This window comes from Dryobates pubescens, chromosome 23, assembly GCF_014839835.1.
Source record: "Dryobates pubescens isolate bDryPub1 chromosome 23, bDryPub1.pri, whole genome shotgun sequence".
Taxonomy (NCBI): domain Eukaryota; kingdom Metazoa; phylum Chordata; class Aves; order Piciformes; family Picidae; genus Dryobates; species Dryobates pubescens.
This window is the reverse complement of record NC_071634.1, coordinates 7,304,796-7,447,515: the sequence shown is the minus strand read 5'-3', so window position 1 is coordinate 7,447,515 and position 142,720 is coordinate 7,304,796. Positions and strand designations below refer to the sequence as shown.

The 142,720-nt window shown below is 44.2% G+C and overlaps 2 protein-coding genes across 4 annotated transcripts; both read left to right on the top strand.

Annotated features, from left to right (window-relative positions):
* The first annotated feature begins 17,599 nt into the window (after positions 1 to 17,599).
* MSANTD1 (Myb/SANT DNA binding domain containing 1) lies at positions 17,600 to 35,157 on the top strand. Its single transcript, XM_009910080.2, has 3 exons — positions 17,600 to 18,033; positions 28,011 to 28,295; positions 34,163 to 35,157. Exons 1-3 carry the CDS (start codon positions 17,780 to 17,782, stop codon positions 34,401 to 34,403), a joined length of 780 nt encoding a protein of 259 aa, XP_009908382.2. The 5' UTR covers positions 17,600 to 17,779; the 3' UTR covers positions 34,404 to 35,157.
* A 10,629-nt stretch (positions 35,158 to 45,786) lies between these two features.
* RGS12 (regulator of G protein signaling 12) lies at positions 45,787 to 136,054 on the top strand. 3 transcript variants are annotated; one of them, XM_054172131.1, is made up of 18 exons: positions 45,787 to 45,868; positions 48,905 to 50,849; positions 65,442 to 65,561; positions 86,757 to 86,778; positions 96,403 to 96,572; positions 99,919 to 100,011; positions 102,229 to 102,372; positions 103,811 to 103,990; positions 106,683 to 106,836; positions 108,039 to 108,115; positions 109,803 to 110,003; positions 111,701 to 111,774; positions 113,544 to 113,670; positions 114,545 to 114,641; positions 116,440 to 116,516; positions 117,036 to 117,189; positions 120,012 to 120,638; positions 135,672 to 136,054. In XM_054172131.1, exons 2-18 carry the CDS (start codon positions 48,939 to 48,941, stop codon positions 136,037 to 136,039), a joined length of 4,596 nt encoding a protein of 1,531 aa, XP_054028106.1. In that variant the 5' UTR covers positions 45,787 to 45,868; positions 48,905 to 48,938; the 3' UTR covers positions 136,040 to 136,054. The 3 variants fall into 3 exon arrangements, with proteins under 3 accessions (XP_054028106.1, XP_054028104.1, XP_054028103.1); XM_054172129.1 differs by lacking the exons at positions 45,787 to 45,868; positions 48,905 to 50,849; positions 65,442 to 65,561; positions 135,672 to 136,054 and adding an exon at positions 74,675 to 74,802 and having other exon boundaries at positions 120,012 to 120,726; XM_054172128.1 differs by lacking the exons at positions 45,787 to 45,868; positions 48,905 to 50,849; positions 65,442 to 65,561; positions 135,672 to 136,054 and adding an exon at positions 78,777 to 79,525 and having other exon boundaries at positions 120,012 to 120,726.
* Positions 136,055 to 142,720: the final 6,666 nt, after the last annotated feature.

Genomic DNA, 142,720 nt, shown 5'->3' with positions numbered 1-142,720 from the left:
GTTGGAGGTGCTTGTTACCAGGAGTGTTCTGTGAAGTACAAGGGAAGAAAGGGACTTTCCCTGCAGTAGTACAGGGAGAAATGCCAATGGCAATAAATGAAGCATCAGAAAAGGAGGAGAAAGACCCTGATGGGAGAGACAACAGGGAAAACGGTGTACAGATGTCGGACAAATTAATGTTGTAAGAGGCAACAGTGGTTTTGACCCCAAGCCATGTGCAATGACCAGGACAAACTCAGTTTTCTTGTCCCTGTGCAAACACAAAAGTCTCTAAGAGATGGAATAAGATACAAGGGTAATGTTTACAATTTTCTGGTTCAAAGGAACAGTTGAAAGAGTCAGGTAGTTGCAGAGAACATGCAGCAGGTGAGAAGACACCATCATAGGGGGGCTCAAGGAACAGTGTATCACTCTTCTGCTAATAAACCTTTAGCAGAACTCTGCACAGCTGCTGTTGTTCAGTGGAAGAGCAGGGAGATGTTGGAAGTAAAAAGACATCTTTCAGAAAGTGGAGGTTGTGTTTGAGCAGAGAAAATAGGAAAGAGCAATGGTTTAAGTTAAATAAGTCAAGTTAAACAAGGCAGGTAAAATCAATTTTGAGGGACGACTTGCTGAACTCATGGAAACAATGAGAAAATCCCTTCAAAGGGCTTTTGAAGAGTAGGAAGCCTGTCCATCAGCAGGCTTGACAGCATAATAGGAACACTCAAAGTACACAGGGCTGATACAGCAAGGCTAAATAAATCTTTGCTTTGCTGTTCCCGCTAAAGGATCTCTGGGAGCTTTTTCTTCTGGAGATTTTGAGATCTGCAAAGTGTCTAAAAGAGTATTTGAAACTGAAGTGTCAGCAGAACAGGTTTAGAACAATTGGTTAAAAATAGGTGGTAGCCATGGTAGCCACCCAAGAGCCCCAAATGTGGAATTGTTTAATTAATGGGTTTGTTTGATGTGAGTTAAATAATTGCTGTGGCAAGCGAAGGTGGCAAATGGGATCGATGCTGCGAGGGTTGCGTGTGCTGGGTAAAGGGAGGCAGCCTTGGGCAGACCTGTTGGAACTGAAATGAAGACTTGAATTTGCAAAGTAAATCTGATTTATTGGGGAAAGGTCACCATGGATTCTTGTAGAAGGAAGCTGTCACAAAGCTGTGTGCTTTGAAGCCTGGGAGCCCTTGGGTAGAGCTGATTCATCTGCTAAGGTATAGCTGGACTTCAAAGCTCCTTTTCCAATAGGTATCAAACCCTCTACTTTCTCCAGAAATAAAAGGGAAGTGCTCCTGTAGTTTTGAAGCTGTTATGGTCCAAATTAGTTAAAGGTAATAAAATAGAGGGTAGGAATTCAATCATCCATTTTCCAGGAAAGTCATAGAATCATTAAGGTTGGGAAAGACCTCCAAGATCATTGAGTCCAAACATCAACCACCATGGCCACTAAACCATGTCCCCAAGTGCCATGTCCACACATTTCTTGAACACCTGCAGGGATGGGGACTCCACTGTCTCACTGGACACTCCATTTCAATGCCTGACCACTCTTGCTGCAAATAATTTTTTCCTGGTATCTAAACCTCCTGTGGCACAGCTTGAGGCCATTCCCCTTCTATAGAATAGAATAGAATTAACCAGGTTGGAAGAGACCTTAACGATCATCAAGTCCAACCTATCACCCAACACTATCTAATCAACTAAACCATGGCACCAAGCACCCCATCCAGTCTCTTCCCAAACACCTCCAGTGATGGTGACTCCACCACCTCCCTGGGCAGCACATTCCAATGGCCAATCTCTCTTTCTGTGAATAACTTCTTCCTAACATCCAGCCTAAACCTCCCCTGGTGCAGCTTGAGACTGTGTCCTCTTGTTCTGGTTGCTATCCAACTGCAGGAAAGTCAGCAGGCTACAAGAACCTCTGTTGGTATCTCTCTCATAGCAGGCCCTGATGGAATGATGCTGTTGGTCTCCTGTGGGGCAGTGGCATCCCTCTTGGTAGGATTCATTGGAAGGTGGTGGTGTGTAGTAGTGTTCTGTATCCAATCCCTTGCATTATTTATCTTATCCTCAGAAGTCTCTGGAATTTTCCCAATTACAACTGATATTGAAGGTAGGGACTAGCTCAAACCTCTACAATAGTACAAGAGGAATTTCTGAAGTTTGGGCTCTGCTTCTTTGTGATGCAGAACACCAACTGGCAGATATTGCAGCAGATGAGACAGATGCCAGGCGTGCTGTCATCTGCAGCTTGATGTTCTGTGGGCAAAAAGAGCCTGAGCTCAGACGTGCCCCATGAGGTGTGCATTCATCCCAGGAAATCCAGGTGGGCAGCCATCCTCATACAGGGAGAAGGCACAGATTATCCATGTTGAGTGTATTTGGAGAGAGCAGTAGCTACAACAACAGAGACCTGCCCCTGGTGTAGGACTGGTAGGAGTGCACTGTGGCACCTGGTGGCGCTGATTTGGGGGGGATCTAATGAAATAATGTGGTAGAGCAAGCAGGATCTGCCAGCATTGCTCTCCCAATGGCAAAAGCGATATTGAACTTGGCAATGCTCCCACATCATTGCAAATGCTGACAAAGCACTGGAGACACAACTGTGTGCTCTTTCTTCTAGGGCCAACAGGCGTTTGGCTGGAAGGACCAGGAGCCATTTTTATGTCCTTATGCTCAGACTCCCCGAAACGTAGGATCCCCTCTCTACTTTTAAGGAATTTCATCTCTGTGTAGCTGTGTACTTTTTCTTAACACAAGCCTCCCAAACACCCTCTGCTGCTCTAGCTACAGGATACCAGATTCCACCAGCAGGTTTCTGCAGAGCTGGGGGTTAGGTGGTCCATGAGGAGGTTGTGTTCCTTGGCAGAGATGTTTAAATTATCACCTTGTTGAGGTGAGTGGGAAATTCTGTCTAAAACTCATCAGCCTGGAATGATGCACAACTTCAGCTCTCATTTTCTTGTGTTGTGGGAGGAGGATGAGGGGCACTTGCTGTGCTCTTCTGATGCTGTTGGGTAGACTAAAGACTGAGATGAGTCTGAAATCTAAATCAAAATCTTATGTCAGGCTCTATTTCCAAATGAAACAATTTCCGGCTTGAAACAATCCCAGGGCTCCTGCATGCATCTACCTATAAAAGCACCTTGCCAAATTGCAGATAATTCCTTTCACTCAGCCCACTCACCTATCCCTATTTAGAGAGTTATGTCCTCTAAATACCTCCTGGTCTTGTCACAAAGTCTCACTTTCCCCCTGTATGCCTCCTGTTTTTATGGTTAGCATACTTCGTGAAGAAAAGTGTGTCCAGCAGGACTTAGGAGGTTCTCCTCCCCTTCTGCTCTGCCCTGGTGAGACCACACCTGGAATACTGTGTCTAGTTTTGGGGTCCCCAATTCAAGAGAGACAAGGGATCTGCTGGAGAGAGTCCAGTGAAGAGCTATGAGGATGATTGGGGAACTTGAACATCTCTGCTATGAGGAAAGACTAAGAGAGCTGGGGCTGTTTGGTCTGGAGAAGAGAAGGCTGAGAGTGGATCTGATGAGTGTCTATAGATATCTGAGGGGTGGGTGTCAAGATGAAGGTGCCAGGATCTCTTTGGTGGTGCCCAGGGATAGGACAAGGTACAATGGGTACAAGCTGGAACACAGGAGGTTCCACCTGAACATGAGGATACACTTCTGTTTGGGGAGGGTGACGAAGCCCTGGAACAGGCTGCCCAGAGAGGTTGTGAAGTCTCCTTCTCCAGAGGCATTCAAAACCCACCTGGATGCATTCCTGCATGACCTGCCCTAGGTGATCCTGCTTACACAGGGGGGTTGGACTCAATGATCTTTCAAGGTCCCTTCCAACCCCTCCCATTCTGCAATTCTGTGATGCAGTGAGGTTAAACTGCACTTCTTTTCTCAACAGAGTTATTTGCAGTTTCCAAACAGTGCTACCTGTCCTTCCGTGTCTTTCAAATGCACATTTAAAACAAAAATAAATAGAAGCAGCAACAAATTTGAAGAAAAACAAAGCAACATTGAAAGGCACAAGCAGAGGCTTGCTCTTGAATTCTATACTCCTCTCTAACCCCTTTGTTACTTACTTCATCCCATTGGTTTGTGATAAAACCACACTGGCTAGCAGCTACTTCAGAAATTCCTTCCAAAAATCCCTTTGGTTATTTTTTTGCAGCTAAACTCTTTCAGTTTGAGGCTGAAGAAGGCATACCAGGGACACACTAGTTAGCAAAGCTATAGAAGCTTTCTACAACCTCTTGGACTACAGAATGTTTTATGATCTGCTTTTAACAGCCAAACAACTCCAGACTACTTTTAACCTTAGCTTAAACAAACAGTTAAAAATTCAAGGTGGAAGCACTTTAGTGGTGATAAAAGAGATTTTTTTTTAGCTTGAGATTTTAACCCTAAAGTAAGAGGTTAAGACTTCAAATGGTGGGAACTGTTGTATCTCTGGTGATTTCAAGAGGGCTTATTTGCAGGATCCCGTTCCCTCCCCTGAAGTTGTGTCAGGGGAGGTTTAGATTGGGCATTAGAAAAGGTTTCTTTGCTGCAAGAGTGGTCAGGCAATGGAACAGGCTGCTCAGGGAGGTGGTGGAGTCCCCATCCCTGGAGGTGTTCAAGAAATGTGTGAACATGGCTCTCGGTGACATGGTTTGATGGCCACAGTGGTCTTAGGTCAGTGGTTGGACTTGGTGATTTCAGAGGTCTTTTCCAACCAAAACAATCCTATGGTTCTATGAATACTTGTCCTGATGCCTGCTTAGGCTCCTGGCTACCCTTTTCCCACCTACGTCCCAGCGCTGGCTCTCACGCTGCACCCTCTGAGCAGCTCCCACACTCCGAAGCTCCGAACCTGGCTGGGTGAGTCAAACCTGCCCCAGTGCTGAGCCCTCAGCTCACAGCCTGCTGCTTAAGACACAAATGATTGGTGTGGTGGTTTTCATAGAGTAACTTCGTGGTTATAAAACTCGTCTCAGAAGTGGTCGAACTTGGGTTTGTGTTCTCCTTCTCCCAAGGGATATTCAAATCCACCTGTCCCTTCCCAGGCTGTAGGCAACCTCTCAGCTCTTCCTATTGAAGTTGTGCCATGGTGGGGAGAAGGATTTGCAGAGCTGGAGAGCAGAAGCAAGTGGGAGCCTGACTGGTCTACCACTTGGGATCTCCCCTGAAGGGAGGTGGAGGGCAGGCACCTGGCTGCGTTCCTAAGGCTGCTTACTACATGCTTTGCATTAAAACATCACTGGGTGAAAATCAAAACCGGCCCTGGAGGCAGAGTCCGAGCCCAGCACCTCTCTCCACAGGGAGAGCTTGCAACCACCTTGCCCTGGCAGCAGGTGCTCTTTTTGTGCTACCCCAAACACACCCTCTTCCTCCAGCCACATCTTTAAATGAAGGTTGGAGCAGCTGCTCCTGCACAGGGATGCCAGAGCTGCGCTGAGGAACGTTAGTCCTGCTCACAACTTCCCAGTCCCAAGGGGACTTTCACAGGCTGGGAGGTTCAGCTTGGCCACAATGGTGGGATCTCAGCATGAAGGAAGCTTAAGGTACTCAAATATCTTCTTTTGGTGAAAAAGAATGGATTCCTGTGGACTGTCAGGCTCCTACTCAGCTCTTTCCTTGGAAGAGGGGAGAAGACATGGCTAATTTAGCTCTGTGTCTTAGACTTGGAAATCATTTCCAATTGTGATATTCTTTAGGTACCTCTGTGGCTTTCAGGACCTTGCTTTCAATGAATTGAGAGCGTATTTCCTTTTAAGATGGGGCTGAAGGACGTGCAAGGTTGACTTCAGCTCTGAGTGTCCAATTCTCATCTGAAAGTCACTTCAGTTTCACAGTCATTTGGAAGCTTTTGAAGTGTTTCCTCTGACTGTCTCAGGCTTCTCCTCGTGTAAACCAGAGATAACAATACCTTCAGGATCCTCTGAAGGACAACACGCTGAACCTTGAGCTAATGGAGAAGTTTGGCAGAGAGGAGAAAAGCTGGGGAAAATTCTGTCTACTGGTGGCCTGGGCAAAGCTGGGATGTCTCTTAAAGAGACACTTTTTGGTGGCAGTGGTGAGGTGTGGAGAGGAGATTGTTTGTTTATTCTTTTGGCTTACAGTGAATAGCTTTCAGCACACAGGAATGAGGCTGTTGAAGGTTTAGAAGCTGATTCAAGTCATTTATGCTGAGGCTATACAGCATGGGGAGGGTGTTTGTCCAGGCTGTTTGAAAGGGTAGAGTTTTCAAACTAAACTAAACCTACCTCACCAGACCTCTACAAGATAACCTTAGTTAAGCACAGCTGACCTTCCTCCTCAATTGCTTCAAAATGTTTCCTTGCTACCCTCCCCACACAGAGCCTACTTCTGCCAAACTCTGTCTCTTCCAGACACGAAGTTCTGCTCTGGGTCAGTGATCTGCTGCGAGGACTCCTGCGCTGATCTCAAGGCTCATGGAGGTTCTTCTGTTCCTAGGACAGCAGGTACTGAAGGCTTTCTTCCACACCATAACCCCCCCCCCCCCCCGAAGCTGTGAAAGTGTGGGGTTGTGTACTGAGCCTTTTTCTCCTTCTGCTCCACCTCTGAAGAGCAGGGCAAGGGAACAGGGCTGAGTGTTTCCGGGGCTGCAATTTCAGTGTGGAGAGGTTTCTCCCCTCTTCCAACTCCACCAAGACCTATGGTGGAATGGTTACTGTTAGAAATCAACCAGGTAAAATACTGTGTGCATGTGTGTGTATAAATCTGGCTATATATCAAAACACAAAAAGCATGGGTGTGTGTATATATATGTGTGTGTGTATACAGAAAATAGGCAGCACACAGCTGCTGGCTCTCTGAGAAGAACTAACCCAGTCAAACGTAAACCAAAACCTTGCTCCCAAGATTTACTTGCTGCTTTACTGTGGTTTTGAACAGAACTGAGCATTTGGGAATGAAAGAGGGAGTTGATGTTTGACCGTTTCTGAGCACACTGCGGTTGTATTCTGTTGATAATCAAACCCAAAGGTGATCTTGCTTCCCCATAGCATAGCATGGGAAGCATCTAAGTTGTCTGCAAGGGCAGAGTGACTCCAGAGACTTGGATAACTCACACCACCTCTCCTATTTTCAGTGCTTAGATGGGAACTTGTGTGTGATGCCTGAAGGAGTTCTCATTTGTAAGACAAAAATGGTATATGGAGGCAGAGCAGAATAGAGCACAATAAAGCTTCTAAAACATTTACAGTCATGAGATGTATAAAATACTCCCCAGATATTCCCAGCAGCTGTGGTGCCCAGTGTTTGGGATTCTCCTGTGCCTTCACAGCAGAAGAAACCTGCAGAAGAATATTTCTGTCAGAGCAAACACTAGCAGGGATATATCTGATCCTGCTTTTGGGACCAGGGATGAAGTGTCTGGTTCTGACATCACAGGCAGTGTTTTCTGTTGCCTTTCTTTCAGCTTTCATCTGTGGTTAACTGACTCCTTCCTTGACTCTGCAAGGCACTGGAGAAAAAAGATGTTATTTTTGTTTTCATTTGAGGGTCTGCCATGACCCAGCATTTCAGGTTCTACCCAGAGGCTGCTGCAAGTCTGACTGTCAGTTGTTGTTATCTGACAGCCATGTACAATCCCCAGAGAGGTGCTGTGCAGAGCAGAGGTCAGGGATGGGGCTGCAGGTTGGTCAGTGAAAGAATTTGGTTACTCTGGAAGCAGCTTAAAGCAGAGGTCAGCTGAGTTAGTGTAGCTGGGCTTTGGTTGGGTACCTTGGTATCCTCCAGATCTGAGGAGGCAGAGAAGATCAGAGAGTGTAAGAAGTAGTTGATGCAAAGTCAACCAGCTCTTGTCTGACTTGGTTCTGTGCTTCCAGAGAGGCAAGATGATGGCTGGGAAAAGGTTTGCTATTGTGGTTTTGCTGGGTTGGGTTTTACAGCCAGAAGAAATGGATAAGGATTTGTCTTGCCCCATTTATTGAGGAGGTCCCAAGTCCTCGCTTCCCAGATGTGTGTTGGGCTGTCCAGCTGCTCCAGCTTGTGTGCTCAGGGGTCCTGCCAGATCAGCACTTCACTGCAGTCCTCCATAATGTTTCCAGAAAAAGTGATAAAACACCCTGCAAGAGGCCTCAAGTAATGATGGCTTTAATCTTCAATTAGCTCCTGCTGAGACTTGATGAGAAATCGTTTCAAAAGCTATGCCTGGGCTTTCATGTCACCTGCCTGGCCAGTTATCCTGAAGCATAGTGTGCAGAGAGGAAAGGTGCTGCAAATGGAGAAAACCATGACACCACCATGGGCTATTTTAGACTGCTGCCTGCAGTGCATTTTGGGTCTGCCTGAGTGGCTTCAGCCATGGGGGTATTGCTATAGGGGATTAAACACCATGGGGGAAGAGTCAGGGCAAACAGTATGTTCAAGCACGCAAGCAAGACTGTTGGGTTAAAGCTAGCAGAGAAGAGTATTTGTATCATAGAATCACAGAATGGTAGGGGTTGGAAGGGACCTCTGGAGATCCAGTCCAACCCCTCTGCCAAAGCAGGGTCACCCAGGGCAGGTCACACAGGAATGTATCCAGGTAGGTTTTGAAAGTCTCCAGCGAAGGAGACTCCACAAAGTCCAGGGCTCCAGCACCCTCACAGTAAAGAAGCTTTCCCTGTGTTGAGGTGGAACCCCTTGTGTTCCAGTTTCTGTTGCCCCTCATTCTACCACAGGACACCACTGGAAAGAGACTGGCCTCTTCTTAACCCTCACCATTCAGATATTTGTAAACATTGATAGCCACCTCTCAGTCTTCTCCAAGCTAAAGTGCTGCTGACAAGGAGAAGTCGTGTTTGTGCTGTCCTCAGTTGGGAAGGTTTGTGAGTCAGCCTGTTGAGCTCTTTTGAAAGCCCTTGGTTGGGAGGGTTTGTGGGTCAGGCTGCTGAGCTCTTTTTAAATCCACAGCAAAACAGGAGCTAAAGCCCCAATCCAAGGAGTTTTCACAATACCCTTTTTTCAGCAAGGTGGGGGAGAGAAGAGGTCTGGCTTCTTAAGTCCTTTGGAGTTGGCTGATTGCCTCCAGCAAGCAGTTGCACAAGAGTGTCTCCGGTAGGAAATGTGCTGCTGCCTTCTGTTTGTGAAGCAAGTGGCAAGCACTGGCCACCCTTATTGAAGAGAATGAGACACTGTGCTGTGGGCTGGCTTGGCTTATTGTAAACTGTTTATCTTCCTTCTCTACAATCAGATGGTGGCTCCTTTTTGCTTTGTTTAGAAGGTCTCCAGTCATTAAAGCTGTTTTATATAACCAAAAACTGTCCCAGCCTTCTGAGCAACTGGAGATTTCCTTAGAGCAGAGGGATCCAAAAGTGCTCCCTCTGGCTCTGCAGAGATCTCTCAAGTGAATGGTTAGGGATGAAACAAAATAAGAATCCCCTAGTGCCATTCACATCTTCCATAGGCTCCCCTCAGACAGCTTGTCTGTTACTTTCATCTCCACACTGGTTGTCTCCAGCATCTGTGTGGTTTTAGGTTCCCTGCATTTTAGGTCTGCACTCTCCCCTCAGACACCTGGGCTAGGTTTCTTATTTGTGCTGGGTATGCCCAGCCCCTGTGGAGTTTGGCTCTGCACTGCTGAACATCTGGTCTGGAGCTCTTCAGTTTTGTAACTGTTCAGAATAATCTTTGCTCACCTACTGGAGACAGCCAGGCTGCCAAAAGAGAGTCACTTGAGTGCTCGCTAATCTGCTGCAGGCGAGCAGAGTCCAGTTAATCCAGAATTTAGACTAATCTTCTTGATTGTGCTTGCCTGATCTGCTCAGCAGAGAACTGGATGGTGGCAGGTACTCTGTCACTCCTTTTGGTAGTATTAGCTATGCTTGCCCCCAGAGCTGCATCAGGGTCTGGAGAACAGTCTTCTGAGGAGGTGATAGGTAAGGTCATACTCATTTCACATGCAAGGTCACAGAGATGCTGAGGGTCACAGAGCACTGGAACAGGCTGCCCAGGGAGGTTGTGGACTCTCCTCCTCTGGGAATTTTCAAGACCCATCTGGATGTGTTCCTGTCTGACCTGTGCTGGATTCTGTGGTCCTGCTCTAGCAGGGGGGTTGGACTTGATGAACTTCGAAGGTCCTTTCCAACCCCTAACATCCTATGATCCTCTGATGGTCCTATGATCATTGGCAGCCTGTCCCAGACATGGCACCCATCTCTTGCATGGTCTCAGCTTTCATTAGCAACCACTACCTGTGGCTGCCCCCGAGGTGCTGGTGAATTTGGTTTCACTACCAGCGTTGTCTGAGCTGCAGAGTCTGCACCGCTTCTCTCTGGTTTCCATTCCTGAGGCTGCCGCGCGATAATATCCCAAACACCATTTACATTTTAGTCTTTAAATCTTTTATGAACTGGCAGGAAATTCTCCTGTGCCCTAAACATTTTATCAGAAATATTTGACTTATTTTTTTAGTCTTGTAATTTTTCCTCTGTGGGGCCGGAGAGCTCAGCAAGCCCTCGCAAGGGGAAAGTCCTGCAGCTGGGGCAAGTTCAAGGTCCCCAAGATGAAGCACAGAAGGAGGCTCGGAGAAGCTCCTGCCTTTCCCAGGGTGGCAGATACCTTTGATTATTATTTGTTTAATGCTTTTGATTTTTTCCAAACCTGTGGCTGATTAACCTGCAGAACAGCAGGACCTAATCCCACCGCCATCTCCCACGGAGATGAGGCAGTGCGAGACGTTCCCTGGCTGCCTTGGGGTAACTGCTGGGCTTTGCCTGGAGAGTGGTGGAGGGTAGGGCATGGCAAGGAACCAGAGCTCCCCTGCATCCACTGTGGGCCTTGGCAGGGTGTCAGGAAGGGGCAACATGGGAATGCAGACAGCTGCTAGGTGGGTGCAGCAGGCTGTCAAGCCGGGAGCAAGCTCCAAGCGGAGCAGCTCTGCTTCTGGTGGGGAATTACCAGCGACTTGCACTGCAGTTTCTCTGAGGTTGCTGGAAATGGCCCAAGCTGCTCTCTTTTCTGGAAGAACAGCAAGCTAGAACCCATTTATTGAGTGCAGCTCTGACGTTTGCTACCACAACGCTGCACAAACTTGCTAAGCTGGAGTCCTGCGCCAGTGCCAAGCTCCCATCTCTTTGAATCCAGGGAATGGCTCCTCAGTAGTGGGTCCCTCACCACAAGAAGGACATTGAGGTATTGGATCATGTCCAGACAAGGGCAATAAAGCTGGTGAAGGGCTTAGAGCACAGGTCTTATGAGAAGGGGCTAATGGAACTGGGGTTGTTCAGGCTGAAGAAAAGGAGCCTGAGGGGACAGCTTCTGTGTCTCTATAACTCCCTGACAGGAGGCTGGAGAGAGGTGGGGGTCAGACCATGTAAGAAGGGATAGGACAAGAGGAAATGGCTTCAAGCTGCACCAGGGCAAGTTTAGGCTGGATATTAGAAAGAACTTTATTGCTGAAAGGATTCTCAGGCATTGGAACAGGCTGCCCTGGGAGGTGGTGGAGTCACCATCCCCAGAGATGTTTAAGAGTTGTTCCTAAAATCTATGTCTACACATGGTTTAGTCAGGGACTTGTCAGTGCCAGGTTAACGGTTGGACTGGGCTATCTCAAAGGTCTTTTCCAACCCAGGCAACTCTGTGGTTCTATGAATGAATCCACCACCACCTTTGAGCCTTTATTTAAGCATCACTCACTTCTTTTACCTTGCTGTTGGCTGGGGATAGCACCAGCAGCTTTAATCCTTGCTTGGGGAGAAACGATGCTGCGTGCAGCAGCAGCCCCACCACGGTCAAACCAGCTGCTGTCATCTGGGTTTCTATGAGACAGAGTTTTCCTCCTGCTCTGCTGAGTTGTGGAAACATCGCTCAGCACAGGGCAAACTTCAGCACAACAGGGATTATTTGTCTTCTTTGGTGATACATTTCCAATCCAAACTGGATTAAATGATGGTCTATGTCTAAAGCAAATTGTTTAGAGCAGGTTCTCAGGGGAATTTACTTCTGAAAGAGAAATGTTTGCAGAGCATTTTTGGGGAGGTTTTTAATGAACTAAACGCTTTCCAGCACGTAGCCTGCTAAAATGTGCTAAAAACCCAAAGATGGGGCAGGGGGATTTATGGACTAACCCCTCTAAGCAAGCAGGGCCAGAAGAATTCATTTCAGGTGGGATTTAGGAAACCATTCCTTGGGAATGAGCAGTTTTCATTCTCATCTGATTGGTTTCTTGCTTACCAGAGGAGCTCTATGTCTGATGCTACTTAGTGCTGGGTTGTTCCATGTGCTAAGGATCTGCAAATGGTTTCTTCAGGGTCAGCAAATGTCAGAAATGCTGTTTGCTTGGCGCTGAACTGGGAGTATGACACAAGAATGTTGTCTGTCTCTCCCTGGGTAGGAATATGTGTGGCTGAAAATCCACCTAGCTGAGCATCCTGCCTCCATATATTGTAGGTGCCAGATGTTTTGAGAGTGGTTCTTTGTAACTTCTGGATATAAGGGATTTCCACCCCCCCTTCTCACTAATGTGCTAAATGAGGTTGTGCAGCAGGAGCTTTTGTGTTCCTGCTACACTTAAATATGAAGTAATTAAACCAAAATTCTTAGTGCTGTAATTTTAAATCTAATTACTATCAACACACCAATCTATACCTGGTGTCTCCAAGCAGTTAATTCCTTGATTTCCTTGCAGTCCATGAGCTCCTTTTAAAGCTCCACGTAATTCCAGTTCTCCTCATTGCCTCTGCTAATGCTGCCTGGTCTGACCACAGAAGCTGCTGAAGCCGCTTTCCCAGCTTGTCTGCGTTCACCTCGCTGTCTCTCGCCGTCCTTCTCTCTCCAACTGAATGTCTGTGCAAAGCTGGCTTCCATGGTTACTACTAAAATAGGCAAAGGAGATATTTTTGGTCAGAATCTGCTAGTTCAGCAAGATCAAAATGCTTTTGGGAAATGTTCTGAAGGCAGCGAAATTCCAGCCGGACGTGGTCTAGCAAAATGGAATCAAGAAGATTCTCCGGCCTCTTCCAGCTCAGCTGCACCTTGGGCCACTGCCCTCTGGGGCTTTGTGGTGTCCCATTCCACCATCAGGGCAAGCTGACACACAGCCCCCTGGCAGGGCATTTGTGTGGAAATGTTCAGTTTTCTTGTCCTATGTGTTGATGTATCAAAACCTCTTCTGCCCCATGTCAACCAGGATGCTGTCCCTCAGCCAGCTTCCTCCAGAGCACCCACTGCTGTCACCAGACTTCTCTGCAGCTGATACTTATTTTAGATGTACAGTCATGCAATGGCCCTTCTGCACTGATGTGTTGCTGTCACTTGTCCCTCCTGGTCCATCCTGGTTGTTTCCCTTGTGGGGGTGCATTAATGAGAGCGTGGCCAGGAGGTTAAGGGAGGTTCTCCTCCACCTCTGTGCTTTGCTGATGAGGAAACATCTGGAGTATTGCATCCAGTTCTGGGCTCCCCAGTTCAAGAGGGACAGGGAATTACTGGAGAGAGTCCAACAAAGAGCCATGAGGATGATGAGGGAATTGGAGCCTCTCTCTTATGAGGAGAGGTTGAGAGACCCCTGAGGCTGTTTAGTCTGGAGAAGAGCATAATGGGAGGGGATCTTCTCAGTGCTGGTCAATAGCTAAAGGGTGGAGGTCATGAGGATGGGGCTGGACTCTTTTCACTGATGGTCAGTAATAGGAGAAGGGGAAATGGGCAGAAACTGAATGATACAGAAGGTTTTGCTTAAATATAAGGAAGAATTTCCTTCCATGTGGTGCTGGAGCGCTGGACCTGTCTGTCAGCTCCTCTAAAGGCTGCTGAAATCCAAATTGGATTTCAGACATAGGACACTTCATAGAATTGTCTCACTTGGAAAAGACCTCTGGGATCACTGAGTCCAATCATCAATCCATAAGGATCTAATGAGAGTCAAGTTCCTCTGAGCTAAGTTGTTCCTGTGAAGAGCATGCATGTATTACTAGGAAGGGCATGAGTGAGATCCTCAAGCCCACTGAGGCTGGTGTTAATCAGAATGTCTTCTGAACTTGTCATTGCTGTGTCCTTCAGAGGAGGAACCAGGGTGAGCAGGAGAGTGGAGGAGAACAGCTTTCTCCTACAGAGGGAAGTCCTCTGCTAAAGGTGTCCTCAGAAGCTCCACTATGAATTTCAGTGGTTTCCATGAGAAGTAACACCCTTATTGATGAGAACAGTTACAGCTTCAGTTCCTTGCAGGGCACTTGGTGCCAGGCCAATGCTCGGTCTGGAGGAGGCTGATGTTGGAGGACCCATCAGCAGAGATGTTGGAGTGGAGCCTGTGGGGCATGTCAGTGCCAGGTGCGTTGGTGCCTTGGGTCTGGCAGAGCTGCAGCTTGTCATGCCAGCAGCTGTGCTGGATTTGGTGACCAGCCAGTCTTTGAGGTAGATGATGAATCTTGATCAGCCTCTAGCTTGAGAGAGGTGAGAAGCAGAGTGCTAGTGGAGCTTCTTCTCTCAATAGGCCCCTCCTGGAGAGGGACAGCTCTTGCTGCCATGGGGCTGGTCTTCCCCTAAAAGTTTGCTGGTCCTGTCTTACCTGTTTCTCCTGACTTATGGGGCCAGGACAAGGGATTAAGGACCTCCAAAGACTCCACAGATTTAGAGAACATCAGCAGAGAGGCACAGCTTGAGAGGTGTTTTTTTTCCTCCCCTGGCTCTGGTGAGGACTGAAGGTATTATTTGGGGGTAGAAAAGTTTTCCTTGCTTCCAGCTCCAGGTAGGAAAATAGTCACTTACCAACCACTTGGCACCTGTGCTTCAGCAAGGCAGGGGAGGCATGTGGAGTCTCCATAATGAATAGCAAGAGGAGGGCATAAAACCTGAGTCCTGGAAAGTTGGGCTTCCTTCCTCGTGAGAAGGAGGGGAGTAGGGGAGGAATTGTTAGAAAGCATTTCTTTTCTTCAGCAGATGTTAAAGAGCACTACACCACTACATCAATCTGTCAGTTACACTAATGGGAAGCAGCATATAGAGAAGTTGAGAGATGGGAACTGAACAGGGAAACCACCCCCCCACTCCCAAAGGATCCCAGATCTGGGGCTGGGAACAGCCCCAGCAGACCGCACAGAGCACAAGGAGCAGCCACACATCTGCCAGGCACATGTGGCTGAGAAGGGGAAGGAATACTTGTGGACCATCACAGAAAGAACTTGTTGCAGCTGGATGGGTTCTCTCCCAACCTGTCCTAGTTGTGCTGCCTGAAACTGGATTACAGAAACCCTGAAAGCAGAGCCATGTATGTCTGGGTTTTCTACAGGGTATATATATCACGTTCTGTGTCTTTGGGTTTGTCACAGGGTATATATCATATGAGCTCTGGGGTTTGGTGTTAACCAGAATACGTTCTGGCATTTTCAGACCGTAGGTGGATTAAAATCTAGAGGGGAAAACAAACCTCTGCTGGATGATTAAAGGCTGAAAAGCAAGTGTGGCTTTGCAGTAGTGTGCATTTGTCCCAGGTCAGACCCCGTGCTGCAACAAGAGCCTAGTGGCATTTTCCTCTTGGACACACCTCTGCTTCCTTAAACTTGTCCTGGTGGCCCCCAGCCCCTGGCTGCAAGCGCAGCCGAGTTTGGTGGGGTTTTATTTACGTAGCTGCATGCAGCCCAAGGTGAAGTGATGGGAATCTCAAAACAAACCAAAACAATAAATTACTAAAATGAATGTGTCACCAGCTGATCCTCTTCTGACCACCATCTGTCCCCCGATCATGTGATGTCTCCCAGCTGGCCACCCATGAGACAAACCATGCAAGATCATCATCACAACATATGCTGCTATTTACACATTTTTAAAGGTAATAGTTGCTAGGCTGTCGTATTAGTAGTTAAAAGTAGTTATTTGGAAGCTAGGGCATTTTTTTTCGTTCTTTCTTTCCCTGCCTTTTTTTTTCTCTCCCTTCTGAGGAAGCCAGTGACTCAGCAGGTATATTTCTGACAGAGCCATGTGCAGGGCTGGCTCAGTGGAAGTTCCTATGTGCAGTATATGTGATCCTCTCCCCCTCCTCCTCGTTCCGCGGTATGCTGTTGGGCCTTTTGTAACAAACAACAGAATAAATACCACGGGAGGAAGGCATCGATGCTGGGGATTTAACCAATGCACCTTCAGGAACACGACGTGCTCTCCTTGCACATCTCCAGGATGCAAACCAAGCTGTGCGTTTTGAAACTATTGTTAAGATCAAGGATGTGGTTATGAGAAGACTTACAATTTATAGGATACTTAAGCATTAAGGATTGAGGCACAGAACATTTCCTGGGGATTAACGACTGACTGGGTGAGCCTCGGGCCATTAACCCCTGCCTGCCATTAATCTTCAGGAAATGCCCTGCAGCGAGGTCCTCGTTGCTGTTAGATGCTGGAACAGAAAATGATCACAAGGAAGGGCCGTGGTTTATTTATTTATATTTTATGTAACACGGTTATACTGGGACTGCAGGAAATGAACATCCTTCTCTTTAGCTGGCTGTGCTGCTCCAATTAATGCAGCCTGTGCATCTTGCTGTTTGGTGGAAGGGTACGGTCAGATTGCAGGAGTGTGAGCAGGGGCAGGATTTGGCCCATTGGTGGTGGTGCACAATATTTAATGCAATGAATAAGCGGAGCTTCTCTGCTCTTACTGCTGGCAGACTTCAGCCCTAGCTAGAAAGCAGCTCAAAAATGCTTGTTTTACAGCAAAGCAATTTATTCACAGTTCTAAGCATCTTGCAGCCTTATTCCCCCCCCCTTTCCTTTTTTTAACTCGTTGAATAATCCTTTTAGGTTCCCCATAAAGCAGGTGAAATGCTGCTGCTGCAGTCCTAAGGCAGAACACAGGCTGCATAAATAGCATCTAAATTACTAGGAATACAAAATACACATCCAGTAATACATACCTACAAAGGCAAATTCATCCTGACAGGGCTGCAGTGTGTGCTTATCAGCAGCAAAACATCTCGGGAAAAGGAGGAAATAATAATAATAAAAAAAAAGAAATAGAAACAAATTGCTTTATCTTGCAATTGTACAGACATTTCTCTCTCTATTTAAACACTTAAATACTGTTTTGTGCGTGTTCTCAGACCCAGATGCAGGCTCCTTTTTAATGAGCCTGCCTGCTTTAAACATTTATTAGCTCAGAGATGTATAGTTTTCATAAAGCTGGCTGAAGCTTTTTTTTCTTTACAGAATATCTTTGCAAAAATAAAATTTAAAGGCTTTTTTTTTTTTTTGTGGGGTGTGTGTGTGTGTGTGTACATGGCCTCAGTCCTTGCAACCTCCTAGAGAGTCTGTCAAGGCACAACTTAAAAGCTGGTTCAGGCGACCATGACCCCCTGCTAGCAGATTGTCTGCCTAAAAGGTAAGGGAGAGCTAAAAAAGAAGTAGAAACTTAAAAGTAGCTTCTGAAAGGCTGCATAGATCTTTTCTTTCTTTTTTTTCCCCCCCTTCTCCTCCTTCTTCTTCTTCTTCTTTTTTTTTTTGTGTGTGTTAAACCTAAAGTGTTTAAAAGCTTTAATATTGATGGCCTGTCAACTTTGTCCTGATTCTTTGGCTTTCAGTTAAAAGGTTTTTGTTGTTGTAGCTTATGCAGTTGCTCTGTTGCTATGGAAACGTGACATCAAAATGACGTTTCTCTGTTTAAAAGCTTTTAACTAAATTCCTGCCTGTCAGATGTAGGCCCCATTTTGTGCACTCAAGCTTCAAGCTGTTGCAAAAAGGTTTCATATGTTCTGTTGTCATTCAAATTCTTTATCCACATATGCATGTCTTGCACTACAGAAAAAAAAACCCTCAACTAAAAAACCTCAACCTATATTTAAGTGTCCTCTTTTAAAACCCTTTTAGGTCAGTCAGCAATGGCTGCAGCAGAAATTCCCAGTTACATTGTCTCTTCTCAGACTGAGAAACACAGGAGGGCCAGAAACTGGACTGATGCAGAGATGAGAGGTTTAATGCTGGTCTGGGAAGAATTTTTTGATGAGCTGAAACAAACTAAAAGGAATGCCAAAGTTTATGAGAAAATGGCTAACAAACTCTTTGAAATGACTGGAGAAATTCGCCACGGAGAGGAAATAAAGATAAAAATTACAAATATGACATTCCAGTACAGGTAAGCTTCAGTTCATTCTTTTTTTTCATTTTTGGTTTTATTTTGGTTTTTTTTTTTTTTTTAAAAGAGATTTATTTTATTTTTTTTTCAGCAGGGGCAACGCAGTTTGCTTTTTGCCTTTCAGAAAGAAGCCTCCTGGAAGAAATCTGTCGATAAAAGATTCAAGATTGTTCCTATCGCTTTTAAAATTCTCTCTTACCAGGGCTGTTACGTCATTGTTAATTTCCCCCCACCCTCCTTCTCCCCCCCCCCCCCCCCCCCCCCCCCCATCCCCCCCCCCCCCCTTCCCCATTTCATGTCAAAACTCCGGGGCAATTTTGTTTCTTTCTAATTAGCTGGTCTTGTTCTGGTGCAGAGGGCTGGAAATGTATTTAGTGGGGAAAGAGATTTATTTTCTCTCTCTTTTGCTGAAGGATCTGCTTGTCTCAGCCTGGCAAGCAGCTCCTTGCAGTGAAACTCCCTGCAGTTTGGAGTGGCCAGTGAATTGCAAGGCAAAGTTTAAAATACAGCCCCCCCCCCTCCCCAAAATCAACCAAAACAACCAAAACCCAACCCCCCCAAAAAAACCCAGAATAATGTTTGGGTTCGTCTTTTTTTTTCTGGGGGTGTAGGGGCTGATGCTGCTGGATTTTGGTCTTGTGAGCTTAAGGGTTACACTTCATGGAGCTAAGAATAATTGAATGTCTTATTACTGAGTGACACACATTGCTACAATTACAAGCAGCAGCAGCAGCAGCACTATGATATCTGCAGAGAGAGAATCAATGTGCACCGTCAATACTGCTCCAGAGGAGTCGGGGTGGGGGGAGGGTGGAGGTGTCTACAAGGATGATAAAGAACAGGCAGTGTCAGTCAGGAGGGGAAGTTGGCTTTAGAAAATGCCAGGCATTTGTGCCTTTGTTGTTTGCGGGGGGGAGGGGGGGAATAAAATAATTAGAACTTAACAGAAATATTTGCTTCCCCCCCTCTCTCTTTTTTTTCCCCCTCCCTCCTTCTCCCCTTCTATTTTTTGGTGTGTTTTTAATTATTATTCCCCCCCCCCCCCCCAATTTGTTTTAATTCTTAATCTCTGTGAGGCACCAACTGCCTCATAGTGGAAATCCTGAGCGGTGATTGTGCTGGTAATGCAAGAAAATCAACTATGTGATTCTTTTATTTAATCTCTCCTCAAAGCTTGTATTAATAATAAAAAAGGTTATTACAGCAGGCAACCATGTTAAAACTGCTGGCTTTTCTGTAAGGCACCCTTGCTGTATTTAATGCAGAGACTGCTCATCACACAGAAGAGTAGGGGAAATCCTGTCAACCCCTTAACTTTGAATGTCCTTCCACGTTTCTCTGAACCATCAGCATAATCGTTAACATCATTTCCCATAATATTTAACTGGGTGTTTTGTAGCAAATGCTGATGGCTCTAAAATATTTTCCTAACCCTGCTGCAATCCTTACCGTTTTGTTCACCCAGACAGAAAGCTGGAAGTCAGATACATTTCTGGCCAGGATCAGCCAGCAATTCTTACTGGGATGCAGATCTAGAAGTCAGGAGTTGTTGGCTGCCAGGCCTTTGCTTAGACTGCTAAATCTGCAGTCCTCCCTGCTGAGAAAATACCTCTGGTGGCACCCAGGTTTTACAGGTGTCTAGCAACACTGCACAATATTTAAGTGCCGTAATTGCCAATGGAATAGGTGATTTCTGTCAGCCTTTGTTCTACATTTTAAGTGTTGTCATCAATCAGACTGTCTCCGTTTTTCTAATGAAGGCTTTCTTTTTTAACTTTAAAGTTGCAACGAGGGGGAAGGGAAGAAAGAAAATCACTCACATGCACTGTGTGTGTGTGCGTGGCAGGGGGGGAACAGCTCTTTCAAATTCTTCTTCTGTTCCTGTGAACTTCTAAGATTGCTTCTGTTGCATGTTTTCAGGCTGCTTTTTGTGGTTTGCAGTCAAAAATTGCCTCTTGATGAAGAAGCTAATTTAGGAGAGTTAGAAAACTGCCTTGCACCGTCACGGAGCCGTTTCATTTTGTGCTCTTGCATGTGAAATGCATCTTGCTTATTGTTTGTTCTTATCCAAAGCACGTCTGCCCGCTCCTCTCTCAAAGAGAGAACAGGAGCAAACAAAAGCCAGCACTTACAGTCTCTAGTTTTCTGGGGGCATTTTGGGTGGTAGGTGAGGGTAGGAAAAATTTGTGATGGAACTGTCAATGATGCGAGCTGCCACCGACTGCTGGCTCTGCTGTGAGGCAGCTGAGTTTTAAGCTACATTTTGGTGCCTGCAGGATACTTGAGGTTGATGCTTCACCTTACTGTGTTTCTGGGCATCATTGCTGTACTGTGGCACAAAATGAAACAATAAAACCCAAAAAGACCTCAAACTCCCTCATTCTGAGAGTGGGAAAATGCTCTGCTTTGAGATGATGTATTTGTAATGATTACGTAGTGTTAGTAAGCATGACACAGGAGAACACAGCACCAGCAGCAGGAGTGAGTGGGGAAGGCATTCTGCACCCAGAGCAATTTCTTCCCAATACTTCAGAATCCTTTCCTTTTATTTTGTTTTGGTTTTGAGGCAAAATGAAATTTGCTTAAAATCACTTCTTGGGATCCTTCCCTTTTTTTGCACGCCACAAAGGCGCTATGGTCTCTAGTCTTTAATCCAGTTTATTTCTGACTAATATGCTATTGAAAGAGATCATATTATTATTATTATGTGCTACAATTTCATAGAGGAAAATAAAATTGCTGTCCCACAAATTGCTGTGCATCCATATTTACATGCATCTGTGTTGTTTGGAGGGGTTTCTAAAAGGAAGAGCAGCACTTGAATATTTCTACTAGGCACGTTAGCAAAGTTCAGTGCTACAAGTGTGAAACCAGCACAAAGTGCTATCACTGCCATGTCTGGTCTTGGGACGTCTCTTGAAACAGATAGTGATGATCTGAAACATTAAGGGATCGCCAGGAGAAAGCAGTGAATGCATTTATAATGGTGCCTTCCAGTTTGAGGATCTTACCACAGTTTAAGGTGCAGTTCTATAAACATTGTTTTGCTTGTTTTGCCATTACTCAGTGTGCAGAAGGAGTCAAAAGTCAGACAAACACACACATAGGTAAGGGAGGAGGTTTTCTTAGCCAGGAGTGCAGCTAATGGAGCTACCTGTGTGCTCATGATGGCACAGAGCTCAGGATGGGCCAAAGTCCTGGGTCTGGGTATGTTTGGATCCTGCATGGAATTTTGTGCTGCCACATAAAGTTGGTTCAGGTGTAGTTTGGTATTCACCCTGGTTCTGGGCACGTTTGGACCCTACATGGAATTTTGTACACTCAGATAAAGTTGGTTCCGCTGTAGTTTGGTGCATGTGAACATCTGTGACAAAAGCAGTCGAAGGGTGATCATACCCCATTCCTCTATACCTGAGATAAAACCATTTTTCAGGTGTTAAAGTGCTATCAGGCTAAGAAGTGGAAAGCTGCTTTTGTTAAGAGCAATGGAAAAGTTGGTGACTTGCTTGGAAAGAGGGCAATGAAGTATAAAGGAATTCTAGAGGTGTGTAAAAACCTACAGCACTATTATTCAGAACATAAGGCAGACTCTTCTTTTGCTGTAGCACGAGAAGTTATTTATTGGAGTTGCAGAGCAAGAAATGCAGAACTAGTTAAAGTCATAAATTTATGTAACACTACCTAATAAGCATGTGGAACTCATTACCACTGCAAATCATTGACACCAGGAGAGCAGTGGGTTGTTTTATTGTTATTATTTTCACTAAAGATAAGGTTTATTAAGTAAAAATGCAGACATAGTTTGTCCTCAAATTAGACAGAGTTAGATAAGGCAACAGCTTTCAGGATATTACTGGCTGTCGATGGAAAAGCAAGCAACTGTCTTTAAGGGTGAATTTGTCCATCAAAATAATTCTTGAAGCATTTAGCACTGACCTTTGTCAGAAGAGAGGCAGCTAGGCGATGGACTGATCTGGGAGCAGCCGCTGTGTTCCTCTGCATTCCTGTCGTCCAAATGCATTTGGAGGAAACTGTTCAGGGAAAAAATCTGCCATGACCTGAAGTAAGTCTTACTGGAGTCTCAGGATATTAAAGGATCATTTCATCCACCATGGAAATTGACTGGGTGGGAAATTCTGCACAGGAACATAGGTGCACTGGAGTAAAAGTCTTCTTTCAGGAATAGCTGTGAAATGTGAAATATCACTGTGGATAAACCAGCCACTAGGTTTTTACTGCTCATTTTTAAAGACACCTGTGTGGTGAGCTGCATGAACCTCTCTATTTATCTGTATTGGAGAGAGGAAAGGCTGAGTCAAGCCTGCTGGAATTCAAAGTTAAGCTTTCTGATGTGCTGGTCATCAAAAGTTTTGCTGAGATTAGCATGCCAGCTCTTGCAGTTCAGCCTATACTCTAAGGGAAGCTAAATTCTTTCTATTATGTTGGCTACTTGGGGCATTCAGCTCATATGAACCTATAATTAGTCCCTCCAAAAGAAAGCAGTGTCTTGTCACCACTTAATAAGCTGATCTCAATGTGTAACACCGCACTGAGGCTCTTGTAATAATAATATTGCCGCTGCCGTCATACACGCTGGCTTATGAAAAGGAAGCAGGGTCTGTGCAGCTTGCACGGTGGTTGACAGTTTTGACTGATTCCTTCTGGTGTTTAAAAATAAGAACTGTCTGAATGCAATTTTTTTTTTCCTCCCCCCAACTTTATTTTCAAAACCATCACCCTCCCCCAAAGCCTAGCAAACAGGATGCAGCTGTTGCTTTTTGATGTGAATCGCAGTCAATTAATGTTAATGATTGGTAAATGTGAATCAGTCTCATGATTTGAATGAAAGATTAGGCTAATTTCTTATTTTCATGTGTACATGATAGCAATTAAACACTGTGGCTTGTGTAATCCACTGCTGTACTCTACCACATTAAGCAACTGGAATAATTGACCTCTGCTGCAGCAACTGATCAAATAAAAGTGCAGCCAAATTACTGCAGAAAGTTGAATTTGAATATTTTACCGTCTTCCCCTTTAATTTTAATAATTCATAGCAGATGCACAACTTAGTGCTGTACTTTCATACATCTTCCCCCCTCCTTCCCCCTCCCCCCCAATGATTAGATCATGAACAGTTGCTATTTATTATTTATTTTGAGAGCTTTTCTAAGAAACCCCAGGAGATGGATCTTGTATCTGTTCCTTAAGGCAAGCAGTAATATCAAACACTGCAATAATAATCAAAAAGCAATAATACTTTGAGCAAGGCCTAAAAAAAAAACCCAACCAAACCAAGCCAAAATAAGGCAAGTTCTAGATGGCTTGCTTTATGTGGACTAAATAAGGATGAGTTGAAAAAGCTCTTTAATTTTATTTTAGAAGGTGGATTGATGGGCACAGAGAATAAAATCTGAGGAAAGTTCAATGGCAGCACAAATGACTCAGCTGCTCTCTCGGGTCATTCAGGGGAGCGTTTAGCCAGCTGGATCTCAGAGCCCGCTAATTTATTCACTCCTCTGCAGTAAGACAAGCAACCACCTTTCAAATTAACTGGGCTGAGAGGGGTTTTTCATGCTTCAGACATTTGTCCCCTGGAAACTCAACTTTGATCCCTGAAATTTTGGAGCGAGCTCTCACTTGCCTCTGCTCTCAGCTGGATTTTAATAGAGTTTCACAAACAGCAACAGGTCTTGATAAACTCAGCATGAATTCATTTTGCAGGCTCTGCTGACTTTCTCATTTACCCCTGTTTCTTACCTCATTTTTCTGTCTGGTTTGCTTACTCAGACAGCGATTTGCCCAATTTCAGTGTGTTGAATGTTTGGCTTCTCTGCCTCTGCTATTTCTGGACTTTTTCATCCCACCCTTACTATTGTCCTGCTCCTTTTCAATGTCTTTATTGTTCATTCAAACAAACAAAGCAAAACACGAGGAAACACACCAAGCAAACACAGCAACTTGACAGTTTGGATTTATCACCTGCTGTGATGAGTTACAGTAATGACTGACAGCAGTGAATCCATCTTTGCTTCAGATTTCTGTTCTGCCAGGCTTGTGCTTGCTTTGATGCAGGTAAAACCTTTCAACTGTGTTTGCTGGACTTTAGGCTTCTGGATAAAAGCATTTAAATACATCTGAATCTGGAAACTTGGTATTAATATTGTGAACTTAGCTATTTGGTTTGTTTCAAGCAGAAAACTAAACCATCACTACTATATCCTCAGCACAGAAAGGATGCAGACTGCATGAAGTGTGTCCAGATGAGGCCACAAAGATGATCAGGGAGCTGTAGCACCTCTGTTATGAGGACAGGCTGAGGAAGCTGGGGTTGTTTAGCCTGGGGAAGAGAAGTCCCCAGGGAGACCTTAGAGCATCCTTCCAGTACCTGAAGGGAGCTACAAGAAGGCTGCAGAGGGACTGCTTCCAACGGCCTGCAGTGACAGGACAAGGGGCAATGGTTTGAAATGAGAGTGGTGGAACACTGGAAGAGGTTACCCAGGGAGGTAGTTGAGGCTCCATCCTTGGACTTATTTAAGGTCAGGCTGGACAAGGCTCTGAGCAACCTGATCTAGTGGAGGGTGTTCCTGCTGACTGCAGGGAGTGTGGACTAGATGGCCTTTGGAGGTCCCTTCCAACCCAAACCACTCTGTGATTCTATCCAGTGAAGGTTCTTCCTCCTTACCTCCCCCTGCATCATTCCTGCTTCTTTTCCAAAGGACTGGCACTCCCTTCCCCCTTATCTTCTCATCTCTCTGTTTCATCCTTTTTACATGTGAGCCAGGCTCCATACAGGTAGATGGGTGATGTTGGTGGTGTTTTTAAGCTAACAAAGTTCTCTTGCCTGTCTCCTGGTAGTGATCCCTATAATTTTTTAGCCCAGAGCTATGGCAAGCAGGCAGAATTGGAAGAATTAGTACCCATGCAGTGCATTCAGAGCCAGCTAAATACTTGGGATTATATAGTTGCAACTCTACAGCTGTGTGAGCAGATAATAAATAACACAACATTTATTTACCTTCTTTAAAATCATGACAGTTCTGTCAAAAAATGGGGTCTAGCTACACAGCTGAGCTCAAACATAGAACCCAAGGTACTGTACTGACCTACTTGAGCAAAATGCCTACTCCTGAAAACTTCCCATAGAATCATAGAACGATTTAGGTTAGAAGGGACCTTTAAAGGTCATCTATTCCAACCCCCTTGCCATAGGCAGGGACACCTTCCACTAGGCCAGTTTGCTCAAGCTGGGATCTTGTACTCCAAATAAGACTACCAGCTGGGTAAAATACTGTCTGGATCTCTGAGCTCAAAGGTTAGTGATTAATGGCTTGTACTCTGCCTAGAGGCTCATGCCAAGTGGAGGACTGCAGGGGTTTATGCTGCCATATGCCCAATTTAATATCAACAACCAAAGGAGGAGGTGATGGAGTGCCTGCTCACTATTGGGCAGGTGATGCCAAACTGGGGGGCTGCTGCCTGCATGTACAAGGGCAAGGCTGCTATTCTGAGGGACCTAGCCAGGACTGAAGAGTTGGCTGACAGGGACCTCATGAAATTCAGCAAGGACCAATGACTGGGGACAGACTGGTTGAGCAGCAGCTCTGCTGCTAAACACAAGTCTGCCCCCCGGCAAGAGTCAGCACAGTAACAGCTCTGAGCTTTCCCCATCCTTTTTGGCACAGTGTTTTACAGTCCTCAAAGCTAAAATCATGTCTCATGAAGTCTTAATCATCCGCTGGACTTCGCTGTGCATGGCTGAGATGTGGTCTCAAGTGGCTTTTTACTGTCTCACCCGTGAGAACGAGCAGCCATGGCTGAATGCATTGCAGTGAGCAGCTGAGCACAGTAATCTTTCAAACCCCAGTGCTTCAATGTGTCAGGGATTTCAACATGGGCAAACAAATCAGGATCATTGAGTCCTTCAGTCAATCTAAGACCACCATGGACACTAAACCGTGTCCCCAAGTGCCATGCCTACGTGGGTTTTGAACATCTCTAGGGACAGTGACTCCACCACCTCTGTTCCAATGCCTGACCCTTCTGTGAAGAAATGTTTCCTAATATCCTACCTGAACCTTCCCTAGCACAATTGCAAGCCATTTCCTCTTATTCTGTCACCTGATACTAGGGAGAAGAGGCCACCATCAACTCACTCCAATCTCCTTTCAGGGAGCTGTGGAGAGCAGTGAGCTCTCCACTTAGTCTCCTCCAGGCTGAACAACCCCAGCTCCCTCAGCCCCTCTTCGTAAGACCTGTTCTCTAGACCCTTCACTGGCTTTGTTGCCCTTCTCTGGAAGGAAGGGGGAGTTGGCTAGCAGCTTGCTGTGATGCAATTGATACGTTTTTCATGCAGACAGCCTAAACAATTGCACTAAAAATAATCACTTCCAAGGGGTGGTCACTGTCAGCCCTGTGTTTAGCTGTTTGCTTGTTGTGCTGGATGCATATTCCTCTCTTTGTAGGTTGTGCTAGATAGCCTCTGACTATGAAATTGTAGCAGTAGGGTTGAGAAACATGTATGAAATCAAAATTTTGAATGCATAGAGGGCATAAAAGTCTGGATGGCTGTGGAGGCTTTGCTATGCAGGACCATGATGTGCATTTCTAAATAGCTGGAAAAGCTCATCAGACCTTGCAAGGGCAAGAGAAAAAAAAGAAGAAGAATCCTTAAATGGCTTTAAAATCTAAGCAAATCTTTCTGCCTTCTTTCCTCACTGGTGGATTTCCCCTTACCCTAGGCTGAGAGCTGCTTAAAAGGAAGAATTTCATGTTCTCACTTTTAAGTTTGGCACCATTTTTATTCTGTTTACATGTTGCTTAATTCTATTCTTTGTGGGACCAGTGTGGGCAGGAGGGTTTCTAAGGAGGAAAAACCTGAAAGGCTTCAAGAAAAGGGGGTGCACCAGGTGTCCAGGAGTAGGGGTTTATCATTTTTTACTGCAAATGGAAATCTCTTGTTAGCTGTGAGAATCAGACTTGGTTCAGCTTTTTGTGAATTTGAATGAAATCTGGTTTATGGAAATGGAGTGTTGGTCATTGGTCTTGCCTTTCCTGTTGTGTTCCTGAGCTGCATTTTGATTTAGGCTCGCAAGATCCCAACTGGGAAAGGCAAATGAGAAGAAAATTTGGGGCTGGAGTGTCTTTGATTCCTTGCTGCACCTCTGGTTTATATTTATTAGTAAAAGTAAATAAAATAACAACAGGCACCAAGGCAGAGAGCAGGGAACTTGGTGTTAGGGATGAATAATAGATCTCATAATGAGGTGCATGTGAAGGACAAGGTCATGGCTGGCAGTCCTCTTGTTTTTCTGTGCACACTGTTTATAATTATTAACTGGGTTTGATGTTGGTTTTATTGTTGTTGGTTGTTTTTTGTAGATTAATGAAATTCTGTACTTTTTCCTACACTACTTATTCTGTAACAAAAGATGCAGGCATCTACGTCTCATGGTTGCTACTAAGAGGTTCACCTAGGCAGTTCAGAGCTTTTGTGCAGTATTAGGAAAAGGCTATGGATGATATTTATAGCCACTTGTTGAATTCATCATGGAAAATATTCATTCTTCAAAGCATGAAAGGATAGAGCTGCCCACAGTTTGGTAAAGGCTGTGGTGTGTTGCCTGCTCTAGTTGCCAGGGTCTGGTTAGGGTGGCACTCTGTAAGGGGTGGAAAAATGATGCTACAAGCAACACGGTGCTGTTTCCATTTGAAGTTGTGGTGTTCTTTGTATCAAATTTAACTTGGTGGTTTGCATGCAGCGTTCAATCACAGATCAAAACTAGCCAAAGGAAAGGGAAGAGTTCACTGGAGATTAAAATACCATTTTAAAAAAAAGGGTCTAATTTTGTTCTCATTAAAAAGCATTCAGTTCAACTCCTACGTGTGACCAGAACAAATGTTTGGAGGTAGAAGATCCATCTGAGAAGTACTTTTCTAGGCAAACAAGCTCTGATGTTGGATGCCTTTTCTTACAGGAAATTAAAATGCATGACAGACAGCGAAACTCTTGCACCTGACTGGCCTTACTACAAAACCATTGACAGGATCTTATCCAAAGTGACAGACCACAGCGATGTGAAAATGCACGAAAATCAGCAGCCAGGCCCTTCTACGTCCCAGACAGAGGCCTCTCAGTCTCCATCAACCAAGTCTACACCTCTCTATTTGCCATACAACCAGTTTACATATGAAGGAAGGGAAGAGTGCTTTGAAGATGAACATTCAGAGAGCTCATCAAGCTTACTTTCTTACAAGCTGAGGTAATGTCTGGTTTACCCCTTTCTTGTGTTTCACAGAGTGAACCAGATCTGCCGGCTGATGCTGACACCCTTTTGCATCTTTTGCTAACAGCAGTTGTGTCTTCTGAGTAAATCAAAGATTCACAGAATGGTTTAAGCTGGAAGGGATCTTAAAGATCATCCAGTGCCAATCCACTGCCACAGGCAGGGACACCTCCCACTAGCCCAGGTTGCTCCTCATCCAGCCTGGCCTTGAACACCTCCGGGGAAGGGGCATCCACAGCCTCCCTGGGCAACCTGTTCCAGTGTCTCACCACCCTCACTGGAAAGAATTTCCTCCTAATCTCCAATCTAAATCTCCCCTCCTCAAGCCCAGTGCCATTGCCCTTCATCCTGTCACTACATGTCTTTTTCAAAGGTCCCTCCTCAGCTCTCCTGCAGCCCCCTTCAGGTACTGGAAGGCTGCTCTAAGGTCTCCCTGGAGCCTTCTCTGAACGTCCTCAACTCTCTCAGCCTGTCTTCATGGGAGGTTCTCCAGCCCTCTCACCATCTTTGTGGCCTCCTCTGGACTTGCTTCAACAGCTTGATGTCCTTCTTGTGTTGGGGGCTTCAAAAGTGGATGCAGTGTTCCAGGTGGGGTCTCAGCAGAGTAGAGGGGGTTTCCACAAATGAGAGCTGTTCCCCCATCTCAGCCACTTTGCTGGATTAGGGATTTTTCTCTGTGAAAAGCTGGAAGGGAGTAGGGGGACTGGGCAAAAAGTTGTATGATATTGCCAAACCTCAGCATGCATGTCAGCACTCACATGAGGTAGGGTGTTTGTGACAGGACTATAAGCATGTTCCAAAGGGTCCTGCAGTGCAATTCGAGATGTAACATAATGCTTAGATGAGTTTTTGGCTTGCTCTAGTTTTGCTTTTGGTGTGAGTCTGAAATTTCTCTGGCTTCAGCTGTTATTAAAATGGCAAAAAGATGCATGCAAGATGTATCTGTGGACACTGAAATGCTGCTTGTGTATTTGGTAAGGACATTGTAAGACTTTAACTACAATTGAGAGTGTCACTTTGTCAGAGTAAGTGCTGGTTAGAGAATGCAAGCATCTGTTTCTGTTTGTGATAGGACTGAGGCTCTCTGGAAGGCAGCATTTTAACAAAAGGCAGGGTTTTATCCTAGATACAGACTTTGGACTCTGCTGGTCTCATTTTTCATCCAGAGTGGTGTGAAATAAGAGTTGATTACAGTTTTCTGGTTGGGGAGGGGGGAGGGAGTTGATCCCAGAGATCCTTATCATGTGTCTGTGAGGCTTTAACTATAGCAGTGAAATTATCCGTCAGTCATGCAACTGAGAAGCCGTTGAGCTGGAAGAAGAACCAACCTAACAAGTTTGGGTCATTGTTTGCAGACCTACCCTTGGATGAATAAAACCAGGGTAAATTCATCCAGTCATTCAGGCAGAATAGCTCCTGAGTAGATGATTAGTTTGTGAAACTTTTTTTCCCTTTTTGGCAACTGAGTTGTTGTTAGGATGTATGAACCTTGAAGTGTAGCTCCCTTTTGGTTCATGAGCAACAAGTATTTTTCATTCTAGTTCATTGTAAGTGGTTGATATTCCTGCTACTCCTCTTGATTTTAGGAGTAGCAAACTCCAAGACCATGGTTCTGTTTGGGTGGGGTTTTTTGGGTGTGGGGTTTTTTTTTTTTGTCTTTGCTTTTCCTGATTCTTTTTTCCCAATTCACAATTTGATTTCCAATGATGCTATTTAATACTTAATTGGAAAGTCACTTTCCCCCAATCACAAAGTGTAGTTTATTCCCTGAACTATTTGCTATTATCAGACTTACACAAATAATTCCAGATGTTAAGTTTCTTCAGCTTACTGACAACTACAGGACAAGACAGGCTTTGAACACCAGGCAGGATGGAGGACACCACACCAGGTTTCATCACAGAGTGTAGCCAAGCCATCATAGAAGTTGAGCTCATCAACCACAAATGTTTATCTGTTGTGCTTACAGTTTGCTGGTGGTCTCCACCTCTCAATGTGGATGCTTTCATTTACAGCTAAACTGAACTGAAGCTCCTCTGACTGAATTATTTCCATAGTGATTTAAGATCTGGAGAATGCAGGCCAGAATGCATTGTAGCCAGCTTCAGGTTCAGTGTTTCTTTCACATTGTCCAAGATAATTACTTAACCCATTTTAGTAAAAAACATTTTAGAATAGAGTAGAATAGACCAGACCAGGTTGGAAGAGACCTTCGAGATCATTGCATCCAACCCATCATCCAACACCATCTAATCAACCAAACCATGGCACCAAGCACCCCATCAAGTCTCCTCCAATGATGGTGACTCCACTACCTCCCTGGGCAGCCCATTCCAATGGGCAATAACTCTCTCTATGAAGATTTTCTTGTAACATCCAGTCTAAATCTCCCCTGGTGCAGCTTGAGACTGTGTCCTCTTGTTCTGGTGCTGGTTGCCTGCGAGAAGAGACCAGCCCTCACCTGTCTACAACCTCCCTTCAGGTAGTTGTAGACAGCAATAAGGTCTCCCCTGAGCCTCCTCTTCTCCAGGCTAAGCAACCCCAGCTCCCTCAGCCTCTCCTCACAGGGCTGTGCTCCAAACCCCTCCCCAGCTTTGTTGCCCTTCTCTGGACACGTTCCAGCAAGTCAACTTCTTTACTTGGCCAGTTTAGAAGCTGCAGATGATTTTAATCTAACCCTTCATGGCACAGGCTGGCCTTCAACTGGCTGCCAGTAATGACACTTGGTCCTTGCAGTAAGTCAGGCTGTGGTGCTACTGTCGCCTGCTGAGGATGGCTGTGCCATGGTTTAATGGCCATGGTAGTGCTGGGTTGATGGTTGGGTGTGATGATCTTAAAGATTCTTTCCAACCAAAACGATTCTATGACTCTTGGAAATCCAGTCTTGATCACTGAAAAACAGAAACATTTCAATTGGAAAAGATCTTGAAGACGATTGAGTCCAACAATCTGATACATTCAGAAGATGGAGAGTTCACTTTTACCTGCAAGGATCTATTCCATCAATTAATCTCTTGCTTAAACCAGAGTCTTGCATCTAATGTTAGTAATAGAGAATTAAACTTTCAGATGTTGCTTCTCCTTAGCTATCTTTTCAGTCTATTGGAGACACTTTCAGTATTATTCACTTTTTGCCTCAAGGTAGTTGTGTACCATGATCACACCATATTTGATATTCTTTATTTTTAGGTGTAGATTAAATCATTTGGTACCAGAGGTTTACAGATCAAGAAAGATTAAGAATTGGTTCCATGAATTATCTAGGACATGGATAATTTAATAGAAGTGCATTAACAGCTGGTGAGGATGCTAGGTCAGGAAATAAGAGTTTTGGCAGACCCTTTAATCCCTCTACAATGATGCCATGGCTATTTAAAATCTGAATGGGCAGCACCTACAAGGAAGATTGAGCTTTAGGCTATGCACATGATGTAGTGCATCTTAACTCATCATACAGACTTCTGATCAGAGCAAGATGCTCTGCCCAGGCTCCAAGCCATTTCTGTGGTTCTTGCCTACAGCATTTGGCTGTATTTGAATGAGCTAGTTTACCAGAAGATCCAGACTGCCTCATCCTCAGACTTCCAATTCTGAAGATCTTTGTGCCATCTTTAATATTAACATCTCTTATTTCCAGGTCATTGCTAATTATTTTCTATACAGACATGGGTTATGGACCTCTACTCAGATTTGTACTTGGCTAAAAGCAGGCACAAACAAACCAGAAACAACTGTTGAAAGACAGAAATTCCTGAAACTGATGTACTGGAGTCCTGTTTGCCATGAAGCAGTCAGAAAGGAACAATTGTTTTTATGGTTTTGGAGAGGTCTTACAATAGCTACTTTCTAGTACTGTATGGGGAAGAGGATAGGGATCCATCAAGTTATTACTATATAAATCCTCTGTGAAGACAAGTTGCAGTTTGAAAGGTGACTTTGGCTAAACCAATAGCATCAGTTCAGAAAGTTTCTTGCTCTGCCTAGCAGAAAGCCTTCTTTGTGAATGTGAATGCAGTGAGGAGAACCCTGGGCTCACAGACTCAGTGTTGTCCTTAGACTGCTGTAGACCTTTTCCACTTGCTTGGTCTCTTTGAGAACTACATTTCAAACCATCCTGGCCCTTAGAGTTAATAGGGGCAAACGGAATCTGGTGTCAGCCAAGACCCATTCTTGCAGGATTGTTTGGCTGTGATAATCTCAGTGATCAGCTATGATTCTATGAAATTAAAGTTTAAACTCTTAGACAGTCTGAAAGCCAGTGCTCTTTGTTCACCATGCTAGTGTATACATATAAAGGAAGATTGTTCTTTCCTACCTGTGTGCAGAGGGACAGCACCTTCAATTGACTGAACACCTCTCAGTTTCTCTCAAGACCAATTCCAACTCTTTTTTCCTCTAAGATGGTAATAGCATTTACTTTAATCCACTTGATGCTTTTGATACACCTCACCCTTTTTGGGTCACTGCACTCTCAAATGTCAAGGGGCTTCTGTCTTTTTTGTTGTATTTGCATTAAGCTTTTCAGGTGCTTAGGATTGTTTATTTCTCTTGCTGAGAGATCTGAATGTCACAGGCACTGTTGCACAAAGCCTGTCAAGTAGGATAAGAACATGAATGAAATTATGATACAAATCTGCTACAGCTGAGCAACCTCCCTCCCTACTCTCCTTCTTCACGTTACTAAAACCACATTCCTCAAGAGTTCAGGTTATCCTTACTCAAGGATGGCCTGAAAACTGCAAGGTGCTGACATGGCATGCCGCTCACAACCCTGCTGTCTCATCTCTGTATTTCACCCAGAAAGGACACTGTGCTCGGCAGAACGCCGCTGAGATTGCTGTTTGTGTGAAGGCACTTCAAGACCCATCATCAGATCACTTTGATGTTGAGGACTCCAGTCTGGAGTTACAAAGTGTGAATGAATATGGGGGCTATCTCTTTAAGATAGAAAAGAAGTTATCCATGTGGGAAGTGGAGGTTTATAAGCTGTGGAGTACACTTACACACTTGCTTCTCCTCGCCTGTCTTCCTCTTTGACAATTCTGTATGCTTTTTTTTCTTGGGTTACAGGTTAGACAGCTCAAGGTAGGATGGCCAGGTGAACCATACACCTTGAGAGCACTGTCTGTTGCTCTGCTTCCAAACCAGAATCTCAGCACAGCATCATTTTGGTTGGAAAGGGCCTTTAAGATCATCAATGATGCAGCAGCAATTCTTAAATTATTCCCCAGACTGCACATGTTCTACAGATCTCAGATGAGGATAAATGCTAGTCTGACTTTTACACCCTGAGAGAACTTGGAGGCATTCTGCTAGAGGAATGTAGAGAGCACTGAGGTCTCCCCTCAGCCCCCTTCTCTCCAGACTAAGCAACCCCAGCTCTCTCAGCTGCTCCTTGCTAGACCTGTTCTCCAGACTCTTCACTGACTTTGTTGCCCTTCTCTGGACCTGCTCCAGCACCTCGATGCCTTTCTTGTGGAGAGGGCCCCTATCTGAGCACAGTTAATAAATGCAATATGTAAGAATGTCAAGATTAAAGAAGAGAGAGAGAGAGAGATGATGCCTGGCATTCTGCAGGGAAACAGTGTATGAAAAATAATGAGATTTAAACACCTCTTCTCCCCACCCCCCTCCCCCCCCCAGTCTGTAACACCATGCAGTAATACAGTACATAGTTATGTTTTGGCATAACCTTGAGAGGGAATTTGTCAGAGAACACAGAGGGGTTTGAAAATGACTAGGTTATAGGTTGACCAAGAATGTAGCATAGAATTTTAGGGGTGTGCATATCTATAGGTTTTTATAAAGATGAGCTTAATTGTTAACAAATATTTACATTTCAGAGCTGAAGAAAGACCATTTAAGAAGAGAAAAATGCAAAGCTGCAGTTTCCAAAAGAAGAAGCTCAAATTAATGGAGGCTATGCTGGAAGAACAGAAGAAGTTGAGTAGAGCTATGGAAGAAACCTGCAGAGAAGTACGCAGGATTCTGGATCAACAAAACATCATTCAGGTTCAGAGCTTGCAGTTACAGGAGAGAATGATGAATCTACTGGAGAAAATGATCTCCAAATCCAATGTGTAGTTTCTTTTGTGAATGCCCTTGAGATTACCATTGATATTATAGGTATCCCCTTACTGCACACCATACGTGTGTCTGTTGCCCCATTCCCAGGTTTTCCATGGAAACTCCAGCCCTAGTGTAACCTTAGGTAAGCCAAGAGAACAGGTCATGCAGTGTGAGAGCTATCCAGTGTGATAACATTAGTGCAATATATGCCAAGTTGAATTATTTTTGTATGGAAAGGTTAAGGGATGAGTAGCTCTGGGAACTTCAGTACTATTCCTGCCTCGGTCAGGTGTTGTTTTACAAGCGGTGGTGGTGCGCATTGCTTCACCGCCAGGACTCTGGCAGAACCTGCTGCAGGAGAAGGAAAGAGCACGTTGCTAAACGTGGTGATTGCATCTTGACTTTGCTGAGGGTTAAACCCTGTTTTGAGACGTGCACCCTGATTGTAGAAGTGAAATATGGTTCTTGTGAAGAGCTAGATGGGACCGTGAGCTCCATCATTTAAAACTCCATGCCTGGTATGAATAGTACTCTAAAGGATTAGGGTAAAAATAGTCTATTCAAATACACTTTTGATATGAAAAGAATCCCCCTCCCCCCCCGACCACCTTACTATATACTGAATACTAAAATGTATAGAAGATACTTGAAGTTGCTTTTGATATTAAATGTTTAATTTTTTTCATTATTAACTGGAATCTGTCGACTTTAATGAACAACCAGCAGTGAAATCTCTCATTTATTCTCTATCACAGAAGAAGAATATTGTACTGTGTGTATATACATATATAGATATATATATATATAATCTATCAAATGAAATAAAGAAAAAGAAGAAACTTACTTCTTAGTGTTGGGCACATAGCATGCTTTGGGACAGGGGAAAATCCTGGGGCTTGTAACAGTTGGAGGTTTTTAATTGCTAATTGCAGTGCAAATATCTCCTGTACTGATGCCCAGAATATAGAGATGGAAGCCACGGAGAACATTTAACCTCCCTCCAGCAGCGTTTGCTGGTGCCACAGCTTCGGTGTGGAATTAGAGGTTTCGAGATGTGGTCTGGAGGGCAGATCAGCGCTGAGGGACCACAAGAGGGAGCCGGAGGCTTAAAGGTTTGTATTGAAGTGGTGAAGATGAGGTCCCAGCAAGGGTTTGGTTCTGCGGTGAAATGTGACGTTGAAATAACCTCTCGCTGCGTTTCCTAGATGCTGCTTCTCTTCTCATTCTCCTTGAAAAACGCTTCTCTGCTCTTTTCACTGTGTTTGCAAGGCTGAAGGTTGGATTCAGAAGCCGAAATGTAGGAAGTATAAAATCAATATTCACACCAGCAACTCAAGCCATTTTCCATTCCAACTGTTAAACAATGTCCCCTCTTGAAAGTTTGCTTTTGAAAGTGTTTACATTTTCCTATATAATTTAACATAGTGTTGCCCAAGCTGATGTCAACTAAGGCATTTTAAGACCCAGACCCAACCAATTAATCTGTAATTATACTTCGTGAGCAGAATGAGGGTTATACTCCCCAAGCAAATTAGCCATATGTGGAAATATTTCTCAGAAGATCCTGCAGGTATGAACATTAAGAATGATTAGGTATGGAAATGTGGCCCATTCCTACAGAGTTTAATTCATGATAACGAGACAATGCAAATGGGGTAGAAGATTGAACCTGCAGAAAATGGAGGCTGCTGAAGAATAAATGAAGTTAACTTCCCTTCACTCCACCTTTACTACAGTGGGTGACTGGGAAAATGGCAAATGTCTGGTTTGACTGCAAAGATAGGTTGCAGCTGACAGGCTGAACATGAGCCAGCAGTGTGCCCAGGCTGCCAAGAAGGCCAATGGCATCCTGGCCTGTATCAGGAACAGTGTGGTCAGCAGGAGCAGGGAGGTTGTTCTGCCCTGTACACAGCACTGGTTGGGCCACACCTTGAGTACTGTGTCCAGTTCTGGTCCCCTCAGTTTAGGAAAGATGTTGAGTTGCTGGAAGGTGTCCAGAGAAGGGCAACAAAGCTGGGGAAGGGTTCGGAGCACAGCCCTATGAGGAGAGGCTGAGGGAGCTGGGGTTGCTTAGCCTGGAGAAGAGGAGGCTCAGGGGAGACCTTATTGCTGTCTACAACTACCTGAAAGGAGGTTGTAGACAGGTGGGGGCTGGTCTCTCTCCCAGCTGACCAGCACCAGAACAAGAGGACACAGTCTCAAGCTGTGCCAGGGGAGGTTTAGGCTGCATGCTGGGAAGAAATTCTTCCTAGAGAGAGTGATTGGCCATTGGAATGGGCTGCCCAGGGAGGTGGTGGAGTTGCCATCGTTGGGGGGGTTTAGGACTTGATGGGGTGCGTGGTGCCATGGTTTAGTTGATTAGATGGTGTTGGATGATGGGTTGGACACGATCTCGACGGTCTCTTCCAACCTGGTCTGGTCTATTCTATCATATTTAACAAAAGTGAAATTGTAAATATGTGTAAATGGAACTAGTCCTGTCTGAAAGAGGATCATGAAACTTTGTTAGATCTCTGCCTGCAGCCCTACCGGGGAAAGCAGGACTGCTTCCGATGTCACACAATCACAGAATGGTAGGGGTTGGAAGGGACTTAAAGAGATCATCAAGGCTAACCCCGCTGCCAGAGCAGGATCACCCAGGGCAGGTCACACAGGAACACATCCAGGTGAGTTTTGAATGTCTCCAGAGGAGGAGATTCTACCTCTCTGGGCAGCCTACTCCAGCACCCGCACAGTGGAAATTGTTCTCCTTATGTTTTCATGGAACCTCCTCTGCTCCAGCTTGCATCCGCTGCCCCGCGTTCTATCCTTGGACATCACTGAGCAGAGCCTCCCTCCACCAGTCTATCTCCCTCTCACCCTCCCTTACAGTCCTCAGCCTTTTGACCTCCTCCTGCAGCTCAGCCAGCAGGCTCAGCGGATCATTTCCCTCTCGCAGCGAGTGCAAGGGTTGCCTCTGCAGTCCTCCCTTGCAAGTGCAAGGCTTGGGCACTCCCTGCAGCCAGAGACCTGCACAGCTACCTGCTGACGAGGGACCACTGCCGGGGTCGCTACATAGCTTTTGCTAGCAGCTTTTGCCCGGGTTGCAGCCATTGCTTTCCTGCCCATGTGAGTAACCAGGCAGGCTGCCACGGATGGCTCCCCACAGCCCCTCCTGGGCGGCCCTGATGGGTGTGCAGGGGAACCCTCCGCTCCTGAGGCAGTTTAAGAGCCTCCTGAGGCTGTGTCCTCGCCTTGCCCCCTGCTCTTGTGAGAGCAGCTGGCTCGGTGAGGGGCTTGCTCTGCTCCCCGCCCCGGTGAGGGGCTTGCTCTGCTCCCCGCGGGCATCCCGGCTCGGTGAGGGGCTTGCTTCACTCTCCAGGTGTATCCTGGCTCGGTGAGGGGCTTGCTCTGCTCCCCGCCCCGGTGAGGGGCTTGCTCTGCTCCCCGCGGGCATCCCGGCTCGGTGAGGGGCGTGCTTCACTCTCCAGGTGTATCCTGGCTCGGTGAGGGGCTTGCTCCACTCACCACAGGTATTCCAGCTTGGCGAGGGGCTTGCTCCACTCCCCTTTGCGAATAAAAAGACCTTGTCCACCAGGCACTGCCAAACAGCAGTGGGGATGGTTTAGCTACAGAGGCTGGTCTCTGCCCCGATGGCTTCCAGAAGTGTGATCAACAAATCAAATGTAGCACAGGAAAACAAATTCCTTATTTCCAGGGCTGTAATGGGGTCGGCACAGTATGGTGTCACTGCCACTGAATGAAGGGCCTGTGTTGCACATCCACACAGATGGTGCAAATGGAAAAAATAAATAGGGAAGGAAATAGACTGCCTGGAGGCAGGTGACTTTGTAAGTGATGTGAAAATAGAGTGAAAAGGAATCTGAGGGGGCAGATGAGAAAATGAGGCAGTGAGAAACATGCAAGCAATTGAGAATTGGTTTGTGGTGCAAGATGGGAAAATATGTTGGGCAAATGGGCAAAGTAAATGTCTCCAATTCAAGCAAGTAATGAGAGGGACGAGAAGGAATGCAATGTTTTGAAAGACAGGAAAATGAAAACAGAAGAAAGAAGATAATGTGGAAAGAGAGAAGTGACAGTATGACTGTGAGAGCTATCACTAGTGAAATTCTGTATAGCTTGACTAGACAGCTCCTACAGATAACTTAGGCAAGGTATAAATGTTGGACAGCAAGTCATGACATTGTTTTCCCACCAGAGAAAATAAGTCTGTGGAAAAATATTAAGAAACCAAAATATTTGTGGAGGGACTTTTTACAAGGGATTGTTGTGACAGGACAAAGGGAGTGGGCTGAAGCTGGGAGAAGGGAAATTTAGACTGGATATTAGGAGGAAATTCTTTCCAGTGAGGATGGTGAGACACTGGAACAGGTTGCCTAGGGAGGTTGTGGATGTCCCTTCCCTGGAGGTGTTCAAGACTAGGTTAGAGGAGATCTTAAGCAACCTGGTCTAGTGGAAGGTGTCCTTGCCCATGGCAGGGGGGTTGCTACTAGATGATCTTTAAGGTCCCTTCCAACCCAAACCAGTCAAGGACTGTATGATTTTTCACAGACTAGAGAGGTTAAGTAATTTGCAGGAGGATCCCACTAGAATTAAACAGTGTTTTCTCATGTTGATGTTAACGATTTGCTGGATAAATAGTTTTTAACTATCTCTCTGTATTTTTTTTTTAACTCCTTGACTTCAAACTGGAGAAGCCTTTTAAGATTTCAAGCCTTGCCAAGTTTAAGAGTCATCCACAAAACCAGGCAATATATTGACGGCCATGGAAAGCCTTTTATCATTTTCTCCACAAAAGTCTCTCTCTTTTCCAAAGTACAAATAAAAAACAGGTGAAAAAAAAAAACACAGAGAGAATGTAAAAAACTATTTTCCCAGACTAAACCTGCCCAATTCAGTGTGGGCAAAAAGAGTTCCCAGCTCTGGAGGCTCACCCTGAGCTGACAGCCTGGTTGTGTGAAAAGCCTCTTGTACTGAAATCAGGGGGACTACTCGAAGGAGTAAATGTATTGAACCCTGTATGCACATGTTTGCAGGAGCAGCTCCTGCGCTGATAATGTAACATGAAAGGCAAATTTGAAAAGGAAATTTAGGAACATTTGGTGGTGTTAAGTCAGCAAGTAAATACTCACCATCTGCTCTCTAGATTGCTAGTCTATTTCCCCTGATTTTATGGGTAGCATACTTCCTGTGTGTGCAAGCTTGAGACTGCATCATTAAACTTTTGTGTTGATCTTTTTTTTAAGTGTTTTAACAGCAACATTTAAATTACTTTGCCATTTTGGAGGTGAAATTTTGTTCTTCTGCATAATTTCTCTGGTTTGAAATTTTGCATTCTCCTACAGCTTATTTTAAGGGGTTTCACTGAAGCATGCTTCCAGTGATGAATAGTTGCAGGTATGTTCTTTGAAAAATTATCTCCAGCTATCTAGAGGTAAGGAACTACTACAGATAAGGTCTCAGTTTAAGCCTGGATAAAAGTATCTCCTAGAATCCCAGGTTAGAAGGGATCTCAAGGATCACCTGGTCCAATCTTTCTTGGCAAAAGCACAGTCTACAAAGATGATCCAGCACCCCGTCCAGCTGAGTCTTTAATGTGTCCAATGTTGGGAATCCACCTCTTCCCTGAGGAGATGATTCCAATGGCTGATTGTTCTCATGGTGAAGAATGTTCCTCTTGTGCCAAATCAGGATTTCTGGTGCCATGTCTCTTTAACATGACTCCCTGTTAAAAGGGACTGTCCATCTTCTTTGTAGTCGCCCTTTAACTGCTGGAACATAATGGAACATATGAGCCTTCTTTTCGCCAGGCTGAACAAACCCTGTTATCTCTTTTCCTCATAAGGCTGTTGCCTACTCCTTTGATAATCTGTGTGGCCTTTCCCTGGACCCTCTCCAGCCTTTCCATGCCATTCTGCATAGTGAGGACCAAAACCAAACATATGATTGCAGGCATGGTCTGACCAGTGCTGACTAGAGTGGGATAATGACTTCTTTATCTGTGCTGGCAATGCCCTTGATGCAACCCGACATCCTCTTGGCTTTCATTGCTGCAGCAGCTCACAGTTTGCTCATGCTGAACTTGTTGTCCATCAGGACCCCCATGCCTCTATCCACAGAGCTGCTCCCTAGGTCTGAGCTGCACTCCCAAATTATGTTTTCCTAGGTGCGAGACATTTGTCCTTATTGTACTTGATAAGGTTCTTGTTAGCCCATTTCCAGCCTATCCAGGTCTTCCTGCAGGATGGCTCTCCCTTCCCACCTGTCCACTTCCCCACTCAGTTTGGTTACATTAGCGAACTTCATAGGATCATAGAATAGTTTGGGTGAGAAGGGACCTTAGAGTTTATCTAGTTCCAACTCTTTTGCCATGGGCAAGGGCACCTCCTACCAGACCAGGTTGCTCACAGCCCCATCCAAGCTACCTTTCAGCAGGTCCAAGCTTGGAGCCTCTCCACAGCTTCTCAAGGTGCACTTGGTCCTATCATCACTTATGAAACTACTAAACAGTATTGGGCCCAGTATTGATCCCTGGGGAGAATCTAAAACCTTTGTCCTCATACTAACCTCTAGCATGCTCAGCAGGATCTCAAACTCCACTGTGCTGTGATCACTGCAGCCCAGGCTACCCCTGAGATGCTCCGAAGCAGGTTTGCTTGGTTTGTGATTAGCAAGCCCAGCAGTGCCTCATTCCTGGTTGGCGTATCTAACATGTGCATGAGGAAGCAGTCCTCTGCATTCCAGGAACCTGATGGATGACAGGTGAGGTATTTGTATTGTTCTTCAAACAAATGTCTGGGTGGTTGAAGTCACCCACAAGAACCATGTATCTGTGAGACATTTGCAGTGGTAGCGAAGGGTGTTCCTTCTCTTCCAAACCTCTTGTTCAGTGCAAAAGTATTTTTTTAAAGGAAGTAGCTCATATGAAGATCTTTCAAAGTAGCTGCCCTCAGTCATCTGAAAATGAATCCTTTTACAATCCTTGTTGTCTTACTTGTGCTTCTTCCCTCAGATTCTAAGAATTTGGCAAATAAGTCTTCATTGGTGTTCAAGAGGGGATTGGATGTGGCACTTGAAGCCATGGCTTAGGTAGTCATGAGGTGCCGGGTGACAGGTCGGACTCGATGATCTCTGAGGTCTTTTCCAACCTGACTGATTCTATGATTCTATGAAATATTTAAGATATTACAGCACTTATTTTTGAGTTTGGGCTGGTAAATGTATTGGTAACATTTTCAACAGAAGTAGCTTCCTGCCTGTGTTGTTGTTATCTCAGGGGTGAGTTCTGGATTGCTATGCATTGCAAGAAAAAAGGGGGGAAAAAAAGAGTTGGTGCATATTATTAAAGGTTATAAAATTTGCCACATACTTCAATGTTGAGAAGTACTTATCACAGCTTGAGGAAGCCTGAGGGAACCTATAGGAATAGCAATTTTCTATGCACTGCAAAGTAAACATATTTAGAAAATTAATTGAAACTACTTTAAAAAACTCTCCATGGTCCTCATTCTTCCCCCTACAGATTCACTGGCAATTTCTATTTAATGCAATATAATTAGATCAAATGCAATCTTCTTGATGGATGTACAAAACCTTGACCACACAAACTGGTGTGGTGGGAACTATGATGCTAAACTTCTTTTAATCTTGATCTGATGAACTTCTTTTTCACTTAGCTTGACTTGGAACATGTCTAGATGAAGGTGAAATACACCACTGTTAAATCTTCCACAAATATACAACTGTCCACATAGGGCTTAAATCTACATCTCATCTGTATCTAAGGATTTCAGCTGACTTAGAGCTGGTTCACATCATAGAATCAATAAGGTTGGTAGAGACCTCAAAGATCAAGTCCAACCTGTCACCCAACACCTCATGACTACTAAACCATGGCACCAATCCTCTCCTGAACACCTCCAGGGATGGCGACTCTACCACCTCCCTGGGCAGCCTATTCCAATGGCTAACAACTCTCTCTGGGAAGAACTTTCTCCTCACCTCCAGCCTAAACTTCCCCTGGCACACCTTGAGACTGTGTCCTCTTGTTCTGGTGCTGGCCACCTGGGAGAAGAGACCAACCCCCTCCTGGCTACAACCTCCCTTCAGGTAGTTGTAGACAGCAATAAGGTCTTCCCTGAGCCTCCTCTTCTCCAGGCTAAACAATCCCTCAGCTTCTCCTCATAGGGCTTGTGCTCTTAATATCCATGAGAAAACTGACATTTATGTGAAGATATTTCTGAGTGTCTAAACCCAAACCTTTTCAGAGCAACCAACACTTCCATTCCTTTAGGCATAGTAATTAAACAATGGTAATTTGAACCATAGATTCTGCATCAGACGCTGGACCAAGGTGATTTTCTCATCTGGGGTGTGTGATAGCAGCAATCACACTTCCTTGCAGGATGCATTGTAAACCTCACCAGATCAAATCTGACAAGCTGTTTTGTGACAGCCACCCTTGGTGTGATTGAGATGTCTGTACACCCAGCATTAAGCTACTTAAGCTTATAAGCCAAAGCTTTTACAGCCCCAAAGCCACAAATCCTTATCACTTTGTTTCACACCCTTTCTTCCTTTATTGTCTCCAACAGTGGTGAAAACAGCAAGAGAAGTTGCAGCTGAGACCTTGTGTGGATTTCTGAGGAGCCGTTAATCACCTCGTTCCAGATCCTAATATGAAGTCTTTATCACCAGTTCCCAAAACGCTGAAAAGAAGCACTGAATTCATTCAGGATGAGCTGGATGGTTTTGCCTGCAGGCAGGCTGTGTGAGCACACCTGTTTCCATTGCCAGTCTCTAGGGTTCATTTCCTCCTTGCCGAGCAATACTCAGGTGGGGAATTCTACTCTGCCACAGAAAAGCCTCCTGTGAAGTCAGGCTCATTACACACTCCTGCGCGATTACAAAAGGCCGATCAATTGTGTCGGTTAACACAAATAGAACAGGTTCAGTATCTGTGGAAGAGGAAACCTGACACTGCCTTGGAGTTATTCTTGTATAGTCACAACTGGCACAACTTTTAGAATCCCTCCTCTTCCAAACCCAATAAAACATAACGTCTTTGTATTAACTCCAGAAAGGCTCAGCAGGAGACCTGCAGATACCTCTGCAAAACTGTTACAATTCCACTTTATTCTGCTACTTGTCACTCTCCAGATTCTCTTGTTACAGCTCTTTACAAGGTCAGACTGTTTGAAATGCAGGGCTGCCCAATCTTATCTTCTGTAGGCAAAGGCATAGTGCAAGTCAGTGCCATATCTGTTGGGGTAGCACAGGCAACAGTAATGGTGGCAAAAGACACATAGTTTTGACAGCGTGCTAAGAAAGCTGGAAATAATTGGACTATTCAAGGATGACAAACTAAAACACCGCTTTCTGTTTGTGGAATGCAACTCTTGTCCCTCTGACATCTCCCCAAAAGGATGAAGAACTATTTCCTCTTTGGGCAAGTTTTCAATCTCTAAAGTGTTTTTAAAACAGATTGTACCACACCCCCAAGAATCAATCATGGGAGGTTTAAAAAAAGATAATCAATCAGTCAATTTTCTTTTTAAATGTTTAGCCTCCCTAAAAAATCAATAATTGCTTTTAGAGGGTGCAGTATGTCTGGAGAAGCTAGCTAGTTGATCTCCTTGTCATTTTACACTGATCTGGTAAGTTGTCACCTGTGAGGATAAGGCAAAGAAATAATGCTGATTTTATTCAGTTGCTTTCACCTTCAGAAGCTTTCTCTATAACATCTGGTGAGAGAGGTAATAATAAAACTGAAATCTATCTAAACTGTTTCATGTTGGTAGAAGTCTCCTTGGGATGGACTGACAAAGTAAAAACCAATGGAACAAGAAGACAGATGGTCAAAGGAGAAGGAACCTTTATTTCTCCAATGTGCTTTCTGTTTTGGCCCATGTTTTTGTGGGTTTTTTCCCCTCCTGTTTTTTTTTTCCCTCAGCACACTGTGAGCATTTCAGAAAGGGAAGGAGATATTAAGGAACAATTTCCTAGACTGAGAAAAAGACAAATGACTGAAGCTAAACCATCAAGCCACTGTTTTAAATTTTATTAGTTATCTTACAGACATAACAGCAATAGTGAGCTGTGGGATATAGGTATCCTGCACTGGAGACTCAAAAAAACCCAACAAAATAAAAGCAACCATTTTTTCTTCACCTTGAGACTGGTAGGTTCCGTTCCATTTCAGGTCTCCAGTGCATAGAGAAGGGCAATGAAACGAAGAAAGCCCTCACCTACAAATGACTTCTACGAGCCCTTGTTAATAATTAACGATCAGAGTGTTCTGCAAGGCTCACAAAATCTCTTCAGGTCCTGTAGGAAAATCCAATCGATTTTGTTAACTCTTCCCTTTTTCTGGACCACAGGAATCTCTTAACCGACGTTCACTTCTATGTGTACCATCTTCCCCTCCTCCCATTTTTGAAACCAGGTTTTCTCCTACTGCCCTTTTGAAACAAAGAGCTGTCGCTAATGTATCCCGAGACCCTGTTGCCATTTGGGTGGCAAGACTTCCCCTTTACCTATACTCTTGCCTTTTGGATGCTTTACTATAAAAATGCCTCATCTGCCTGTTCGCCTTCATTGGGTGGCTTAATGGTTAAACCTAATGCCAGCCTGCTCCCTCCCACTCTCATCTTTACCTTTCTTCCCCGGCTTCAAAGGCACGGCACACCTGTCTGATACAGCTCCGGCGGCCTCCCGGCCTGTCCTCCCTGACCAACCTGCCCAGAGAGCTGGTGGAGTCTCCATCTCTGGAGGCATTCAAAACCAGCCTGGACGTGTTCCCGGGTGACTTGCACTGGGTGATCCTGCTCTAGTACAGGGGTTGGACTCGACGTTTTTTCAGAGATCCCTTCCAAACGCCCACCACTCTGTAGTTCTCCTCGGCTCCGCTCCAGCGCTGCGGGTTATTCTAACGAGTCCCTCCGCCGCCAGCTAAGGCCGTCACGCTATGAACACGAACAGTGGCTCCACTTTGTTCTCCCCGCTCCGAGAGGGCCGATCAAGTTGTCGCTGCTCTGCGATGCGGTTCATTTAACTTCTCCCCCGTTTCTCTAGCTCGCTCGCTCCCTCCGCGGCTACCGGGCTTCGTTCGAAAGGGCGCCAGCAGCCTCCGCGCCTGCGCACTCCGCTCCCCGCTGCCCACCGCACCCAGGCGGGGCGGCTCGCGGAGGCAAAGGAACTACGCATCCCGGTATGCCCCAGAAGGCCCGCTCCGCACGGACGGAGTGAGCGAGGCCCTCGCACGGCACGCCGGGAGTTGTAGTTCTTTAGCGCCGGGTATTGTCTCTCCCCTTTCTCTGTCCGGGAACCCGACCGCCACCCCTGCCGGGTGAGTGCGGTGACTGACAGCTCCTTGCAGCCAGTGGCCGGAGCGCTGTGTGGCGGAGCCCGGCGCCCGTCTCCTCGGTGACCGGGGAGAGCTGGTGCCTCAATAGAGTAGCCGGAGTCCCGGGAGAACGGAGGTGAGTGGGTCTGAGCGGGGGAGTGCCTACCCGGCTCTCGCAGCACCCTGTCGCCGCCGAGCGCTCGGCCCGGGACCCCGCTCGGGGTGTGGTGTGCGGAGCGGGGCAGCAGATGGGCGGTGGGAGGGGGCTGAGGGGGAGGGGAGCTCGGTGGGGGGAGCCGAGGGGAGGGCAGCGCCTGGGCCGCCCCCTCTTCGCGCCCCTCGGGCTGTGGCGCTGCCCGCGACCCCCGGCGGGCAGAGATGGAGGGGGGGGGGGGGGGGGGGAGCTGTCGCGGTTCCTCTTGTCCTCCCCTCTTTTTACCGCTTGATTTTTCAAACTGTCCCTGCGGGCTCAGGTGCCGCTTCTCCCCTCCCCGCAGCTCCACCCTCCCGGGAAGCGGCTGCCCCGCGGGGTGGTTAATGTGTAACCCCGCGGACCGTTGCTCGAGGCGTGGACCCGCCGCCCGCCCCTCCGATCCGCCCCGCGGCCTGCCGGGTTACCCTCCCGTCCCGCGTCCCGGGCACAGCCCCTCCGCTTCTGGGGCCACCAGCCCTCACTGCGGGGTGGGCAGCCGCCGGCTGCTTTATGCCGCCCGAGAAGCCGGCAGCGTAACTTTTAGGGCGTTAAACCGGGAGCCAGACGTGTCCCTCCTGGTTCTGCCCTTTGCCTGGAAGCTCCGGGAGTTCAGAACCATCCCGAGCCTTTTCCTGGCTGCTTTTATTCCTCATCTTGTGCGTGGCTGCTTCAGCCTCAAATCTGCTCCTCTGCTCGGTGTCCCAACAGCTTTGGAACGTGTTTGCAAGAAAAGCTGGCGGGGGGGCGAGGGGTTTGGAGGGGAAAGAGGTCTTTAACCGCCAACAAAACCTTGTCACCTTCTTATGTATAGCAAATAAATTAATCCGAATTGCAAACGCGCGATTGTTTATACAATAGCTTTAGAAAACGTGGTCCTTGGTCGCATGATACTTGTCAGCCAAACCAGCAAATGTCCTGGTTGTGTTCTTTACTCTTCGTACACTGGCTTCGGTGTGAGGGGAGTTTTTAACAACTAGTTTTAAGCCTGCTGGTACTAATTAAAGTCGGTCGTTTCTGAATGATCACGCTAGGTACACCTAATTGTTTTCTGGCAGAGCAATTGCTGCTTATCCAGCAAACATAGTGGTGTGGTTTGCCAATTGTGAAATGCTGATAAGATGTTTTAATTAAAGTATTACCCTGCTCAAGTCCTCAAACAAGTGGTAGCTGTCTCCTACAGGTTGTGCTGTTATAGTTCTTGTGTAACTTGTCTATGAACATGGACCGCATTTGAATAGTGAGTGGAATTCAAATTTCTTAACTTCGTTTGTAGCTTTGTAGTGGCACCGTTTGTGAAAGTTCTGCTTTAATGAGTAGCACCCATGCTGGAGAGGCTTCTCCCAGCACTTCCAAGACCTGTGTGAGGGATGAGGGAGCGGTCTGTGTGCCTCCAGTTTGCATGCTTTAGCCTCGTACAGTCTCACTTTCGAAAAAACAAAAAGAAGCCAACCAGTCCTGTGCTTTTCACCAAAAAATAGAAGAGCACATCAACATGGGTACCGTCCTGCTGGGTATCAGCTTGTTTCCAAAGGCTTTTCAAAATGAGCTGGTGGTCAGTGGTGTAGCCTTAAACTTCACATGCTCCCTCACTGCCCCCTGCAACTGTGGAGGTTAGAGTCTAACAGCCTATAATAGAAGTCGGTGGCTTGTTTCTGTTTGCTCTTTTTGTTGCTATGAGTTAACGAGCAGAAGCAGGAAACAAACCGCCTCTCGCCCTTGGAAGTAAGCAAATAAGGATTGTTATCTAGGAGCAGAGGGCTTGAAAATTACATGAAAAGCAAGCATAGGTATGTAAAAACAGTCCATGAAGAAAGGCAACGTTTGTGGGGTAAAGTACAATTCAATCATAACTGGTACTTTTGGTGTCTTAAATGGTAAACCAGAACGCATGCTGGCAGAAAGCTGAAAAGTTCCTTTTTGTTTTGCAGTTTGGGGACAAAGCTGATAGGTATGAGTAAATTATGTTATTTCAAATTAGTGAACAAGTCTTAATTTGTATCTATTGGTCTGAAATGTCATGTGAAGTGTTTCGTGGTCGTTAAGCTGTATTAGTTCTGTGCCCTATTACTCAGCTGTGTGTGTTGCTGTTCATATAAAGCTGCTTTATCTCACTTTTAAAGTCATGACTAGATTGATACTAGCAGCAATGTGGAGTTCCTTCTTTTTTCCTCCTTTTTTTGGGTTGTTGTTAATTTTTAAGCTAAACTAAAACATATGGGTGTAGGAATTACTGACTGAAAGGCATTTTTGTAATAGTGTTTGCTTTGTGACAAATGATTTTTTTAGTTGGTTAATTGACTGGTGTAACAGTGAATCTGATTTTGGATCCTTTTGGTCTAACATGACTGAATGCCCATTTGTTGCATGTGTAGCTGAAATCTGTGTGAAAGCTGGAGTTTGAGATACTTCTTTTAAGCTGCCGTTGCAGTCAGTCAGTAGAGAGATGGAGGCAACACTAGGGAGTACAAAAGAGGTTGAGCTTTGTGTTGCTGGGAAAGCATGGATGAACTTCACCCAGAATTTTCACTCTGCTGTAAAATGTGGTGGTATTGGAATGATGCAGTAAGCCAGAAGTTAACTGAATAGTAGGTAAGGTTGGGGAAGGTGTAACCTGCTATGGTGTAAACACATTAGCTGTACACAACAAGGCTTAGATTCTGCTCTTTGACAGTAGTCCTGAGGTGTTGGGTGACAGGTTGGACTTGATGATCTTTGAGGTCTCTTCCAACCTTATTGATTCTATGACATTTAGTTTGTCATTTTGGACAGCCACTTCCTTTGATGTGCTGCTCTCATCAGTAAAATTAAGACTGTGGTACCTGTTCTTTTCAAATTGTTTTGAGTGTTGTGTTAATTCTTCAGCAATAGTTTTCAGTAGAGTCTTTCTGAAGATGTAAAGGGAATATTGGGTACTAAAAATCCTGAAATGTGATTGAGAATTAAAATGGCTTTTTTTTCCCCCCCCATTTCTTTCTTTAGAGCTTCATCAGATGAAGGATGTCTTGAAACATGAATGAAAAAAGGACTGATTGAAAGCCTTCCTGTTTCAGGGAATAACCCAAACAACCTCAAAATGTATAGGCCAGGAGAGACAGTCAAACGTCGACTCAACGTGCATGCTCCTCCTCGGATAAGAAACGTGGAAGTTGCTAGAGGAAGAGCAGGTTATGGATTCACCCTTTCTGGGCAAGCTCCTTGTGTTCTTAGTTGTGTTATGAAGGGAAGCCCCGCAGATTATGTGGGGCTTAAAGCAGGAGATCAGATATTTGCAGTTAATGAAATCAATGTGAAAAAAGCCTCTCATGAAGATGTTGTGAAACTTATAGGAAAATGTTCTGGAGTGCTGCATATGGTCATTGCTGAAGGGATTAGTCACATGGACTCATGTTCAAGTGATGAAGAAGTTGGTTTTTATGATGGGAAGGGATGGCTGAAACCCAAGCCTGACTCTAAAGCTCTGGGTATAAACAGAGCAGAGAAAGTCGTTGAAGAAATGCAGTCTGGTGGCATTTTCAACATGATCTTTGAGAATCCTACTCTTTGTGCTGGTAACTCAGATCATTCTGCACCAAAGCAGAGATCATTTTCAGCTTCTGCTGCCATTAGATTTGAAAGTGGCAATGAAAGCAATCCAAACCTCCTGTCAAAGGAAGAAATATCCAAAGTCCTGAATGACGATTCCGTTTTTAGAATGGGACTGGAGGGCGCAGAGGACTTTGGATTAGATGCAAGCATATTAAACGTGGCCATGATTGTAGGTTACCTGGGATCCATTGAGCTTCCTTCCACAACCTCCAATTTGGAAACAGAGAGTCTGCAGGCTATCCGTGGGTGCATGAGGCGCCTGCGGGCGGAGCAGAAAATCCATTCCCTGGTGATGATGAAGATAATGCACGACTGCATCCAGCTCTGCAGCGACAAATCAGGGGTGGTGGCAGAGTATCCTGCGGAGAAACTGGCGTTCAGCGCTGTTTGCCCGGATGACAGGAGATTCTTTGGGCTAGTTACAATGCAGACAAATGATGATGCAAGCTTGGCTCAGGAAGATGAAGGGGTTCTGAGGACATCTTGCCATGTTTTTATGGTGGATCCCGAACTGTTTCATCATAAAATTCATCAGGGTGTAGCAAGGCGTTTTGGATTGGAATGTACAGCGGATCCAGACACAAACGGCTGCTTGGAGTTCCCAACGTCATCTCTACCAGTCCTGCAGTTTATTTCTGTCCTGTACAGGGATATGGGGGAGTTGATTGAGGGAATGCGTGCCAGGGCTTTTCTTGATGGTGATGCAGATGCTCATCAGAATAACAGCACGAGCAGTAACAGCGACAGCGGAATTGGGAATTTTAACCAAGAAGAAAAGAATAATAGAGTTCTGGTGGTTGATTTGGGGAGCAATCCAAGTAAACACATTCCTAGCAGCATATGGGAAAATCCAGTAGGAAGGGGACAGAATCAGCCTCCTTCCCATTGGAATGGCTTCTGTCATGAACAGGAAGGAAACATTCCTTTAGAAGCAATTCCTAGTGAGAAGCCCCAGAGTGTAAGCAAGCACCTGAGTCCTTCTGCTCGTATTGAAGTTCCACTGGTCTCCTCCCGAAATTCAGTACCCCCATCCAAGAAAAACACTGCAGGCCCAGGCAATCAGAGGTGGTTGCCTGTGCATGTCCTGCAGGAATGGCAGCATGGAAATGCCAGTGACCAGGAGTCCTACACGGATTCCACGGACGGCTGGTCAAGCGTGAACTGTGCGACTCTTCCCCCACCAATGAGTAAGATCCCTGCTGACAGGTACAGAGTCGATGGCAGCTTTGGCCAGCCACAGCTAAAATCTCACAAAAGTGAATGGTCCAAGAAGGTGTTTTGCATGCAGAACAAATTTGGCCCTTCACACAGCATTAGGAAGTCTAAAGAGGACAAAAAGGTAAGAATACATTGATGCTGGTTCATTAAAAAACCCCAAAGCCCCCAAGAGCTCGTGGTATTTTACACCATCATGTTTGCATACGAAAATAAAAAGTGCATTCTATCATAGAGTCATAGAATGGTTTGGGAACTTCAGTATCATCTAGTTCCAACCCCCACATGCCATGGGCAGGGGACAGCTTCTACTACACCAGCTTGTTCAAGGCCCCATGCATCCTGCCTCTAAACACTGCCAGGCTTGGGGCCTCCACAGCTCTTCTGGGCAACCTCTTCCAGTGCCTCAACACCCTCCTGGGGAAGAATTTCTTCCTCACATCTCATCTAAGTTGAGCTTCTCCCAGTTTGAAGCTGTATCATGTAGGACATTTCAGATGAAAAACAATATGATTTTTTTCTCCCTTGCAAAAGCTTTGCCTATTCCTATTTAATTGAGTGCAGCTCTGGAATTGTTCTGCTGGAAATTATGTCCATTAGAGCTTTCTCTTCTTGTCTCTTCATTGTTTCCAAATGTTGCAGTGGCATTGCAATGAAAGCAGACATGACATTCTAGCAGCTTCAGTTCCTTCTGACCTCCAAGCAGCAAAGGAATAGAAGCAGTCTGGGCCCTCAGTGTGGTTCCTTTATTAGAAGGCTGGCTTGCACATGTCAGTATTTAAGTGACACCTCTTTTTATTGAGGTGTGATCTGACTGTTAGTCAAAAACTTGTGTTATGCACTTTAACTGAGGAAGAGAATTGTGTTGCAAAACTTCACTCCAGCAAACCTCTCAATACCAAGCTGCACTGAACCTACATCAAAGGAGAGTTAGTGGTGATTGCTGTGGCCACCATTTGGTCAGCAGTCTAACATTTGCCAGTAAGCTGTAACTCAGATTTTATTCCAAACTACAATTTCATCTACTTGTTTTGACTACTGTGAGGCTTCTATAAACCAAAGAGAAGATTTAAGCAAAGGGAAGCGTGGGAGGGGTATCCAGCAGCCCCACAGTCTGTTCCTTTGTCACATGCATGTCTTGCTGTCGAGGGAACTGATCTCTTGAGAGACTGTTGTTGATAAAGTGGAGGTCATTGATCCTACTCTGAAGGAGTTAGCAGCAGAGTTGCATCCAAAACATTTGCTGACTCCAGGGAAAGTCAGAACTTTATGCTCTTAAATTAGTCTTTGAGAATTGTTGTCCTTCCATGGAACTGTTAGAGTGGGCCCAAAGGAGGCCACCCAGGTGATCAGAGGGCTGGAGCACTTCTGCTATGGAGGCAGGCTGGGAGAATTGGGATTGTTCAGCCTGGAGAGACCTTAGAGCAGCCTTTAGAGTTTGAGGGGAGCCTCCAGGAGAGCTGGAGAAGGACTTTGTCCAAAGGCATGGAGTGACAGGACAAGGGGTAGTGGCTTCCAAGTGGAAGAAGGTGGATTTCAATTAGACATGAGGAAGAAATTCCTCTCCGTGACGGTTAATGGAAATCAAGAAACTGCTAATGAAAATCTCATAGGAAGTTTACACCTGAAGATGAAAGATATTCTGTATGTGGGTAAACACTAACAACATATCCCCCACTGTCTCACCAGAATGTGTGTTCCAGCACTAAGTATCTCAATTAATCTTCCTTTTTAAATCTTTGCTAATAAAACGGGCATTTCTGGTCTTTGATTAATAACAACTTTGTTTGCAAGACACATTTAAACTGTTCCTAACATGCCTCTAGCATTTAGTCTCCTCATTAAGGCTGCAGAACCTCTTCTACATTTTAATTTTGTTTTTCAGCATTATTGAAGGCCACTTGTAACTGGTGAGGGCAGCTCAGGAAAGTCTTGGAGTCGTTTGCAAACTGGAGTTGTAAGCACTTAGCATTATTCAGAGCACTTCCTAAAGCTGTGTTCTCATCTTAAAGCTTTGATGCGAATAGTCATGGGATGTCATCAGTGATGACTTCTTTGGGTGCTGCAGAAACAGAGTAAATCTGTGGGTCTTTTTCATATTTGAGCACTAATTTGCTTTCATAAGAGAACGATATGCAGAAATGCAGACTTTTTTTTCCCTGCTAAAGCTAGGGTTGTCTGTTCCAAAACATTATTCAGATGGGTTAGATGCTGCTCTCTAGAAAACTCTGTCCTCAGCTTCTTGTGACCTTTTTAAGTGGTAAAGGCTGATTTTACACAGTGTGCTCAGGCACATTCCAGTCATGGAATAAAGTGAAGTGGCCACATGGGATTACATTCGTATTTATACAGCCTCGTGGCTGAGTCTAATGCTTCATTTGGCAGGGCAGTCCTTAGATTGCTTTGTAATTAAGGTGTCTTTTTTTTTTTTTCCATGTCTTTTACATTAATACTGAAGGGTAATATATCCTGCAAGTGGGAATGTGCAGAAGCCACCAGAGGAAGAAAAGATTTCCAAAGCTAGAGTGGTTTCTAATGGACTCTGCCTACCCGTGTGGTGTACTGTTTTCCTTGGAGCTCTCAGTGCACACTGGGGCAAGGGCCTGAGTTCCTGGGTGCAGTTCTGACCTAGCAGAACTCTGCAGTTAAGCAGCCTGTAAATCAGGAAGATACACTCTGCTGCCCAGTGCTGGTGGGGGGTAAGAGGGGCAGGAGCCCTCTCCTGATTTTACAAACTGCTCTGGTAAAACATTTGTGAATTGTACAGAGCACAGAGCAGATGTGAGACAATGCTGGTGAATATTTATCTGTTTAAAACTGCACTTCCAGAACTGGACCTGGAAGGTGTAAGAATGGCATCTCGGACAACATGTTGTCTGAGCTTTGTTTTCCCTTTAGTGTCATGGTCATTGAGGTCATTGTGCCCTGTACTCTGCATTGGTTAGGCTGCACCTTGAGTCCTGTGTCCAGTTCTGGGCCCCTCAGTTTAAGAAGGACATCGAGACACTTGAACGTGTCCAGAGAAGGGCAACAAGGCTGGGGGGAGGCCTTGAGCACAGCCCTGTGAGGAGAGGCTGAGGGAGCTGGGGTTGCTCAGCCTGGAGAAGAGAAGGCTCAGGGGTGACCTCATTGCCCTCTACAGCTACCTGAAAGGTGGTTGTAGCCAGGAAGGGGTTGTTCTCCCAGGCAACCAGCACCAGAACAAGGGGACACAGTCTCAAGCTGCGCCAGGGGAGGTTTAGACTCGAAGTGAGGAGAAAGTTCTTCACTGAGCGAGTTGTTTGTCATTGGAATGTGCTGCCCAGGGAGGTGGTGGAGTCACCGTCCCTGGAGGTGTTAAAGAGGAGATTGGACGTGGCACTTGGTGCCATGGTTTAGTCATGAGGTCTGTGGAGACAGGTTGGACTTGATGATCCTTGGGGTCTCTTCCAGCCTTAGTTATACTGTGATACTGTGGCTCCTTTAAAGGTGATGCTGTCGGCTCACAAGTTAGAATCGTGATTCATTTTGTAATAATTGGCAACCCCCCACTCTTAAAACAATACTCTTTGCACTGCTGCAAAGCATTTTAAAGTTCAATATAAGTGTGAATAGTTTAAGAAAACTAAACCCACCTGGTTTGATTAAATGTGACTGGATAGCAGGAGGAGGGGGTTTGTTTTGCTTTAAAACGTTATAAGGCCTTTGCCTCCAAATTACTGAATTCATACTTCCACAGTTGGTGTACTTTGGGGTTTTTTTAATCTTTGGCTTTTAAAATGGTGGTTGTGTGTGGGGAGAGAGGAATTAAATCAGGGGAATTTTGCTTCTGTTCCACTTAGTATCATAGTATCAATCAGGGTTGGAAGGGACCACAAGGATCATCTAGTTCCAACTCCCCTGCCATGGGCAGGGACACCCCACACTAGATCAGGCTGGCCAGAGCCTCATCCAGCCTGGTCTTAAACACCTCCAGGGATGGCGCCCCAACCACCTCCCTGGACAACCCATTCCAGGGCTTCACCGCTCTCATGGTGAAGAACTTCCTCCTCATGTCCAGCCTGAATCTCCCCACCTGCAGCTTCATTCCATTCCCCCTAGTCCTATCACTACCTGAGATCCTGAGAAGTCCCTCCCCAGCCTTCTTGTAGCCCCCTTCAGATACTGGAAGGCCACAATTAGGTCATCTCGGAGCCTTCTCTTCTCCAGACTGAACAGCCCCAACTCTTTCAGTCTGTCCTCATAGGAGAGGTGCTCCAGCCCTCTGATCTGGCTGAGATTTGCTAGAAGGTATCTCTGGTCCTCTGCACCTCTAAAATGACTTCCTGTATAGAACTTCTTGTTTCTTAAAAATTGAATGTGAACAAGTTTCTAGTAAAGCATCTTATGAGGGTGTCTGGGAAATCTCTGACTTCTGTAGGCCTTGGATTAAAACAAGTAGTGGGAGGCCTGCTGATGTTGCTGAAATTTGCTGAAAAGGCAAATCCTGGAAAGTAGGGTGGCTTTCAATTGCAGAATAACTGAGGAAGCTTTCTGCTGGAGAGAAGCTTCCGATTTGCTGTAAGACTGATAAGGGGTCAGGGTGTGTGGGCCCTTGAGGTCTGTGAGACTAGTAGATGAAGAGTCTGGTTATGGTTTTGAGAGGAATGGAATCACTCCTGCATTTTTTTGTTGCTGTTCCTTTTGCACTGTGCTACCTTTGCTGCTGCACTGCTGTTTCCAAATGCTTCAGCTCCCCACTAAGTTCCAGTCACCTTACCTACTCACCCTTTGCATGACTTTGGGTCACACAAAAGCAAAGCACCATAAGTAATATGAAAACACCAGGGGATGTTAGGATTGGCAAGGGACTTGAGAAATTGCTGGACAGGGTAGCATTCCTTTCCCTCTAGACTAAATGAATAGAATACATTTGATTTGGGTCTACCCTCACTCTCTGTGTTCAGGCTGGCATCTGGCCAAAAATATGTCTACCCATTACTGTTTTAAATTAAGTTTTACTGGGAAAATACTATTTTTTTTTTCCCACTGGAAAGCTTCAGTTCAGTCCTGGAGCTTTCCCTCTATGAGGACAGAATCCTGGGCATTGACCTCTCACCATCCTTTTTCCTTAAGGAGAAAATCTGTTGTAATATTGCAGTGGCCAGTGTAACATTTAAGATCACAAGAGCTTTTACAACCTAAGCTCAATAACTCAGTATTTGGGTACTGGGTTTATTCCAAGTGAATGTGCCAAATCTATTAAACAGTAATTAAAAAGCCATTGAAAATGTGGGGCATTGATTTTTAGAAACCTTTTTCTGCTTCACATCTGTTGTAAGGTTTCCATCTTGACCATGTTATTGTTTGTGCTCATAAAGAGTGTGAAGCTTAGATGGGCCCTGTTTATAGATCTTGGAGAAAGAGTCCTAGAATGGCTCAGGTTGGAAGGGACCTCTTCCATTCCCAACTTCCCTGCCATGGGCAGGCATGCCTCTCAAGTAGACTCAGCTGCTCAAGGCCTCATCCCATCTGGCCTTGAACATCCTCAGGGAGGAAGCATCTACAACCTCCCTGGGCAACCGGTTCCAAAGTGTCACCATATTTGTACTGAAGAACTTATTCCTAAGATCCAGTCTAACTAATCCTGCTCTTCCTCAGCTTCAACCCATTCCCCCTTGTTCTGTCTCTAGACTCCCTTACACAAAGTCCCTCTGCAGCCTTCCTGTAGGCTCCCTTCAGGTATTGGAAGGCAGCTCTAAGGTCCCCTCAGATTCTTCTCTTGGCTGAACAACCCCAGCTCCCTCAGCCTATCCTCACAGCAGAAGTGCTCCAGCCCTTGGATCATCTTTGTGGCCTCCTCTGGACTCACTCCAACAGCTCTGTGTCCTTCTGCTGGGAGCAGCAGAACTGGATGCAGTATTTGAGGTGGGGGTCTCACAAGAGCAGAGTAAAAAGGACAGAATCACCTCTTGACCTGCTGGCCACACTCCTCTTGCTGCAGCCCAGCATACCAGATAATCCCATTGTCTGAAATTCACTAGACAATAGTATTGCAAGCACATGGGTTTTCAACCCCCAAAATGTGTCAGTTGCTTTGTAATCTTCACGACTTCAGCTGCTGAAAATGCTGTAAAGCGGACAGGTGAGCCACGCTGTGAGCTTCACTAAAGCATCTTCCCTTGCTGATGGATTTTCTGGGTTGCTATTCCTGGTTGAATCAGAAGTCTAGCTACTTCAGAATTGTCTGTATGACTGAAAAAAAGATCCACTGTTCAAGTTAAAAATGGAGTAGTTGGGTGGCAATTCATGATTTGCTTCAAATGGAGGAAGTGTAGTTTTCAGTGTTGGTGACTGGATGGTTACTAACTGATTTAGATGCACAATGTTGGCAAGGCTCTGTGGTTCCCATATTTGTGTTTTGTTGTATAATTGCATGGTTTCTTTCCCTTCCCACTACAATTCTGTTTGCTCCCCAGCTTAAATTGTTCCACCCCAGCTGTTTATAAAGCAGAATTAATGACAGCTGGATTCCTATTCTTACACAGTAGAATTTAATGTTAACCTTTGGAATTAGAGGCTTTGATCTGATTGAGATGGATGTATGTACCTTAAAGACAACTCAGCTGAAATCCCAAACACAAAGCTAGATCTGGGAATGTGCTTATGTGAATTAATCTGGAGAGGCATTTATAGGAAATAGGTCCTCTGGTACATTTTGCTAGGAGAAAATGAAAAGCAGTTTTCTGCAGCCTTTTCATGGCTATTGTAATCTTCTAAAATAATGATCTTTATAAATGGTCTGAGTCTCCTCTAGGCTGAATACCCCCAGCCCCCTTAGCCTGTCCTCACAGAAGAGATGCTCCGGCCCTTGGATCATCTTGTGGCCCTCTTGTGGACTCACTCCAACAGCTCTGTGTCCTTCTTATGATGGGAAGGATATTCTGAATATTCAGAAATAGGGGAAGGATGTTCTGATGTTCAGAAAAGGATATTCTGCATCAACATGATGGCATTCAACAAGTCCAAGTGCTGGGTGCTGCACTTTGGTCACAACAACCCCATGCAGTGCTACAGGCTGGGGTCAGAGTGGCTGGAGAGCAACCAGACAGAAAGGGACCTGGGGGTACTGATTGACAGCTGGCTGAACATCAGCCAGCAGTGTGCCCAGGTGGCCAAGAAGGCCAGTGGCATCCTGGCCTGCATCAGAAATAGTGTGGCCTGCAGGAGCAGGGAAGTCATTGTGCCCTGTACTCAGCACTGGTTAGGCCACATCTTGAGTCCTGTGTCCAGACTGTCCTCAATTTAAGAAGGACATTGAGACTCTTGAACATGTCCAGAGAAGGGCAACGAGGCTGGGGAGAGGCCTCGAGCACAGTCCTACGAGGAGAGGCTGAGGGAGCTGGGATTGTTCAGCCTGGAGAAGAGGAGGCTCAGGGGAGACCTTATTGCTGTCTGCCTCCTGAAGGGAGGTTGTGACTGGGAGGTGGTTGATCCCTTCTCTCAGGCAACCAGCACCAGAACAAGAGGACACAGTCTCAAGCTGCACCAGGGGAAGTTTAGGGTGGAGGTGAGGAGAAAGTTCTTCACAGAGAGAGTTGTTGGCCATTGGAATGTGCTGCCCAGGGAGGTGGTGGAGTTCACATCCCTGGAGGTGTTCAAAAAGGAATTGAATGTGGCACTTGGTGCCATGGTTTAGTTGTCATGAGGTATTGGGTGACAGGTTGGACTTGATGATCTTTGAGGTCTTTTCCAACATTATTGATTCTATGATCAAACCAAATGGTAACTCTTGGAGGCAAACCTGTATTCTCATGTCTGCCATGCACTTAGCTGTACCTTGGGAAAAAAATGTTTGCACCCTGCTTTCCCTTCCATCCCCTGCCTTCTACAGGAACAATATTCCATCATGACTATGATCTTAGAAACTTATTTTCAAGCCTGAGATCTCAACACAGCCACCTTATACCAGTGTCTTCTGCTGCTAGTGTCCTCTGCCATGGATGTGGCTCTTTCTTCAGCATTTACCTTTTTGTTTAAGCATAGAAATCATACTGTCTGTTAGCTTTCATTTGCTTTGATACAAAATCACTTATTCTTCTGGGAAATAAAGTTGTTCATCCTCCAGATAACTTCAGTGGCCCTTTTCTGAAACGATTCTAGTCTAAATTCTTCTTGGAGACAAGTAACCAAAATTTGATGCTAATTTCCTGGTCAAGCGTCTGTGTAATTCTAGAATACATTTTTCTGTCTCTATTCTTACTGCTTCTTCATTTGTTTTTTTTGGTTTGTTACTGATTATTGGGCCATACTGACTTGGTGTTCCCAGCTAATGCCCACCTAATGTTCCAGATGATTTGGAGCCAGTTGTTATGTGTGTGCTTGTCATTTTCTCCACGTTTTCCCCTCGAGCGCTCTGGTCTTTCTGTTCCTCTGCAATTTCCAACTAATAGGCTTCCATCCCTTACAAGATACTATTATCTACTGTCTGAGAGAATGCTCTTAGTGTCCCATCTGCATTAGTACCATCCACACATGTGGGTTTTTGTTAGAGAAGGGGTTAGGATAGTGGTGAAGTGTAGATGGTCAGCGTTTGTGCCTCATATCCTTCGCACAGGAGACAGGCCATACATTTCATTTCCTTGGATGTCCAGTGTGACAGGGCAGTCTCTTTTCTATGTCTTCCTAGAGTGTACAGTTATCTTACATGAAATTTTATCTCATTCTTTACTAAATTATGGACCTAAGTGCCATTAAAAATGCAGTTAGAAGGCAGTCAGACATGTCATTATCATCTGATTAATAAAGAGGTATTCTTAAAAGCTAGCAAATCCACACTGACCAGTAATGATGAACCATGCCATTTGAATCCTAATGGTGCCAAAAAACCCCAGCAATACTTACAGGAAGAGCAGTGTAATTAAAGCCTGTGGAAAAGCTGTCAGTAAAGCTTGAATGATGCTAAACCTTTTTAAATTAACCCTCCCTCACCTAATCCAATTTTGTGAGGCAGTGTCAGTCCATGATGATGGCTGCAGTGCAGGGCAGCCTGGAGGGAGCTGTTAGTTCCATTTTTTTGTTTCATAGCATATAGAGCCCTCTCTACTGACATTCCTTACTTACTGCTTCTATGCCTGATTTATCCAGAGAACCAGACCACAGGAAGCTCTCTTCTTATTTCCCTCCCAGGTCCTTTTATCTTTTCAGGGTTTGAGAAGCCCTAACCCAACATACCCCATATTTCAATCCATCCCATAGTCAGACCCCACAGACCCTCACTTTATTTTATATTTGTATGAGAGGACAATCTATGTTTAACTGTAGAGAGACACAAAGGCTGTGTTGTACAAAATGGAAACTCCAGGTTGTTAGTTATTCTAGTTTGTTAGAAAGCTATAAGCTTAGACTGGTTTAGGTTGGAAGGGACTTTAAAGATCATCTAGTTCCAACCCCCCCCTGCCATGGACAGGGACACCTCCTATAACACTTGCTAAATGCATTTGCTAGAATATGAAAGAGCACGATGCAGCTCATGGTATGGCTGGGAATTTCTCTAAGCTGATGGAAGATGTTTTCTAAAGGTGTTTGGTTTCTTTGTGCTCTGAATAATTGATAAGGTTTCACCAACCTGCTTCTGTGCACTGAAGCTCCAAGGTTAAAGTATCATATTGACTGTCCCAGGTTCACATTGCATTTCTTTGGTAGTACCAACTTCAAGAGTTCCTTAAAGGGTTGGCAGTGAGCATCATCAGTTGTGTTGGCAGCTGTGGGGGTCTGTGCTAGGGACAGGATTATTGCATTTTGTAACCTGTGGCTTATTGTTAGTGGGGTGAGGGGGCAGCGTTTTGGGAGCTGGCCTGAGTGGTCAGAGGTACATGCAAAGTCCTTTAAGCTATCACAGCTGCTGAAAATATTGTTATATGTAACTACTGCTGGCCTTTTTTTATCAGTTAAATTTATTTCCAGGAGCCCATCCTCTCTCTTCCTCTTTTAAAGAACTGGATTTGTGCAACTCACCCTGGATTGCATCGTTTTGGTTCCTTCTGCTCCTCTGTTTGCAGTCTGGCATGAGCCATGTGCTTTCTCACTCCCTCTGTCTTGCTAATACATCAAGTACAACATTTTCCACTTTCTCATTTCTACTTTTCTTGTTGTCAGAGAGAAGCTGTTCTCACTTGGCCACATTTGCAAACTGCTGCCCTATCAATCCTCTGCCGACTTTAGTTTTGAACGCTTTACTTCTTAAAGTAGATTCAGGAGGTTGCTCACCTAGGAGGTCAGAGAAACAGGTTAAAAATGAAATGTAAAAAAAAAATTATTGTATTTTAAGGGAAAGACAGATTGTAGTTTGGTCAGTGATTTCAAGGGAATGCATTTGCCCTTGCTGAGCTTAAGGAAAAGGGGAGAACCTAGTTACACAATAAAAGCAGCCCTATTCATTGTCCTACTTTTCCTCTGATGATTACACGTGTCACTGGTATTTCACTCTCTGCTAGTTCACCATTTTTACTTTGTAAGGAGAATAGAAAAGGGAATGGGGTTTTTTAGAGCATCAGTGTGCTAATTCCTTTAATCCTTTGTTGTTTTTTCCTCTCCATCTGCCAAATCATAACAGGATAAAGGCTTTCAGAGATATGTTCTTTTGTGCTTTCACCGTGATAGACAGTACTGGCAGGGTTGTAAGTCCTCTGTGTTGCAAACTACAGAGGATGTATTGCTATAGCTCCTGCTTCCCACTAATCAAACTCTTTTCACAAATGTCTGTGCTTTTCTGATTGCTTTTGGATCCCTAAAATCAGTTATCAGATGGACTTCAGTTTCTAATCCCGTGTCTGTGATTTGATTTCTTATACAATTTTCCTGAACATCTAGGTATTTTTAATTTTCTTTTGCAGATTCAGCAATGCAGTGTTTTCAGAAGAGAATCTTTGAGATCTGCTAGTAAATAGTTCTTGGGCTTGCATGCTATCTATATTTAAAAGAACTGCAGCCCAGTCTTTATGTAGCAAATGCCATTGTTTGCTTGGTAGCTGGCAGTGAGTGAAACATTTTTGTTTGCCATACAGTGCACTGCTTTGATTTATTTATATATATCTATCTATCTAGGTTTTCATGGTTTTAAATATCAGTTTAATAGTGTATTAAAGACTTTTAGAGGGATGATCAGTTCTTTATGGCTATCTCAGTAAAATTTACCTTCATTTCGGTCATTTTCTGGATGAGTTCCTCAGTGAGCTGCCCTAGGTGATCCTGCTCTGGGCAGGGGCATTGGACTGGATGATCTTAGAATCAGTCATAGAATCAATAAGGTTGGAAGAGACCTCAAAGATCATCCAGTCCAGCCTGTCACCCAGCACCTCATGACTACTAAACCACAGCACCAAGTGCCACGTCCAATCCCCTCTTGAGCACCTCCAGGGATGGTGACTCCACCACCTCCCTGGGCAGCCCATTCCAATGGCTAACAACTCTCTCTCTGAAGAACTTTCTCTTCACCTTGAGCCTAAACTTCCCCTGGCACAGCTTGAGACTGTGTCCTCTTGTTCTGGTGCTGGTTGCCTGGGAGAAGAGGCCAACCCCCTCCTGGCTACAACCTCCCTTCAAGTAGTTGTAGACAGCAATAAGGTCTCCCCAGAGCCTCCTCTTCCCTTGCAAACCCCACATTTGCTGATTCTAATCTTTCTGTGCTCAAATGCTGTGGATTTCTTTAGGGTCCCATGAAAAACATTTGCTCAAATATTGCTGCTACTTGCTTAAGCTACGTGAGTCTGTATTTGTGTGTGTGTGTGTGCAAGGCAATCAAAAAACCTCATCTGCAGAAGGTCTGCCTTCATAGTGTGAATGTCTGGAATAGAGTCCATCTTTCCTGGTTGATACTGTACTTTTAAATGTGCCCTTAAAAATCCTTAGGAACTAATCAGCAGTTGTGAGGTTTCCAGTTTTCCTCAGCAGAACCTGACCAATTTTTTTCTTGGCCAATAATAATATTAATTACCCCCCCCCCCCCCAAAAAAAAACCAAACAAACCAACAGCCCTTAATAAACTGAAGATTAGGAGGGAAGGAGATTTCCTATAAAAACAGATCACTTTTGATGCTGAATGAAGAAGTTGGAGTCTCAGCCTGTTAACAGTGATGAATCCTGCTGCATAGTTTGGATCCAGATTCCTGTAGGCTTTGTTATGTCTTGACATTTCCGTGAGCTTGTAAACAGAGTCTTGTTGTGAGTACCAGTGACAGTCAGAGTCCTGTTGATAAAGAATGTGTTGACTCCATGGGAATAAGCAGACAAACATGTTCTGTTGTATACCTTATCTTTTAGTTCAGAAAAAGAGGCTGCATAATATCCTTAATGCTCTTCTCTGCTCTGGTGAATGGTTTTTAGCATGAAGTTACAAGGATGTGACATTAGAATAGAACAAACCAGGTTGGAAGAGACCTTCAAGATCATCGCGTCCAACCCATCAACCAATCCAGCACCACCTAAACAACTAACCCATGGCACCAACCACCCCATCAAGTCTCTTCCTGAAAACCTCCAATGATGGTGACTCTACCACCTCCCCAGGCAGCCCATTCCAATGGGAAATCACTCTCTCTGTATAGAACTTCTTCCTAACATCCAACCTAAACCTCCCCTGGTGCAGCCTGAGACTGTGTCCTCTTGTTCTGGTACTGGCTGCCTGGGAGAACAGACCATCATCTGTCTGTCTACAACCTCCCTTCAGGTAGTTGTAGAGAGTGATAAGGTCACCCCTGAGTCTCCTTCTCTCCAGGCTAAGCAACCCCAGCTCCCTCAGTCTCTCCTCATAGGGCTTGTGTTCCAGACCCCTCACCAACTTCGTTGCCCTTCTCTGGACTCGTTCCAGCAAGTCAGCATCCTTCCTAAACTGAGGGGCCCAGAACTGGACACAGTACTCGAGGTGCGGCCTAACCAGTGCAGTGTTACGGGGGCAGAATGACCTCCCTGCTTTGTGCTTTTGGTTAGTGGTGTGTAAGTGTTCAGACAATCCAAGGGATGCAAGAATATTTCACAGTCGAGAGCACAGCAGTTTGCACAAGGCCAAACCAAGCAGAAATCTAAAATGTAATAAATATTAAAAAGCTGCCCATAAGAAATGCTAAAAGTACTGATAAATGGATTTTGAAGCTTACTGTGATGAGAAAAGATTCTGAAATGAAATAGGAGCATGCTCCCTCTAAATTACACTGCTGTTCTTCTACAGTGCAAAAGCATCAGAAGACAGGGAGGAATTTTCCCCACATTGAATGTTCCAGTGAAAAGAATCCAAAATTTCAGGCACATAATCACAAGTTTTCATGATGCAGTGAGTTTATACATCTGCTTAGCACCAGCCACTGCCTGCGTGCCTACTCTTAGGTTTAAGCTTGCGCTTTGCTATTTGGCATCAGCTAGATGCGTGCAGGCTGAGCTGCCGTCGCTTAACTGACATCTGGGGCCTTTCTCAGGAGAAAGAGTATGATTATGGGGGAAAGAGAAAGCCATTAGATTTAGTTATTGCAGCACTAGTTGTAGCCATGGAACATCCAAGTGAAATTTCCTGCAATTTGTACTGTGTGAGTTAAAAAGTTGGGCTTCAGAGTAGCAAGCTTTTGAAAGAGCTAGGTCTTTAAAAGTGTGGAGAAAGATTCCAGGAGAGACTGGGAGAGGTGATTTCAAGGATGGTAAATTCTGATGGAAAGAACAAATATTTGTCACTGTAAAGATTTCCCAGTTAGCACAGTAAAGAGCTGGGGTTGTCTTGCTTTTAATTAAGCTCTGTCAACTAATACTGACAGTAGCATGTGTGCACTGCAACAGCCTTGACTGATGGCACATGTTTGTACAGTAACGATGCTGAGTGTGACTTGAGACTGGGAAAAGCCAGAACTTGAATGATTGTTGTACACAATTTCACAGGGGCATGGCAAATGACCAACTTGTGTTGAAGTTGTGGTCCTGTTAGAGGTTTGCAAATCTGTCTCCTTGGAATTCTGTATCTAGGGAGGCTTTCTTAATGTACTTATGCCAGCAGCCATCCTTCACCCATTAGAAGTCCAGCCCTGTATTAAGCATCTGACATAATAATTTTAAAAGCTTATTTTATCAAATAGATTGCAATTAATTGCTTGTAAATACTTAAACTGACTATATGTAAATGATAACTAGTCTCCTGACATGAAGACTGGGAATCATTTTCTTCTGAGGTATCTCTGCTGCTTTCACATTGCTTTTGGCAGTGGAATAATATCATGGCTTAGTTCTGTTGCAGAGTGGATAAAAAAGTGCTCCTGAGATTGGCAATCATGGGTACTAGAAGTGAAGAAAGGGAGTTCCACATCCCCACTGTCACTCATCTTGTAGCCTCTGCTGCTGGGTTCTCCTAAGGAACAAACTGGTTCCCACCAAAGAGACAGCTCAGGAAATAGGCATAGAGAAAGTTCCACTCTCACAGGCTTTTGTCCAAAGAAGTTCTTTACTCTGAGGGTGGTGGAATACTGGAACAGGTTGCCCAGGGAAGTGGTAGAGGCCCCATTCCTGGAGACATACAGGGTCAGGCTTGATGGGGCTCTGAGCAAAGATACCTGTTGGGGATGTCCCTGCTTACAGCAGGGGAGGTTGGACTAGATGCCTTTTAAAGTTCCCTTCCAAACCGCTCTATGATTCTATGTAATTCAGCTGCTGTCACCGTGATGAGCAATGTGCTAAGATTAAAGAGGTAAAATAATAACAACACATGTTTTTCTGTTTTGTTTAGGGTACAAAATTTGGACATCCCATGGGATTAAATCAGGCTCCTCCTCCACGTTCTTCTGTTCGAAGATCATTTGGAAGATCGAAGCGATTTAGTATTACTCGTTCTCTGGATGACCTGGAGGTAATCGGTTTCCACTTAAAGCTTAAAATTGTGTCCTAGAGAGGAACTTACATTCATGAAATAAAGTAATATCTGTAGTGGAATAAAGTTATTCATCACCATGTGACAGTTAGGTGAGGGGAATACAGATTTCAGGTATCTCCTGAAATCTTTTTGGTGTTTCTTCAATAGTTTATGTACAACAATACAGTTTGGCTGATCAGAATGTTACTCATGTTAGAGATCCTCCTGTCATCATCATTGTTTCATTCAGCTGATGGTCATTGCATTGAGAAAATTTTGGGGGGGGTTGAATTTGTTGCTGTACCAGGCTCTTGGCATAACTTTCTAAGGGTTGTAGCTTACTGAGTATGGCAAAGTCTTTAAAAGTACTTCAATAGAGTTTTGTCTCCTTATGTGTTGGCAGGTAAGACAAGGGAATTCCTCATCCACTTGGTGTTGGTTATTGGTGGTGATGATTTTGGGTCTTTCTGAGTGTAATATAATAGTGCTGTTTTACATCTGGTATGACATCTGCTGATGCCTAGTGGCCAAATCTCATTGATTTTGGTGAAAAATGAGGAATGAGAAGCCATCCAAATTAAGAAAGCTGCTTCTCCTGCTCTGTTCTCCCTCAGCCAGCTGGAGGAGTACTTATCTTCTGGTGTGCTTCCTTGGGAAAAGCTGTTCTGTAGTGTTGGGAAGGTGAATGGAGAGATTTTTCCCCTTGCTCCTTTTTCCTGCTTATCTGGAAGAAGGTTTGGTGGGGAGAAACAAAACTCTGTGCAGAGCTCTTGGCACAAGAACCACTCTTCAGCATGGGTGGGAATGTGGCACACTGACTCCTCTAAATGGGAAGGAGGTGTTTGAAAAGCATTTGAGATGGGAGGAGGAAAGAAAGAGGTATTCTGGATTTCTTGCTGTGGGAAAAACTAGGAAGAATGGCATTTCACTGAGTCTGAACCAAAGGAGAGGGGAGCTCAGTGCACTGGATTTTTAGGGAACAGAATATGTGGAAGGAGCTTCTGTTGTGCTTAGGGAATGCAGGTAGGAACTGTAATTACTTATTTCTCAGGTGTTTTACAGGACAATTTTCACTGTGAACTATCTCTGTCTTTTTGTCTGAAGCTTTTAAGTGTTTTGCCTTTTTTGTAGTCATGGAAAACACTTCTTAATTTCTTTGCACTCATAATTTTGATACAATAAGTGCATAACTTTAACAGAGCAAGATCTTCTGGATAAAGCCATTTGGGAACTCTTTAGCTGCACCATTCCTAATCAGAAAGTGTTGATTCTTATACAGTAGTAAGCTTTTATAATTTATATTACCAGTTTAGATAATTTCTGGTCACAGTAAGAGTTAATTCTCTCTATATGCCAGCATGCCCAGTGCTGGTAATTCCTGTGCAATAGGGAAAAAAATGGTTCACACCATGTTTTTCCAGACTCAGACTTCATCTAGGGTATGTGCACATCTCACATTTGCAGAGGGAGTTTTACACACCAGGGATAATTTCTGTTGCTGGAGCCATTTTGCATAGCATAAACCCTCATTAAAATAGGGACTTGGTACTTTCCATTAATCTCAGAAAGATGATGTAGCTATTGGCTAAGAAGTCAAGTTTTCTCTTTCTTTTTCTGGTACATAAATTGAGTAGCAGCAACAGGAGGGATTGAGCAGCTCTTTGTGTTACCTGACTTAAAGCTGTTACTTTGGAGGAGTCAGCTTACATTGTAAATTGTGATATGAGGTGGATGTCAGTATTAAGGTCTGTATTTGGATAAATGCCCTTATTACAAGGAGCTGTTTGGGTGTGGAATGCTCTTAGTTGCTTCTTTTCACTTCCCCCCACCCTCCCCTTCATACCATAAGAGAATGCTATCATAACCACCAGGAGAAATACCAACCCAGAGAAGAATTTCAAATCCTTGCTGAGGCAAAGTAAAGTGGTGTTCAGGGGTTCTAAGTTCCACCTTGCTACTGCAGTGCTTTCCCCAAGTCCTGTTACACTAAGGGCAGTAGAACACAATGTTGTTAGCACATGTTTAGATTATTCAGGCCATCTATTTAGAGTTGCTGGAAGAGGAAATAACAATACCAGGAAATTCTTAGAGACTCCACCTTTGGAATGATGATGATACTATATGAGCATATTACACAGGCTGCACAGTGGCTTTTGTGTTCTCTCCCATTACCTCAGCAGAATGGATAAGCTAGTAACTCAAACATGAAGTTGGAAAATTAACTTCCTGCTTGGAGCCTGTGGGATTGATTCCTGCAGGCATCCAGCTTGGTCTTCTAAATTGAGCAGTTTTAAGTATGTTCCATACAGTTTCTTTTATACTGAGTGCTGTTGCTTTGCTTATGGATCTGAGTGAAGCTGTATTTGGATCTTTTTTGGTGAAAGCATGAACTTGCTGCTCTTGATTTGGAGCTGCAGTGTGTGAATGAGCAGCTTTGCTTTCTTCTGCCATAAGGTGGCATGAGATCTTTGCAGTTTGGTTTGGGTTTTTGAATCTCTCCAAGAACACAACTTGTTTTTGTGTATGCTTTGTTTAATAACAGCAGTGATTGCAAGAGAATATTTCACTTGTTCTTGTGTTAGATTATGGCTGGCCATACATGGTAGACAATATGATAAGGTTAAAATTAGCTGTAATGATACATTAGCTGCCCTCCATCCCCAGCATTTTCCTCTTACCTGTAGAAGCTGTGTTGTACAGAGGAGAAGACAGACAAGTTTGTAGGATTAACCTAAGCACAAATATAGGCTGGGTGAAGAGTGGCTTGAGGAGTGGCTTGAGCCGTGTGCTGGGCTGCATCCAAAGCAGGGAGAGCAGCAGGACAGGGAGGGGATTCTGCCCCTCTGCTCCGCTGATACCACACCTACAGCACTGTGTCCAGTTCTGGTGCCCCCAGGATAAGAGGGACTTGGAGCTACTAGAGCAGGTCCAGAGGAGGGCCATGAAGATGATCAGGGGGCTTGAGAACCTCCTCTATGGGGACAGGCTGAGAGAATTGGGAGCCTGGAGACGAGAAGGCTCCAAGGAGAGCATCCTTCCAGTACCTGAAGGGTGCCTACAAGAAAGCCAGGCAGGGACTTTATACAAGGGCTTGTGGTGATAGGACAAGAGGAAATGGATTGAAGCTTGAGCAGGGCAGATTTATACTGGACATAAGGAAGTGATCCTTTACAGTGAGGTTGGTGAGACTCTGGAACAGTTGCCTGGGGAGGGCATGGATGCCTCCTCCCTGGAGGTGTTCAAGACCAGGTTGGATGAGGCCTTGAGCAACCTGGTCTAGTGGAAGGTGTCTCTGCCCATGACAGGAGGATTGGAACTGAATGATCCTTAACCATTCTGTGAATCTATGAATCCTGTCTTTGGGGGGGGAAAAAAAGACCCCATCCATTGAGCTCTGCTGCTCTGCGGTGGGGGTGGTTTGGCTCTAGAGGCTGATCTCTGCAGTCTGACCATCTTTAGTTAATTCTTTTAACTAAATATCAGGACAAAAGAAGATGGCTGTAGCAGTTTTTCTTCCCCATTCTGTTTTGGAGACCCTAAAGCTATGTCCTTTATGAGCAAGAGCATTCCTTGGATGAGATTTCTAGAGTTGAGTAATCTTTTTAAAGTTGGAATCGATTCCTTTCAAAAATCAGCTTGAGGAATTTTGTTAGAACCTTCTCTCTTAATTACAACCATTAATAACGTAGTATTATTAGCTGTTATTATAGATAATAATGCTTGATGGTGTTTTTTTTCCCCTGTTTTGTTAATTCCACTGAAGCAACTTCTTTTCTTCTTTTTTTTTGTGTTTTTTTTTTTGCATTTCTTCTGCTAATTGAAAGAGCACAACACATCTCTTTGGTATGAGGTTTTTATCCTAATGAATGACATGTCTCTGCTGGATATTAGCTTTGGCATCTGTGGGTGGCAAAACCCTCTAAATGCTCATTTGACTTAAAAATGAGTTTTTAAGTGGGTACCTGTCTTTGTTTGACTGATTTAAATAATCAGACAAAGCTTCCACAGGGAGATAATAGCTTGTATTAGGCCAACTAGTGTACTAGGAAAATCAGACAAAAAGGAGCTAAACATGCCCCAAACTTTTCCCACCCTGTCAGTTGATCTAATAAAAAATATTAACTCTTTCTGCAGAGCTTGCTCTGTGCACATTTTGAGATCATCACCATGGCCACCCAGCTACCACTCTGGCCAATATAATGGCATGGTTTAAATCAAGAGACCTCTTCATTCTCAACTTATATACTGTGAATTTCCAATTTGAAAAGAATGTATATTTTTGTCTGAGGTTTCAGCATTTTGTTTAAGCTATGGTTAACTCAAAGGCAGGTTGGATGGAGCTTTGAGCAAGCTGGTGTAGTAGGAGCTGTCCCTACCCACAGCAGGCTGGTCAGAACTAGAGAGTATTGACTAGCGGGTATTTTAGGTCCCTTCCAAACCATTCTAGGAACCTGTGATTCTGTGCTAACTTGCTGTGGGCTGCCAGTATACACAGGTTCTCCTGGGTACTTACTGACTTTAATATTGCATCTTCTGCATCAGTTTTGTCTTCATTTTTCTCCAAGATGTAACTGACCAATTGACAGTTTTGCTCTCTTGCTTTCAGGAAGGTGAAGAGCAGGGCAATTGTGAAATGAAACTGAATGCAAGAATAAAATCTCCTTTTGTGTGTGTGTGTGTTTAAAACCTGTGTATTTTTGGCATCCTAACAGTAGAGTTCTTAAAGGTCTGCTCCTGACTCATCTATGTATATTCTGAAGTCCAAATTCTGCCACAGTCCAGCTGCTGTTTTGGAAACCTTGTGGATCTGCCACCACAACCTGGGTTCTTTGTGTCTCTTTTCCCTTTGCTGGAGCCTGTCTGGTCTGGCTTGGTGGTGCAGCAGTGAATGACAGATCCCATTCTACAGACTGTACCAGCAGGACACAGTGCTATGTACCACAATTCTAAACAGATTGCCTGTGTATTTTTTTAAGCTTTCCTGACATCATAGACTTTATCATGGAGAGTATCTGACACCTTGGAGGTGTTCAAAACCAGGCTGGATGAGCCCATGAGCAGTCTGTTCTACTGGACCTGTGGCAGAGGGGTGGACCTAGATGATCTTTAAGATTCCTTCCAACCCAACCCATTCTGTGAAAGGTTGGTTGGTCACCAGATGAGCACAGTTGTGTGGAACACATTTACCATGAATTGGAGATATTTATTTCTAGATGCCATCCAGAAGGTTAGAGTCTGTGATTCTATTAATTTATTTTATTTTTCCATAGAATCATAGAATGGGCTGGGCTGGAAAGGACCTCCAAAGGTCATCCAGTCCAACCTCCCTGCAGTCAGCAGGGACATGCTCAACTAGAACAGGTTGCCCAGAGCCTTGTTGAGCCTCACCTTGAGTATCTCCAGGGAAGAGGCCTCAACCACCTCCCTGGGCAACCTGTTCTGGTGTTCCACCACCCAATTAATATCAGTTTTCCCTTCCTCCCCCACTGATATTAATGAGGTTTGTTTTCTGTTATTGGAGTTGGCAAAATGGCCATATTTTTGGTAGTTTGCCTGCTTACTGTTTCTTCCTGCTTTTGGGGCTGTTTTCTTTATTTCAGATTATGGAGAAATCTGCCATGTAAATTTGCATGTGAAAAGCCAAGCAGTCAGAGAGTGTGCAGAGAGCTGGATCTCATCTCTGCTTTCTTTGTGAGGTGCATATGGCAGTGCTTATCACACAGTGCTCAGCCCATACTTCAGTGCCAGAGGAAAAGCCAACAGTGTTGCCTAGGATGGATTCCATAGGGAATTTAGTTCTCATATATGTGCAAAGTCAGTTGGCAATGTATGGAGAAATGTCTTCAAGAGGAAGCCATCAGTACATTGTCTGACCCTGCCAGTCAAGTGCTGTCTAGCCTCTGGGCTTGGCTCTCCAACACAAGCCAGTTTTTGTTAAAGAACCAGAGGCAGTTTATGCTTTCAGGAACTAGATATGGACTTGTATCCTGCATAAAGCCTCCCACAGCAGACCTTACTTCTTGTCAGTAACCAGCACCACTGTTCTTAAGATGTGTGATTAGATGGATGCAGGTGAATTCATCAGCTCTCAAGGTCTTAGATGCAGTCACATTTGCGGAACTATACATCAGCCTAGGATGAACAAGTTAAAGTAACCATCTGAAGCTGTAAAGGGGTCATATCTCTTAGTTCTGTAATATATCAGACCTTGGTTTTGGCTGTGTTTTGGTTCTGGTTTCATTAGGCTTGAGGTGAGGAGAAAGTTCTTCACAGAGAGAGTTGTTAGCCGTTGGAACGTGCTGCCCAGGCAGGTGGAGTCACCATCCCTGGAGGTGTTCAGGAGGGGATTGGATGTGGCTCTTGGAGCCATGGTTTAGTCATGAGGTCTGTGGTGACAGGTTGGACTTGATGATCTCTGAGGTCTCTTCCAACCTTATTGATTCTATGATCCTACGATTGAGAAGTGACAATACAGCCACCTGGGACTTTTGGTAGGTGGACAACTTCTCAGGGATGTCTTTATCCATACCTAGTGTCTTTTAAATATTGGGCTTACTTTCTTTGAACTGAAACTGTTCATTCTTCAGTGTCTTAACCCGTGAGGCACGTGGTACTAAGCAGAATCATAGCTCACTGCACTGAGGACTGCTACTGAACCCCAGAATTATTTGCTGTCTGAGACTGGCCCTTGCTTCAGTTTCTTGATGTTACACTCATTGATTCCAAAGCACCTGTAAAGGCTCCTCCCAAGAAGGCAAGCACTGAGGTGAAGTCACTCAAGGTAATAAGGACAAGAGCAGTCTCTGAAGATGAGAGCAGGCTGCTTTTATGAGGCTGAATGACTGGACAAGAAAATGACAGATGAAAATGTATGCAGATAAATGTAAAGCAATGCAAATGAGGCAAAATAGTCCTAGCTTCCTACATCAAATGATAGATATGTTTCTGAGCTGTTTCTCCTCTGAAGTGTGGTCTTTGAGTTATAAGGGATTGCTGCATGAAAACATAAGCACAGAAGAGTAGCAAAATCCTGCATTATGAGTTGTTAGGGAAGGAACTGGGCGGGGGGAGGGGAGGAACCAAACCCTAATGATTCCATTGTATACACCTGTGGTTTGCCCACACCTGTTAGAAGGTAGAAAAGGTTCAGAAAGGTGTAAGAAAGAGTGAAAAATCATGGGTGGCATAGAAGAAGTAGCTGGGATTGGCTGCTCCCTGTCTCCTTCAGGACAAGAAGTCAGCACTATTAATTAAAGGTAGCTGGAGCCAGGAGCAAAGCAAACAGAACACGATTGTTCATGCAGGAGGTGAGTCGGGCTGTGGGATTCCTCACCACTGAGTGCTGTGGATTGCAAGAAATTTGCATGTCCTGGGGGGAAAGTGGACAAGGATTTGGAAAAGGAAGCCACTGGGGATTATTAGGGAGACAAGCCACACCAGGTTCAGGAAATCTCCCAGACTCCCAGGTATTTTTAGTTCAGGAGAATAAAATCAGGGAAATGTTCTGTGTGTTGCCCTGTGCTGCTCGTTGGACGGCATCCATGTGTGGCCACTACTGGAAGCAGTACTGCGTTTGATACACCCAGGAGCTGAAGTGGTTGTGCATTGCTCATCCAAGGATAAACATTGCTCCCCTTTAGCTTTGGAATTATGGATTGTACTCTGGGCACAGGAAGACGTCTAAGCTTTCACTTGGAGGAAACCTGTTTGTAAAGTAAAGGGCTTGCCTACTATAGGATCTCCTAGCACAGGGGAGCTGCCCAGGGCTCTGGGAGCATTTGGTGCTGGTGCTGCAGCTATCTTAGGGAGAGGGCACCTGCAGCTCTCCTGGGTAGAGCTCTCCTGGGTAGAGCTGCTGCTGCAGAGCAGGCTGCCCATGCCGGTCCCTGGTGGGAATGAGGAGCTGGTTGACAGGTTTCATGCTTCTCTGTTCCTGCCCTCCCTCGGCTGCTCTTCCTGTTACCTGGTATGTCTTTCGGTTGTGCTACGTGCTAGTGGGGGTGAGGAAGGATTTTTGTTCTGGGAGACCTGGTTAAAGTTAGGGAGTGAATTAAGGCCTTTTTGAATGAAGTGAATTGGTGTTTTTGAAGTATAAGTACAGAATACATAAGGCAGCAGTGGAGCTATCTGTGGATTGTTTCTGATCCTGTCTCCGTGCTTAATCTGCTGGGATTTTGGCTGGGAGTTGGTGCTATTTAATTTTCACTCTCCTCGTGGATTTAGCAGTTCAGTGAAATTAAAATACAGAAAGAGGAGTCACCTGTGGAGCTTTTACTGGATGAGCTACTGCTTTTTATTCAGTATTAAATCAAAATATTTAATCTGCTCTTTGGATGCTTAAAGAAATACAGGAAAAATCCCATCCTCCATTCCCTTTTGGATGGAGGAACTGCGGGAGGACAGCTTTTAACCATTAACTGTTGGGTAGAAAGTGTTGGCATTTCATTCAGAAAACTCAGAGATGTTGCTGGTCTGTCTGGAGAGTAGGTGTGGTATTGCAGGTGAGGAGCATCATGTTTCACTTGAAATGGGATCCTTGCAAAGGCCCGTGCCCTGCTTACTCCAAAGAACATGTTTAGGTAGTATGAGATGGGTTGCATAATATGCATACATGTGATTGTAATCATTCTGAGACACGCACCTACATGCCAGAAACTGAAAGAAATTTCCTCCAAGCCTTACAAGTTTTAACAATTATTCTTTTCAGAAAGTATTTTTTTAGGTTATCTTTTAAGTACTTCTCTATTAATGATGACCCAGTTCATTCAGGCAACACACTCATGGAAGGGGAATGTGTGAAAAATGAGAACACTTTGGAGAAGAAAACGATGTTGACTCAATGCTTCAACAAGTTGGGACAAACCTTTAAGAGTGAGTCCTGCAGGCCTTTACCGAGGGCATTTTCCATGAGCAGATTCCTCAGCAGCTGTTGTCTTGACAGAAGCTTTATTGTTACACAGGACCTGCCTAAACACCATTTTAAAAGCTGCCTGTTCCTTTTGATGAGAAGATACAGAACCAGTCTGGAGGGCGGAGAATGTGCTGGGGAGGGAGGAGAAATGGGAGAGGTGTTGATAGGGCAACAGACAGAGAAGCTTCATTTTTTTGCTGGACTCTGGAAGAAGTAAATATGTCTTCAGAAAAAGCATAATAATAGCAGCGTGGAAGGGATTCTTAACAATGAGCTCTTAACCTGTTCATATACATGGAGAAAACTTTTACTGATAGTCAAGTGTCTGTAAGTATAAAGTTTTGTTTGTCTAAAGCGAACAGCAATCAGGGTTGATGAGTGGTCTTCCGAGCTGAGAAATCTTGCAGTGCAGTGTGATAAATAATGCTTCTAAGGCTTCAGTGAGGTTTGAAAGAGACAAAGGTTGTGAGTATGAGCCTTTCAGTTGACTTTCTCTATAAGCTCTGCTATGAAATCAAGAATACACCCTCTCTATGGACCTGTTTGAAAAGCCCTTTTTCGCACTGTATTGTTTTTTACATGTGGAGTGAGCACAGCAGCTAACGCAGATACTTCTCCTAGTTAAGTTTGTTGTAAATCTTTCACTTAATTTTCACTATGCTGGCACATGTGTGGCAAGAGTCTCATCTTATAGTTATTGTTACCTTCCAGTTGTTGCAGTGTGTTTTTATGGTGTGCAGCTGAGGTGATTTATATATGTATTTCTTTTTGCCCAGATGGAGGTGTTTTTTTTTCATCCAATAAAACCGAATCCAGATGGTGTGAGTTATTAAAATAGCTGAAAGTAAATGAAAAGTATTCACAGAGTAGGAAATTTCTGAGGTGTAGAGACTTCAGACTGCAGTTTTTGCTTCTTGTTGCTCAGAAAACACGTATTTTGCAAGTGGAGGTCCTAGCTCTGTTGCCAGCTTTTGACATTATAGTCCGGTTCTTTATGTCTATATAGCTCGGAGTATAATTGTTGTTAATGCTGAAAGTACAGCTGCAAAAGTAGCAGTTTTGGAAAGGAAAAGGGAAACAAACAATTGCAAGGCTTAGGAAGAGAGATTTGCATTGTTTATTTAAAAATGAGAGTGGTTTTCACGCTCAGTTTTGCATTGATTTCCTCAAAGTCTTTTGATTCTCAGAGGCTCCATGTGTGGTAGTAGGAAATTTAGAGGTGGCTTAATGTGTTTCGGTGATGTGTCACTTAATCATATCCTCCTTAATATGTAGTTTAGTTTTAATTTACTCTTGGGCTGCGAGTCACCTTCCATCTGGATGTGCAAGTTGCGCTGTTTCTGCCCATTTTTATCAGGGGGGAGAATTTAATTTGTCTTTGAAACGTGCATCAACAGAAGGAAAAGGAAAATTAAATATTTAAAGCCCCAGAAGTGTACTTTGTATTATCAGTTTACAGTCAGGCTCTAGGGATGTATGTTTTTTGAAGGTTGCACCACGTTCAAAACCAAGTATTTGTTTTTAGAGCAGATTTCTGGATGGCAAATCTGGCTGATCTTCACCCTGGGAAATGAGCGCATGAGGCTGAGCAGTGCCGGCAGTCAGCAGAGGGCACTTGGAGCAGCAGTTTGCAGCCAGCCCTTCCCTTCACTGAGGTTATTTTATGGGAAGTCTTGGGATTTGAGGAGGCAGCTTGTGTTTCAGTTATTTGTATATGAGCAAATTCCAAATCGTTTGGCTTGCAAAATGTTTTGGTGTTTGGGGTTTTTTGTTTTGTGTGTGGGATAGGTAGGACTTTAATCTTTGAGAGGGAAACTGCAGTGTAGTAAAGAAGAGAATCTCCCCTCCTGTCATCAGCAGCACGTATGGGGTCTCTTTGTTGTTGGGTAGAAGATAAATCACTGAGGAAAAAAATATACCTAAACAGTCTATAGAAAGTTTTGAGAACTAAGAAAAAGGAAATTTATTGTATAGCAAAGTTTCCTTAATCTGTGAGCAGGCTTTTTGATACTCCTGCTTTTTATTTCAATATCTAAGGTTGGTGAGCTAAATCATATCCTTAACAGAGGTTTGGTTTTTTTTCCCCCCCTCTGGCTCTCATGCAAGTAACTGTTATTCTATTTCATATGAGGTAACAAAACCCACTTGATACTGATGAGATTTAAGATTATTTTTTTTTTCCTGGTGGATTCTGCCAGTGTTCAAACTGACTTTAGGAATTTGTGTGACTAGGAGCTGGTCCAGGGGATTGCTTTTTCCTAGTTGCCTGGTGTTTTTTATGTGTGTTGTCTTCTTTGAGGAGTCAGAGATCTATTAAATCCTATTCATCTTTTGACAAGTTTAAACTTATCCAGGCTTACTGTCATTCTGTCTTTCTCCTGGGCTTTTTCTCCTCTGAAAACAAATGTACAAAAGAAATTATGAGCAGGAAGTGGAGGGAGGGTAGAAGAGAAAAACAGATCAACCATATCTGGGGTCTCTACCCATTCCCACAGTTTAGCTTCTAAGCAGATGGATGTGGGTTTGCAAATGTCGTCTTTGGTGGATCTGAATAAGGTTTTTAAAGCTGTTGTATCATATTTTAACACTTTCTATTAATAGCTTTGCAAACTGACATTCCTTCTGCTTTTGACCTTTGAACTTTGAGTTGCCTGCCTGATTTACAGATAGGGTACAGAAAAATCACAAGACTTTGAATCTAGCACCTGCTGGAGTAACCTGTGAGAGTGCAGAGGGATAGCAGGCTGGGGTTTTTTTTAGGGCTTTCAGCCACATAACATTTCCCAGCCATTAGCATTAACTGGTACTGTCTAATTGGTAGAGCTTATTTGTGCTGCTGGTAGAGTTACTGTATGGAAAAAATGTGGCTGTGCAGTGCTTAGTTCAATGAAATAAAATCAACAGCTCTGAAGGGCTGTTTAAACTAAGGGGATTATTGAACTTAAACGCCAAATATCAGCGCCTAGAATGGATAAAACATTGCCCACACACAGTGTTCCCACTATGGTTGCTCTGCTGACTGGATGTGGGGTTATTGATCTGCTTATCATTCTTGTGTCCTTGTGGGTAACATCATCTTCACCTGTTAAAACCCTGCTGGGACATTGGCTCTTTCTAGGCGATTCCTGGAGGACTTGGGTTGAGCGTGAAGTAAATGTTATTGCTAAAAGTCCTTTATTTTTGAGTTACTCCAAAGGGATGCTCACTAGGAAAGCTCTCTAGGCATTTCTGAATATTTGTGCTTTTTACTTACCCAGTGTAGGGATTATTGTGCACTCGATCCCGTACATATCTGTAGTGATGCTGCTGTTTGGTTAAGATACTGACAGTGAAAAACGCATTCTGCATCCCACTTGGTTTCATGTCACGCAAAACACAATATTCAAACCCTTTTCTTTATAAAAGAATGTTGTTGTGTTTTTTTTAATACTTGTCCACATAGTTAAACTGGCCTTCTGTGCATGTATCACCTGGGCATTTGCTTCTTAATCTCTAAAATAATGGAGGGTGTAATTTATAAAACACATTTCCTTCCTGTCTGCCCACCTGTTTGTGGCCATTGCATTTCTTCCTGGTATTAAATGCTGGGAGAAGGCAGCACTCAGAAGTGCAGTGGTGTGCCTGTTCAAACAAGTCATCAATCATAAAATTAACTTTGTCCATTGCAGCCGTTTGCTCGTGTCCCTGGAGTGCTTGCTAAAGTATGCTTCCTCCATTTTCATCTGCAGTTAGCTTCAGATTTCTTCTCTGATCACTCTAAATTAAGTTGAGAAGAATTGAGAAGATTGAGGTTTTTCCATTGGCCAAGTCTCTTCATCCTAAATCCCCAAATAGGAAGTTGTGCAGACTTGGACTGTCCTTTGCCAGCCAATCTTACTGTGAGATCTTGAGCAAAAGCTTTTAACTTCTTTTTCCTCTCATTTTCTCTCTGTATATTTGCCTTCTTCTTAGGGGTGTTTTTATATTAGGGGCTCGACCTAGGAGCTGCATAGATGTGGGGATTCCACGTTGAACTAGGGAGAAGATTCCTCCTCCTTAGACTGCTGATAGTAAGTCCACACTGGTTTTTAAGGACATCCCAACAGCAGAAAAATGCCCACTAATCATCCCTAGTTTGCAATTCTGGTGCTTGTTTTAGCAGAAAATTGTATTCTGATGGATTAAAAACTAACAACCCAGAATGGTTTGGGTGCTCTCTCTCTCTCTGGAATCCTGTGCTTTCCATATAGAGTCTCTTGAAGACACTGCTGTCACAGGCAAGTTCATAGCACTTCCCTCTTCATTACGAGTAGCCTATTTTGCTCTCTGTTCCGAAGGGGCTGTGCACAGAGCTGTCTTGACATCAGCTGAGCACAGGCTTGGGTAGTGAGGAAAGAAGGAAGGGCAGAGTATCAGTTGGTTTCTGGAAGGGGAATTTTGTCTTTAGTGACAGCAGGCTGCTCCTAGGCTTAACCAAATATGCCAAGTTTCCTTGTACTGCAGATTTTTACATGCAATTTATGGTCTTAACCACTGCAAAGTTAAGCAGAAAAGACCGTCTGAGGTCCTACTTTATTCTGGCTTGCATTATGTAAACCTCTGAAAATAGTGGTTTACTCTGCAAATGTTTCTGTAACTAATGTGAGGGTGATGAATTGATGTTTTTTTCTGAGAGCTGTCCTGGGAATCTGTTTTATTGAACACAACTCAACGTCGTTTTCTTCTCCTGATTTGTTAGAGGAAACGTTTTGGAATGCAATCAGCAGGATTTATATAAAATGATCTAGCTTTGCTGGTGAGAGATAATTGAGATCTAATCAGAATCCCTGACGAACCACAGCTTCCTGCATTGGCCTGTTGCTATGGGTAACATCAAGGGAGTAAAATAGAACTTCATACGAAATGCCTTTAAACTTTACTGGCATGTACAGGCATGGAACAGAGGTGAATTTTTTAGTTTAGTCTTTGAGAAGCTGATGTGTTAAGGAAATGCTTTTTCCATATTAAGGTGAAGATGAATTTAGGAAGAGTGCTGTTAGGAAAAATAACTGCTGTTTCTTACGAGGAGCGGGTAAGTGATCTGAATTATATATAGCTGAGGCAAGGCATCGTTGCAGTGAGAAATTAGAAGAGGCTATTGTCATTGGCAAGAAATTAGAGGAGAATGTTGCCAGCTTCAGAATGCTGTGTGCTTAGCCTTAAAGCTTTTTAACTTTAAAGTGTTAAGAGTTGAAATTCCTGTGTGAATGCCAGCATTGGGTTTTATCAGCAGACTAAAGGGAATCTTACTGTACCAACTAACATCCAGATTTTGAGCTGTGTTGTGAACGTTGCCCAATGTGTTTAAAGCTAAAAAATCAGCATGTTTGTGGTTTGGGCTTTTCTCTTTGAGGCTGTGCAATGTATTTTGCTTGTGCTTTTTGTGCCATTATAGCAATATTGTATCTTCAGGTAAAGCTGTACAGATTTTGTGTGCATCTTTATCAAAGTAATTTTAGGGATGGCTTTGCATTTAAGGCTCTGTGTTTATAGGTGATGAGATCTGTTTTATTTGGGGTAAGAAGTTAAAGCATTGATTTCTGAGAAGGATTTTGAATGTCACATCATTTACCTTTCACAGGTTGCTTTTATAGATTGAAATCCACGGCAATATTGAACCTTGAATGTTTTCAGGAATCTTATTATACGTTAGTTTTTGTTTTATCCTTGGGGATTCTTAGATCTGTAATGCTTTTGCATTAACTATTGTAAATGCTGCTCTTTGATAGAGAATTGAAAAGATACATTATGTAATAGCCCCCTGTTAAGTGGCATTCTGAAGGGGCATCCTCACAGAATTCTAAATCATGAAATTAATTGCAAGAGTCATTTGGAATGGGGGTAAAAACACTGTGCTGCTACTCTAATACATAGGTGGGAAGTATACTTCAGGTTGTTTCCTAGAAGGAAAATCTAGCAATCATTTATAAATCATATGGTTATATATTTTTGTTTAGAATGTTACAAAAGTATGAGCCACGTTTTGAGACGTGATCTTCCTTCCAGAGATCATTCGAGTTCGTGGCATTTGTACAGTGTTAATGCTCTGATGTAGTTAGAAGGATAAAAATACCTGTATGTAATGTAAGTCCTGGAGTGATGTGGCTGAAGGTCTGGGTACCAGCTCATAATTCATACCTTGGCAAAAGGAGAAGTTGCTTCAGGTGGTGTAATGAGGAGTTTGAACAAAGCTAGGTGCGAGCAGACGGTCCAGCTGAGTGATGAGCTTTCCATGAGCTAAGTGACAGAATGTTTGGAAGTTGGCTGTTTGGCTTCGGTCTGTAAGTCTTCAGGGCTTCAGCTCTAAAAGAGCACGGCGAGTTTCCCAAACTTATTTTGTGTCTTGAGATCATATGAGAAAATCAGTTTGGAAGGGTGGTGGAGCAGGGTGGAAGGCTTCCTTAGAGGGGCTTGTGTAAAATAGCGTGTGGTAGGATATTGTACCAGGTAAGTCTAACAGGTTCTGAAGGCAGCAGTCTGAGAATTCCTTGGGTGCAGCAAAAAGTCAATTCCTGTACTGGCAGAAAGTGTATTATAGAAAGGATGCAGGGAGAGGTCATTTTTAATCCCTTTATTCTCTGAATCTTTCTGGGCACTCTGAAAATAAAGAGGTGTTTCTGATTAGCTTCAGATTGTTAGAGTAGGAGAGAGGAATCTGTCTTTGCTCTCCTTACAGATTTTTTTTCCTCTCTGTATCTCAGGGGTTGGAAATAGACATGACTTTCTTGACTCAGGAAGGCACTCACCCACATTCCATTAGCACAGATGACTTCATGTTGTTCCATTTTATTGCTAGGCCCTGGCATTTCCCAGGATGTGTCACCTCTCTTGGTATCCCTGTCTTCCCCTTTGTTCTGCTCAAGTATTTGAGCATGACTTTGACTTGGATAACAAATCTTGGGGTGGAGAAAAAGGATATCTTTGTATTGTGGTATCTGGGTACACATGGATTTATTTGCTCAGTGTAATGCCTGGGATATGGGTGTTTGGGGGGTTTCCTGCATCATGATGTTACTGCAGACTTTGGCATTGCTTAGTCTCCGTAGTTTCATCCATGTAAAATGGAACTAGGTGGATTTTTCTGGATAAGAGTTTGTGTCAACTGCAAGATTTCGTCAGACCAGTTTGATGCAGTGGTGCCCAAATCTAGCAGCTTATAGACAATGAAAGCTAAAAGATAGAGGCTGTTTCAACCTTACGAATTCTTCTCCTTTATGCCCTCTCTCTGTTTTTACCTTCTTGTTGCAAAATACCATGTTGTCTGTTCTGGAAAAAAAATAGAATTTACTTCCAAAGCAGTTTTTTTCCCTGTTAATTATTGTAAGATAATGCTCTTTTAGGTTTGTTGCAAGCAGGTTGTTAACATGACATCAAAAACTTCATGGGCCTTTCTGGTTTTTCCACTTAGCCAAGTGAGATGATAGGAATAGAAATTTTTACATGCTTTCTTTTCATCAGGACTTGGTGCTATCTAATGTATGCTGAAGCATTTGCCAGGTTACAGAGACCTGAAACATCTTTTATGGTGGCTGATAACTGGGAAGCCACTGTTAAGCTTCCTGGTCCTGGCACGGAGCTCCTCACTTGGATCCCAGGGATCAAGATCTTGCCCTGAAGTCTAAGGAAGGGAGTTGCATCCTCCACCTTTGTGGTGTGTGCCCTAGGTGCTAATGAAGTGAGATGAGCAAGTAGAGTTCCCATGAAGAGACACACCAAGACTTAAGCTAAAGACTTCCTTAAACTAAAACTCTTGTTACCATCAGGGTCCTGGCATATCCCATGGGTTCTTTCCTAAATCAGTTGGGAACTCAGGGTAATTTGAAGAACTAATTTCAGTTCTTATCTGGCAGTGAAAGATTGGAGGGTTGAATGCAATTTGATGTTATCTCTGAGTGATAGATCATGTTACACTCACAAAACGAACAGCTCTAGGTCCTGTCATTTGCAATGAAATAACAAGATACTTCTTAAAAAATCCTCACATTAGCCCTAAGTGGTGGTGGTGGGTGGGGGAGTCATGCCCTTTCCAGCCTCATCATTCAGAACTGGGGGCATACAGGAACTGTTCAATTTTAGAGCTGTTCAATGCATGTGGTTTTTAATAGGCAGTGCTTAATTTAACACTTAGCACATAAATATTTCATCAAATAATCAAACTTTCTATGCATATTAGATCCAATTTTGTCCTGAAGAGCCTCCAGTGGTGGGAAGCGTGAAGAATAAAAACCAGCCCCCAACATATAGTGAATTTGTGAAATGAGATCATCCTCCTATTTAAAAAAATCTGGTCTTGCAACTTATACCTTTGGACAAATCTAGACAAGTTTCAGCTCAGCAGTTTAGGAGAGAAACTGCTTTGTCTAAATGGGGATTGCACACAGCTTCTGACAGGTTTATTATATTGAGATTTCTACATAGTCACAAACATGTTTTGAACACAGTGCTGTGAATCCTTACACAATAATTACAAGCTTTGGTTTCCAGCTGGTTTTTGTTGAGCAGATTTAGTTTTGTTTTATAGATGGCTTTAAGCGAATCACAGAATCGCAGGCTGGCTCAGGTTGGAAGGGAGCTCGGAGATCATCTACTGCAACCTCCCCTCCGTGGGCAGAGACACCTCCCAGCTAGACTCAGCTGCTCAAGGCCTCATCCAACCTGGCCTTCAACACCCCCAGGGACGAGGCAGCCACAAGCTCCCTGAGCAGCCTATTCCAGAGTCTCACCACCTTTGTACTGAACAACTTCTTCCTAAGATCCAGTCTAAACCTACTCTTCCTCAGCTTCAAACCATTCCCCCTTGTCCTACTGCTAGACACCCTTATGAAAAGTTCCTCTCCAGCCTTTCTGAAGGGCTCCTTCAGGAAGGCAGCTCTGAGGGCCCCCCGGCGTTTTCGCTAGGCTGAACAAGCCCAGCTCCCTCAGCCTGTCCTCATAGCAGAGGAGCTCCAGCCCTTGTAAAAGAAATTTTATTCTGTGATCTACAGGAGGAAACTGTTAATCCTTGGAACATCATGGGGAGTTTCAGTGATTCTATAATGTAAAAAAAAAACAAACCAAAAACCCCATACCATGTAGCTGGAGTACATCAAAACCAAAGGAAAATTTGTAATACTTTAATAGCCCAGGAGGAGATGATTGATATTTAGATGAGAAATCCTGTTCTTGCTATGGGGTGCTACTTTTTTAAATGTTTAAACATAATAATTGCTAAAGCCTTGCTTGGAGAGAATTTAAGATGTTGGTCCATGTAACTTAAGGTGATTAATCAGCCAAAGCATTTAAACTAAACACACAAAACCATGGTGTGAAAGCTCAGTGCATTAACTTCTGCTGAATGGACTGAGGTAAAAGTGCTCTCATTGTCCACAGAACTTCACTATGTGGTATCATTGCTGTAATCTTTGAGCTTTCCTCTGAAATCACACTGTTTTTCCTGTAGAATTACATTTTGCAATGGTTTACTTCTCAGGTTTTGACCAAGTAGAATTCTTTTTACTCTCATGAGAATCCTGTGCGGTTTATTTGCCATCTTTCAAAAGCAACTAAGCAACTTGGTGCTTGAATCTGGATTCCCACAGGCTGCCAAAGTAATGGCCCTCAAATCACAGAATCACCAAGGTTGGAAGAGACCTCAAAGATCATCAAGTCCAACCTGTCACCACAGACCTCATGACTAAACTATGGCACCCAGTGCCAAGTCCAATCCCCTCTTGAACACCTCCAGGGACGGTGACTCCACCACCTCCCTGGGCAGCACATTCTGATGGCTAACAGTTCTCTCAGTGAAAAACTTTCTCCTCACCTTTGGCCTAAACTTCACCTGGCACAGCTTGAGTCTGTGTCCTCTTGTTCTGGTGCTGGTTGCCTGGGAGAAGAGACCAACCCCCTCGTGGCTACAACCACCCTTCAGGTAGTTGTAGACTGCAATCCCCTGAGCCTTCTCCATTTTGAAAGCATTTGTATTGTTTTCTTGTCTTATGTGTAAACTGGTACTATTAGTTTACTTTGAGTCATCCCCTTTTTCATTCCTTAAGAAATGACATGGAAATTATTCATCAGCTGTTCTGTACAATATGAGAATAAGAAATTAGAGGCAATCATATTTATAAACCAGTTTTCAGTAATGTAAATTAAATCTTCTTAATTACAAGCATGAATCGCCTTACAGCTTCTGGAATCACAATGTGCTGGCTAGAAGTAGGTGCAGAGTAGAAGGAGAAAGGATGTCCTGAGCCTCACTGAAGAGCTCTACCCAAAACAGAAATACTTTTTTTTATACCCTGATACACTGCTTTTAAAAAAAGTGAGAGGCCTGGGTACATTTTTGATGCTGTTGTTGTGCTTTACAGATCAGAAGCATTTATTTTTGTGCAGTGAAACACAAAACACCATCCTTTTTTTGGGAGCTTTTCATGTTTGTGTTAATCTGAGGTGTTGGGTGACAGGTTGGACTTGATGATCTTTGAGGTCTCTTCCAACCTCACTGATTCTATGATTCTATGAACTAGCACCAGAGGAATGATGTCAGTGGAGCCTAGTTTAGGCTTTGAAAAGTCCAGAAAACTTGGGTTAAAATCTAGATCAGGTCCTCTGTGAATGGAGAGGCCACAGCAGTTTGTAACAAGTGGTGTTCTTTAGATAGTGTTGACAGCAGTGGGAGATTCTGCAGTGGAACAGAAAATATAAAAGATGAGATCACAGAATCACAGAACATTAGGGGTTGGAAGGGACCTCAGAAGATCATCCAGTCCAATTTCCCTGCCAGAGCAGGATCATGCTGGACAGGTCACATAGAAATGCATTCAGGTGGGTTTTGAATGTCCCTGGAGAAGGAGACTCCACAGTCTCTCTGGGCAGCCTGCTCCAGGGCTCTGGTGCACTCACAGTTAACAAGTTTTTCCTTCTCTTCCCATGGAATCTCCTTTGCTGCAGCTGCACCCACTGCCCCATGTCCTGTCATTGGACATCACTGAGCAGAGCCTGGCTCCATCTTCCTGACGCTGCCCTGCACATCTCTATAAACATGAATGAGGTCACCCCTCAGGCTCCTCTGCTCCAAGCTCAAGAGCCCCAGGCTCCCTCAGCCTGTCCTCAGCAGGGAGATGTTCCACTGCCTTCAGCATCTTTGTGGCTCCATGCTGGACTCTTTCAAGCAGTTCCTCAAGGTCCTTCTTGAACTGAGGCCCCAGAACTGGACACAATATTCCATTCTTTTAAGGATTTTGTAGATTTTTGAAGGTGTGGTAGTTTTAGGCTACCACAGAAGGGGAGAGGGAATGTTTGTTCCCAAGGCTGGCAAACACAGACAAACTATGGAAAGAGGGCTTGTCTCTTGACTTGTGTGTATGGTTTGGTCTTCTGTGTGCTTCCATCTTGAAGAAATTGTAGATGCTATAACATACCCTGTAGCTTTTTGTAGAGCAGTACAAAATAAGAGCATTTCTTTTTAACTATCTAGAAAGTGAAAAGCTTTAGGACACTTTCTCAATCACTAAGAAAGGATTCCCTAAGCTGAAATACTTACAATTTTTAATGGTTGCTAAAAATGAGCAGAAACCTGAATGTAAGTATCAGCTGTCCTTCCAGTCTGTCACTCAGCTGAGTGTCAAATTGCCAGCAGTGAAATGGTCACCTTCTTGGTTTTACAGAAATGTTAACTGCCTTGGTGTAATTTGTGATCAAAGGTGAGAAGTTTAGGGTGGATAAGCACACAAACCTCGGTGTTTCATTAAATTTGCTGACGGTGAGGAGTTCTTACCTAACTTCTTGGAAGCACTCTTACCATCCTTTTGTCTCTGTGGAAGTCAGAAGTGATGGACAGGGAAAGATTTCAGAGTTCTCCGTCTGACAAGATACAGAATCAAAATTTTTATCTCCAGGTAGTGCAGCAAAATAAGGTCTGTGAGGTGGTGTTTTCACTTTGAGTCTTTGCAGGTCACTTGTGAGGCAGCTGCTTTCTCACCTACGCCACTTACAGTCTAAGAAGGACTGTTGGAAGCAGGCAGGATGTACTTCACCCAGTACATACTGGTGAGATCAAATTCCAGGGTAGCGGTTAAAGGCCTGGGGTGAATTTCATGGTGGGAAGAAAACACCTGTGAGAAACCAATGACTGCCTTCTTCAGATTTTCTTCTATCATGTTATCTGTTGTTAATAAGATGCTAATAGCAGCTAACACTTCAGATGTTATGTGAAGCTCAGAGATTTCTAAGACTTAACCATGAAACTTAAGTAACACTTCTTTTTCTCTTTCTTATTGCAGTCAGCAACTGTTTCTGATGGAGGTAAGCTGAAGCTTGTTTTTACTTTTCTAATGAAAAAGAACCAATTTTCCACATGAAGCAATATAATGCCTGGTAAATAAGGTGACATATTCCAAGATGTGAGTCTGAAGTGGTGCAGAACTCTGTGACTTCTCTGGGAGCTGTGCCAGTGACAATACTGCAGGGTCACATTAACATACTTCCACTGATTTATTTGCATCACTTTCTTTGGTGGCACATCTCTATCTATATGCACATTTTTATTACAACTGGGCTTCTTCATCCTTAACAATAAAGAGGCAGAGCTGGTAGACTTCTGTATAATTGGATGGTAGATAAAATCTTGTTCTCTGTTGTATTGTCATCTCCATACCCTGTTTGCTTTCGAAGGGATATGCTCTACCTCCTAAGCTGTAACCTGTGCTGGTGCATTTGTTGAGGTTGACATTTCTTTACAGTGTGATGCATTGTGAGAAGGGGGTAAGTAATTTGACATATGTGAAATCCCAGTGTGGAGCTTTTGCAGTTCTGGAGTACTTCTAAGCAAACTCCTCTGCATCACCTCTGCTTGCTTGTTTTGATTTTAATGCGGCTTTAATGTTTTAAGGGATGTCCACATTAGAAGATGGTTTCTCTGAACTTTGAAGTTAATTGAAACAATTTAAGCATGCTTCCTCAATGGAATAAAGGGATTTGTATAGTTTAGGGTATACCAGAGGTGGCTTTTCTCACTTGTCTTGCTTGGCAGGAGCTGGTTCACTTGATCCTGCAGAGGGACTCACTTACATACATTTTATTCCATTTGCTATTCTTTGAGAAGAGTTTTCTACTTCTAAAATGTAGCCTCTGTTTTTGTGGAGAAAATGTGTATGCATTCCCCTGGTGCTACCTGTTGGCTGTAAAAACTAAAGACAAAGCACAGGCTTTTTTGTTTGGTTATGAGGCTGAACGAAGTTCCAGGTGCTGAGGGGCAAAAAAAAAATTATTATGGTTTTTTTTTTTAAATCTTAAAAAATGTACTTTTATCTTGCTCCCCAAGGGTTCTTTTTCCCATTTAAATGAAAATTATTTAACTTCTGTTGTCTACCCAAGCTTGGAGGTCGCTGTGGTAGCACTCCTGTGATAGTTATTGCAAGCTTTAAGGCCTGCGGCTGAGAGTTTGTTTTAAATATCTGACTTTACTTTCAGTTTTTCCAGTATGACTTCTGTGTTTCATTCCACTTCCCTAGGTAATTGTGTGTTCACAATTAATTCTGTTCACTTTTGTGAAGTCAGGAAATTCAAGGGCCATCCATGTAGGCTGCACAGGTGAAAGAACAGGCAATAAGATAAATGCATTTTTTCTGCTGAGTTGTATGACCTGTTTTTTTCAGCTAGTGCTGAAGATTCAACATGGACTCCCTCTTTGTTGTTAAATGCTCCTTAAGAGGGAGGGTTTAATTTGAGTAAAAAGCAGTAGCTAAACTGTACTGGGAAATATTGAATCTGTGCTTAAATACCTAGAAAGTGGATTGGAAAAGCAAGAGCCGGAGAGACTGTAAGCAGAATTTAGAGGCAGATTGAGTAAAAAGCTCTGGTTCACGTCTCAATTTACATGTTCAGGCTTTCACTTTTATTATGTCACAGCACTGAATTTTTTTCCAGTCTTCTCTAACCCATTTCCCTGGTAGAGCAAGAGATTTACACATTTTGGAGCACGTCTATGTTAGAGACGTTTTCGCTGTTGTAACCATCGGTGTAGCAGTGCACTCTTCCCTTCCCAGGCTAAGTCTTAATTGCAGTCTTTGTGCCTATAACTAGATACTATTGCAAGCTTTAGTCTAGGGAGTGAAATACATCTGTAAAGAGTAATTATTATGTGTTTATATACATCCCTTCAGTACAGTAGGAGGCATGACAGCTCTCTGTACATTTTCATTCCAAGGTGGATGAAGCTTCGTGTGATATAGCTTTTATTACTTCAGAGACAGGCACTGGAAGCCATCTACCTCTTGTTGCATTTATTTTACATGACAACTCAGCTTGTGCAAAGCTGGGATGTGCTCATCAGCCAAAGCAGTGCACTTGGGCTTTGCAAGCTGTGTCAAAGAGCTGCTTCAGTTAGTGGTGGTGTTGCCAGAGCTCTAGGCTCTAGGAATAGCAGAAACCATTTTTTCTTACTACAGTGACCTGTAATTAGCAAATTTCTCCTACTTCCCATCGTGGAATCTGGCTGCTTCTGCTGACTGTGGGAACAGTGAGCGTGTGCACAGCATGCAGGCTGTGGCTGATGTTTCCAGCATTGTGCCATCTAAGGCAGCATCACAGGGGTGATCAAAAGCCCTCAACACAGGAAGGATGCAGACCTGATGGAATGGGTCCAGAGGAGGCCATAAAGATGATCAGGAGGCTGGAGCACCTCTGCTATAAGGACAGGCTGAGGAATCTGGGGTTGTTTAGCCTGGGGAAGAGAAGGCTCCAGGCAGACCTAACAGTGGCCTTCCAGTACCTGAAGGGGGCTACAAGAAGGCTGCAGAGGGACTGCTTCCAAAGGCCTGCACTAATAGGACGAGGGGCAATGGTTTGAAATGAGAGAAGAGAAGATTTAGGTTGGATGTTAGAAACAAATTCTTTTGCATGACAGTAGTGGAACACTGCAGCAGGTTGCCAGGGAGGTATTTGAGGCCCCATCTCTGGAGATGTTCAAGGTCAGGCTGGACAAGGCTCTGGGCAACCTGATCTAGTGGAGGATGTCCCTGCTGAGTGCAGAGAGGTTGGACTAGATGGCCTTTGGAGTTTTCTTCCAACTATTCTATGACTCTATGCTTCTAAGAGTCCTCAGCTTATGGCTGACTTTGGCTATGGATACATAGATGACACTTTACAACAGGAAAACCCTAAAGTCAGAGGATGTATAATAGAAATATTTCATCATCCGTCTCCAGGCAGGCAGGTGCTGAGTATCTGTGCTATTGAGAATGTCCAAGTCAGTTCTTGCCTGCTGTTCTCTGCAGAGATCAGTTCCCCAGAGCTGAAGTCTATTATTTCCAAATACTTCAGTGTAGCAGATCCCATTTGCATGTCTTTTTCCTGAGGTACAACCTTGCTGTAGCTTCTGCTGATTTTTGGGGGTTTAGTGTTTATCACCTGGAAGAAATTTCCATCGGAAAAGCATTCTCGAAGACTTTCTTTTTTTTTTTGGAAAGGAATCTGATGTTTACAATAATAAATAATGTAAAGCTGCTTTTTTTGCAGAGTAACTGAAGAAGGCAGAACAAAAAAAAATCCACAATGAAATCCAAAATAAAGCAAACCACTGTTTACACTTTGTGCACTATAAACCCAGGTGAATTATTTCCTCCCTCAGCTATATTGCTGGTTTGTGAGCTGCATTGGCAGTGGGGGCTTGCTGTAGCTGTGTTCCACTGTAACATCAATAATTCAAGTTCCTTTAGCAGCAGTGGCAAAAGGTCTTGTCTATAAATTATTTATGCAGCATTTTATAATGCTCTGTGTTAAGTATGCTATTGCTTTCCTCTGCTTGGAGCCATGCAGCTAAAGAATCAGTTTGTTTAGAATGGTGTCTGGGGGGGGAAATGCTTTAGCTTCCCTCATCCCAGCTTCACAGAGGAGAGATGCTTTAGCTTCCTTCATCTTGACCTGACAGGAGAAATGCTTTAGCTTCTTTCATCTCAACCTTGCAGAGGAGAAATGCTTTAGCTTCTTTCATCTCAACCTTGCAGAGGAGAAATGCTTTAGCTTCCCTCATCTCAACCTCACAGAGGAGAAATGCTTTAGCTTCCCTCATCTCAGCCTCACAGAGGAGAAATGCTTGAGCTTCCTTCATCCCAACCTTGCAGCAGAACCATGTGTCCTACAGTAAGACTAATCTGCACCCAATGGGTTCCAGGACGTTACAGCTGAAGTTGGTATGGATTCAGAAGGATGGCTTTCAGTGAATGCCTTGAAGTATTTGATTAGGTGGCATCACAGTGGCTCTTATCAGCTCTATCCAGGTAATATATTGAGTGATTAACTGAAATATCTTCATTATCTAAATGTGTGCATTCTGATGATTGCAAGAAATAGGTGTAGCTTCTCACAACAATAAAATGTATTTGGAGGTTCAGTACTGTTTATGGGTTTTTATAAACCAGTGCATACAAAACCAATCCTTAATTAATTGTATTCACTCACTGCTTTATATGATTTAAAATGAAAACTTTCAAAACCATCTTATCCTGTCAGCTTTCAAGATTTCAGTTGATTAAATGCCTTGCATTGTCTTACATAATGTTGGTTTTGCAAAACAGATACAACCAAGACCCTCCATAGAATGTATAACCACAAAAGGTGTAAAATGTTGGGGCTTGAGGATTTGTAGGAAGTCTTCTATTGCCAGTTCTGTATTTGAAGGAGGTAATAAATAAAACTGAAAGCTTGCACAGAAGGTGGTATTTCCAGGTTAGGTATGATGGCTTTTGATAGAGCAGAACAGAAATAAATGTAGGTCCCCAGGATTTGGGATGCTTGAGTGAGGAGCCTCCTTTCACAGGGTATGCAGGATGGGTCAGTGTTCCACGCAGTAAGGAGAAAGAAAGGCAGCAGGTTGAGGAACCATCACAGCACTGCTAAGTTGTCCATGCACCTGAGTTGAGATTCCCACAGTAAACTCCTCTGGCATCCTGAGATTCCCAATATCTAGTTTTCTTCTATTAAACACTTACCAAGAAGGTAGAAGCCACTTTGCACAGCAGCCATTTGTGGGTGGTAGTCAGGGCTCTATGATTCCTCTGGTGATCATCACAGAGTGATCAAGAGACCAAGTGTGTAACTCGGCTGGAAAGTTTGCCCCTTGCTGCTTTCTAAGGTGGGCTCTGCTCAGCGTGCAGGAGCTGTGGGAGTCAGGAAACCTGACACTGATATCTTGCCCTGGAAACATTCCTCTGCAAGGGGAATGGAGCAGGAGTTAGGGCTTGCAAATCATCATTTAAGTTTGATTTGGATAATTTCTGCACTACTGTTCTAGTTTGTGAGGCTTTTCTGCCAGTCTGACCCTTTTGACTTCTTGGCTGTTTCTGATGGGTGTGCCTTCACTAGGCTGTAACTGGTTTAATTGCAACTGTTTATCTATGTGGTAAAAGAAACTAGAATGATCAAGCCTCTTCTGGGAAACAGCCTTGTTCTGCTTGGTTTTCAGGTATTCCATCAGGATTCCCTAGAGATTTTAAAAGCAAGCTGACTTCATTCTCCCTTGAAGGGAAAACAAAGCAGTGTCAGGGTTCGGTATCAATTCACAGAGTTCTGAGAAAAACCTGAATTAGCTACACAAAATCCACCAGCATAGGAGCAGTTTGCTGTGAATGAGTGATCCCTTAATGCTACTTTAACACGTTGGAGGACCTGTTCCAGTAGCTCTCAAAGTTGTTGAGAGTCTCCTTGTGGTTCATTTGTTTTCGTGGGACCTCCAGAGCTGGCAAGCTGGCAGCTTACCAGAGGAAGGAGATTCACAGAATGGTAGGGATTAGAAGGGACCTCCAGAGATAGAATGGAATGGAATGGAATAGAATTAACCAGGTTGGAAAAGACCTTTGAGATCATCAAGTCCAACCCATTACCCAACACCATCTAATCAACTAAACCATGGTACCAAGTGCCTCATCTAGTCTCTTCTTAAATACCTCCAGTGATGGTGACTCTACCACCTTCCTGGGCAGCCCATTCCAAAGGCCAATCACTCTTTCTGTGAAGAACTTCTTCCTAACATCCAGCCTAAACCTCCCTTGGCACAGCTTGAGACTGTGTCCTCTTGTTCTGTCATCTGCCAGTGTAGCGCAGTTCAGAGCAAATCTAACTCCAAGAAGCTGTAGGGAGCAGGCAGTAATGGGGAGGTAGCAGTCACCCACTGGGTCAACACCTGGGGTCTGTAAATGGGATGCTGAGCAGCCACCACTTGCAGGGAGGAAGGTGAAGCTGACCTGCTAATGACAGCTCTGCCTAGCTTTTTGCAATCCCTTTGAGTCCTAGGGCACTGTGACTTGTGGATTTAGAGTTGAGCCCTGTTGGCTGCTCCCTAATTTCCCTCTTGTCAGCCAAACAGGTTTAAATGGTTTGCTATGTGAGCTGAGTTTACCTTTCTGATTTTGTCTGAAAGGAACTAGGAAGTTTTGATCATTTGTCACTGGAGAACACTGGGGACTGAACCTTCTAGGAGTGAGGCAGGATCTGAAACTGTTCCAGATCTATCAAGCAGTGGGTGTCTATTTATATCCTGGACTGGGAAACAAAACGTATCCACCTGCAGAATTAAAGCAAAATACTTCAGATAATAAATTTAGATATCATTCTCGTCAGGATTCACATTAGCTTCTTTCACAGTAGTTTCACTGTGAATAGAATAGAATAAACCAGGTTGGAAGAGACCTTCAAGATCATCGTGGTGGGGGGGCAGAACTGGACACAGTACTCAAGGTGTGGCCTAACCAGTGCAGTGTACAGGGGCAGAATGACCTCCATGCTCCTGCTGGCCACACTGTTCCTGCTGCAGGCCAGGATGCCATTGGCCCTCTTGGCTGCCTGGGCACACTGCAGGCTCATATTCAGCCTACCATCGACCAGCACCCCCAGGTCCCTCTCTTCTTGGCTGTTCTTCAGCCACTCTGACCCCAGCCTGTAGCTCTGCATGGGGTTGTTGTGGCCAATGTGCAGAACCCAGCACTTGGATGTGTTAAATCTCATGCCGTTGGCCTCTGCCCACCTGTCCAGCCTGTCAAGGTCCCTCTGCAGAGCCTCTCTACCCTCCAGCAGATCAACTCCTGCCCCCAGCTTGGTGTCGTCCGCAAACTTACTGATGATGGACTCAATGCCCTCATCCAGATTATCAATAAAGATGTTAAAGAGCATGAGGCCCATGTGGTGACAGGTCTTCTCTAGTGAATCCAACAGTTGACTTGGCTATGCTTTTTCTTGCACCTTAAAGGAAACAGTGAATAAATACTTGTTGGAAGCAAATTTGGCATTATTTGCTGAGTGTTTTTAATCACCTTTGATTAATACGATGATAAGGCAACGAAAAATATCACCGCACCTGATGTGTTATTACAGCCCTCAGGTATTATCCTTGTTGAAAATATTGCTGGATTTTCCAACCTGGTTGATTCTATGATTTTCATTCTTCCCTAATATTTTCATTCTTCCCTAATACAATTCTGTATTGTGGTCTGATTTTGTCTTAAGCAATAGCTTTGCTTGCAGAGATTCACAGCGTTTTAACTGTTAGCTCTTAGTAAATGTTTCTGAGCTGCAGAATGCATTTAAAATAGTCTCAGAACTATGTTTACATGCAGACTTTTAAATTGTTTTCTTTAGAGCTATTTTTATAACTTTTCACACACACACAGAGTCACAGAATGTTAGGGTTTGTAACTTTTTTCCCCTGTGTGTGGAATGTTGGTATGTTTTCAAGACCAAGTAGACTGGCAAAGTGATTAGTGAGTGCTGAGCCTCAGCAGGCTCCTCTTGTCTGCTGCAGCCCTTCCTCCTCATACAAGCAACCCCACTGAAGTCTGTGGACTTGCAGTGATGGTTCTTGAAGTGCAATTAATGGATGAGGGCTTACATCTTAGATTTGCAGCAGCCTTGTTTAATTCCTGTGCTCTGTTTTGTTGCAAAGTCAAACTTTACTGGAATAAGCCTCAGAAACCAAACACTGCGTGCACAGTTTCTGGAGCTTAAAGTACAAAGTGTCATATTGTCTTAATGGCCTATTAAAATACTCTGTGCAAATGAAATGTAGCCAATTCATGCAGTAATATTCCTGAAATAATTGTCAGTTTATTGAAAGACTTGACACAGGCCAGGTTGGATGAGGCCTCGAGTAACCTGCTCCAGTGGAAGGGGTCCTGCCCATGGCAGTAGTTGTTGAAACTAAGTGATCTTCAAGGTCCCTTCCAACCTAAACCATTCTTTGAATTCTCTGAATCTATGTTTTCTTGTGGCTGTAACTATCTTTGAATGATCCCTTTCTGCCCCCCTTCCCCCAAAGTTCATGCTTCCATGGAGAAGCAGTAATGTTTTGTAACATAAAATTTGGAAATGCAAAGTGCTTTGAAATGTATAGCAGGAAAGGAGACCTTGGGTGATCTTATGTACTAAATGTAGTGAAATTACTCCTGGCTTTAGTTACTCCAGGTGATAAACTGAGGAGAATAAGGAACAATAAAAAATGCCATTGTGAAGAACAGGCCATGTCTTTCTGGCTGTGAATTCAGGGGTCTCAATTAGTTAACATTTATAGTGAGCTGCATAGCTGCTTTTCCTTTTGGCATAGAATCATTGAGGACATTATTTCCTCACATGTATTACTGCTGATTTTTCAAAGAATGGTATGTCTGCTTTTGTCTCATCACAGATTCTCAATCAGTTTGGCACCTTTCTAGTGCAACCTTTCCTGCTCAAAGCAGGGGCTGTTGTGGGATCGGAGCTGGTAGCTCAGGGCTTTATTTGGTTGTGTCTTCAGAGTTAATTAAACCTCAGATCACCTCTGTGAAGTGTGTGAGTACAACATCAGTGTTGACAGAGAGATGAGGACAGTGGTGGTTTGTAGGACAGCATGCAACAAAGAAATGAGAAGTTTGAGTAGCACCCTGCTGATTAATTCCCTCTTCTGCTTAGAGCAGCACTTTCTTTTCACCTTTATACCTCCCTGAACCACTGTCACCTTTTTGGTGTATATTCTGTTTTCTGATAAAGGTGAGGTTAATGCTTGAAATGATTAGTTAGGCTGCTCCACAAGGTTGTGTGTTCCTCAGTTCTCTCTGGGTTCCTGTTAATGTGTTTCTCCCAGTACCACAAGCACTTTTTTTACTCCAGATCCAAAGATTCTGGTCACTTCTCAGCTTGCAGTCTCTGGAGTATTGCATGGTGTTGGCTCAAGTCTGGAAGGGAGTCATGGATCCCTGTTTTTATCAGAAGCCATGATGAACTGAGGATCTATAGTTTGATACCTCTGCTTGCCATGGATGAGAAAGCCATCCATTACTGGCTCATTTTCTTTAGTATTCTTTTCCTCAGTTGACTCCTTTCCTAAATTTGCAGTATCCAACAGGAATCTTCATTCACATGTGAAAAGTCACAGAGTCTCTACTGCTTTAAGTGGATAGGAAATTTTCCTGTCTCCTATCATCAAATAGGGTTTTGCCCAGTTTCTAGTGAGCAAGAGGGGGGGTCTTGAAGGTCTGCCTTCCTTGGATAATCTTATGAGGGAGTGCAGTCTATGGGGTGAAGGATGTAAGCAGACAATTCTTTCAACTACAGTTCATATTGTAGAGCAAGAAAAAAAGCTTTGTGCCTGCCCCTTTTGCTTCTGACAGGGGATTGCTTTTAAGATACTCATTTACTTTTCTTTGCAGTGGAAGAAAAGAAAATTCAGAGGTGTTTGGGTTTGATTTGCCTATGCAGGTACTCCTAATAAAAATGGGGAAGGGTGGTTGGGCAAGATGACCTTCAAAGGTCTTTTCTAACCCAATGCATTCTGTGATTCCATGATTTTGAGGTCCCCACTGCTGTGATCTTGAGCAGGAGGTGTGATAAACCGAGGAAACGATGCTGAAGGGTGAAAGGGAATGATTCCTTGTTGGTAATTTGTTTGTCTTTGTTCTTTACCAGAGCTGAATAGTACTGATCTAAAAGACTGCATCAGTGAGAACAGCCTCAGCAGCAATGCCAGCCTTCCCAGCGTCCAGAGCTGCCGACGCCTTCGAGAAAGGAGAGTTGCAAGCTGGGCTGTCTCCTTTGAGCGTCTGCTTCAGGATCCTGTTGGTGTTAAATATTTCTCGGTAAGTTTGGGGGGACAGTCTCAGCATCACAGAATGGGAGGGGTTGGAAAAGATCTGCAGACATCATCAAGTCCAACCCCCCCTGCCAAAGCAGGATCACCTAGGGCAGGTCACACAGGAGTGCATCCAGGTGGGTTTTGAAAGTCTCCAGAGAAGGAGACTCCACCACCTCTCTGGGCAGCTTGCGCCAGAGCTCTGACCCTCACCCTCATCTTCATGTTGAGATGCACATCCTGTGTTCCAGCTTGTGTATCCATTGTTCCTTGTCCTGTCACTGGGCACCACTGAAAAGAGCCTAGCACTTTCATCTTGATACCCACCCCTCAGATATTTACAGACATTGTTCAGGTCCTCTTTCAGCCTTTTCTTCTCCAATCTAAACAACCCCAGGTCTCTCAGTCTTTCTTCATAGAAGAGATGTTCAAGTCCCCCAGTCATCTTTCCAGTAGATTTCTGTATCTCTTGAATTAGGGACCCCAAAACTGGACACAGTGTTCCAGGTGTGGTCTCACCAGGGCAGTCAGAGACCTTCCAAAATACCTGACACTGCTGCAGTCATTTTCCTGTGTTCTTTGTTCATTGTCATCACTCTCCTTACACAGGACAAGAGGCAGGAGGTCATTCTTACACAATTGTTCTCTGAGCACCTTTCTAAGCTTAAACTGCTTCACAACTGAGGAAGAATTGATAGTAAAATACACACTGCTGTGCATTGCTGGTGACCCAAAGTTTCAGCTAAAAGTGGAGCCTCTGTTTTGCTTTGTGTCTAAACTTTTCAAAAGCTTCCCCATTTTGTAAACCAATTCCATTTTGTTCTATTTGTACAAGAGAAAGGCAACAGATTCCTAAGGTCTGGTTATCTGTTCACATTTACCCACTGGGATATTGGAAGCCACGTAGAAGACTTTTTCAGTGCAGCTTTTCTTTCAGGAAGACTTTAGAGCAGCCTTCCAGTACCTGAAGGGGGTTTACAGGAAAGCTAGGAAGGGACTTTTTACAAGGGCTTGTAGTGAGGGATGAGAGGGAATGGATTGAAGTTGAGGAGGGCAGATTTAGACTGGAAATTAGGAAGACATTCTTTAGGGTAAGGATGGTAAGACACTGGAACAGGCTGCCCAGGAAGGTTGTGGGTGTTCCCTCCCTGAAGGTGTTTGTTAAAATGAAGATTGCACAAGTGCATGTGTTAGGGAAAGCCAATTTTAAGAACAACTGGAGAGTGTTGAAATTGATGGTGTGCAACACATCTCCAGAGCCATTACTTGCAACCTGGCTGTCACCACACTGCAGTTACAAATTTGTGCAGTATTCAAGCATTGAAGTATCTACATTTAATTCATGATTACATAGGAAAGCATCCTCATGCCTTTGGAATTCAGCATGCAGAGGCCTTTCCTGAGGACAGCTTTGTCACAGGGCAGGAATGACTCTAAAAGGAAAAGATTTTGCATGTTGTGCAAATAGTCACTGATTAGAGAGCAGCCATCCAGGAAATGAGAGACCTGATTGCAAGTTGCTTCCTCGAGTGGTTCAAGGCAACATCTTCAGCTTTTCAGCCATGCTTGACAACTCCTAGGCTATATCATGTCCCAACTGGGGAACCACTTAGTCCTGCTGAAGCTGAAATGGTGTACAGCCACCATGTGTCCAGAAAGGAAGCAGGAGACTGACTGTAGATTCGTAGTGAAGGAAGTGAGTGGGCAAGTAGGGAGTTGAGTTCTGGTTCCTGCTCACTAATTTGATTCTCTTTTAATCTGTAATTACATGTTAAATGTAGAAATGTCCCCTGACTACTCTTCTGGATTGTGTCTTTTACATGTCTGGTGTGTCAGGTTAGGTATCTGAAGAATTTCTAGTTTCAGTTGAGAGCTTGCTTGTGTATTTAGACTCCCTGTACTGTAGTTTAGCTCAATTTCTTTCTTAAGCTGGACTCCCTAAACACTACCCAAATGTTAAAACCACAAAGTGAAGTTTGGGGAATTTCTGTGAAGATTCCTCTTACACTGCTTTCTGCCACTGCTGTGTATGCCAAGGAAGATTGAGTGATGCCAGTGTGACATTTGGGTCTAAGTTGTGGCTTGGAGGCCACAATTTCCAATTAAACACTGCTACCTAAAGCATTAAAGTATGAACAAGCATTGTTCCAATGACATGAGTGCCTCGTTGTTCAGAGGACCAAGTTAATTATTTTTTCTGTCTCCTCCTCCTTGGTTAAAATGCTCTAAAAAAACACACCACATAGATGCTGAGAGAATATTGTGTTCCCCAAATTTGAATCAGGGCCAGTTTGTGGCTGTTCAGTTTCCCAACTGAATGGGGTGCCAGTCTTCATTTGGAATTTTAGATGCTCTCAGAGAAATGTCCTCATTGTTGTGTGTTGTACTGAGAGAATTTTTGTTTTCCTCTAAGAATATATTTTCCAAGGAGAACCACATCAGCAAGCAGTGATAAAAGACGCTGTCAAGTTGTTATTTGATGCAGAACGACGCTGTAATGAGTACAGAATTAATTACAGGCACTGCCCAACAGACATCTAGTCTATTATAGTGATAGAACTGCAATTAAAGACAGCTGGTTTACAGGATGAGTTTTAAATGCAGATATAAAGCATTACCATAGAAGGGCTCAGGTTGGAAGGGACCTCAAACGTCATCTGCTCCAACCTCCCTGACATGGGCAGGGATGCCTCTAAACTAGACTCAGCTGCTCAAGGCCTCATCCAGCCTGGCCTTGAACACCCCCAGGAAGGAGGCAGCCACGACCTTCCTGGGCAGCCTATTCCAGAGCCTCACCACCCTTGTACTGAAAAACTTCTTCCTAGGATGCAGTCTAACCCTGCTCTCTCTCAGCTTCAAACCATTCCCCCTTGTCCTGTCTCCAGACACCCTTATGAAAAGTCCTTCTGCAGCCTTCCTGTAGGATCCCTTCAGGTACTGGAAGGCAGCTGCAAGGTTCCCCAGAATCTTCTCTTCTCCAGGCTGAACACCCCCATCTCCCTCAGCCTATTGTCATAGCAGAGGTATTCCAGCCCTTGGAGAATCCACTAATTTCTGTTCTACTTAACATGAGGTTTCAAACTTCATCCCTGTATGTGCAAATAGTTTGATTGAATGCTTCTTAATTGGATCCATTTAAAAAGAAAGAGAAAGAGCAGAAGCTCTACATGTGTGTTGGATGATAGCAAGGAGAAGCACTAGATGCATGTTAGATGTGCATGTTTACTTCAGAGGAAAAACTGGCTGAGACTGAAATGTTGCCATTATCCAAACTCATCAAGCATCATAAATGTGTTGTTTGAAACAAGTGAGTTCTTTCCTCTCAGACACTTCCCTACTTATTTTCCCCCTAGGAATTTCTGCGGAAGGAATTTAGTGAAGAAAATATCTTATTTTGGCAAGCCTGTGAATATTTTAACCATGTACCTGCACATGATAAAAAAGAGGTAAGTCAGTGTGCTATTTCAGTGGAATCACAGAATGCTTTGGGTTGGAAGGGACCTCCAAGGGTCATCCCTCCAGTTGGCAGGAGCATCCTCCACTAGATCAGGTTGCTCAGAGCCTTGTTGAACTTAACCTTGAATATCTCCAGGGATGAGGCCTCACCTACTTCCCTGGGCTACCTGTTGCAGTGTTCCAGCACCCTCATGGTGCAGAACTTGTTCCTAACATCCAATCTAAATTTTCTATTGTGCAGTTTCTAACCATTGCCCCTCATCCTATCACCATAGGCCTCTGCAAACACTCCCTCTGCAGCCTTCTTGTAGGTCCCCTTAAGGAACAGTGTTGGGTCTTGGTTACTTCTTCAATTGTTGGAGTTGTGCTTAGTTTTTGCATTGAGACTTCACTGAGTTGGGTTGGAGCCTTGGTGATATTTTCTCAGTCCCCTGAGGGCACTATCTGAAGTTTAAGATACTGGATATATCTCAGCTGTGCTGAAGTGCAGAGGTAGTGCTGTAGAAATGAGCTAAGTTATACTGGATGATGAGAAGTGTAGCTGCAGTAGCCCAGTGCAAGGGAGTTCAGAATGAGTTAATTTAACATGTCAAGGAGAGGTAGCAATTATCCTCTGTCCTGTTCTTTTGGCCAGGCTGCCTCCAGTAGCCAAGGTAATGTGTTTATAGCTACATTAGCTATGTCTGCTACTGTAAGTGGAATCATGTTTGCTCACAAATGATGAGACCCTCCATCTCCTGTAGTCCTACACTTGTGAGTTTTGAATTCTGTGCAGGTTGGCAGCAACTCTGCCTACACCACAGCCAAATTGAATCAACTTTACACTGTGGAAATAGCTTCATCTCCCCACCCCCCTTTGTTATTTTCTGGACCACTGAGGGTTTTTTTTTCCCCCCTCACTTCCTTCTGTCTTTGAACAATGTATTTTCTGAGCACCACCCTTAGGGGCTCTGAGCACAGTTTGGTGGTTTCTTCATTAGGTCCAGAATGTGGGTGCTGCAAAGCAAACAAGCTAATGATAAAGCATGAATGGGTTTGACTGTTAATATTCATATAGAAACATCAATTTTTTTCTAGCTTCTCAAAAAGTAAGATTCGAGGAGTTATTTAAACAGGGATTGTCATGAAAAAGGTCTAATGTCTGAAAAAAAAAATATAATGTCCTTTGTAAGACAGCATTTCACAGTATCACAGTAGCACCAAGGTTGGAAGAGACCTCAAAGATCGAGTCCAACCTGTCACCACAGACCTCATGACTAGACCATGGCACCCAGTGCCACGTCCAATCCCCTCTTGAACCCCTCCAGGGATGGTGACTCCACCACCTCCCTGGGCAGCACATTCCAATGGTGAACGACTCTCTCAGTGAAGAACTTTCTCCTCACCTCCAGCCTAAACTTCCCCTGGCGCAGCTTGAGACTGTGTGCTCTTGTTCTGGTGCTGGTTGCCTGGGAGAAGAGACCAACCCCCACCTGGCTACAACCACCTTTCAGGTAGTTGTAGAGAGCAATGAGGTCTCCCCTGAGCCTCCTCTTCTCCAGGCTAAACAATCCCAGCTCCCTCAGCCTCTCCACATAGGGCTTGTGCTCAAGGCTTCTCCCCAGCCTTGTTGCCCTTCTTCGGACACGTTCAAGTGTCTCGATGCCCTTCTTAAACTGAGGGGCCCAGAACTGGACACAGGACTCAAGGTGTGGCCTAACCAATGCAGAGTACAGGGCACAATGACTTCCCTGCTCCTGCTGGCCACACTATTCCTAATGCAGGCCAGGATGCTGTTGGCCTTCTTGGCCACCTGGGCACACTGCTGGCTCATGTTTAGGCAGCTGTCAATCAGCATCCCCAGGTCCCTCTCTGGGAGCTCTCCAGCCACTCTGACCCCAGCCTGTAGCTCTGCATGGGGTTGCTGTGGCCAAAGTGCAGCACCTGGCACTTGGACTTGTTGAATGCCAGATTTGATTGTCTTCACTTTTATTGCTTTCACACTTTAATTGAACTTTTATTTCAATGACAGCTTTAAGGAATATGTGATGAATCTTTGCGATATGAAAGGGAAACCCTTGCTTGTGTGCACTAAAGTAACAAAAACTGTTGAATGAAAAATGCTGATCTAGTGAGGAAAGTGGAATGGCTGTATGGTTTTGGGTGGTATGCCTGTCTTAACAGCATGAGTTTAAAGCAAACTTACATTTAGCCTTTCTTTTCTGTAGCTTTCTTACAGAGCTCGGGAGATCTTCAGCAAGTTCTTGTGCAGCAAAGCTACAACCCCAGTTAATATTGATAGCCAGGCACAGCTGGCAGATGATATTCTCAATTCCCCACATCCAGATATGTTCAAGGAGCAGCAACTTCAGGTAACCATAGAGAGCATGACTGCTGCACATTTATGGCTGTTATGTTTCCTTTGAATACTTTACAATCTCCTAAAAGTACTTCCCATGGTGTATGTTTTATTATGTATAAAGAGCCATTGAGGGCAAGGTCATACAGACTCTTAGCAAATGGCAAAAAAAGCTGTGTGATGAGAGGCTGCTTGCCTGGTTTTCTGTACATTTGCCTATGTGTAGAGAATTGCCAGGAATTAAAGAAATAATAATCTGCAAACTGCTGTTATTGAAAAGAAGACTTAACACAAATGCATCGCTCCAGCTGCTGCAGCACCACTGCATCTGGTGTTTGCACAGGGCATGTGCATGTGGTTGCCTGTTCTCCTTAGTGCACAATTGTCTGCACAAAGAGTGTCCAATTTTAGGTAAAAAGGCTTGTAGAATGTGGCTGTTGTGTTTAAAGGCTCTTTATTCTCTAACAGAAGTGTCAGAGAGCTTATTAAAGCTGTTGGTGTCTGCCGAGCTCTGCAGTGGATGTGTTTTCAATAATTATCGATGTTCAGAACACAACAACAGGACGTTGTGATGTAACAAAAGGATGTACTTTATCTTTTCTGTGGAGTTTAATTTCCTGCTTTTTTTTTTTGCCCCTAAGTAATCTCTTTGGTAACTCTCTCACCCTAACAGTTTATTAGTAGAAATACTATTTAGAAATCAAGGATACAGCCTTGACTGCATCAGTGAAGCAGGTCACAATCTCAGTCTTCATGCAACCTCAGGTCATGCTTTTGGGACAATGTGAGCTGGTGCAGTACCTTCCTCCATCTGCAAAGTGGAGGTAAAAGGATAGTTTTAGCTGCTGGTCTGGTAGCTTTTAGCATTCTGACTACCCCACATGCACCTCCCAAGGCCTGAGGCTTCTGTGGGAATTACCAGCCATGGTCTTCCCAGACATTTTTTTCTCGCATTCCTCCCCTTGGCTTTGTGGAGCCCATGCCTGAATTCCTCTTCAGCCTCTTGGAGTTGTTTCATGGAGCAGGTGGTTTCCTATGAGTTTGGTGGCTGGACTGCTGCAGGTTTTCTTCCTCCTTTGAAAGTGCTGCATGCTTAGGTTGGCAGGCTCATGAAGTGGGTGAAAAATGCTGACGTGAAATATTGCTGTGGGTCAGCCCCAGCCCTGTGGTCTGTCTGGAGGTGACCTACTTATCTCAAATTGCCAATGCCTCTCTAGTTCTTCCAGCAGGTTCCCTCAGTCAGACCCATTCCTCCCACTGCATTTTTCTGAACCTGTGCTAAGGAAATATATCAAAACATGTTTCACTTCAAACTGATGCAGGACTAAACAAAGTCTGTTTACAGGTTAAATCCCAAATTTCGTGACAGTTGGCTGTTGCCAAATAGCTTCATGTTCTTGATGTGTGATTTTAAGCTTATGTAACCATTATCCATTGCATTTTATTTTCAGATATTTAACTTGATGAAGTTTGATAGCTACACTCGCTTTCTGAAGTCCCCCCTGTACCAAGAATGCATCTTATCTGAAGTAGAAGGTCGTGCTCTCCCTGATCCTCAGCATGTTCCCAGCAGCCCCACCTCTAAGCACAGTATCAGTTCAGAGAAGTCCAATATCTCAACGCCAAAAAAGGTTACCTTTGTATTGTTGTTATCTGAAAACTCTGTTCTTGGTGATTTTCAAGTTCTTTAGAAGGTCAAAGATCATAGAATCCTAGAGTGGCCCAGGTTGGAAGGGACCTTGGAGATCATCTACTCCAACCTCTCTGCCGTGGGCAGGGACACCTCTTAACTAGACTCAGCTGCTCAAGGCCTCATCCAGCCTGGCCTTGAACACCCCCAGGGAGGACACAGCTACAACTTCCTTGGGCAGCCTATTCCAGAGTTCCACCACCCTCATACTGAAGAACTTCTTCATAAGATGCAGTCTAAGATCCAGTCTAAGACACTGTATAAAACCCGATTAGAATGCTTGTTTGGTGGTGCAGACAAAAAATCATTACAAAATCTTTATAGATGCAGGAAAATACTTCTTTTTTTTTTTTTTTTGAATCTATACCTTTGAATCAGGATTCTGGCTATTTATTGACTTCCTGAATAGAATTGTGAGTCTTTGTTATTCTTCTATATGTACAAGCATTATTATATATGTACAGATTAAAAAAATACTATTTTAGTGCATCAGTTCAGAAGCTTATTCTGCTTGGATACTGGGATGAAGCTGTGATGTTTTAACCTGTCCTGACTGCAGATATTTTAGAATAGAATAGAATTAACCAGGTTGGAAAAGACCTTTGAGGTCATTGAGTCCAGCCTATCACCCAACACTATCTAATGAACTAAACCATGGCACCGAGCACCCCATCCAGTCTCTTCCTAAACTCCTCCAGGGATGGTGACTCCACTACCACCCTGGGCAGCACATTCCAATGGCCAAGCACTCTTTCTATGAAGAACTTCTTCCTAACATCCAGCCTAAACCTCCTCTGGTGGAGCTTGAGAGTGTGTCCTCTTGTTGTGCTGCTGGCTGCCTGGAAGAAGAGGCCAACCCCCTCCTGGCTACAACCTCCCTTCAGGTAGTTGTAGAGGGCAATAAGGTCTCCCCTGAGCCTCCTTCTCTCCAGGGTAATCAACCCCAGCTCCCTCAGCCTCTCCTCATAGGGTTGTGCTCCAAACCCCTCCCCAGCTTTGTTGCCCTTCTCTGGACACCTTTCAGCAAGTCAACATCTTTCCTAAACTGAGGGGCCCAGATCTGGACACAGGACTCAAGGTGTGGCCTAACCAGTGCTGAGTACAGAGGCAGAATGACCTCCCTGCTCCTGCTGGCCACACTATTCCTGATACAGGCCAGGATGCCATTGGCCACTTGAGCACACTGCTGGCTCATGTTCAGTCTACTCTCAACCAGTACCCCCAGGTCCCTTTCTGCTTGGCCACTCTCCAGCCACTCTGGCCCCAGCCTGTAGCACTGAATGGGGTTGTTCTGGCCAGTGTGTAGAACCCGGCACTTAGATGTGTTAAATCTCGTGGCAGAAGCTATCGGAGAAGGCTCAACTTACTCTAACTCATCTTTGCAGAGGATAGTGTTTTAATTTCCTGAGCTAAGCTAATTCTGTCTAAAAGGGAGTCAGTTGCTTAAAAATGAGACCTCTGCTCATGCTGATCTCGCCACTTTATTTAGACTTTATGTTTTTGTCATGTAGATAACACCACCATGCTATTACATAACCCTTGGGTAAATTATAACTTTGCATTTTCCATGTCAATCACTACACATTAGCCCATCTGCTATTAAGTATTTTTATGACTAGGAACCTTTTTAATAGTGGCATTTTAAGGAATCCTCTAAAAATATAGGAGTAGTAGCTCGTGAAAATGAAGTTGAATCTCAGACATTCCCGATGTTTGTGTTGTTCAGCTCTAACAAATACTTTGATCATGCTTGTAAATGTTAAACAGTACTTTAGCATTGGCTTTAAATGTAGGTCATGATCAAGCCTAGCCTAGGGAAAATACCTGCCATGAAATAGTGTGGTTTGATAGTAGGGCAGGGGGCCTTTCCACATTACCTTAGGCTTGAGCCACAAAGATGATTGGAGGGGGCTGGAGCACCTTTGCTATGAGCACAGGCTGAAGGAGCCGGGGTAATTCAGCCTGGAGAAGAGAACGCTCCAGGGAGACCTTAGAGCAGCCTTCCAGTACTTGAAGGGGGCTACAAGAAGGCTGCAGAGGGACTGTTTCCAAAGGCCTGCAGTGACAGGATAAAGGGCAATGGTTAGAGAAGAGGAGATTCAGATTGAATGTTAGAAACAAGTTCTGCACCGTGAGGGTGGTGAAACTCTGGAGCAGGTTACCCAGGGAGGTGGTTGAAGCCCCATCTCTGGAGATAGTCAAGGTCAGGCTGGACAAGGCTCTGGGCAACCTGATGTAGTGGAGGATGTCCCTGCTGAGTGCAGAGTGGTTGGACTAGATGGCCTTTGGAGGTCCCTTCCAACCTAAACCTTTCTATGATTAGCGATGAGCTGTGGAGAGTTCTTTGATGTTTTCAGCAGCTCTTTCTGGCTTATTTCCAGGTACCTTCATGTACTCCCTACACAGTAGCACATTTTCATCTATGTATTTATTTCTGTTTCCACTGGGTTTTGGGTTTTCTTTATGATTGCTACTGAAGGGTATGCTGGCAAATATACTTGTGGGTGGGGTAAAGGAGCCAGCTAACCTGAGGATCACACTCTTGTTTTGGGAAGCAGCGTGGGATGGTTTATTTTCGATAATACGCTTGCAAGTGTGATCCAAGCAATGATTTCATTGTGTTTTGGTGATAGCTAAGTGGTAAATCAAAGTCAGGAAGATCTTTAAATGAAGAGTCAGGAGAAGAAGACACTGAGAAGAAGAAAAGGGGAACATTTTTCTCGTGGTCAAGAAGTAAGAGTTTGGGAAAATCCCAGAAGAGAAAAGAAAATGGTGATTATCCAAATGGTGAGTATCCACATCCCTGTAGCTGCAAAGTTGTTTCAGCAGTATTGTGATTGATCTCACCGTGTTTAGCTTGTATCTAAATGCCTCCTTGGGTGTGAAACTGTCAGAAGGTCATAGGGGAGCTAGTATCACTGCAAGCTTTGTGGAAGCAGATGTGCAAATAAATTGGTTAAAGCTTGAGAATATTTACATTTGTTTTGATTGACTTCCAAGAGCCTTTTTCTCCTTTGCAGTAGACTGCATTTCCATGTGCTGGCATTTGCTTTTGCAAGCAGAGAGCTACTGTTAATAGCAAGAGAATTTCAGCCCTTTACAGAAAAGTTCTGGAGCTGTGTGTGCTAATAGTGCTGTAGTTTCAGTAATGAAAAGTGCCTCTCTCTGCATTATCCTGCCTTTCTTTTACTAGTACCACACAGCTTTGGTCACTTTTGAGCACACTCACTACATAATTCCTCCTTTTCTGACTAAAATGCAAAAAAAAGAATATTCAGAGCTGTGAAAACTCTTGCAATCTGCTGCTTTGTGACTGAACTGATGTTGAGCATTTAAGGAAGAGCACCCTGATGAAAGCACCTGGCTGTGGCCTCTGGAGGAAGAGGTGAAAATTTTGCTTTAACTCATTCCACTTAGTTAGAAATAACAGAGAAATCCCACAGAAGCCCCAAACTTGAACTGTGTCCTTACTGTGGTTTCTTCTTCTCTATTTTTATTAGTTGAGACCCAGACTCACAAGGTACCTTTGCTGATCTGGATGGTTTAAGTGTTCTCATTATATGTGAAAACTCATCAGAGACATTTGCAAAGATCCTGGAGTCAAATTCCTGAGTATGACCAGCGATTGGCTTGGATTTAAAAACATTTATCTCCCTTCAAAATATCTGAAGAGGGAGAATAATTTTCAAATCTTTAAAAACATGTAGAGATGTCTTTTTTAGAAGAGGGTTAATTTATTATTTCCTTAAAGTATAAAAGCAAGTGGTGCTCAAGGGTTACATAACCAAGAAGTACTTGACCCAAATATTGGTTTGTTTTTTCCATGCTTCAGTGCAAAGTAAGAAGAGTTGGTGTTTTATCCTTCCATTAAAGAAATCCCATTATTTTTGTGGCCAGGGGAGCTAACAAATGAAATAACTTTCTGTATTATAATAGATACTAAAAATGAGCTTTTTTTTATACTGATTGCTGATTCTTTCTACAAACAGATTCTATTCAGTCCAATGGATTATCGTACAGAAGGGAATCACAAGGCTCCATGTCATCAACTGCTAGTCTTGACCTGGTAATGGCTGGCTCTTACTAATTAAGTGGGGAAGCAGTGATTCACTGATTTTCCAAGTAGTGTGAAGTAATTTGTTTGAAGGAATCCTTTGAGAAAGGCTCTTTAGGTGATACAGTTAGAGGGCAAGATGTGATATTAAGCAGTTCTAGAATACTAGAAATGTAACTGAGATTGTGTCCATCTCCTGCTTCTTATTTTGTCCTTGTAACAGGCAGGTGTCCTTTGCATCTTGTCTATCTTGACTTCAGACCACCAGTAAACTTCCAGAACAAAGGGAGCTATTGTAGCTCTTTTAAAAACATCTTTTTCCACCTACCACACCTTTGAGGTTCTGAACAACCACATTTTAAAGCTCTCTGACCTGTATGCAAGTTGTGTGAGGCTGGTGGCTGTGACACCAGTGTCTGTCCTGCCTCATTCTTCTCTGTTTCTTTTAAAACTGTGAGTTTTTCTGCTTGGCATTTTGACTTCATTCTGCTCTTAAAATCTGAGAAAGGAGAGGTAGGGAATTTTGTTGCAAAGGCTGAGATTTTGTCATAGCATGTAGAAGAAAAGTCACTCAAGTTACTATGATTTCTGCTCTTCAAGTTCTACCTTCACAGTGTAATGCTAATGAAACACAACATTAAAAGACAGCATTAACAATAGAACATAAATGTAATACTCCAAATTCAGTTTAACTGCATTGATGTGGAGGAAGAATATAAATAAAAGAAAACTTGGAAGTTCTTTTGGTGCTCTTGGTATCCCTCTGCTAGCCTGGATTCTAGCAACTCTGTGGTTTTTCCTGTGCTGCAAATATTGCTCAGGAGCTTGAATAAGAGAAAGCACCAAAGCTTCCCTAAAGCTACACTCCTCCTTTCTCTCCCTCTCCAGCTGAGTAAGGCAGAGAGTCACTGTGGTTTGGATGAGAAGCAGCAAGTAAAAGAGGAAAAGCATGATGAATACTCCAGAAGATGCTGCAAACAGTACTTTTGTAGTGTCTTTTTAAGTCATAAATGAGCTCTTTGTTGAGGTTTTTTTAAGCTACTTTGGAAATGTCATAGTAGTGTTACTCTAGAATGAAGGTTAATGCTGTGTCCTTTGGCCTTAATCCATAACTTCTTGTTCCCTTCCATAAAAGAAAAAGTATGGTTGTGGAATGAATAAGTTTAAATGTTTAGTTTCTCTGTGGCATATTTGCATGTGGAGCATTCAGGTTGGGTTAAAAAAGGAGGAAATGTTGTGTGAGGAACTGGATATTTAAAGGTGTTCTTCATCACTTCAACTGATCCCCAATGTGCCAGTGATAGTTTTCACAGCAGCAGGTCATTACTGGGTATAGATAATTGAACTATTTGGAAGCTAAAGAAGAATTTACTTACTTATTACACTTTTTGACTAGGGGTTCTGTGGTGTAGTTGGAGAATTTTGTAACCTGCTTTGCTATCTAAAACTTCATCTCTTCACCTCTCAGATTTTTGCTGTGCTGTTAACCTTTATCTAAATAGTTTTTATCTTTCCCAGGGGTTTAAATCTATCAGATATTGATGATATTTGGATGGGTTTCTGAACTGTAATCATGGTCAAGAGTGTGTTTCTTGGCTTGGTTTAATTTGCACAGACTCTTTGGTTTATGCACGCTCCTGGTTTTCCCAAGGGACACTGACTTTGCATCTTTTTATGTATTTTTTTTCCTCCTGTCAAGTCTGAGCCCTCAAGATTGCCTGCATTTACACCAGATAAAGATAAATCACCCAAATACTGCTGTGTAAACCTTCCAGATGGTTCATCCAGCAAAATGGCTGTTAAATCTGGATTCTCCATCAAAGAGGTGCTATCTGGGGTCTGTGAGAAACATGGCATCAACATAGCTGCAGTGGACCTTTTTTTAGTTGGAGGTGATAAGGTATTGCATATTCTCTGCCTCTCTTTAAACCATTTTCCTAGACATTTTACTAAATAAGGAATTCTGTCCTCTCAGTAGTAATAGAGAGCTCCTGGTTCTATCCATAGCTTTACAATCCTAGTTAATTGAAGGAGTGTTTTAGTGGTGGAGTACTGTGGTGTCTACATGACAGAAAGCAGAGGAGAGCTTATGACAAGGATTTCCTTGTAATGATAATTTCATTTAGGTATCTAGTCCATGTAATTTACCCAAGGGAAGGGTTAGCTTTTACATAATTGAAATTATCCACAAAGAAAACAAATGCATTGCAGTAGGTTTCTTCATTAAGGCAGAGAGACATAAAGTCAGTCAGTTGTTCAAAGGTGAATGTGATGAATTTATGCTAAAATGAAGGTGCATGTTTTAATACTGAGAAAAATTTCCAAGGCAGGCATCTGCATTGTTAGGAGAGGGAGGGTGATGGCTCTTATTCCAGCAGCAGTGTCTCCAAATCAAAGACAAACTGTGTATGTGACACATTTATTGTCTCAAATTTGTGCTGGTGATCCATCTATGTGATTACAATGACAAACCCCAGCGAATGGCCATAGTTGTGCCTGCTCCTTTAAAGCCTTTTAACTTGCCATATTTTTTAATGCATCAACCTAGTAGTTTATTAAAATTGAAGGAGGTAGGCTTGTTTTAAAACACTGATTTCCGGAATACCTGCTGGCTGCAGTGGGAGTTGAAGCTTAGAATCATAGAATCAATAAGGTGGGAAAAGACCTCAAAGATCATCAAGTCCAACCTGTCATCCAACACCTCATGACTATTAGACCATGGCTCCAAGTGCCACGTCCAATCCCCTTTTGAACACCTCCAGGGATGGTGACTCCACCACCTCCCTGGGCAGCACATTCCAATGGCCAACAACTCTCTGTGAAGAACTTTCTTCTCACCTCAAGCCTAAACTTCCCCTGGTGCAGCTTGAGACTGTGTCCTCTTGTTCTGGTGCTGGTTGCCTGGGAGAAGAGACCAACCCCCTCCTGTCTACAACCTCCCTTCACTTAGTTGTAGAGCACAATGATGTCACCCCTGAGCCTCCTCTTCTCCAGGCTAAACAACCCCAGCTCCCTCAGCCTCTCCTCATAGGGCTGTGCTCGAGGCCTCTCCCCAGCCTCGTTGCCCTTCTCTGGACACGTTCAAGAGTCTCAATGTCCTCCTTAAATTGAGGGGCCCAGAACTAGACACAGTACTCAAGGTGTGGCCTAACCACTGCTGAGTACAGGGTCGCAGTGACTTCCCTGTTCCTGCTGGCCAGGTCATTGTCTCAGGGCTAGACAACATTATAGAATCCTAGAACAGCTCAGGTTGGAAAGGACCTCAGAGATCATCCAGTCCAACCTCTCTGCCATGGGCAGGGACACCTCTCAACTAGACTCAGCTGCTCAAGGCCTCATCCAACCTGGCCTTGAACACCTCCAGGGAAATAAATCAAATAAACCACAAATAAACAAAAGTAAACCACACTGTAATGATGTTGCACCTCGGAAATGAGTATCTGCTAGAATGCATGCAAGCTCTAGTAATAATTTTCTGAGTTATCTGAAAAAAACCCAAACAACAACCAACATAGTTAGCCTCTGAGCAGTAAATTAATCATACACATGTTAATATTAATTTACTCTTTCCTTTTGTTCCTGACATGTGCTGTGTAGCCACTTGTATTGCACCAAGACAGTAGCATCCTGGAGTCTCGGGACCTACGGTTAGAAAAGCGCACTTTATTTCGGTAAGAGGGAAAAACCCTGGCTTTGGCCACCCCACCCTTTGTCAGTGCACTAAAATATTTTGTCAGTTACCTGTGCAGAAAACAGTTGTTAATGCAGAGAAGGATTTGTCTGGATCCAGTAAAATAAAATCCAGTTGGCCATGCGTTGCAACATCTTGCGCTAGGGGGTGTAAGGTTTGCATTCGTTGTACAGGCTGGTAGAAGAAACAGGCCTTAGTATCAAGTAAAGAATCTCATGTGAAGAAGGAAGGTGACCTGATGTTTGTAACTGAACATGACTGACTACTTTGGCTGGCTGTTAACACATAGTTTGAGTTTCTATTACAGTAAAAGCCCCATTTTTACTTTATGTTGCAACAACACTTATGCAAGAGATAGACATTTAATCCTAGAATGCTTTGGTTTGGAAAGGACCTTAAAGATCATCTAGCTCCAGCCCCACTGCCACAGGCAGAGACACCTTACACTAGACCAGGTTGCTCAAGGCCTCATCCAACCTGGCCTTGAACACCTCCAGGGAGGGATCTCCCAAGGAAAGAAGTGGATTCCCCCAGACTGGACAGTTTTAAGATTCAGCTTGACATGGTGCTGGGCCAGCTCATTTTGACTCTACTGTTGCCTCCACAACCTCCCTGGGCAACCTGGTCCAGTGTCTCCCCACTCTCACTTGAAAGAATTTCTTCCTTATCTGCAGTCTAAATCTCTCTTCCAGCTTAAAGCCATCCCTTCTTGTCTTATCACTACAAGCCCTTGTAAAAAGTCCCTCTCCAGCTTTCTTGTAGGCCCTCTTCAGGTATTTGAGGATTGCTGTAGGGTCTGAATCTTAACTAAATCAATGCTTAATATTACAATGAATAGAGCTATAATGTACTTCAGTAGGTGTTCAGTGCTGTGCAATGTTGTATTCTGTTATCCAGATTTTTCAAAGTGCTGTATTTGATTACTTTTTTTTCTTCCAAAATGCCAGAAAATGCTTTAATGTTCCAAAACTGTAAAAATAAAACCAGTGCTGTGAAAACTCCTGAAATAATTGGTTCAGGACAAAGTCCTGAGGTAGAATGTTGTTGTTACATTATTGAGTGATGCTTTTTGAGTGGTCAAAATTTACTTTGTCAGGCATTCATCATTTTGGCTTTATATTGCCTTTGTTTAGGAAGCAGGGCTGGTTCTTATTTAAGGTTCTTCATACTGCCTGTGGTATATAGCGTATTTGATTTTTCCAAGTGGAGATTGAGCAGTCTCTTATGAGGTGTGAGTTTGTTGAGATTCCAAATTAAAAAGGAACTCTAAGTGGGTGGTGCCATATGTTACTTGTGTGTTAATTAAGATGTAGAAATGTTCTAGGTGGTTTCCTTCTGTGGGTAGACAATGTGTAAGCAAAGGCACTCAAATATTTGGAGTGTTTTCAGACAGAAGATGACTGCTTTGTGGATATGCTTGGTTACCTGAATGCCTGCCACTTCTGTGCCAATTACCAGCTAATGATTGGAAGGGATCATTTCTGTTTAGTTGCTGATGTGTTCAAAGGAAACAGGAAGGACAAAGTTTCAGTTATTTGGGTTTCTTATAGAAGGGAGAAGTCATAGAATGGTTTTGGTTGGAAGGAAACATCAAAATAATTAGTTCCAAGCCCCTGCCACGGGCAGGGATGCCTTTCACTTGTCCAGATTGCTCAAAGCCTCATCCAACCTGGCCTTGAACAGTTCCAGGTAGGAGACATATTTTGTTTATTGGACTATTTCATTGATGTCACAATCGCTGTGTTTCAGGCTGGATCTTGTTCCAATCAATCGATCGGTTGGGCTGAAGGCTAAACCCACCAAACCTGTAACAGAGGTCTTAAGGCCTGTGGTTGCAAAATATGGTTTAAATCTAAATGAACTTGTGGCAAGACTAGTAAGTATCTTTTGATGTAATTCAAGCTGAAGTCTCTTTTTTGTCTGGAGAAGGTCATATGGTATTCCCTGCAATTACTCTTATCATTCCAATTAGACATTATAACCTGTATTTATAACTACATGTTGAGATGAAAATGCACAGTGGTCTATAACTGTTGTGCTTAATAGTAACTAACTCACAGCTTTAGTCTGCATCTGGTTTCTGTTATCCTTCAGAATAAATTAAAAATCCTAAATAATAGAACCTGAACCTAGCTTCTTCCAGAGTGCAACTTTTCCCATTGTTAGCCAGGGAAAATTGATTCAGATGAGTTAAAGCTATTGTTCCATTATCTTGGGAATCATTAAAGGCCTCTCACATAACATTTCTGCAGCAGCAGTCTGGTCCAAACACACTACCACTAAATCCTTGGCCAGGATTGTCTCTGTGATTCCATTGTGATGGGATATCAAAGGAATGGAAAGGTACTTGGTGAATTTCTAGAATGTCTTTGCTGAACCATTCCCCAGTTTATAAAGTAACTGAAAAAAACTCATCACTTAATTTAAGAAAATGATAAAATTGACAGCATACACCCAATTTAGAGTATAAAATCATCTCAGACTTCCTCTGAAAAACATGATTTGCTGAACATACACAGTGCTGAGTATTTGTGCACCCTCATAAACGAGATCATCTTTTTCTTCTCCTCCCCCCAGCAAACCCCCCAAATTAAATGAATACTTTTAGAATAGTAGAAGAAAGATACTGAGGCTGCACCAAAATACAAAAATGCTTTGCTTTTCTCTCCTCCCAAAAATGTCAGACTGCATAAATTTGTTCTGAAAACAGCTTTTTCTCTTATTATATACAAACTGTGATCCGACTTTAGAATGGTGAGCAGGAACCACTTGATCTTGGTGTCCCTATATCTAATCTGGATGGTCAGCGGGTGGTTCTGGATGAAAAAGAGCCAACAAAGGGTAGAGGTAAGTTGAGATAAAGGCTTTTGTTTCTGATGTCCAGTCAGTTTCATAAATCTTAGAATCAATAAAGTGGGAAAAGACCTCAAAGATCAAGTCCAACCTGTCACCCAACACCTCATGACTACTAAACCATGGCTCCAATTGCCATGTCCAACCCCCTCTTGAGCACCTTCAGGGACGGGGACTCCACCACCTCCCTGGGCAGCACATTCCAATGGCCAACAACTCTCTCTGTGAAGAACTTTCTCCTCACTTCGAGCCTAAACTTCCCCTGGTGCAGCTTGAGACTGTGTCCTCTTGTTCTGGTGCTGGTTGCCTGGGAGAAGAGACCCCCAGCTGGCTACAACCTCCCTTCAGGTAGTTGTAGACAGCAATAAGGTGTGCCCTGAGCCTCCTCTTCTCCAGGCTAAACAATCCCAGCTCCCTCAGCCTCTCCTCATAGGGCTTGCTTCAGTCAGTTTCTTTGGTTAATGGGACAGTGAGGTACATGTGATGAAATTTAGGTATGTCACATGTAGCCTATGTTCTTTTTAACTAAAAATGAGTGCAGTTTGTTAGGACTGAAGATGAAATTCATCTGTTCATAGAATCCATATAACTACTTAGGTTGGAAGGGACCTAGGTGATAGTCTACTTCAACCACCCTGCCGTGGGCAGGGACACCTCTGATCTAGACTCAGCTGCTCAAGGCCTCATCCAGCCTGGCTTTGAACACCCATGGGGTTCCACATCCAGGCATCCACAGCCTCCCTGGGCAGCCTGTTCCAAAGTCTCACCAACCTTGTACTGAAGAGCTTCTTCCTAAGATCCAGTCTAACCCTGCTCTCCCTCAGCTTCAAACCATTCCCCCTTGTTCTGTCTCTAGACACCCTTCTGAAAAGTTCCTCTGCAGCCTTCCTGTAGGATCCTTTCAGGTATTGGAAGGCAGCTGTAAGGTTCCCCTGCAGCCTGCTCTTCTCCAGGCTGAGCAACCCCATCTTCCTCAGCCTATGCTCATAGCAGAGATGCTCCAGCCGTTGGATCATCTTTGTGTACCTCTTCTGGACTCAATCTAAGAGCCCTGTGTCCTTGTTGATAGCAAGCATTTTACTGTTGCTCTAGGAAGTTTTACACTGGTAATACCTGAATATTTGACTTGCACTCAGCCATAGATTCACACACATTCATAGTGGCCCCTTGTCCTGTCTCTAGACACCCTTCTGAAAAGTCCCTCTGCAGCCTTCCTATAGGATCCCTTCACTTATTGGAAGACAGCTCTAAGATCCCCCTGGAGTCTTCTCTCTCAGCTGAACAACCCCAGTTAGAAGCTGACCAGGAGGATATGGCAATGTCTGGAAGATAATTGATTCATAGAACAGATTGGGGAAAGAGTCACCATCACCTTTCAGTTGTTTTTTTTCTGCTGAATGATTTTTTTTGTTTGCTCTTTAAATTCTGCATTGTAGACTTACAAAATGAATGCTTGGCTGTTTGATTTAAATCAACTGAAAACTTAGGAGAACTTTAAGTGAAACATCAGCATCTTTTAACTCTTACTTTAAACTTCAGCTTTTTTATTACCAGCATTAAGAAAATGTGAAGATGGAGGGAGACCCTGGTAGGTGTTAAGTGGAAAGCCACAGGGATATCAACAGTGCTCATTCTTCATTTTCTGAGTACACCTTTCATTTCAAAGGCAAAGTTTGTGGTTTGTTTTTTTTTCCAAAGCAAAATAACCTGGTTTGTGCATCCTTGTTGCTTAAATATAGCTTCAACTGGGAAATGATGTGTTTGTAGTTATGGAAGGTGTGTTTCTGTTCAGTGTTTACAGATAAACAGAAAGGTGCATCAGGCAAACCGACTGCAACTGTAACCACTTCGAGAAGTCAAGTGTCCACCGTAAGTCTCCTGCCACGATTTTTGTCCCTTGGATCACCTTTTGTTTCCTTCTGGAATTCTATACTAAAAGCTGCCTTATGCATCAGCCAAATGCTGTAACTAGACTGAGGGTAGCTATAATTCATCTGACATTTCCCCACTGTCAACAGCATTTCTTTGTGAGAACTTTGTCTTCATGACTATGAGTCAAAAAGCTCTTTGGCTGTGTTGTCTTTGTTGTGTCGTGTCTCATGGGCTTATCTATATTTGAAAGCAGCTGAATTAGTCTGAAATTCAAAGGCCCTTTCTGTAATGTGAATTCTTCAGAGTAAACAATACTCCATTTGTTGGTTCCTTCCTGGGGGAGCTGCTATGGCAAACGTTCCGTGCCGTGCTCCGGTTTAAACTCAAACGTTTGTTGTAGTGGTGTTTAGAGAACTGTGTTTTCCAAATAACTTTTGTTTATTCACTTAGACCATATTATGTACAGAATGATACAGCTTAAATGTAAGTGGTACCTTAACTTTCCTTCTAATGCAGGGAGAGGGAAGAGCACTAGGAAAGTCTAATTCTATCAAAATGAAAGGAGAAAATGGAAAAAATGCTAGGGAAGTCCGGCTGTCAAAGAGAGAAGACTCTATTGCAAAGATTGGGAAAAAAAAATGTCAGAAAATAAATTTGGATGAAGCAGAGGGTATGTGAACTTTATAGCTTACATATTAACGTAAAGTAGTCTTAGAGCAATGAGATTTTGTGTCTGTGTAGCTAAAGGTGCTGTGTGTTTAATGCTGCGTTGTGAAAACCATGGTCATGATCCTTCTGTTTTCGTTCGGTACTGTGTTTGAACTGTGACACCGCTGAAGCCGAGGGGCAAACGTTCAGGGGAGCTGCAGCTAGGTGTAGGTGCCTGGTGGGGTTTGGCAGAGTGAAAGCTGCCTGATTCAGGTAAAGTAAGAAGGAATTAGTTAGTCAGTTGCAGTTGAATGTCCCATTTGATACCCTTTGCAAGCCATGTAGAAGCTTGCCTTTCTCTTCACCTTTAGATAAGTCTTCAAGTCACTGAAAGGCATTCTGCAAAAGGGTGTAGACCCTAACTTGCTCAGGTAAGAAGTTTTGACAATTATCTGCTAAAGTCTCTGACAGTCAGGGCGGTACAAGCTGATGGCTGTGAGGAGCTGTGGTGGGCATGAATGAAAGCTTAGTTTCCATTCAGTAACTGCTCTGCTGATTAAAAGTAAGCAAAGGCTTCTTGTTAATTTTGTATATTCAGAGTCCCACTTTTACCTTTAATTACATCTGAATAGATTTGGTGACATCAGTGGGAAAAAAAAACTTCTAGGAGAGTTTGTGTTCTCATAGAATGGTGTCCCTGGGAGAAAGAAGGAATGAAAATCATGTAGCAGTAGAAATCTTGACACTGCCCGCTCTGCCCTGGGGTATTAAGTGAAGCAATTGCCTGGCTTATCAGTCCTGCATGTTCCTCCCTATTTTCCCAAGTAGAAATCAGAGGACAGATTTTTCTTCCCCCCCCACCCCCCCCCCCCCCCCCCCCCCGATTAAGATTTGCTGCTGATGTTCCCTAAAAAGCATATCCATCACCTGGTTATGCACAGCTACGCAGCAAATTGAGTGTTCACCTGTGGCTAAATGCCCACTGATGGGAACTGAGAAAGGTGCTGTGGCTGAAGCTTTAATTGCTTGATAGATGTTTGCTAATTGAAGTGTTATGACCAACTAGTAGTGCACTTTTAAGATTATTTTCTGTTGCTTACTATTTTGTTAACCTGTTTTCCCTATTTTAATGTTTTCATTTTTCTTCCTAGGGCTGAGTAAAACATTAACATAATTTGAAAACTTCAGAATTCAAGGCTTTCACTTTTTTTTTTTCCCCCCTTTTCTTTTGTTTTTCTCTTTATTTTGAAGTTTGTGACATTTGTCCACGTTTGGGAAATCCCTGCCAAATATTGTAGACTCTTTTGTTGTTTTTTTAATGACAAAAACCAAGCCCCCCAACCCCACGCACAACCAACAACTGTTCTATGAAGTTTGACATTTCAATGGAAACATTTTTATTTCATTTTATTTTGGGTTTGGTTTGGGTTTTCTTGTATGATGCACACGAGAAACGCTGCATGCTTTAATATGCACCCTGCCATCTTGCAAAACTTTGGCAATAAGAAGCGTTTTGAAGCTTCCACCTGTGGCTGTGTTCAGGTTTTATGGCATTTGACAAAGCATGTTACCTAATAAACAATTAAAAATTTAAAAAAAAAAAGGAAAAAAAAAAAAAGCAATTTTTAGAAATAGACATTCAGAGGCTGCCAAATATGAATAGAGGGGTAGGGACAAGGTCATGCAAGTGCATCTCGTGCTGCGTTAGAGCTGGCGCTAAGGCTCTGCGCTTCGTTTTGTGATGGCTTTTGCTTCAACCCGTATTTGTAAGCTGGGCTGAAACGATTCGATTCGAAGTCAGCTGTTGGAGGTGGCCCTTTTAAAGCATTTTTTTTAAAATATTCTGGGGTTTCAGTGCTTTCTGCTGGAAACCTGAGGACAGGCAGAGCCTCTCTGTGCTGGGGAATGAAGTATTTTTCTATTTAGATGTGGATTTTTTTTGTACCAAAGAGTTTGTTTATTTGTCGCAACGCTTCTGTTTTGAGGAGTGCTATTATTCTTGGCTTCTGATTGCTTAAGTTTCTTGTTGCCAAGTTTTGAGACTTTCTAGAACAGTGGTGATTTATGATGACTCTCATTTATTATACAAAAGCATATTAAACCATTTGACATCATTAAGGACATGATCAGAAAATCACTTCTAGTTGTGCTAAAGACTCTGTGAAGAAGCTGCCCCATGGCTTTTAGCAATGGCTCCTTTGATGGCTGTTGGCTGCCTGCATGCTACTGATTCACTGCAGCACAAAGTAAAGAGGGGTTACTTCAAATCATCATCTGATCATGCCCTGTGATGATAGCATCCTGGGTTAAAACCACACCATGGAGTTAAACTGTGATAAACTATTACTAAGCTGAGGGCAATTTAATACAAGGAGGAAGTTTGCAACCTTTTGCATCTTTGAACTTTCACGTGGCGTGGCTGGTTTTGAGTTAAGATGGGTAACAAAAACACACAACCCAACCCCATCCAGAACATAGAAATGTGCACCCATTGTCAGTAAGAGCAGAGCCTTGTCTTGTACAAAGAATTCAAACGTCCTTTGTGTGTGTACAGACTTAATAAGCGCATAAAATAGAAGATGTGCTCAAGGCTCAGTGAGCTGCAGCTGTTCTACACTGCAAACCTCTGACAATAGCAGTCCTGATGGTCTTAATTATAGTGATGCTAGCGAGCAGTGCTGCCATTGAAAAAGTTCCTCATTACCATGGGATCTTCTTTCAAGGCAGCATTGAGAGAATTGAAGATCTTCATGGAAAAAAAAAATAAATGTGCTGAAAATGTGCGTTGTAATGGCATTGCCCTTTCTGACAAAAACTTGTCAATTTTGGGTTTTTCCCCAATAGAATTTTTTGAACTCATATCCAAAGCACAAAGTAACAGAGCAGATGACCAACGTGGACTGCTAAGGAAAGAAGATCTTGTTCTTCCTGACTTTCTTCGTTTGCCACCCACTGGCCCGCCAGAACCATGCTCATCTACTCCTGCGGGCCCCAGGGGCCTCCACAGGCGAGTTTCAAAACACGACGGCAAGGAGGGATGCACGTCGCCGACTGGAAAGCAGGAGCCCATCCAAAACTCGAGTGAGAGTTCAGTTAAGAAAATGGGTCACTCAGAAAAACATAAATCAGCTTTGACAGCACTCCACAGCCAGAAGACTCTCAGTCCTCCTTTTAGCCCTGCCTTGTCTCCCATTCCGCATGCCCAGGAAAGCAGTGCATCCACAATATGGAAAAGGCAGTCCAGGGAACTGCAAGCTGAAGGCATACAGATGGTAGATGATGAGAACGTGGCAGACTTGACTCTTGTGGCTGAAGGAGATATTAGCAGCCCTAACAGCACTTTGCTACCGCCGCCGCCACCACCAACCACCCCACCGTCAGACAGCAGTAAACTCCCAGAAGCCAACTATCCACCCCCAACTCCTTTGGCAGGTAATCAGGAAAAATCTGGATATCAAAGATCCAATTCAGGTATTTCTAGATTTTAATAGTCTCTTCCTTTTCTGTACACCTACTTTTCCTTAGCACTGTTAATCAGTATTTGGCACCCGTTAAACCAAGGGGGAAAAAAAAAAGGAAAACCAACCAAAAAAGAAATAATAATTCTCTCTGCACCTTAATTTTTTTTTTTACAAACAGGAGGAAATAAAAAAAAAAAAAAAAAGGAGAATAATAAGAAGAAAATTCAATGCCTTAGTCTGTGCTAACTGTAAGATTTCTGGTTGCCTTTAACAATGTCCTTTGCGTTTGGCTTTGGCACCCGGCCGCAAACGGCCACGTGCAGACGAACCTTTAAAACGCATCCCTACGCTGTAATTATCTCATTCTTTTACCCTAGGAGTACAAAACAGGATAGCAGGCAGCATTTGGAGCTCAGCAGCTCTGCTGCATTCCAGCTTCTCCTGATCCATTTGTCGTAATGAGCTCCGTGATTAGGGTTTGGAAGTTTCGAAGTGCTTTAGCGGGGACCCTAATTAGGTGGTGAAAATTGGAGTGGTGTTTGTGATTACAATTGGCAATGGAGAAGCTTGCATTTAAAAGAGAAGAGGAGGAAAAAACAAAAAGAAAGGCATTTCTCTAATAAATTAGGTATTAGTGACTAAAAATAGGATAAAAATGTTGGGTTTTATGGTGTTTTATTTATTTATTATATATATATATATAGGATTATTTTTTTTAACCTGTGCTTTGCCACACAGAGGAATTGCGTCTCCCCAGAATATTCAGATGTGAAATAGGTAATTTTAAAGACAACATGTGAGTGGTTTTGTTGTGTTCTTTTAAAAGGATGTAAGTGTCATGGTCTAGCAATATCACAGAGCAATATTAGCCTGGGGCTGAAGTGTGGAATTTCTTTCTAGAGCCGGACTCCACAAGGCGTTGCTATTACCAGGAGCAAAGAGTTTGAGGACAATGGGTGTTGGGACACTGACATTTTCCAGTCATTGCACTGTACATTTTACTGTAACATAGGAGAAGAGGTATCTATGTGCTACATTTATTTTTGATGTGTCACAGGCAGCCGGTGCCATGATTTGTATGATCACATTCCTTTGTGCCGTGGCAATGTCCATTGGAGTTTATTTATCTTTTTACACAGAGTATTTGATACTGTTCTTGATCTGTATGGCTGATGATCTGTAAATATTCCTTTGGCTGTTGGATGCTTATAAATGGCAATGCAAGCGATTTCAGCCTCTTGGTAACTTTGAAAAGCAGAATTCCTTTCATTAGTAGTATTTGAGAAATGTTCTATATGCTCTGCCACTTAATTTCTGAAGCTGAGTATTGGACAGACCTTGTACCCAGTGCCTACGACTGCCCAAGCCACCAGATGTACTTCAGACATGTTGATGTGTGTATGCATAGATTGGTGTTGGTGTCTTTCTGATCCTATGACAAGTGTACAACCCTAGCTATTGATTTGCATAGGTTTGGGTTTGGTTTGTTTTTTTCAGTGGGACCTGTTTAAAACAGATAAGACCATTTGCACTTAAAAAACCCACAAACCCTTCATGAATTGACAGTATTTTAATGCATGCCATACATTTCTGTGTAACCACTGAGCTGTAGCTTCCCTCCCCCCCCCTTTCTCCCACTTTCTACTTTTTACTTTGTAGAAATCTTTGTGTAGTTTTCACATGTATTTTGTATCTTTGTTCTCTCAGGAGTAATAAATTCTAGACCTAGTTAAGCAAACTGGTTTTAAGCTTTTGATTGTGTTATTTAAAAGAAAAAACAACCAACCACCAACAGTTCTTTCAGTCCTGGATTCTGAATTCTGATTGAAATTGTCTTCTTGTGACAAGCAGATTAATAGATGTGAACCAACAATTTACTGTGAGGCAAAGCTGACTAATGTCTTTGTTAATTATCTAGGGACCAAAGGGCAGATGCTGTCTTGAGATGCTGCTGGGTCACATGTGGAATCCATAGCACTGACATGTGCACCAGAAGGCAGATAAGACAAGAAATGGCTTTTAAATGAGTCAGAACAAGAACTCCTGAAAGGAGAACCTCTTCCATCTCTGGGTTCTTGGGCTAAACTCTATATTCACTATTTTCCTTCTTGTTTGAAACTAAAGCACTTCTTCCCTGCTCTTTAAGAAGTGAGCTGGTGATCTTGGTTCATCTGATGTGGAGCAACCAACATAACCACCTCTTGATTTGGTGCTGGGGTAAGAAATGAAGGGTTGGATGGGTGCTGGAGACCACACTACCCTTTCCATTCTCATGGCTCCTACGTAACAGTACTGTGAAGCCCAATTAAACCCAGCAAAACTACTGCAGAGAGGCTTCTCATGCTGTTACCTAGGGCTCCTTGTGCTCTGGGGGCTGCAAAGGGAGTTTTTCCAGACGTCACTGTGCTCCCACGTGGTCGTGGGCCTCCATGGAAGGAAATGAAACAGCTGAAAGTCCTGCAGCACTTCCCCTTCGAAAATTATTCAGACTTTGCCACCACAAAATAATTGCTGCCCTACACATTGAATTCTTTGCTTTTGATTTGCAGATTTTCATCTTCATGCTTTCCAGCTGCTCTCCTCTGCTTTCACTGGTGATTGTGGTTTGCTTTTCTGTCCTGATCACCTCCGAGAGACCTTGAAGTAATGAAACAAACGGGTTTTGTTATTCCAGAGCAATCTTTAGTTTTTCTTAGCTGTGTGACAAACCAAATTCTATCTATTTGTTATTTTTTCTTTTTGGGGAGGGGGAGCAAAAACAACCTGAAAGAAAGGTGGAGAATGCCTTCTTTTTGTGCTTAACAGCCTTATTGCTTTCACTAACTGCTCCACAATCCTCTCAGAGTACACTGCAATTTTATGGGAACTGCCTTCTACAAAAGAATGGTGATTTTATGGGGGGGAGGGGGGGGAAGTGTGGGCTGAAACAAAACTTTTTCTATTTTCATAATTCCATGGAGTTTGCTTGGAAAGACTCTTCAGTGACGTGCAGTGATTCTAATAAAGGATGCTGGAACCTATCTCCGGTTAAGAATCGATATTGCAAAGGACTCAATCATTTGTAATGGTTGCTTTTTTAAGTGCTTTAATGGTTCTCCATTCACAGTGGGGAAAAGAATACATTTCTGATTGGGTTTATTGGACTCAAAATAATGGGGTGAAAAGCAAAAATGATGACTGCATCATGTAATGTGAGCTGTCATCCTGCTTTCAGGTTGGTATAAAGGCAAATGAAATTCATAGGATGGTTTGCGTTGGAAGGGACCTCAGAGGTCATCCACTTCCAACCCCCATGTCATGGGCTGGGACACCTCCCACCAGCCCAGGTTGCTCAAGGCCTTCAATACCTCCTGGTGGAGGGCATCCACAACATCTCTGGGCAACCTGTTCCAGTGTCTCACCAGCCTGCCTCAGTGGAGGCTTACGGCATGAGTTGGAATTGGGGTTTATATAAGAAGGGAAAAGGGCTGAGGGGGAGGAAGTGAAAGGCCTTTCCCAGCTGAAATGATTCTGTGATTGCAAGCAGTCCCTCACTGGCCATTCACCAACCACAGGCTCTTGCAGCAAAGCCAGGCTAATGGCCATCCCTGTCATGGATAACCTGGGAGGGTTTTTTTTTCATTTGAAGACCTAGAAAGCAAAATCTGAGCGGTGGAAAACAGCAAAGTGAGGTTTGTGTTGCTTAGAGCTTTCAAGAAGCATTTGTTGGGCAGATCACAGAATGACAGGGGTTGGAAGGGACCTCTGGAGATCACCTTGTCCAAGCCCCTGCCAGAGCAGGACCACCTGGAGCAGGTTGCACAAGTCAGCATCCAGGCAGGTCTAGATCTTCCCTCAAGAGGTGAAATGTGTTTGCACTGGAGTAACATTGAGCTCTGAAGCAATTACCAAATGAGGCTGCAAGACAAGAATCAGCACTGACTCTAGCTGCATTACTCAGCCAGGGAAAAGGTTGATGTATTGTTTTTTTTGACAAGCTTGCCAGTTCTGGCAGATTCCCCACTTGAAACATTGGGGATTTCTGGAATCTGACAACCAGTTGTGGAAAGTGCTTCCTGCATGCCTCTGCATATCATGGTGCTTGTACCCATCTGTGGAAGGGAGAACCTCATTATTGTGTGGTGGAATTGGCTTGAAGTGATGCTTTTCATTTTTGAAAGTGTCAAAATACTGATTTAATCTCTTTTGGGTTGTTGGCTGGTTTGGGTGGGGGTTTTTTGTTGAGTTTTATATCATTGCATGGTATAATCTAGGTGCTTTGAATGTGGACCAGTTTTTCCCAGGGTCATGTTCTTTACCCAAGTGAAAAATAGCTGTCATGGGAGGAGGGAGTCTTTCGAGCCTTGAGTCCTCTCCACAGCTGAAATTGTTGCCTCTGCTACAAATGAGGTGGGAGCTGGAGTTGCTTAGCCTGGAGAAGAGGAGGCTCAGGGGAGACCTTAGTGCTCTCTACAACTACCTGAAGGAAGTTTGTAGCCAGGAGGGGGTTGGTCTCTTCTCCCAGGTGGCCAGCACCAGAACAAGAGGACACAGTCTCAAGCTGCACCAGGGGAGGTTTAGGCTGCATGTTAGGAAGAAGTTCTTCCCAGAACGAGTGATTGGCCATTGGAATGTGCTGCCCAGGGAGGTGGTGGAGTCACCATCACTGGAGGTGTTTGGGAGGAGACTGGATGGGGTGCTTGGTGCCATGGTTTAGTTGATTAGTGTTGGATGATAGGTTGGACTCGATGATCTCAAAGGATTTTTCCAACCTGGTTAATTCTATTCTATTTAGTCTTGGCAGCAATTAGGGTTCTTCAGCCAGTGCCACCTCATCCTCAGATAGGACAACTTGCAGCAAGCCAGGCTGAAGGTGTACAGAGAGGAGATTTGATTCCACCAATTGATTTCTTAACTCCTGTCATTAAGAAAAAAAGGGTTTATTTTATTTGGTGGTTGTTGTTTTGTATTTGTTTTATTTTGTTTGGTTGGTTGTTTTGCATTAGGGACAAGGAATATTTTTGTGGAATTCAATGGAATTGAGTATCTCCCTGCCAAGTAAGGAGATACTTTTCTCAGTAGATGCACTGATTGGATCCATTGATTTGGTTGAATAAAGAGTTTATTCAAAGCTCTCTTTTCCTACTAGGTGTATAGGTCATTGCTTAAGGTGAAGAGCCAGCTGGGGAAAAGCAAAGCATGGTGAACTCTGGAATGATGCCTGAGTAACAGGCCAACACCAGGCACAAATCCAGGCTGAGTACAGGTCTGAAGAAAGAGACTTGGGGGTGTTGGTTGCTGAGGAGCTCTCCAGGAGCCAGCAGTGCCCTCATGCAGCCCAGAAGGCAGCTGTGTGCTGGGCTGCAGTCAGGGCAGTGTGGCCAGCAGGGCAAGAGAGAGGATTCTGCCCCTTGACTCTGCTGAGACCCCACATTGAACAGTGCATCCAACTCAGGTGTCCCCAGCATAAGAAAGACACAGAGCTGGTGGAGTGAGTCCAGAGGAGGGCCCCAAAGATGATCCAAGGGCTGAAGCACCTCTGCTGTGATGACAGGCTGAGGGAGCTGGGGTTGCTCAGCTTGGAGAAGACTCCAGGGGGATGTCCGAGCTGCCTTCCACTACCTGAAGGGATTCTACAGGAAGTCTGCAGAGGGACTTTTCATGAGGGTGTCTAGCAACAGGACAAGGGGGAATGGTTTGAAGCTGGGGGAGAGCAGGGTTAGACTGGATCTTAGGAAGAAGTTGTTCAGTACCAGGGTGGTCAGACTGGAAGAGGCTGCTATGGGAAGCTGTGGCTGCCTCCTCCCTGGGGGTGTTCAAAGCCAGGTTGGATGAGGCCTTGAGCAGCTGAGTCCAGTTGAGAGGTGTCCCTGCCCACGGCAGGGAGGTTGGAGGAGATGCTGTTTGAGGTCCCTTCCAACCTGAGCCATTCCATGGTTCTGTGGCTGTGGGAGATAAAGAGTGAATTTAGACTCTATGAACAGTTACTTTTTTTGAAGACACTGCTTTGTTTCAGAAATAGATGGGCAATTGTCTCCTCAAAATAAACTTGCTTCCTTTCTTGTTGGAAAGGATTCTTTCAGAAATGGGAGGGTTAGCAGCAGTTCGGGGATGGCTTTGCTTTGAAAGATAAATTATGCAGAAATTAAATGCAGAGTGGGCTCTCAGAGCCTGGGGCTGGCCATTGTTCCCAAAGACAAAACCACAACTGCCAACTGCTCCTCTTTGTTATTCACAGCCAGGCTGTGGTAGGCTTCCACTGAGCAGCAGAGATCAGGTAACTTCAGGGGCAGTTCTGTGACTCACTTTTTGGCTACTGAACTTGTCACTTTCAGGGGTAATGAACTCCAGGTTCAATAACCTGTGTGATACTTAAGGAGATGAAAAGTGATTATTCCCAGATCTTCAAAAAGTCCAAATAAACCTTTGTTTTTGCCCTAAATTCTAGAGTATTTTACATAATGTTTGACCTAATCCTAGCAGGGCTTGAATTGGAAGGCACCTTAAAGATCCTCTAGTTCCAACTTCCCTGCCATGGACAGGGGCAAGTCCCACTAGAGCAGATAGCTCACAGCCTCATCCAGCCTGGTCTTAAACACTTCCAAGGAGGCTGCATCCACAGCCTCCCTGGGCAGCCTGTTCCAGTGTCTCACCACCCTCATAGTAAAGAACTTTGTCCTAATGTCCAAATTAATCTGCCCTACTCTAGTTTAAAACTATTGCCCCTTGTCCTGTCACTACAACCCCTTGTCAAAAGTCCCTCCACAGCTCTCCTGCAGCCCCCTTCAGGTACTGGAAGGCTGCTCTAAGGTGTCCCTGGTGTCTTCTCTTCTCCAGGCTGAACAGCCCCAACTCTCAATGTGTCTTTGTAGGAGAGGTGCTGAGACTCTCCAGCCCTCTGATCATCTGTGTCTCTTTTAGAGGCAGGTCCAGCTGGGTTCCCTTTGAGAATCAAGATAGCCACAGGAAAAGCTAATTGAAGCAGACATTTAAGAAAAGGAAAGGATTATGACTTAAAAGATGCAAGAAGAATGTAAATAATTGTTTTTAACAAAGGTGGTTGTCCTGCAGCTAATTGCATGCTTCCTGGTGCTGTGGAATTTTAGAGAGGCTAATTGGATTCTGGATCAATATAAAGAAGCACTCATGGGGTTCCAGCAGTACTGAGGCCCAAATCTGTTAATCCTCTTTTAATCAGAGCCTGATTAAGTGGGAGAATTACATCTAGTACACGGCTGGGATCAATAACAAACAAAGGAGGAGCGTTGTGCTAAGAGCAGACAAGCTGGAAGTGAGGAAGGCCTGAAGGGATGCTGGTTTCAAATGTGAGCTTCTCTCAGTCAAGCAGGGAGGCACAGCCTCTAGACTCTCTAGAGGCACAGCCTCTAGATGTTGACTTGCTGGAAGGTGTCCAGAGAAGGGCAACAAAGCTGGGGAGGGGTTTGGAGCACAGCCCTGGGAGGAGAGGCTGAGGGAGCTGGGGTTGCTTAGTCTGGAGAAGAAGAGGAGGCTCAGGGGAGACCTCCTTGCTCTCTACAACTACCTGAAGGGAGGTTGTAGCCAGGTGGGAGTTGGCCATTTCTCCCATGTGACCAGCATCAGAACAAGAGGACACAGTCTCAAGCTGTGCCAGGGGAGGTTCAGACTGGATATTAGGAAGAAATTCTTCACAGAGAGAGTGATTGGCCATTGGAATGTGCTGCCCAGGGAGGTGGTGGAGTCACCATCACTGGAGATGTTTAGAAGGAGACTGGATGGGGTGCTTGGTGCCATGGTTTAGCTGATTAGATGGTGTTGGATGATGGGTTGGACTTGATGATCTTGAAGGTCTCTTCCAACCTGGTTTATTCTATTCTATTCTAGACACACACTGTCTGCGGCTACCTCAGAGGGTCTGGAGTCAGCAGGGGCTTGGTCTCTTCCCCTTACCAAGTGACAGCATGAGAGGAAATGGCCTCAAGTTTTGCCCCAGGGGAGGTTTAGGTTGGATATTAGAAGAAACTTCTTCACTGAAAGGGGTCTAAAAGCCTGGGACAGGCTGCCCGGGGAGGTGGCAGTGTCGCCCATCCTTGGAAGTGTTTGAAAGAGGCAGAGATGTGGTGCTGAGGGCCATGGTTTAGCCCCAGCCTTGGTTGAGTTAGAGAATGGTTGGACATGACCTTAGAGAGCTTTTCCAAGCAAAACCATCCCATGAGTCTGTCAGTCTGGATCAAAATTCAGAACCTTTATTTCTCTTTGGACTGTTCCTGGCTTTTAAATGCTGCTGGGTGCAGTTCCCTTCAGCAGTCATTGTAGCCATGTATATAGAGGAGGTCACTGCCCACAGTAAACACCCTTGGGTGTTTCATTTACTGACACTGATAGAGCAAGTCCAGAAGAGGTCACAAAGATTATCCAAGGGCTGCTGGAGCACCCCTGCTGTGAGGATGGGCTGAGGAAGCTGAAGTTGTTCAGCATGGAGAAAAGAAGACTCCAGGGGACCTTAGAACTGCCTTCCAATGCCTGAAGGGATCCTACAGGAAGGCTGCAGAGGGACTTTTCATAAGGGTGTCTAGGGACAGGACAAGGGGGAATGGTTTGAAGCTGAGGGAGAGTAGGTTTGGGCTGGATCTTAAGAAGTTCTTCAGTATGAGGGTGGTGGGATGCTGGAACAGGCTGCCCAGGGAGGTTGTGGATGCCTTGTGCTGGGCTGTTGAAGACCAGGTTGGATGAAGCCTTGAGCAGCCAAGTCTAGTTGAGAGGTGTCCCTGCCCATGACAGGAAGGTTGGAGGAGATGATGTTTGAGGTCCCTTCCAACCTGAGCCATTCTAGGATTCTGTTACCACTTGGGACAGGTTTGTGCTATGGAATCAGAGAGGAGAGCAGTGTTTGCCTGATCACCTGCATCAAAGAGCACACCAGAGTCTGATTAATTTGCAGGGTGAAAATGCCTGATGAGGTTTGGGGATGCTCTTTATGCCAGTAAATGACTGACTCCAGGAGCTGTTCCTGAAAGTATCAGTGGTTTCTTGTCCTGAGAGTTACAGGTATTAGGAAATACTTCAAACAGATCATTATCTGCTCCAAGTCAGCACAAAATCATTAAAGCAGAGGTCATTGTCTTCAGCTGAGTATCTGACCCTCTCTGACATTAAAAGTTGAATTCCTGGGATCAGTGGTATGGAACTCCGCAGAGTGGTGGTGTTAGCTTCCAGCAGAGCTGAGAGCTTTCTGCAGCAGTAAGTGATGTGGATGAGAACAGCAGCAATGGCAGAATGCTGAGGGAAATGCTGAACCTACATGGAAGAGGTGTCTGACCGTGTGAAACCACAGAATGCCAGGTTGGAAGGGACCCCAAGGATCATCTGGTCCAACCTTCCTAGGTAATAGTAGAGTTGAAATGAGCTGGCCCAGCACCCTGTCAAGCTGAGTCTGAAAACTGTCTCGTGGTGGGGAATCCACTGCTTCCCCTGGGAGATGAACACCCTGGAGGTGTTCATGGCTGGGTTGGATGAGGCCTTGAGCAGTGTGGTGTAGTGGAAGGTGTCCCTGCCCTTGGCAAAGAGGTTGAAACTAGACGATCTTCTAGGTCCCTTCCAACCTAAACCATCCTAGGAATCTATGAATGAATCATTCCAACGTTCAGCTACTCTTGTGGGGTAAAATTCCAATGGGAATCTCCCCAGCAGTAACTTGTATCCATCACCCCATGTCTTTTCCGTGGGACTCCTTGTAAAGAGGGAGTCTCCCTCTTCTTAGCAACCACTCTTCATTTACTGGTCCTTGGAAATAGTGTTGGGATAATTATGGAGTACAGTTTAAGACTCTGTTGCATATGAAATCCACTCAGGATGGACTTCCAAGTGCAGAGCTCATCTCTTACAGTGAAGCTTTTATATATATATTGAAAAAGACATAAATATGATGTGAGTGGAATGATTCTGAGTATCAGTTGCTTCGAGCAGCCTGCATGTGCTGGGTTTCAGATCTCAGTTATGCCTAAAGAAGTGAAACACAACTAAAATTTGGCACAATGGATCTAGGAATTATGGTTAGAGAAACAGTGTCGTGGCCAGGTGTTGTGGGTGGACCTTTAGATCCCAAACATCTGCATCTGAGTTATGATTATTTGGTCCTATCATCTGCATTTGGCAGTTGAGGATGTTTCTGAAATTGCCAGGGGGGGGTTGTGAGCTCAGTTTGGCTGGAATGTGGCCAAACACTCCCTTGGCCCAAAACTAGGCTTCTGAGATCTGGCTTAGACCTGACTTAGAGGCTGGACCAGATGATCCTTGAGGTCCCTCCCAACCTGGTACTTTGTGAATATTTTGTACAGGAGAAGAAGACTTCCCTTTGTCTTCCTGTGAAGACACTTTTCCATATCATAATGTAGAAGTCAGAGAATACACAACCCCAAAGTATCAGGAAAAGAGAAAGATTGGGAAAGGCAGCCAGGAGATCAGGCCAAACACAGCCTGATCCTTCAGCTTTTGGACAATGCAGCCCAATGCCCTTAGCCTTCTAAGCAGGCATTTAGCTGCAAGTCTGTAACAGAGCTGCTCTCCAGTTTAAAGAGAGAAGATGACATGTATCAGCCCATCTTTAACCAGCTGGAACATATTAAAGGGAGCAGACACCCAAGAAAATTCCCTTAGAGCTGCATGGAATGCTTAGCAGGGGGAGGTGCAGATTACAGCAGGCATGGTGATGCTATTCCAGTCTGTTTGGAAATCAATCTGTGCAGCTCCTGCTCGGAGCACTGGCTTCTCTTCCCCTCTGAAGTTAGGTAGGACGTTGGACAGATTGGATGCAGGACACCGTAAGGTCATTCCTGACATGCTTTGTGCAAGGCAAAGGGTGCACAGAGGTGTCCACAGAACTTGTCCTCACTTCACTGCAAGGGGCTGGGAAAAGAAATGTCATCTGTGGAAACTCTCTGCACCTTAGCTGGTGCCCAGCATAGCTCAGTGTTTGTTACTCAGAGAACATGAGACCACCAGTGCAGGAGTGCTGTAGGCATCATCTAATCCTCATTATAAAGCTGCACTGAGTACATGGAAATCTGGAGTCTATTTTCAACCTCCTTAGCTCCATTTATACACCAGCTATTCTGGGGAACCTTCCCTATTAATTATGCTAAATAGCCTTGCTGCATAAATGCTGTGGGTTTAAAAACAAGGGGGGGGGAAAGCCACATTATTTATTTCTCTATTTTGGTGTGTGTGTAGTGCTAATCTTGAAATCCTCCTCCTCTGGGGTAGGTGAGCCAAGGCCTTTGCTGTCCTGCCAGGTGAAGAGAAACCATCTTCACACGGTCATCCTTTAGTATTTCCCTATTCTCCCAAACCAGTGTATAAGATAAGACTTTCTCTGCTACTGCCCTGCCTCTAGGAGGAAGTTATTAGGTGCTTCAGATGGATTGCTTCTGAAAAAGGCTTTACCAGAAAAGCCTGCCCATAATATGGATTGATTTGTCATCAGATAGATGGGCTCATGTCTTGTGAAGCCCACGAGCTAACCTTGACCTTCTTTTTGCTTTGCTCCTGCTAGAACTTGCAAGCCCAGTTGCTGAGCGGTGACTCAGTGTCAGCATGATTCCAAGACTTAATGACATTTCTTATATTTAGCTGGAGAAAGGCTTAGCAACCCAATAAATACAGCAGCACTTCCACCTTCCAGAGCGTTCCTCGGCAGCAGTTTCCAGCCCTTTCATCTGCTGTGCCCTACTAATGCAGGCTGAGTCCTTGGACTCTGCAAAGTGTTTCAGCTTAGTTCAAGTCAGCAGGGTCAGGGGCCACCATCAAAGTTGTTTCTGTACAGTACATTTAGCAGAAGGATGGGTTCCCAGTCCTAGGCCAGCTGGGTGACTCAGTGCAATTGATTTGGGGTGATTTCTCATTTAGAAATGAGTATCTCTTTGAAACCAACTTGAAAGGAGAATCAGAGATCTTCCTCCAAGGGCACAGAGCGGTGTGTTAAGCAGATCAAGAGTACATTTCACAGAATCACAGAATGCCAGGGTGGAAGGGACCCCAAGGACCACCTGGTGCAACCTTTCTAGGTGATGGTGCAGTTGAAATGAGCTGTCTCAGCACCCTGTCAAGCTGAGTCTTAAAGCTGTCCAGTGCTTCCCCTGGGAGATGTTTCCAATGTCCAACTGTTCTCATGGGGAAATATTTTCTTCTGGAGTCCAATTGGAATCTCCCCAGCAGTAACTTGTCCCCATCACCCCTTGTCTTTTCCATGTGGCTCCTTGTGAAAAGGGAGTCTCCATCCTACTACTTTTCATCTGCCTGGAACAGGAGGACCCAGAAATACAGGCTATAAATACTTGAGTAGGTTCACACTAAGATAAACACTTTAGAATAGCAGAGCAGCATTTTACACCACAGCCATGCAAACAGCACTTAAAAAGGAGGCTAATATTCAGCTGCAGTGGGAAGATGTAGACATGAGGTGTAATAGAGCCCCATTAAATGTTAGCTGTGATTCAGAAGGCTGGAGCTGTGCTGAGAAAACTCTCTGCCTTCCCTCTGCTGTTGCTCAGCTGGTTTGTTTGGAGTTTGAGCTAATTCCCCTGGATGTTAAAAAAAGGCAAGTAAATGGCAGTGATGTGGAATATCCACGTTGTTAATGTGGAGCTGGAGCACTAATAAGGCATTGCACTGCCTAGAATTTCAGCTTATTTTCATCAAAGAGAAAGCTTTAACCCTTGAGAAGCCCCTGGAGTGATTTGATTGAAACAGTAGGAAATGGCCTTTTCCTTTTTGTTTCTTTTGGTTTCATCATTTGCATTTTTCCCCTCCTCCATATCAAAAACTTCCTGATTACAATGATTATCAATTGAAATCGAATTTTCCTGTACACATCACTTTGTGGAGCACAGGCAAAGGCTTTTAAAGCCAGCGGTGGGATTTAACCACAGGGGGCTCATGGGATTTGTGTGGCTAAATGTGCTGGCCAGGCCTCTGTGTGTCCTGTGCTGGGGAGTCTGAATGTGTTGGGGTTGTGGCACGTTGGATTAGATGGATACCAGCTGCTGAACATGGGAAAAAGAAGTTCAGCATGTAGTAGTTGAAGGTGTCCCTGCTCACTGCAGGGCTTGGAGCTTTAAAGGTCCCTCCTGACCCAAACCATTCATAGAATCACACAATTGTTAGGGTTGGAATGGACCTCAAGGATCATCTAGTTCCAACCCCCCCTGCCATGGGCAGGGACCCCTCACACTAGGTCAGGTTTCAGTTTGTGAAACAGGAGCCCTTACTCAGGTCTGCCTCTGTTTATTTTTATTTATGTTTATTTATATTTATTTTTGTTAAGTCACTTGGTCTAACAGCATTCCCTTTTTTAAGTCAGAGAGGTGGGGAGGCCTCAGCTCCAGAAATTGTGTTAATAAACACAGTGTGAATCATGAAATTAGCTCAGTCTTCATCCTTCCCTTGTTGCCTGTAGAGACAGGCAAAGCAGCATTGATCAGGTGTTGGGACAGGCTGCCCAGGCAAGTGGTGGAGTCACCATGCCTGGAGGTTTTCAAAACCCAGGTGGATGTGGCACTTTTTGACATCATTTAATGGCCATGGTGGTGTTAGGTTAAAGGTTGGACTGGATGATCTTAGAGAGCTTTTCCAACCTTAATGACTCAATGATTGTGTGACCACCTGCATTTGCTTTCGCAAGTGCCTGCAGGTTGCAGTGTCCCACCTAAGGCACGAGGAGCTTTTGGGGAGCTCAGGGGTTTGTGATCTGGAGATGACTTGGGATAGCAATGGCTTTGTATGAGTAGCTCTGGAGAATACCTAACAATGGTGATTTTAGAAGCACCCTACCAAAAAGAAACTTGAATATGGTTATACAAACTGAGATGCAGCTCAGGTGTTTCTGGAATGGTTAAAGCTCTTCAACAGGTGTAAATGATTTCTGCTCTTCTCCTCTAAGCTCATAATGAGCCAGTTCTGGGCCCCTCAGTTTAGGAAAGCTGTTGAGTTGCTGGAAGGTGTCCAGAGAAGGGCAACAAAGCTGGGCAGGGGTTTGGAGCACAGCCCTGTGAGGAGAGGCTGAGGGAGCTGGGGTTGCTTAGCCTGAAGAGGAGCCTCAGGGCAGACCTTCTTGCTGTCTACAACTTCCTGAAGGGAAGTTGTAGCCAGGAGGGTGTTGGTCTCTTCTCCTAGGCAACCTGTGACAGAACAAGAGGACACAGTCTCAAGCTGTGCCAGGGGAGGTTTAGGCTGGATGTTAGGAAGAAGTTCTTCACAGAAAGAGAGATTGGCCATTGGAATGTGCTGCCCAGGGAGGTGGTGGAATCACCATCACTGGAGATGTTTAGAAGGAGACTGGATGGGGTGCTTGGTGCCAAGGTTTAGTTGATTAGATGGTGATGGGTGATAGGTTGCACTTGATGATCTTGAAGGTCTTTTCCAGGCTGGTTAATTCTGTATTCTATTCTGTAATGGCTCAGCTGCAGTTCAGGACAGTGAGCTGCAATTTGAAATCATCCTATTGTGGTCTGCTGGAGAATTACTGCCTAGCCAAGTTAAAATGATACCTCAGCAGGGATCTGGTATTGGAGGCCAATTCAGGTTAAGGAATGTCTCCCATTCTGCCCCCCTGGAAGCTCTGTGTTGTTCTTCCCCTCTAGTGTGAGAGGTTTTGTTCTGGAGGTGCACACATCCACATCAAGCAGTGTGGTTTAGTGGAGGCTTTTAAAAACTCTGGAAAATGCTAAATTAGGACAGATGCATCTTAATAGTTTACATTTATCTTTGAGATCTACTGCTTAGTTCCCTGCTTGGTACATCAGGGAGGTGGTGGAGTCCCCACCCCTGGAGATTGGATGTGGCACTTGGAGCCATGGTTTAGTTGTCAGGAGGTGTTAGGTATTAGGTAATAGGCTGGACTTGATCTCTGGAGTCTTTTCCAACCTGGTTGATTCTATGATTCTAAGTCTCCTTGATGGATTGGAGGAATACCCCAGCTGACTCTCTACCATCAGGACCTCCGAGGAGGGTAAAATACTGCAAATTACTAAAAGCAGAAGCTACATAACTCTCCTGTTTTGTGTTCTTTTGTTTTTAATTCTTCTGTTAGGTGTGAACCACAGGAAGAAAAAAGATTCACAAGGGACTTCAGGGAGCTCCTGTGAGCAGACCTCCTCTCACAGGTTGAAGAGCAGCAGAAGCTTTCGTCATGCCGGTGTGAGAGAGACCCCCGGGCCGGAGCTCCCAGTGAACAGAATCATTGACGTGGATGGAGTCAAGCTGGAAGACCCTGGCACACACTGCTGTGAGGATTCCGAGGGCAACCTCAGCTTTGAAGGTTACATCTCTGAACTGAGGTCTTGCCAAGGAAGGATGAGGACTGGAGTTTATAGGACGTCAGACCTTCCATCTCTGATTAGCGTCAAGAGCGAGAAGAACAAGGGCACTGAGAATCAGTACAAAGCTACTTTTGTGTAAACCTCTGCTTTCCAGTGAGTTCTGCTATTTCTGCTTGGCACCAGCAGCAGCAGAGAGAAACCTTAGAGGCATGTTTCTGCAAGTTAGAAATTGTCTTCAGTACCCAGCTGCTGTCAGTGAGCCTGCCAGGCTGTCTCTCTTGATAGGAGTTAGAACCTGTAGAATGAAAAAGTAGCATCTCAGCACAAGTGTTGGGCTCTTCGGTTCTGTTCCCCTGCTGTTGCTGTGTTGTTTTCCCTGGGATGATTCCACTGCACAGTGCAATTAAAGTGATGATTTCCACCTCCACCCTTCTTGTCTTTAATAAGGACAAACTCCTTTTAATTTCCCCAATCCAAACTTTTTATTTAAGGTAATTTCCCTCTAATCTTCTAATGGTTTAGGTATTTTCTTCCTGGCCTGCAGGATTCCCTGTGTGTCAGTAGAGTTTTGAAGTGGAAGTAAAATCAGTTACTGGTGTAAAAAGATGAGGATTATTTTCTTAATAGCTTCCTATCTGTCTTTCAAGATTTGGGAAGAGGTCCAGGCAGGATTCAGTCTTGTCTACTGCATTGCCTGGGTGGATACATGCAATGAGACCATTGTTATACAAGCTGTAAGAAGGAAAAAAGAAGCTGTGACTTTCCTGTGCTGGGAAGAAGAGCTGCTCTTGTAGCCAACACTGGTGACATCTCCATGCCAGAAATGTATCCACTAATTACAGAGTGGTGGAAGGCTTGTCCGGGTTCCTCCTCATTACTGCTGTCTTTTAGCTTTGAGCAAAGGTGGATTATTGCTCCTTCAATAAGTGGTTAAGTGTCTGCCCTTTTTCTTGTTGTTAATTCTAGCCTTGGGTGGGGTTTTGAGAGAGGAAAGATGCTGAAGACTACTGAACATGTTGCTTTTGCCACTCACTCCTTTTCCTCCTTGCCCATTTCTTCAGATGAGGTGATGAGTCTGGACATGCAGAGAGGTACATGAAGAAATGACAGCATTAGACCTCTGCTGGTGAAGGGTCTGGAGACCAGGTCTTGTGTGGAGCAGCTGAGGGAGCTGGGGCTGTTCAGCCTGGAGAAGAGAAGGCTCCAGGGAGACCATAGAGCAGGCTTCCAGTACCTGAAGGGGGCTACAAGAAGACTGTTTCCAAAGGCCTGCAGTGATAGGGTGAGGGGCAATGGTCTGAAATTAGAGAAGATTTAGGTTGGATGTTAGGAGGAGACTTGATAAGGTGCTTGGTTGCATGGTTTAGTTGATTAGGTGGTGTTGGATGATGGGTTGGATGCGATGATCTTGAAGGTCTCTTCCAACTTGTCCTGTCCTATTCTGTCCTGTTTTATTCTGTTCTATTCTGTTCTGTTCTACCAAGTTCTGCACCGTAAGAGTGGTGGAACACTGCAGTAGGTTACCCAGGGAGGTAGTTGAAGCTCTATCCCTGGAGCTTTTCAAGGTCAGGCTTGACAAGGCTCTGAACAACCTATCTAGTGGAGGATGTCCCTGGGGACTGGAGGTGGGGGTTGGACTGGATGACCTTTGGAGGTTGCTTCCAACCTAAACCATTCTCTGATTGTATAGGGAAAAATCTTGGCACAATGCCTGGAAATGCTGTAACCAAAAGGCCATGGCAAACATGGTTCCTCCCCATGCTGCACGGGTTTACCAGTTATATTGTTTAAAAGAATGACTTCTTAGCTAGGACTTGTGGAAATTCATTCCTTAGACCTGGAAATAATGAATACTACTAGCTCTCCTTGTCAGTGTCTGACAGAATACAAAAGCTAAACCTGCTGGAATCAGTTGCCACAGATGATGGAATTAATAAGAATGAATGTGGACATCCTGTCTCTGGCTGATGTTTTCCAAGATTTTACGAAGGATGCTGCCCAGTTTTAATTGCTGCATGACTTCCACATTATAATATGATTTTAAGTTGCCTCATTATGCTGTGACTTCCACTACTAATGAAATCTCCTTGCAATTAAAAAAGCAGCCCAGCTGAAGTGCTGCTTGATGGCTTCATCCTTTATCTTGCCAGCCAGTTCGTAAAGCTGATCAGATTTTATGTGGCTTTGTTTCTCCTTTACCTTTCCCAGTTTCCCCCTGTTGGAAGTCAGCTTGTGCAGAGAATCATAGAATCAATAAGGTTGGAAATGACCTCAAAGATCATCAAGTCCAACCTGTCACCTAACACCTCATGACTACTAAATCATGGCACCAAGTGCCACGTCCAATCCCCTCTTGAACACCTCCAGGGATGGTGACTCCACCACCTCCCTGGGCAGCCCATTCCAATGGCTAACAACTCTCTCTCCTCACCTTGAGTCTAAACTTCCCCTGGTGCAGCTTGAGACTGTAACTCTCTTGAGAGAGTTGCTCAAATGTCTTCTTAATCCTGTGATGATATTTCAAAGGGGCCTTCAGTCTCCCCCCATCATCTTACATGGAAAAGGGGAGACCCACTGACCTGTATCAGTGCTCAGACCTGAAACTGGAACAGCCAGTGAGTGAAAAAGTACTCAGCCTCAACACTGAGAAAACTTTGCAGCATTCATAGGGTCCTTAAGGCTGGAAAAGACCTCTAAGATCATTGAGTCCAGCCATCAACCCAACACCACTGTGGCCACTAAGCCATGTTCCCAAGTGCCATGTCCACACATTACTTGAACACCTCCAGACATGGTGACTCCAGCACCTCCTTGGGCAGCCTCTTCCAATCCCTGACCACTCTTTCAGTAAAGAAATCTTTAGGTCGATGGTTGGACTCAAGGATCTTAAAGGTCTTTTCCAACAAAAACCAGTCCCTGATTCTATAATCTGGACCTAAGAGCTCATTTGTAATGTTTGGAGGCAGCCAGGATTTTTGACACAGAGCTGCAACCCTTGCTGCAGTTGCTTGTCAGCAGTGGTGCCGCTGCTCATCCCAGACCTTCCCAGCAGAGCACCAACAGTGAATGCTGCCGTTTAAACTGCTCTCTCCTAAGGTACTGGGAGGTGGGAGGTTGAGTGGGTGGGTGGTAGTGTGCTGTGGTGTCTGTGCTGCAAACACCCCGAGGCACCTTCTCACAGTTTCTCAGAGGTTTTGAACAGTTTCCAAGGGTTCAGTTAGTCAAAGGCCACAGCCCAACGGCAGGTGCCTATCAAGAGGCGGGAGCATCCAAAACCGTTGCGGGTCCAAGCTGCTCCTCCTACCTCTCAAGGACAGCTCATTGTGTTGGGTTTAGAAACAGGGATATTTTCTGCATCAGCAGGCAGCTTTCCAAGCTCTGTGGGATGGCAGCAAAGCCCTCTGACAACAGTGTTGGCTGTGGGTAGCGTGGGGGTTTGCCCTGCAGCAAAAACAAGTGGCACTTCCAAGGGCTGCTCCCTGCCTCTGCTCTGGGGACAGGATCCCAAGCTGAGCCTGGTAGGGTACTGAACCCTCATCCAGTGCCAATTAAAACACAGGAAAAGCTTTCACTGAGCTTGTGGAAATATTCCCTTGCTGTAGACCAACTGTCACTTCTTGTTGGGTTAAGTTTTGGGGTTTTTCAGAAGACCTTTGCTGAGAATGAGGGGATGAGGGGGAGTGCTGGATGAGGGGGGATCTCACTGCTCTCTACAGCTCCCTGAAAGGAGGTTGCAGTGAGGTGGGCGTTGGTCTCTTCTCCCTAGTACCAGGTGATAGAATGAGAGCAAATGGCCTGAAATTGTGCCAGGGGAAGTTGGAGATTAGGGAAAAATTCTTTATTGAAAGAGTATTCAGGCATTGGAACAGGCTGCCCAGGGAGGTGGTGGAGTCACCATCCCTGGAGGTGCTCAAGAAATGTGTGGACAAGGGAGCTGGGGACATAATTTAGTGGCCATGGTGGTGTTATGTTGATGGTTGGACTCAATGTTCTTAGAGGCCTTTTCCAACCTTAACAATTCTGTGGTTCTATGGAGAGGTGTCTGCAGGTCTTGCCTGCATTGCTCAGTGTTAGCAGATGCAGTGTGTTGCACACGAACCATTATGCTCTCTGAAGGGTCTGGGTGGAACAGAAGGAAAGGGACTTATTTATCTATGTATTTTTTTCCATCCCAAGTGCTCATTCTGTTGTAGAGTCTAAAATGTCATTGTCCAGGATTTGATCCATGTTCTGGTTTTATTTGTGGGTTTGTCTTTCAATGTCTCTGTAATGACTTTCTAATATGGAAATGCACAGCGGATTTCTCTCTCTCCCCAGAGCAGGGAGAAATCCTGTATGGCACTCAAATGTTTATGGAATCTGAGGTGTGTGGAGCTCATGTAACATGTTAATTGTGTAAGTAAATAATTTATACTGCAACTGACAGTGATTCATTGATTTCTAATTTCAGTGAAGGGAAAATGACATCCTGATAGCTATTAGAAGGGATGTGATTAGTAGGTTGAGAGAGGTTCTTCTCCCTCTGTAGTTTGCCCTGGTGAGGCCACATCTGGAATATTGTGGCCAGTTCTGGGCCTCTCAGTTCAAGAAGGACCTTGAGGAACTGCTTGAAAGAGTCCAGAACAGAGCCACAAAGATGCTGAAGGTGGTGGAACATCTCCCTGCTGAGGACAGGCTGAAGAAGCTCAGGCTCTTGAGCTTGGAGTAGAGGAGCCTGAGGAGTGACCTCATTCATGTTGGTAAAGATGTGAAGGGCAGTGTTGGGAGGACCAAGCTAGGCTCTGCTCAGTGATTCCAATGATAGGACAAGGGGCAATGAGTGCAAGCTGGAGCAGAGGAGGTTCCATGGGCACAGAAGGAAAAACTTTTTCACTGTGAGGATGCTGGAGCACTGGAGCAGGCTGCCCAGAGAGGCTGTGGAGTCTCCTTCTCTGAAGGCATTCAAAACCCACCTGGATACATTCCTATGTGACCTGCGTGATCCTGCTCTGTCAGGGGGATGGGACTGGAAGATCTTTTGAGGTCCCTTCCAGCCCCTAACATTCTGTGATGCTGTGATTCTCTGACAAGATGTGAAGAAGGTTGTTTTATTTTTTTCCCCCCAGTTATTGTGAGACCTTCTGCCATTTGGACACCACATCTCAACAGAGTATGAGATAATGTGAACCTCTTCTGCATTTGATTAGACTTTGCAGAGATGTCTTCCTAAACCTAGCTCACATCAAGACATCCCTTTGAAAGAGGATTGTTAAGAATTCCTGCCTAATATTTATACACCTTAAAAATAACTCATCCTCTGGAATTTAATAATAGTGGGGTAGGTTTTTAGCCTTTAATTAATTCCTTTTGCTCTATGCCTGCAACATGAAGGGGCTGCTAAAGCTGAGGTGGGGCTGCAGCTGAATGCTTTCCAGGTACAGTGTAATGCTCCTCTGGCTTCCCTTGTGCACAGTCTTGGTGCCATTCCTGCAAGAGAGAACATGGGGGCTTTCTTGATGGTCTGAGTCCTTCCTGGAAAGATGAAACCATGTGGGTTTCCTCTCTAATGAGGAGAAGCTGAGAGATCCAGAGCTGTTCAGCCTGGAAAGGAGCAGACAGAGGGGAGCTTCTTAGTGATCACAGAATCACGAGGGTTGGAAGAGACCTCGAAGATCATCAAGTCCTAACCTGTCACCACAGACCTCATGACTAAACCATGGCACCAAGTGCCACGTTCAATCCCCTCTTGAACAACTCCAGTGGTGGTGACTCTACCACCTCCCTGGGCAGCACATTCCAATGGCTAACAACTCTCTCTGGGAAGAACTTTCTCCTCACCTCCAGCCTAAACCTTCCCTGGTGCAGCTTGAGACTGTGTCCTCTTGTTCTGGTGCTGGTTGCTTGAGAGAAGAGACCAACCCCCTCCTGGCTACAACCTCCCTTCAGGTAGTTGTAGAGAGCAATAAGGTCTGCCCTGAGCCTCCTCTTCTCCAGGCTAAACAATCCCAGCTCCCTCAGCCTCTCCTCGCAGGGCTTGCGCTCAAGGCAATAGCTGAATAGCACCAGGCAAGAGGATGGAGCCAGAATCTTTTCAGTAGTGACCAAGGGGCAATGGGCATAAAGTAGAACCCAGGAGGTTTCATCTGAACTTAAGGAGAACTTTGTTGGTGTGAGGGTGCCAGAGCCTTGCAGTAGGCTGCGCAGAGAGGTTGTGGTGTCTCCTTGTCTGGAGAGATTCCAAGTTCTCCTGGACATTGCAATCCTGGGCAACCTGCTGGGGGTATCCATGCTTTAGTGGATGGTTGGTCTACATGATTAGAAGAAGAGGCTCAGGGCAGACCTTATTGCTGTCTACAACTACCTGAAGGGAGGCTGTAGCCAGGAGGGGGTTGGTCTCTTTTCCCATGCAACCAGCACCAGAACAAGAAGACACAGTCTCAAGCTGCACCAGGGGAAGTTTAGGCTGGAAGTGAGGAGAAAGTTCTTCATAGAGAGAGTTGTTAGCCATTGGAATGTGCTGCCCAGGGAGGTGGTGGAGTCACCATCCCTGGAGGTGCTCAAGAGGGGTATGTGGCGCTTGGTGCCATGGTTTAGTAGTCATGAGGTGTTGGGACAGATTGGACTTGATGATCTTTGAGGTCTTTTCCAACCTTATTGATTCTATGATCTCTAGAGGTGCCTTCCAATCCCGTTTAATTACTATCCTCCCTTGTTTATACACTTGCAACCTTTCCAGTAACCATTTTCCAGGATTTTTGTGCCCAACAATGCCATGAACTCAAGTACCTCCAATATCTGCATTAACTTCAGCTTCTTCTACGCTTTGAAATCTCCAAAGTTG

Coding starts and splice junctions, on each gene's coding strand:
- MSANTD1 (XM_009910080.2), top strand. CDS start 17,780: ATGGCTGCAGCAGAAATTCCCAGTTACATTGTCTCTTCTCAGACTGAG. Junction 18,034..28,010: donor AATATGACATTCCAGTACAG/GTAAGCTTCAGT, acceptor CTTTTCTTACAG/GAAATTAAAATGCATGACAG. Junction 28,296..34,162: donor TTACTTTCTTACAAGCTGAG/GTAATGTCTGGT, acceptor TTTACATTTCAG/AGCTGAAGAAAGACCATTTA.
- RGS12 (XM_054172131.1), top strand. CDS start 48,939: ATGAAAAAAGGACTGATTGAAAGCCTTCCTGTTTCAGGGAATAACCCA. Junction 100,012..102,228: donor CTGCACATGATAAAAAAGAG/GTAAGTCAGTGT, acceptor TCTTTTCTGTAG/CTTTCTTACAGAGCTCGGGA. Junction 116,517..117,035: donor CGAGAAGTCAAGTGTCCACC/GTAAGTCTCCTG, acceptor CTTCTAATGCAG/GGAGAGGGAAGAGCACTAGG.